Source organism: Rutidosis leptorrhynchoides, chromosome 3, assembly GCF_046630445.1.
Source record: "Rutidosis leptorrhynchoides isolate AG116_Rl617_1_P2 chromosome 3, CSIRO_AGI_Rlap_v1, whole genome shotgun sequence".
NCBI classification, from domain to species: Eukaryota; Viridiplantae; Streptophyta; class Magnoliopsida; order Asterales; family Asteraceae; genus Rutidosis; species Rutidosis leptorrhynchoides.
In genome coordinates, this window is record NC_092335.1 from 74,862,552 (window position 1) to 75,006,730 (window position 144,179).

A 144,179-nucleotide genomic window follows, 5' to 3' on the forward strand; every position below is an offset into this window, starting at 1 on the left:
GTCTTATTTCAATTATAATGTTGACTTAAAGATCAGATTATGATGTTAGATTTTAATTTATGGGCTTGAGTTTTTTTAAACTTAACTATAACTAGGTTCAATCTCTATTTGAGGGTTTTTGTTTTAGACATAAAGATTATTGTTTATGTTGATTGAAAATGAGTTTGAAAAAAAGATGCATCTGACCTTGCGACTAGGATAAATGGGTTTGCTATGGTAAGTGAATATGTTTATGTTGAAATTACTAAACTTTTCAAAGCATCTGCTTCTTTCATGTTTGCTGATGTAAATAGTTGTATTATGTTATTGCTGCTTTAATATTTTTTTTATTTGAGTAGGACAAATTTGGACATATAATGAGAGCTAAAAGGTTTAATAAGGTTTTGTTCAAGTTTTAGCAGCATGTCTTTACTTACTTCAGTTAGATGTACAGTTTTAAACTATTTGCTTTTCAGAAAGAAAAAAAAGATGTACAAAACTATCTCAATCTGTGTGATTTTGTGCAACTAAAACTGTGTTTGACCCATTAACTGTTTACTTGGTATGTATTAAGTAGGCTGGTGGGGTGAATAACCCAAATCCATCGTCTCTTTCACATTCGAATCTCTAGAGTACGGTACAGGTGGTAAACTTCATAGGCATTATCATATGATATCATCCATTGATTTTCATGTTTATCTCACACACTTATCTTTGCAAAATGTAAGATGATCTATTTTGGCAAAATGTAAGATTTCACCATCTTTTAAAAGTAGTTTAAAACTATAAATCATAAATCTATTTTCTTAGTTGAGTTAACGCTATGTGTATGGTTATATACAACTTCATTAAAACATATTAACCAATTTCTACGTAAACCTACTTGGCCACTAAATTTAGCTTGTACTCATCTTATTTATGAACTGAATGTATAAGGTTATATACAACTTCATTAAAACATAATAATTGGGTGGCTCAGGTTCCTATGGGCTGCTAATTTTGGATTATTGTGAGGGATTTGTTAACAATGGTTGTGTCAGGTTATGTTCTTTCTCAAATAGTTGTCTTTTTTGCAGCCAGTTCCATTTGGCCAAGTAGGTTTCAGTGGGCTGATTGTGTTCATTTTTATTAGTCTTTGATTTCATAAACTATGTCCAAAAGAAAGATGTGATGATTTTGAGAAGTAATGAATTCTTAAGATGGTTTTCCTTTCGTTTGTTAAGGTTTTGTAGTTTAAGACTATGCTTTTCGATTGAATTTTTTTATTGTGGTTGTTTTTAGTATTCGGTAAAACATTGTTGTTTTCTATTTTGTCGAACTTGATCAATTATCCTATTTTATTACATGTTGGTTATATAAGATATACATCATGGTTAAATAACATTCGTCAAATATAACATATCATTCAATAATTTTTTGTTTAAAATCCCGTGATTTCACGGGTCTTTTCACTAGTTGATGTAATATTTGACAAACATGATGGACCAATGATGTAATTTTAAAATTGTGGTACTTATAAGTTACCTGTTAGATGCATACAATAGAAAAGATTTAAAAATTGAATGTGTTATAAAAGTAATAATTGGATGATAATTTTATTATTATTATAGATATTGTATAGTAGATTTTTTGAGTATAAATATGTGTGTTATGAGTTTATAAAACACACACTAAATATATTCTCTCATATTCTCTCTATATACTTATTAGTAGTCTACAGTCAAGAACTAGGCCACTAAAGGTAGTTATAAGCCTACTGAATTATAACACGTTATCAGCACGAAGTGCTCCGTATAATCAAGGTTTATCTAAGCAAGCACACGTCACTAATCAAGAAATACAACATCAATTAAATGATAAAGACCTATGTATTGCAGATAGTAGTAACATACACACTATGATCAAATCAAAGAAATATTTCATTGATTTAAATCAAATGAAGGAATTATAAATACTATATCAGCTCTTGCAAACTTGATATAAGAAACGAAAAAGGCAAAATTTCATATTACCAAATGGTACGAATTTTTTGGTAAACAATGTCTTGTTTTCTCCCAAATCAAAGAGAAATTTGTTAAGTTTCTCTGATATATATCATAATGGATATGATTATCAGTCAATAATAATCGAAAATGAGAAATATCTATGTAGCACCGAAAAGCGCATAGGATTAAAAGCGCATATGATAAAAAGCGCATATGATGAAAAGCGCAGCGCATATGATTAAAAGCGCATATGATAAAAAGCGCATATGATGAAAAGCGCATCGCATATAATTAAAAGCGCATATAATGAAAAGTGCATATGACGAAAAGCGCGGCACATATGATTAAAAGCGCATATGGTGAAAATGATATATGATGAAAAGCACATATGGTGATTAATGAAAATCACATATGGTGATTAATGAAAAGCACATATAGTGATTAATGAAAAGCACATATAGTGATTAACGAAAAACACATATGGTGATTAATGAAAATCACATATGGCGATTAATGAAAAGCACATTGAGAAATAATCACCAATGTTTCTTGAAAGAATTCAAGGGTATATATATGGACCAATTCATCCATCATGTGGACCATTTTTCTAATAGACGCATCTAACGCATGGTCTCATGTTTGTGTGTTATCAAGCCATAATATGGCATTTGCAAAGTTTCTTGCACAAATTATTAAATTAAGAACACATTATTCTGATTACACCATTAAAAGGATGAGACTTGATAATGCTGGTGAGTTAACATCTCAAGCTTTTAATGATTATTATATGTCTACAAGGATTGTTGTTGAACATCCAGTTGCTCATGTGCATACACAAAATTGGTTTAACTGAATCAATAGATAAACGCTTACAGCTAATAACTAGACAATTAGAAATGAGTACAAAACTCTCAATATTTATATGGGGACATGTAAATTTACATGATGTGACATTAATTCGCATTAAATCAAGTGCAAGTTATAAATATTCTCCATTACCAACTTAATTTTGGTGGAGACCAAATATTTTCCATCTTAGAACATTTGGTTGTGCAGTGTATTTTTAATTGAACAACCACAACAAATGGTTCCTCAAAGAAGGATTGAAATATATGTTAGATATGAAACATCTTCAATCATAAGATATATTGAACCCATGATGGGTGATGTTTTTACAGCAAGTTTTGTCGATTGTCACTTTAATGAAACATTGTTCCCTATATTAGGGGGAGAAATGAAATATAAATAAAATGATGTTTCATGGTGTGAACATCAATTAAGGAATATTGATCATCGCACAAAAGAATGCGAAAAGAAAGTTCAAATATAATGCATATGCAAGAACTTGCAAATTAATTACTTTATGCATTTAAAGATACAAAAAATAAGTGACTAAATCATATATACCAGCAGTAAATGCTTCAGCTAGAATTGAAATTACAAAAGCTGGCAATAATGTCACTCATGAGTCTTTGCTACGGCAGAAACGTGGGAGACCAATTGGTTCCAAAGATAAAAATCCTCGAAAAAGAAAATCAGCTGATAATGAGGTAAAAGAAAGTGTTCAACAAGAACCACAAATCAATACTCCTTCTGCAGAGGATATTGATAAATGTAAATACATAAATTGCAATAAATTATGCAATATTATGAAACTGAAATGAAATAAAAAATCTTGATGAGATATTTTCATATAATGTTACAATGACATCATGAATAAAGATGATGATCTGGAACCAAAATCTGTCATTGAATATCAAAATAGACATGATTGAGCTCAACAGAAAGGAGCAATACGAGCTGAATTAGAATCACTCAATAAAAGAAAAGTTTTCGGATCAATCGTTATCACTTTTAAAGATGTGAAACGTATGGGATATAAATGAATTTTTATCCGAAAAAGAAATGTGCAAATGAAGATACAAGGCAAAACTAGACTTGTAACTCAAGGTTTCCCACAAAGACCAGAAATGAATTATGAGGAAAACTTATCCTTATGTAATGGATACAATTACTTATTAGATACTTAATCAACCTGGTAGTTACTTAAATGCATCTCATGGATGTTGTTACTACTTATCTATATGGATCACTTGATAGTGATATATATGAATATACCTGAAGGGTTTAAGGTATCAGAAACATCTAACGCAAAACCTAAAGAAATGTATTCCATTGAATCACAAAGATTTTTATATAGGTTGATACAATAGTATAACAGATTAAGTGATTACTTGATAAGAAAAGTGTATACATATAAACTTATTTGCACATGTGTTTTAATTATGAAAACAATGACCAGATATATATCGTAGTTATTTATGTCAATGGTCTTAATATCATAGGTACAAAAAAAAGAGATCCATGAAGCCATTCAACTTCTAAAGAAAGAATTTGAAATGAAAGATCTCGGAAAAACCAAGTATTGCCTTGGTTTACAAATTGAACATATGCCTAATGGTTTACTTGTACATCAAACAACATATACTGAAAAGATTTTAAAACGTTTTAATATGGACAAGGCAAAACCATTAAGTACTCCTATGGTTGTTAGATCACTTAATGTTGACACTGATCCATTTCTTCCCTGTGAAGATCATGAAGATATCCTAGGACCAGAAGTACCATATCTTAGTGCAATTGGAGCTCTTATGTATCTTACAAATTGTACAAGATCTGACATTTCTTTTGCAGTTAATTTGTTGGCAAGGTTCAGCTCAGCTCCTACCAAAAGACACTGGAATGAGATCAAACACATATTTCGATACCTTCGAGGAACTACTGATTTAGGATTATTTTATTCCAACGAATCGAAACAAGATTTGGTTGGTTATGCAGATGCAGGTTATTTATCTGATCCACATAAAGCTAAATCTCAAAATGGATATGTATTCCTAAATGGAGGTACCGCAATATCATGGCGTTCTCAAAAACAAACACTTGTTGCAACATCATCAAATCATGCCGAAGTGATTGCATTACATGAAGCTACTCGGGAATGTTTTTGGTTGAGATCAATGACACAACTCATTACTGATTCTTGTGGACTAGAACGCTATAAAAGCGTAACAACTATCTATGAAGATAATACAGCTTACATAATACAAATGAAAGAAGAGTATCAAAAATGACAGAACAAAACATAAATGCTGACGAGGCGCTAAAGCTATAAACGGTCTTAACGGTCATAAGTTTGATGGAAAAGAATGGTATATTGGTAAGGCTCAGAAAAAGACTGAAAGGGAATAGGAACTGAAACAACGGTTTGAACAAACCATGAAGGAGACTGTAGACAAATCACGAGGGCCAAACTTGTACATAAAAGATTTAGATGATACAGTTTCAGATGAAAATCTCAGATTTTTCTCATATACTCAAGATATCGTAAAAGACAATCAGATTAAAATGAGATACGTTCAATCAACAACTCTGCTGATCTTTATACCAAAGCACTTCCAACTGCTATTTTCAGAACACACATTCATAATATTGGCATGAGGCATGTTCAGAAGATGTAACAATTCAGGCGTTGCCTACTTGAGGGGGAGTCAACTCTATGCTGCACTCTTTTTCCCTTAGCTAAAGTTTTATCCCAATGAGTTTTCTTTAGCAAGGTTTTTAACGAGGCAGTACTAGTTATTCTCTAATAAAATTGTCATCCAAGGGGGAGTGTTATAAAAGTAATAATTGGATGATAATTTTATTATTATTATAGATATTGTATAGTAGATTTTTTGAGTATAAATATGTGTGTTATGAGTTTATAAAACACACACTAAATATATTCTCTCATATTCTCTCTATATACTTATTAGTAGTCTACAGTCAAGAACTAGGCCACTAAAGGTAGTTATAAGCCTACTGAATTATAACAGAATGCATATAATAGGAGATATGAAAATTTTGGATATGAAAATTTTGGATGCATACACTAAAATTTTAATATACTTTTACCTTTTTCTTTGTTAACACCCTTAAACATAAAAATTAATTAAAATTAAATTGAATTAGATTAAATTAAATTAAATCAAATTAAATTAAATTAAATACGTTGACCTTGACCGGACAGAGGAGCCCCATATTTACAAAAGCAACTTGAAACAGAAAGGGGTAGAGAAGGTACAGAAAACAAGAACCCTAACCATTGATATACATAGATATAAGTCCTCACTTATTTGACACATCCCTATTCCAATCCCTAATACTCAAACATCAGTCACTCCCTACAATTTATATCTTTTCCGGCGAATCACTCCAGTTTCTACGGTGGAGTCACCGGAGGTTGGTAGTTAAAATTACATTGTTCGTTGACCAATCTTGCAGTCGTTGCCACGACGATTTAAACAGCATTTTCAGGTAATTAATTTGATTAATTACTAATGAATTATATGCTTCTGACGTATAGTTTTATCCTCTTGATTCACTATTGTAATTGATTAATTGATTTGCAGATGAAGCACTTATTGGATCATAATTCAACTGATTATCGTAAGTTTTATCATCTTCTTAATCATTCAGTAGCTAGTTGTTTGGACTTTGTTTAGTTTAGATGTTGAAATTTGAATCTGCAAGTTCATGTTGTTTCTTGAAAGCTGAAACTAGTACCCTGCCACTCTGCCCGTGAGTAATCTTGTACTATAAGATAACAAGATGATGAATTTAAGCATATGTTAGGTTGAATTACATGGCCAAAATCAATCTTTCCCTTTAAACCGATTGTTGAAGGAAAATGTAGCTTTGTTGGAATATGTAGAGAGAGTATCATTTTTTGTTTAGCAGGGGGTGAATGCAGCTTACACGCATTCGTTTGAAGACTTGTTTTTGTATATATAATGAAGTTGGATCTTTCGTGTTGGCTAAAACAGAGAATGAAAGCAAAGGTGTGGAGGTTTTTGTTGGGGGTTTGGCACGTTCTCTCACTGAAGAAAAGGTTCACAAGGTTAGCTATCTTTTCATATTCATCGCAAGGATAAGTTTGTATATTAAACTACGTTCATGCTGTGTTGTACGTATATATATAGCTTCCAAAGGACTTTGTGTTATATCATCACTTTGTTTCTGTCACTTTTAGGTGTTCTCAACTTGTGGAGAAATCATGGAGATGCGATTGATAAAGGATCTACAAGGAGGTTTAAAGGTGTTCTATTTGATATTTATATGCCAGAGTTTTGGGTGACTATTATACAGTAGTAGTTTGTAAATCTGTAATAGTATGCACTATATATATCATTGTATCTGTTCGTATGCATAGGGATTTGGCTTTGTACGCTTCACAACAAAAGTGGCTGCCGATAAAGCTCTGAGGGAGTTAAACGAATCTATGGTAAAGATTAATCATAAGCTAGTTTATTGTTGATTATAGAATCAATTTGTGTGTATTTGAGTGTTACATGTTTCTTGTGATGTTACAGCTTCTAAGCCCTATGAGAATTACATAAAAGCTTAGAATATAAATTTACATGTCTATCATGCTGACATTACTGCAAAGACAAGGGTCCGTACCCGGTGGCCACATTGTTTCAACTTTCGACATAGGAAGTTATTGCAATATTATTATACATTTTATTTTATGTTATTATTTCTTTCGCAGTCTTGTAGTTGCTGCATCTATCGTACTAAAAACTTAACCAGGGGATATTTCTGGCCCTTGGAGACATTAGGCTATTGCTTAGAATATTGTAATAACCATTTTGACCCTTGATGTTCCATAAGGTCAGTTTCATTAGATAAATCTTTTATTCACTGATAGCCCATGAAATTTGACAAGATGATTTTTAGTACTTTAAAAACCACTAATTTTAAGCATTAAATATCGAAAAGGATTTATAGAATTGTAGTTGAATATCAAGTTTATCAGGAAAGGAAAATTATGTATTGAAGATAACAGTGTGGCTAAATCTTGAAAATGTTAATTTAGTTTATTGCCTAGTAGGAATGGAAATTTAAAAGCTCAAGTATTTATGGATGAAGGGTGTTAAAAGAAATCATAAAAATGTTTAACAAACTGGTCTTGGATTTAGCTTATAAAAACAGTGTACATTCAGATTTATTCAATTTAGGACTCCATTTTGAGAAATTCAAACTTTTTGAATGAGTGTAATTAATTCCGTAGGTATTTATAAGCTATATATGGTTTTTTTTTTTTTTTTTTTTTTTTTTTTTTTTTTTCTTCCTATTAGCTAATCTACATTGTGCTCATATTTCCTAACAATAAATTTGAGATATCAGAACGGTAGTCAACTTTTTGTGTCTATTTGTTTCAGCTAGAAGGGAAAAAGATTGGCGTTCTCCCGTCAGCTGCACAGGATACACTATTTTTGGGGAACCTTAATAAAGGTTTGTCGAAATGTCATCATAATACTATTAATTTGCACGCTTAAAGTCTTTCAGTTCCTTTTGTCTTAGTTTAGTTTCTTAATTTAGGGTGGAGTGCTGATGATTTCAGTAAGGTTGTCCGCCAGGTAAACATATATTTGCCAACTGCTAGCGTTGTTTATACTTTTTTTTTTCCCCATCTTTTTTTGTTTATAATTATGTTTTCCATCTTCAATTTGGCGGTATAGGTTTTTCCAGATATTGTATCAATTGATCTTGCCCAGCCCGTAAGTGGCAGTGATATTAACAAAAAGTTCAAGAATCGAGGCTTTGGTTTTGTTAAGTTTTCATCTCATGCCGTAAGTCCTCTCTTTACCCATTCTATTCTGATTCATTAAGTGCGATGCCAATTTTAATGCTTTTATCAAGCATGTAAAGAGTTACATTATATCAAGCATGTAAAGAGTTAGAATATGCTACCATTGGCTGTAAAATGAATTGCTTACTTAAATTTCTTAATCTCAGGCTGCAGCACGTGCATTTAGGGCTGGTTCTAGACCAGATTTTGTTCTTGGTGGTACTTTGCATCCTAATGTTAAGTGGGCTGAGGAGGATACCGGAGCTGATAAGGATGAACTTGCTAAGGTTTTCATATCAGTAATATAACATTTATGATTCTTTTATATCATTTGTTGTTGTACGTTTGTGAATAAACCATTCTAATTTTCAGGTAAAAATAGCATTTGTCAGAAACCTGCCCTCCAATACTGATGAAAACTACTTGAAGTCACTCTTCTTCCCATTTGGAAAGGTCAGAGATGCTACGGGTTATATCATATGTGATATTTATTTGTTTATTATTTATTCATTATTTATTTATTTACATATATCGTATATCTTGATGGCTAGAACACTCGTTTTTCAGGTAGAGAAAGTAGTGGTGCACCAGAGTAAGGGAAAATCTTCAGTTGGATTCGTTCATTTTACTCAACGATCAGTAAGTGTCAAACTTGATTAATATGTATAATTATGTCTGTTGTTATTGCAATTTCTAACTTTGCTTCTATATGTAGCATCTTGATTACGCCATGGCGCAACTAAATGACAAAATCGTCCAAGGGCCAAATGGTGGTCCATCAATTAAACTACATGTAATATCTTCTCCCGGTTTTTAAGTTATCCACCACCGAAACACATAGATCTGAGATTTAATCTTTGAAACTTGTATTTGTATACATGATAATTTTTAGATTGAAGTTGCAAGGCCCATGGACAAGAAACGGAAAAGGATTCTTGAAGATCCCCAAATCACTCAGCCTCGTGAGATTTTAAATAAATTTCAACCTCAGGTTCAGGAGCCAATCTCGAATTCCTTCAATGGCCATGAAGCGACTTATCGAAAGGTTTATTAGCCTTATTTTTCGTTTACTTTATTTTTATGGTTTCCAGTCTCACTTATTTTTATACGTAATGGGAAGATCTATCTGCTGCTAATTTAATTTATCTTTTTCTTATCATTAGGAACCTGTAGTTGCTGATTCTCATGAAGCTGCAGTTCTAATGTTACCGGTGGCTGTTAGGGAGCGGCTACTTCGAATCTTGAGGCTCGGTATTGCTACTCGATATGATGTATGTTTTCACTTTTAAAGTCGTACTTGATACTTGATGTTCAATGGTCATTCACCGTTTAAAATTTTGTGTTTACCCTTATAATTTATGATATCTTATTTCTTATAGGGATTAGAGGCTATTTATGCAATACTCATGAAATTATTAATCTGTTTGTTACTAGATTGAAGTTGAATCCCTAGCTAATCTAGCAGAACTACCTGAATCTAATGCGATATTAGTTCTTGATCAGGTTAACAATATGCATACAATTAAGACTCTTCTTTAACACAAAAATTAACACCCTTTTCATCTCTTTATAAACTGATCATACCATGCCTTTCTCTGCAGTTCATGTTATCAGGAGCAGAGCAACATGACAAGGGAGCATATCTTGCCGGATTAATTTCTAAGGTATATACTTTTTTCAATTATTACAGATTTAGTTCCGGTCTACGGCTCTGACAATTTCACTTTATCAATAGTACCAGGTCGAGAAACTTAGATCGAATCAATTACTCTCGAGCTTGTCACGATCACGAGATCCTAATGTCCGGGAACCTGTGGGGCTCACCAGTAGGGTGCAAATTCCAACCGTTGATTCTCTTGCCTCGCATGTTGACCCAAATGTGCCCAGGTTCGTTTCTTTTATATGGTTTATGTAAAAATTAAATCTTGGTTAAAGAAACTGTTTATTTAATTGTATATTAATGCAGGTTGGACAGTTACGCATCTCGTTATCCTTCGTTGTATCCAGATTATCGCCTATCAAGTCATGCCGGTGTTGCAAGAACAGAGGAAATAAGTCCGCTACGTATGCATGATTTGCCTGGATCTTCTTCTACTACTGCTACTTACAGTCGATATTTAGTTAATTCGCATGGTCCTGCAAGTTATGTAAATGTTGAAGAGATGGGTCCCACCCAATCACACCAAATTCCTGTTTCATCTTCAGCAGCTTACCCTAAAACTGCTGCACAAGATACTTATCGAATACCACCCTCTTCATTAGCTTACGCAAGAAGTGGTTCCGATCCTCAGGTAACAACACAATCTGGTGATCGTCAAGCTAGTCGACCCCAAATGAGATTTGACCCTTTTACGGGTCAACCTTACAAGTTTGACCCGTTTACCGGCGAACCCATTGTTCAAGAAAGCTTGCCTTCTCATACCAACTATGAAAATTATTAATAGTGGTTTCTGCCTGAACTGGGTTAAGATTTTAGCTGCTGCTGTTTATGTCAATCTTAAGAGATGGCTGTTAGTTCAAGAGTTAAGCAATGTGTACATTAATGGAGTTCTTTTCAATTACTCATGAACATGAATTAACCTAGTGTCTTGCAAGAATGAACAATCTTAGAGTGGTCGGTGTTTGTTAGTTTAGCAAATTAGTGTTCGTGGGTCGTTTATTTCACTGATGGAGTTTAACATAGAAATTTGCACTTGATTTTCTAAGTGGAATAGAGGATTAAATACCTAGCACTCGTTTTCACAAATTAAGGGTTTTTACTTTTTAGAGTTTTTTCAGACTTTCGGTTAGTTATTTAGTTATGTTTGTTAGTTTTGCCTTGAAGATTTCCCTTAGTGCGGGTGCGGGGGCAGCAGGGAGGGGTTTTACCGGCCATGCCCTCGGATTGGTCCGGGTTTCCTCTGAGTTGGGGGCGGGTTATGCAACTACGGGAGATGAACGCGTGGGTGGTTAAGTCCCCCTAGATGATCCCAAATACTAATAATTTGTGACATCATGAAGTGCGATAACATCGGTGTGATCTATCTCTCACCTATTTAAGTTTTTGTAATATGACTTCTTGACCAAGTCCATAACTCTATATACTAACCTCAAATTTCAAGTTTTTTAAGAAAGACTGTAAACTCACTCCTCAATATAACAAGCGCTAAAGTTAAAAATTGATGTGTAGTATTCGATAGCATGTTCGAGTTAAACCGGACCTTATGTTAGTGGGCTCGACCGACCAGAAAACAAAGGGAATAAAGTGAAATCCTTTAATGGCACATGGACTCCCGCTTAAACCGGACATAACCTGACCCAAAAAGTGACCCGTTTTATATGTGTCGCTTTGGTCCTCTCCTCTTTATAACTTCTCATTTTCGATCCCTCAAATATTTACAAAAATTTACTCTACTCTTTTATCAAACGTCAAAATGAAATGAGATGTTTTGGTTTTCAAAGCTATAATAAATCATGTTTTTATTAAGTTATAAGTAAAATATATATTGGAAATAAGTTTGTTGGTTTCTTGGTGCTTATTGGCTAATGATATGATTGCCATGGATTAAGATAGGCTGGAATATATTGTACAGCAAAATATACAAAATGTTAACTATTTTGAGACCAAAAATATATATTCAGTATAGTCAGAGGATGAAAAGTATAAAATCCAAAATTAATTTTACGTTATTACAGGTAATTCAAAATGTCATATATATTTATTTAGAAATGATTCTAACGATTATCGTTAAAGTGCAAATAAGTCACACAATTTATAATCGTCGTTTAAAACTAATTAAATAAATAATTGTTATGTATTAATTTTTTACACATCTTAACAACAATTCTTAGGGTGTTAAGGGTCGGGGTATGACGATATTTAATCTCATTCACACCCCTAGCTTTAGTCTATCAGTTTCAGTGTCGACCAACTTAATTAAAAGAAATTCATTTATTTAAATCTAAGAAATTAAGAGGTGTGCTAACCATTTTATATTAAGCAAAGCAATATAGAATGTACAGTAGGAGATCAGTGAAATGAGAGTCAGTGCGGTTGTTTTGTAATGGATATATAGATATAGATAGATAGATAGATAGATATGGAAGAAGATATAAACATACGTTTTATCATATTTAAATTAAACTAGATTTAACTGTTCGGAATAAAATCACGTGACTTAGCTGCCACGTGACTTTACAACCTTAATTCATGAGACTTGCAAAAGTGTATTTTATAGATTAAAAGTTAAAGTATATTTTATAGTAAAGAGGTCATATTTTCAATTGTATGATAAAATAGTACGTATACGTAAAGGATTTGTGGGGTCGTATGCGTCGATGGTGGGATATAAGAGCACTGGGAGTGGTGACTGAGGTCACTTGGCATGTCAGGCGTGATTTGCTGAGTCAGAAAAAGTGGGGAGTGTTGACCTATGTCAGTTAGTGTGTTAGTTAGTGTGTTAAAATAATATTTTATTATATTTAATAATGTATTCATTTGAAAAAAAAAAGCAAAAAAAAAAAAATTGTGGTAACCTCCGTCGCCTATGCGACTGACATGGGGGAGACTTACAAAAGTGACTTGACTGGGGAGTGGGGGACTAAGTCACTTGGGGTGTAACGGGTCATGTGACATACTCCACTCCCATTCCTCTAAGCAATTCCAATACCCCAAATATGGTAGACCTCTTTCTTGGCAAATACGACATCACACACACTATAAATTAAGTTATGGCAAGTTATCGAATGGTCGTGCGGGTACCTTCATTCTTTGACAAAATAAAAACGAGAAAGTTTTTCGAAATAAGTAAGGAAATGGCCCCATGTTGCTCAATGAACTTCAAATTAAGACTTTCGAATAGATCTCAAAGCGCTCGAAGAAACTCTCACTAGATTCGAACAAGTGACTTGTGAACTCGAGATCATTTGATGATCATGGATAGTCTCGGCTCACCCCAGTATGGGGGTTAGCGTTCATCTTTATGTAATCTTTATGTAATGTATTTAGTCTAATTCGGCATAATCTTGTATGCCTTCAATGTATTAACCATTATATTTAATGAAATTTTCGCCTTCAATAAAAAAATTCGTAAATAGTAGAAAAGTTAACTGGTCGTAACTTTGTCACAACTGCCCTCCCAACTCCTAAACTCACAGCATTGTTACCTAACTTTTTGGGGGTGGTTTTTGCAACGTAATGAACCCACGGCGTGGGAATGAAGCCGTTACGAATGGTATAAAAAATAAAAAATGTTACATTGCACACTTGGGCTTAATTGAACCTAGATGGAGCATGTTACATATTGAGTGATGAGTAAATGGGAACTACTATTTATTTAAAGGAAAAAAGGAAAGATATGTTGTGATCTTATAACGTGATGAACCAAGATAGTTGCATGACGACATTTGCTGGCCTAAGCAAGGTGGCCATTAAAAAGGGTGTAGTTGTACATGGTGCTTCATAAGTTGTATAACACCGGAGCACAGAAGCTGCAGGGAATGTGCAGAACATGCGGTACAATTCATGTTGCTTCACTGTCTCTCACATGCACCCTCATCCTATCCTTTAACCTCTCTACATATACTAATACATAATATATGTATTATATTATTACATATAGTCTCTTTCTTTATTACGGAGTACCTACTACTAGTAATTAATAATGATATAATACTACTATCTTCATTCTAATTTTATTGTCTAACATTATATTTTAATATGTTTCAAACTAATTATTCAATTACATGAGTAGATAAGAGTAAAAAGCTATCCATATATATAACACAAAAAATAGTGATAAGAAGTATGTAAAACTTGAAAAATAAACACAAAGTGTAATATGATGAATAATAAATAGTTTTAAAACTTCATATTTTTATTTAGAACAGTAAAATTGAAATAAAACAAGTAAGTAATCCTAATTTGCATTGCATGTGAGTTATCCATGTGCATGCGCCGATTTGCGCACTACTCACCCCTTCTCCCAGCTGCCTGGCCCATCCCCATTTCACATGCTCCCTTTAGGGACGCCACGCCCGGACCCCCTTTTCAATTCCCTATTTTGCCCTTCTTCTTTCAAAATGTACATTATAATTTAATTTACATTTCTTTTGGGATCTTGTATCAAGTTTTACTTGACAGTACATTGTATTTATTCAACTCTATTTTCTTTATTTACGTATCCAATTTTATACTACTTATTTCCCTAATTATATGTATTTAACTTTGTTAATATGTAATTAGTTTTGTCAATTAGTCGAAATTACCGAACAAATTCTTGGATATCATAAACCAAAAATAAAGGTAATCTTGATTGAAAATGTTGGTCATCATAACATAACAACGTTAACACGCAATTCTGATGAAGATAAGATATACAGAAAATAAGATGTTTTTTTTAAAAGACGAACTCACACACATCATTTCACGAATTAATCACGAAATATATATACAAATTGTTCCAAACAAGACTTAAACCGTTAACTTCTTGATTGGAAGGGTTATCTCGATACTGCTGGATCAATGGCCTTTGGTTACAGAAAATAATATGTAAAATTAGAAACCCAAAAATAAAATGACAGTTTACAAAAAGACGTGTACTATTTTATTTATTTATCATAAATCTAAATCTAAATAAATAGGCATTAGTGTTTTATATATAGGTGATGATTGATCCATCTTCACCATGTGGATCTCTTAGGCCATATTGATTAATGTAAGGCGAACACCTAAGAATCATTTTGAATAACATGAAACCGTATTTTCATGATTATATTATTAGGAATTGAAGCACACACATGCATAAATTAAAAGCGATATATGCAGTATATCCCAACCTCCTTGTTTTCATGATTATATTATTCATCACTCGTTTTGATGAATGATAAATTTATCATTCATCACGATTATTGTCATTAATCGGCGTTTTTTGAACAATTTTTAATGTTTTTAACTTATAAAAATATAAATTAGCAGATTGAGTATATATATATATATATATATATATATATATATATATATATATATATATATATATATATATATATATATATATATATATATGGTGAAGATCCAGCGCTAAGTGGGTATAAGTGGGATAAGGGGATAAGTGATTTTGTGATTTTTATATCTAGAGTTCTACAGCTCCGATTTAAAAAAAAAAATTGCTGGTATCTATTTTAAGTATGCAGATTCAGAATTTTTTATTTTATTTTTTTTCTTCAACTGGAGCGTTAAGATGCATCTGATGCATGTTATCCACTGTTTTGATGTTGTTTGATGCATGTTAACTGCCTTTCATGCAGCAGATGCATCTTAATAAAAAACAAAGAAAAATTGACTCTTGATTAAAAAAAATAGTGTTTAGGGTTTAGAAATTAGGGTTTAGAAATTAGGGTTTTAGAACGAGTTTTTAAACGAATGGTTTAGAGTTTAGGGTTTAGGGGTTAGGGTTTAGGGTTGAGGGTAAAACTCAAAAAATGTTAACATGCATCAGGTGCATTTGTGCATTTTAAGCTCCTGTTGAAAAAAAAAAAAAAATTATGAATCTACACAATGTCAGTAGATTACGGAATTTTTTTTTTAAATTGTAGCTCTAATGTAAAAGATATAAAAATCTCATTTTACTTGTCCCCTTATTCCAAAATTACCACTTATCCCTTGATCTCCCATATATATATATATATATATATATATATATATATATATATATATATATATATATATATATATATATATATATATATATATATAGGGCAGGAGGGGCCCTGGTGAAATGACCCGTTCATATTAATTATAAACGTTTCATATTAATTGGTTTCTTTGCGAGGTTTTGACCTCTATATGAGACGTTTTTCAAATCTTGCATTCGTTTTTAAAAACAACCATAACCTTTATTATTGAATACAGGTCTTAATGACATAATTTAGATTGTCTATCAAAGACAATCTCCTCAAATAAATAAGTTTTTACACAACTCATTACAATATGATCAAATATATTACAACAAATACTCCGAATGCAAGTTTAAACAATATAAACAATTATGCCGACTCCAAATCTTGACCTTGGGTTGGCATACGACAGCGGAAGCGTTTTTAATATTCACCTGAGAATAAACATGCTTAAAACGTCAACAAAAATGTTGGTGAGTCATAAGTTTAATTTCTATATAATAATCATAACATTTAATAAGCCACAAGATTTCATTTAATTAAATGCGCAGGATCATTACAACTGCAAAAATCATTCATACGATGAGTCGCCTGGTAACCGACCTTAACATAGAGCGCTTAAGATATCTGGCATCATACATTCCACTATTCAAATGTATGACAAGAACCCTTCGAAGTGCTAAAGCATTTCCATTATTCGAAAATGGGGGTGGTTGGTGCCCGTAGATCTACCTTTAGGATTTGCGTCAATTAGTGTTTTTCACTAATTCTTAGGTTACCAAGCATAATAATAATAATAAGTACAGATATCCGGTATAACAAAACAATCGTAGAATGTAGTTTCATGAACTTGTGCTTATTTTGTAAAACATTTATAAATTTGCATGTATTCTCATTCCAAATAGTAAATATGGGACTATAACTCACTTGTGATGATTTTCGAATAGATGGTGATAAGACTTGGCCTTTTGACAAATTCACGAACCTAATAATAATATTCTTGTGTCAAGATATATATATATATATATATATATATATATATATATATATATATATATATATATATATATATATATATATATATATATATATATATAAAATTAACATTCCATACTTATGATACTTGTGATAATTTTAATTGTCCATTGTTAGTAGTCCAACGTTCGTAGTCCAATAGTCCAATAGTCCAACAGTATAAATATAAATGCGTATATTGTGTTAGAATTCACTAACACTATAATATATTGTCTTAATATAATAAGACACATAATATGTATATTGTCTGAAGCAATCCGTGACCCATTGTATACATGTCTCAGGCTCGATTACAACTCAAAGTATATAATATTTTGGAATCCACTTTGACCCACAGCTAACTCGAGATTACTGCCAATGGTGTCTAATAGTTCGTTCCAATAATATATATAGAAGAAGTCAAAATGGTATGTCAAAACTTTGTATACGAGTCCACGGTGATCAAGTCATATATATATATATATATATATATATATATATATATATATATATATATATATATATATATATATATATATATATATATATATATATATATATATATATATATATATATATATATATATATATGGTGCCTTACGATCTTTATTAAGACTATAATATATTGTCGTAGAACTTAATCACGACTATTATAAATTGTATTTCCATAAGTTCGGGAACAAGACATGTATAAATACATGTAGGATACAAGGTAAGTTAGCTAGGATAAGGTTAGCATCCATTTTTATAAATCATGTCCGTAGCTAAAAATTAAGAAAAATATCCAATTTTGTTTTACCCATAATTTCTTCGTTACAAATCCGTTTTGAGTGATTCGAGTTGCCATGGTTTCGTATCGAACTCAAAATTATTAATCTTAACAGAAAAAGTATAGGTTTATAGTTGAAAATACAGCTTAGGTGTCAAATAAGAGAAGATAGTCATATCCGTGGTAAGAACGACATCTTGATGACCCTTTTTGAAAAACATACTTCCACTTTGAGTTTAATCATGGATTTTGGATATATTTCATATCCATATAAAATAAGATTTTTCACCAAAGGAAATCTTTTAATTCAAAGTTTAAGATATGTTTTTAAAATTAAACCCAAAACAGCACCCGTTCGACTAAGACGGCGTATATTCGATTTTAAGGTGTTCTTCGTATTTACAAGTTTTATATCCTTATGTTAGCTTGACATATTGTCATAATACATGTGTTGAAGTGTTTTAAAAGTCAAATTAGAAGGATTAAGTTTATTTGCAAACAAGTTTAGAAATAATCTAAACTATGTTCTTGTTGTTATTAGTTATAACTCAAAATAAGATAGCTATATGAATACGATTCGAATAAGATTATGAATAAAATTACTACCTCAAATCAAATGAGTAAAGTTGATGGAGAAATAAGGAGAATATATTGAGTTCAAAGATACCCTTGATGGCTAGGAATTCTTGAAGTGTTCTTGATTAAGCTTTGTTATGATGATTATAACTTGGATTATGAGACCAATACTTGCTTAATTGAATGAAGGTTTGAGAGAGTGTTTGAGTATGTGTTTAGAGGGTAAAATGATGTAGTTAATTGGAATGAAATGGATGGTTATTTATCCTACATGTTGGCATCAAAATGGGGACAACAACATGGCTCCATGGTTTGTAATTTTATGCATTTAGTCATACCAGTTTCCAAGCCATGGTTCCCACAAGTCTACATCATGTTTATACATGTCTCAAAACTGATTGAGGGCTGCTAAGATCAATGATTTGGTATGTATATACCCATAGTAAATACGTATAGAAGCTGAGTATTATACGGGTATAAATACCGTATGAATACGAATAGGATTCTTGATAAAATTGAATGAGAAAATGAGTATAGCTATCTTTATTGAGTATAAATATATTGATATATATTATTAAGTCTTTCAAAAGTGTATTAATACATATTAATACAATACATATACATACATTTTAATTTAGAAGTTATTACAACATTAATCGTTATATATATGTATATAGTCTTGAAGTCTTTAAGTTAGTAATCTCATTTTATGTATATAACCAATTGTTATTATATATAATGAGATACTTAAATATTATTTTAACAAATCATAAGTATATATATATATATATATATATATATATATATATATATATATATATATATATATATATATATATATATATCCATATATACATCATTATATAATTATTTCAAATTATGATGTTCGTGAATCGTCAGATAGACTGGGTGGTCAAACATTTGCATGAAATCCATTCCAAATATATATATCTTGACAAGTTTGATTGCTTAACATGTTGGAAACATTTAATTATATAAATATTAATCTTCAATATATTAGCGTAAAAATCTGGGTCGTTACATTACACACCCGTTAAATTAAATTTCGTCCCGAAATTTAGAATAGTACCTAGTTAACGTGCGATATCGGAAAACAAATGTGGGTACTTCAGCTTCATTTGGTCTTCTCGTTCCCAAGTGAATTCAGGTCCTCTACGAGCATTCCACCGAACCTTAACGATTGGTATCTTACTTTGTTTGAGTCGTTTGACCTCACGATCCATAATTTCGACGGGTTCTTCGATGAAATTTAGTTTCTCGTCAATCTTAATTTCGTCTAAAGGGATAATGAGATCTTCGGTAGCTAGGCATTTCTTCAGGTTCGAAACATGAAAGGTGTTGTGAATCTTTTCTAATTATGGAGGTAGTTCAAGTCGATAGGCCACCGGCCCAATGCGTTTTTCGATCTTGAATGGCCCAATGTTTCTTGGGCTCAATTTCCATCGCTTTGCAAAACGAATAACACCTTTCCAAGGTGATACCTTAAGCATAACCATATCACCCTCCTCAAACTCTAAAGGTTTCCTTCTAACATCCGCGTAGCTCTTTTGCCGACTGCGGGCTGTTTTCAATCGTTGCTGAATCTGAATGACCTTGTCGGTAGTTTCCTGGATAATTTCTGGACCTGTAATCTGTTTTTCCCTCACATCACTCCAACAAATCGGATACCTGCACTTCCTCCCATAAAGTGCCTCGAATGGTGCCGCCTCAATACTAGAATGATAGCTGTTGTTGTAGGAAAACTCAGCTAATGGTAGATGTCGATCCCAACTGCTTCCAAAATCAATAACACATGCTCGTAGCATGTCTTCGAGTGTCTAAATCCTCCTTTCACTCTGCCCATCAGTTTGTGGATGATAGGCAGTACTTAAATCTAGACGAGTTCTGTGATGACCCGGAAATTTCTGACCAAATTTAAACTTAATCTTTAACGTTTCTGACACGATAAGCAAAGTCTATGAAGTTGAATCCTAAAATTCTTGAACTATTCAAATACCCTTCGATTGTTCTCAACGATTCGCGAACAAATATATGTAAATAGATACATATATATACTATAACTTGAAAACGTAACAAAGTGTTATGAAAACGTTACTGTGCATTAACCTTATTGGTTTGATTATCTGATTGATATATTTAACTACGGAGTTAAAAGATTATGCCAAACGATTGAATTAAAAGATATTTATTGAGTCCCTTAAAGATTATGATATTATTACGAGTCTCTGTTGTGAGGTCCACGTTGATTTGGGAAATCGTTCATTTTTAACGATATTCGAAATAAATGGTAAAGTGTTTGTTTAAATAACGTAATTTGGAGACATACAATAATAAGGAATATTAACTGTTGTAACTAGATATATGAATAACTTGTTATATGTATTTTAAAACGTATATATTAATATTGAAAATATATAAAATATAATATTAAACTGGTCATAAAACGAATTGTTATTATATATATATTAACAAACAGCGAGACAATGATTTATAGAAGTAAATGACCAAAACACTCGAAAGTTTAATATATACTTTGAGTAGTATAGTTTAGGGATAATTTAAGACTATATTTTGACAAAGGTACGTGACACGAAACGTAAAATGTAAGTTTTCTAAGCGTACGAAAATGCGTTCGAGAAACCGGAACCGGGACATGAGTCGAGTGATGACGTACGGCTTATCGAAACAAAAATTACAAGTCAACTATGCACGTGAATTTAATATAATATATAATTAATTATTTAAATTAAATATATTATATAAAAATATGTCGACAAGCTAAAAGTTAAAAAATTGTGAGCTGGATTTTGGGGCCATGCGATCGCATGAGAAATAGGCATAAAACCCATGCGATCGCATGGGGTTCAGTTTCAACAAATGTACTATAAATTCTCCAGTTTTCTGCGAATGTTTTTCACACACATCTGTATCTCTACTCTCTATATTTATATTATTATTATTAATATTATTATTATTATTATTATTATTATTATTATTAATATTATTATTATTATTATTATTAATTCTAATATTATTATTAGAAATATTAGTAGTAATATTAATTAGTACTATACAAAAAATACTACGACGAGGTCATAAGCGTGTCACTTTCAAATGGGTTTTCAAACGGGATAGAGCTAAGAAAACTTTGGGTTATAGCTATGAAGGTTATGGGTAATATTCATGGGTACTATTCGCAAGTCAAACCTAGTGTTTATCATCTCCGTTGTGTCTACGTACTTTTCTGCAATATTGAATCACAATATTGATACGTGAGCATTCATATCTTATCTTTTATATATTAATTGTGTATCCATGTCTAGTGCTCGAGTATATATGTTTATGCATGCTTGTATACTAAATTTCGTCGTTAAAAAGTTTATAATAAATCACGAATTAAATACATATATTACTAGTAAAAGGTATATGATATACATGTTTTTGGAAAGCTGACGAAAAATCAATAACTTTTCATTTAGATATCGAATAGTTTCGATGAATGGATTAAAAGATATGATCAACTGAATTATGATTGACGTTAATTGAAATTGCTTTTGAATCTGCAATTAAGATTTAAACAACTTGTTTACGAGATTGATAAAATGGATTTTTAAATATTACCAGTCGAGTAAATGAATTCTTATATAAAGCACGTCTCGTTTTGTTGAACTATTGTCAAAATTGACTTTTTGAAACAACTTTGAATAACTTTTGTATGTCGATCTCGAGCATTAGGATTATGATACACTATGAACAGACCTAGCTTGGTAGACATTTATTGACTAACATATGCTCTCTAGGTTGAGATCTACGGTTATTTGGTATCCGAGTTTCGATCACATTTCGGTGAACAACTTTATGTACTGCTAAGGTGAGTTTCATATGATCCCTTTTACTCAATATATTTTTAGGCTGAGAATACATGCGACTGTTTATAAATACTGAAAATACTAGATTTATATGCATGAGTTTCATTTGCTCCCTTTTTAATTGCTTTTGCAATCTATATTTTTGGGCTGAGAATACATGCAATTTATTTTAAACGCAATGGATACAAGTACATACTAAATTCTACACTGAGTTTAAACCGAAAATCCCTTAGCTTTGGTAACTAGTAACTGCCAGTTATAAGAACTGGTGGGCGCGAGTAGTAGTATATGGATCCATAGGGCTTGACATCCCCGTCTGTTCCAGGTATAGAAACCCTAACCTGAACTATTAAACAGACGTATGCTATTTGAGTTTAGTACACGTTGGTTTGAGTGTATTGTACATGTTGGTTGCATGTATGTTAAAATAGGGCTACTTATTATATAGACGTTAAAGTTTAGTTACCAGGGTGCTCAATCTTGTAAAATATTTTGATAAACGTTTCTGGATGAAACAACTGAAATCTTGTGATCTACCTTTATGTACAGATTATGCAAAACATTAAAACTATGAACTCACCAACCTTTGTGTTGACACTTGTTAGCATGTTTATTCTCAGGTTCCCTAGAAGTCTTCCGCTGTTTGCTTATATGTTAGACAAGCTATGTGCATGGAGTCTTACATGGCATATTTTTCAAGGAAACGTTGCATTCACCAAATCATCACCATGTATCTTATTTTGACTGCATTGCCAATGGAAGTACTATTGTAAACTATTATTTACGGTGATTGTCTATATGTAGATATCATCAGATGTCGAAAACCTTTGATTTAAATATTCATTTATGGTGTGCCTTTTCAAAAGAATGCAATATTTACAAAACGTATCATATAGAGGTCAAATACCTCGCAATGAAATCGACGAATGATGTGTTCGTCTATATGGATTTGGAGCGATCATCACAAGTTCCCAACGCTTCGTGTAATGCCTGCCAGAATCTAGAAGTAAATCTGCTATCACGATCAGAGATAATAGAGATTGGTATACCATGTCTAGAAACAACTTCTTTCAGATATAATCGTGCTAATTTCTCTATACCATCCTCTTCTTTTATTGGCAGAAAGTGTGCTGACTTAGTAAGACGATCGACTATTACCCAAATCATATCATAACCACCTGCAGTTCTCGGTAACTTAGCAATGAAATCCATGGTAATGTTTTCCCATTTCCATTCTGGGATTTCAGGTTGTTGGAGTAGACCCGATGGTTTCTGATGCTCAGCTTTGACTTTAGAACAAGTCAAACATGCTCCTACATATATGGCTATATCGGCCTTCATTCCTGGCCACCAAAAGTTTCTCTTGAGGTCTTGGTACATTTTCTCCACTCCGGGATGTATTGAATATCTAGTTTTATGTGCTTCATCTAGTACCACTTTCCTCAAATCCCCATTCCTTGGTACCCAAATTCTTTCAGCTAAATACCTGGTTCCGTCTTCCCGAATATTAAGCCGTTTTTCTAATCCTTTGGGTATTTCCCTTCCAAAAATTCCTTCCTTCAAAACCTCCTGTTGTGCCTCTTTTATTCGAGTAGTAAGATTAGTATGAATAATCATGTTCGTAGCTTTTACTCGAATAGGTTCTCTTTCCTTTCGACTCAAGGCATCGGCTACCACATTTGCTTTCCCCGGGTGGTAACGAATTTCACAATCATAATTATTTAGCAGCTCAACCCACCTACGCTGCCTCATATTTAGTTGCTTTTGATTTAAAATATGTTGGAGACTTTTGTGGTCAGTGCATATGATGAACTTGACCCCATATAGATAATGTCTCCACATCTTTAATGCAAAAACAACGGCGCCTAATTCCAGATCATGTGTGGTGTAGTTTTGTTCATGAATTTTGAGTTGTCGAGAAGCATATGCAATCACCTTCTTCCGTTGCATAAGAACACACCCAAAACCCATTCTTGATGCATCGCAGTAGATAACAAAATCTTCCATTCCGTCAGGTAAAGATAAAATAGGTGCCGTAGTCAACTTCTTTTTCAACAATTGGAAGGCACCCTCTTGTTCGGAAGTCCATTCATACTTCTTCCCCTTATGTGTCAATGCGGTTAAAGGTTTGGCTACTCGGGAGAAATCTTGAATAATTCTCCTATAATAACTGGCTAAACCCAAAAATTGACGTATTTGCGTTGGAGTTTTCGGGGTCTCCCAATTTTTGATGGCTTCAATCTTGGCGGGATCAACTTTGATTCCATTACTACTGACTACGTGGCCAAGAAATTGTACTTCATTTAACCAAAAAGCACATTTAGAGAACTTAGCATAAAGTTGTTCTTTTCTTAACAGTTCTAACACAAGTCTCAAGTGTTGTTCGTGTTCTTGGTTATTCTTCGAATAGATAAGGATGTCATCAATAAAGACAATAACAAACTTATCTAAATATGGACTACATACTCGGTGCATGAGGTCCATGAAAACTGCAGGTGCATTGGTTAAACCGAATGGCATAACCATGAATTCGTAGTGGCCATAACTAGTTCTGAAGGCTATTTTCGGTATATTGGCTTCTTTAACCCTCAGTTGATGATAACCCGACCTTAAGTCGATTTTGGAGTATACGCTCGAACCTTGGAGTTGATCAAATAGATCGTCGATTCGGGGTAAAGGGTATCAGTTTTTGATGGTTACTTTGTTCAGCTCACGGTAATCGATACACATGCGAAAAGACCTATCTTTCTTTTTAACGAACAAAATTGGAGCTCCCCATGGTGACGTACTCGGTCGGATAAAACCACGTTCTAATAATTCTTGTAGCTGACTTTGTAATTCTTTCATTTCGGTGGGCGCAAGTCTATATGGAGCACGAGCTATTGGTGCGACTCCTGGTACAAGATCTATTTGGAATTCAACGGATCGGTGTGGAGGTAGTCCCGGTAATTCGTCCGGAAACACCTCAGGAAATTATCTTGTAACGGGAATGTCATCGATTTTCTTTTCTTCTTTTTCAACCTTCTCGACGTGTGCTAGTACGGCATAGCAACCTTTTCTTATTAGTTTGTGCGCCTTCAAACTACTAATAAGATTTAATTTGGCATTACCCTTTTCTCCGTACACCATTAAGGGTAACCCGTTTTCTCTCGGAATGCGAATCGCCTTCTCATGACAAACAACTTCGGCTTTCACCTTGGACATCCAGTCCATTCCAATAATTACGTCGAAGCTTCCCAATTCCACCGGTATTAAATCAATTGCAAACGTTTTGCTAACTAAACTAATTTTTCGATTTCGGCAAATTTTATCAACCTTAATTAGTTTACCGTTTGCTACTTCAACTATACACTTTTTATCCAAAGGCGTTAACAGGCAATTTAATTTGGCACAAAATTCTCTACTCATATAACTTCTATCGGCACCCGAATCAAATTAAATATAAGCAGGTGTATTGTTGATAAGAAACGTACCCGTAACAAGCTCCGGGTCTTCCTGTGCTTTCTCCCCATTAATGTTGAAGGCTCTCCCACGGCCTTGCTTATTTCCATTCCTGCACTGGTTTATGGTATGACCCGATTTTCCACATCCATAGCAAACAATGCCGTTATTATTTGTTCCGGCATTATTTACTCCTTTATTTCTATTTGGTACGTAGACTTCACACTTTGCCGCAATATGGCCATTCCTATTGCACTTGGTACATAATTCTCTATTAAACCATTTCGGATGAAACGTATCATGAAATGTCCCGTTCTTATTGATTAAAAACGTTCCATATTAATTGATTTCGTTGCGAGGTTTTGACCTCTATATGAGACGTTTTTCAAAGACTGCATTCATTTTTAAAACAAACCATAACCTTTATTTCATAAATAAAGGTTTAAAAAGCTTTACGTAGATTATCAAATAATGATAATCTAAAATATCCTGTTTACACACGACCATTACATAATGGTTTACAATACAAATATGTTACATCGAAATCAGTTTCTTGAATGCAGTTTTTACACAATATCATACAAACATGGACTCCAAATCTTGTCCTTATTTTAGTATGCAACAGCGGAAGCTCTTAATATTCACCTGAGAATAAACATGCTTTAAACGTCAACAAAAATGTTGGTGAGTTATAGGTTTAACCTATATATATCAAATCGTAACAATAGACCACAAGATTTCATATTTCAATACACATCCCATACATAGAGATAAAAATCATTCATATGGTGAACACCTGGTAACCGACATTAACAAGATGCATATATAAGAATATCCCCATCATTCCGGGACACCCTTCGGATATGATATAAATTTCGAAGTACTAAAGCATCCGGTACTTTGGATGGGGTTTGTTAGGCCCAATAGATCTATCTTTAGGATTCGCATCAATTAGGGTGTCTGTTCCCTAATTCTTAGATTACCAGACTTAATAAAAAGGGGCATATTCGATTTCGATAATTCAACCATAGAATGTAGTTTCACGTACTTGTGTCTATTTTGTAAATCATTTATAAAACCTGCATGTATTCTCATCCCAAAAATATTAGATTTTAAAAGTGGGACTATAACTCACTTTCACAGATTTTTACTTCGTCGAGAAGTAAGACTTGGCCACTGTTGATTCACAAACCTATAATAATATATACATATATATTAAAGTATATTCAAAATATATTTACAACACTTTTAATATATTTTGATATTTTAAGTTTATTAAGTCAGCTGTCCTCGTTAGTAACCTACAACTAGTTGTCCACAGTTAGATGTACAGAAATAAATCGATAAATATTATCTTGAATCAATCCACGACCCAGTGTATACGTATCTCAGTATTGATCACAACTCAAACTATATATATTTTGGAATCAACCTCAACCCTGTATAGCTAACTCCAACATTCACATATAGAGTGTCAAAGGTTGTTCCGAAATATATATAGATGTGCCGACATGATAGGTCAAAACATTGTATAAGTGTCTATGGTATCTCAAGATTACATAATATACAATACAAGTTGATTAAGTTATGGTTGGAATAGATTTGTTACCAATTTTCACGTAGCTAAAATTAGAAAAATTATCCAATCTTGTTTTACCCATAACTTCTTCATTTTAAATCCATTTTGAGTGAATCAAATTGCTATGGTTTCATATTGAACTCTATTTTATGAATATAAAAAGAAAAAGTATAGGTTTATAGTCGGAAAAATAAGTTACAAGTCATTTTTGTAAAGGTAGTCATTTCAGTCGAAAGAACGACGTCTAGATGACCATTTTAGAAAACATACTTCCACTTTGAGTTTAACCATAATTTTTGGATATAGTTTCATGTTCATAATAAAAATCATTTTCTCAGAATAACAACTTTTAAATCAAAGTTTATCATAGTTTTTAATTAACTAACCCAAAACAGCCCTTGGTGTTACTACGACGGCGTAAATCCGGTTTTACGGTGTTTTTCGTGTTTCCAGGTTTTAAATCATTAAGTTAGCATATCATATAGATATAGAACATGTGTTTAGTTAATTTTAAAAGTCAAGTTAGAAGGATTAACTTTTATTTACGAACAAGTTTAGAATTAACTAAACTATGTTCTAGTGATTACGAGTTTAAACCTTCGAATAAGATAGTTTTATATATATGAATCGAATGATGTTATGAACATCATTACTACCTCAATTTTAGTAGGTAAACCTACTGGAAGTGACAAGAAATGATCTAGCTTCAAAGGATCTTGGATGGCTTGAAAGTTCTTGAAGTAGGATCATGACACAAAAACAAGTTCAAGTAAGATTTTTACTCGAATTAAGATAGTTTATAGTTATAGAAATTGAATCAAAGTTTGAATATGAATATTACCTTGAATAAGAAAGATAACCTACTGTATATAACAAAGGTTTCTTGATCTTAGATGATTACTTGGAATGGATTAGAAAGCTTGGAAGTAAATTAGTAAACTTGAAGGGATTTTTGAAGTGTTCTTGAAGTGTTCTTCCTATGATGATTATAGCTTGATGCTTGAAGTGATTTTTGATGAAGATGATGATTAACTACTGGAAAAATACGTTCATAATAGTGCGTGTGTGTTGAGAGAGAATTAGAAAGAGAATTGGAAGTGAAATGGAGTGAATGATGAGTGGTAATTGGTGAGTGGTGAGTGGGGTTAAAAGGAGTTCTAGTTAGTTGACTAGCTCATGGTAGAAGTTAAAATTGATTAGTCATACATGACATAATCAAGAGTGGAATCCCATGCTAGTTCCTATTGGTATATACCCATAGTAAGTACGTTTTGAAGCTGTGTATAATACGGGTAAGAATACGACTAGAATTCTTGATGAAAGAAAAGAATGGGAAAGTAACTGTAACCATTTTCGTTAAGTATGAGTGTTTTGATATATGTCTTAAAGTCTTCCAAAAGTATTTTAATACATCTAAATACACTACATGTATATACATTTTAACTGAGTCGTTAAGTCATCGTTAGTCGTTACATGTAAGTGTTGTTTTGAAACCTTTAAGTTAACGATCTCAATTAATGTTGTTAACCCATTGTTTATTATATCTAATGAGATGTTAAATTATTATATTATCATGATATTATGATATATTAATATATCTTAATATGATATATATACATTTAAATGTCGTTACAACGATAATCGTTACATATATGTCTCGTTTCGAAATCCTTAAGTTAGTAGTCTTGTTTATATGTATATAACTCATTGTTAATATACTTATGGAGATACTTACTTATCATAATCTCATGTTAACCATATGTATATCCATATATATATCGTCATGTCGTTTTTACAAGTTTTAACGTTCGTGAATCGCCGGTCAACTTGGGTGGTCAATTGTCTATATGAAACATATTTCAATTAATCAAGTCTTAACAAGTTTGATTGCTTAACATGTTGGAAACATTTAATCATGTAAATATCAATCTCAATTAATATATATAAATATGGAAAAGTTCGGGTCACTACAGTACCTACCCGTTAAATAAATTTCGTCCCGAAATTTTAAGCTGTTGAAGGTGTTGACGAATCTTCTGGAAATAGATGCGGGTATTTCTTCTTCATCTGATCTTCACACTCCCAGGTGAACTCGGGTCTTCTACGAGCATTCCATCGAACCTTAACAATTGGTATCTTGTTTTGCTTAAGTCTTTTAACCTCACGATCCATTATTTCGACGGGTTCTTCGATGAATTGGAGTTTTTCGTTGATTTGGATTTCATCTAACGGAATAGTGAGATATTCTTTAGCAAAACATTTCTTTAAATTCGAGACGTGGAAAGTGTTATGTACAGCCGTGAGTTGTTGAGGTAACTCAAGTCGGTAAGCTACTGGTCCGACACGATCAATAATCTTGAATGGTCCAATATACCTTGGATTTAATTTTCCTCGTTTACCAAATCGAACAACGCCTTTCCGAGGTGCAACTTTAAGCATGACCATCTCTCCAATTTCAAATTCTATATCTTTTCTTTTAATGTCAGCGTAGCTCTTTTGTCGACTTTGGGCGGTTTTCAACCGTTGTTGAATTTGGATGATCTTCTCGGTAGTTTCTTGTATAATCTCCGGACCCGTAATCTGTCTATCCCCCACTTCACTCCAACAAATCGAAGACCTGCACTTTCTACCATAAAGTGCTTCAAACGGCGCCATCTCAATGCTTGAATGGTAGCTGTTTTTGTAGGAAAATTCTGCTAACGGTAGATGTCGATCCCAACTGTTTCCGAAATCAATAACACATGCTCGTAGCATGTCTTCAAGTGTTTGTATCGTCCTTTCGCTCTGCCCATCAGTTTGTGGATGATAGGCAGTACTCATGTCTAGACGAGTTCCTAATGCTTGCTGTAATGTCTGCCAGAATCTTGAAATAAATCTGCCATCCCTATCAGAGATAATAGAGATTGGTATTCCATGTCTGGAGACGACTTCCTTCAAATACAGTCGTGCTAACTTCTCCATCTTGTCATCTTCTCTTATTGGCAGGAAGTGTGCTGATTTGGTGAGACGATCAACTATTACCCAAATAGTATCAAAACCACTTGCAGTCCTTGGCAATTTAGCGATGAAATCCATGGTAATGTTTTCCCATTTCCATTCTAGGATTTCGGGTTGTTGAAGTAGACCTGATGGTTTCTGATGCTCAGCTTTGACCTTAGAACACGTCAAACATTCTCCTATGTATTTAGCAACATCGGATTTCATACCCGGCCACCAAAAATGTTTCTTGAGATCCTTGTACATCTTCCCCGTTCCAGGATGTATTGAGTATCTGGTTTTATGAGCTTCTCTAAGTACCATTTCTCTCATATCTCCAAATTTTGGTACCCAAATCCTTTCAGCCCTATACCGGGTTCCGTCTTCCCGAATATTAAGATGCTGCTCCGATCCTTTGGGTATTTCATCCTTTAAATTTTCTTCTTTTAAAATTCCTTGTTGCGCCTCCTTTATTTGAGAAGTAAGGTTATTATGAATCATTATATTCATAGATTTTACTCGAATGGGTTCTCTGTCCTTCCTGCTCAAGGCATCGACAACCACATTTGCCTTCCCCGGGTGGTAACGAATCTCAAAGTCGTAATCATTCAACAATTCAATCCACCTACGCTGCCTCATATTCAGTTGTTTCTGATTAAATATGTGTTGGAGACTTTTGTGGTCGGTATATATAATACTTTTGACCCCATATAAGTAGTGCCTCCAAGTCTTTAATGCAAAAACAACCGCGCCTAATTCCAAATCATGCGTCGTATAATTTTGCTCGTGAATCTTCAATTGTCTAGACGCATAAGCAATCACCTTCGTTCGTTGCATTAATACACAACCGAGACCTTGCTTTAATGCGTCACAATAAATCACAAAATCATCATTCCCTTCAGGCAATGACAATATAGGTGCCGTAGTTAGCTTTTTCTTCAATAACTGAAAAGCTTTCTCTTGTTCATCCTTTCATTCAAATTTCTTTCCTTTATGTGTTAATGCAGTCAAGGGTTTTGCTAGTCTGGAAAAGTCTTGGATGAACCTTCTGTAGTAACCAGCTAGTCCTAAAAACTGGCGTATGTGTTTCGGAGTTTTCGGGGTTTCCCACTTTTCAACAGTTTCTATCTTTGCCGGATCCACCTTAATACCTTCTTTGTTCACTATGTGACCGAGGAATTGAACTTCTTCCAACCAAAATGCACACTTTGAAAACTTAGCGTACAATTCTTCCTTCCTCAATACTTCTAACACTTTTCTCAAATGTTCACCGTGTTCTTGGTCATTCTTTGAGTAAATAAGTATGTCATCAATGAAAACAATGACAAACTTGTCAAGGTATGGTCCACACACTCGGTTCATAAGGTCCATGAACACAGCTGGTGCATTAGTTAAACCAAACGGCATGACCATAAACTCGTAATGACCGTAACGTGTTCTGAAAGCAGTCTTTGGAATATCATCTTCCTTCACCAGCATTTGATGATACCCGGAACGTAAGTCAATCTTTGAATAAACAGACGAGCCTTGTAGTTGATCAAATAAGTCGTCGAATCTCAGTAGTGGGTAGCGGTTCTTGATGGTAAGTTTGTTCAACTATCGGTAGTCGATACACAACCTGAATGTACCATCTTTCTTCTTGACAAACAAAACAGGAGCTCCCCACGGTGATGTGCTTGGTTGAATGAAACCATGTTCTAAAAGTTCTTGTAATTGGCTTTGCAGTTCTTTCATCTCGCTGGTTGCGAGTCTGTAAGGAGCACGAGCTATTGGTGCAGCTCCTGGTACAAGATCTATTTGAAATTCAACGGATCGATGTGGGGGTAATCCCGGTAATTCTTTCGGAAATACATCGGGAAATTCTTTTGCGACGGGAACATCATTGATACTCTTTTCTTCAGTTTGTACTTTCTTGACGTGTGCTAGAACAGCATAGCAACCTTTTCTTATTAGTTTTTGTGCCTTCAAATTACTAATAAGATGTAGCTTCGTGTTGCCCTTTTCTCCGTACACCATTAAGGGTTTTTCTTTTTCTCGTATAATGCGAATTGCATTTTTGTAACAAACGATCTCTGCTTTCACTTCTTTCAACCAGTCCATACCGATTATCACATCAAAACTCCCTAACTCTACTGGTATCAAATCAATCTTAAATGTTTCGCTAACCAGTTTAATTTCTCGACTCCGACATATATTATCTGCTGAAATTAATTTACCATTTGCTAATTCGAGTAAAAATTTACTATCCAAAGGCGTCAATGGACAACTTAATTTAGCACAAAAATCTCTACTCATATAGCTTCTATCCGCACCCGAATCAAATAAAACGTAAGCAGATTTATTGTTAATAAGAAACGTACCCGTAACAAGCTCCGGGTCTTCCTGTGCCTCTGCCGCATTAATATTGAAAACTCTTCCGCGGCCTTGTCCATTCGTGTTCTCCTGGTTCGGGCAATTTCTAATAATGTGGCCCGGTTTTCCATATTTATAACAAACTACATTGGCATAACTTGCTCCGACACTACTTGCTCTGCCATTACTCGTTCCGACACCATTTGTTCCTTTCATTCTATTAACCCCTGGTCCGTAGACCTCACACTTCGCCGCGCTATGACCATTTATTTTACACTTGTTGCAAAATTTGGTGCAGAACCCCGAGTGATACTTTTCACACCTTTGGCATAGCTGCTTCTGATTGTTGTTGTTGTTGTTGCGGTTATTATTATTGTTAGGATGATTGTTGTAGTTGTTGTTGTTGTTGTTGTTGTTGTTGTTGTTGTTGTTGTTGTTGTTGTTGTTGTTGTTGTTGTTGTTGTTGTTGTTGTTGTTGTTGTTGTTGTTGTTGTTGGGCCGTTTGTTGTAGTTGCGATTGATATTGCGATTGTTGGGATAATTGTTGCGATTATTGTTGTAATTGCTGTTGTTGTTGTATTGGTGATTCTTATCACCGTTTTCCTCCCACTTTCTTTTGACTTGCTTCACATTGGCCTCTTCAGCAGTCTGTTCTTTAATTCTTTCTTCAATCTGGTTCACTAGTTTGTGAGCCATTCTACATGCCTGTTGTATGGAGGCGGGCTCGTGTGAACTTATATCTTCTTAGATTCTTTCCGGTAATCCTTTCACAAACGCGTCGATCTTCTCTTCCTCATCTTCGAATGCTCCCGGACACAATAGGCACAATTCTGTGAATCGTCTTTTGTACGTGGTAATATCAAATCCTTGGGTTCGTAACCCTCTAAGTTCTGTCTTGAGCTTATTGACCTCGGTTCTGGGACGGTACTTCTCGTTCATCAAGTGCTTGAATGCTGACCACGGTAGTGCGTACGCATCGTCTTGTCCCACTTGCTCTAGATAGGTATTCCACCATGTTAACGCAGAACCTGTGAAGGTATGCGTAGCGTACTTTACTTTGTCCTCTTCAGTACACTTACTTATGGCAAACACCGATTCGACCTTCTTGGTCCACCGTTTCAATCCGATCGGTCCTTCGGTTCCATCAAATTCCAAAGGTTTGCAGGCAGTGAATTCTTTGTAGGTGCATCCTACACGATTTCCTGTACTGCTAGATCCAAGGTTATTGTTGGTATGTAGCGCAGCCTGTACTGCAGCTATGTTTGAAGCTAGAAAAGTACGGAATTCTTCTTCATTCATATTCACGGTGTGTCGAGTAGTCGGTGCCATTTCCTTCAAAATAGTCAAATGGAACAAGTTAATCATACAGAATATTAAGAGTAGTTAATAGTATTTCGTAGCATAATATGAACTCATTTATAAAAGCTTTTTCTTCATATTAGCGTTTTATAAGTTTAAATTCGGGTAGTACCTACCCGTTAAGTTCATACTTAGTAGCTAATATACAATTCAACTACTACAATTCTATATGAAAAACTGATTATAATAATATTTCGCGTTCAAACTTTTATACAATATTTTACAAACTTACAATGCCGCTTATTTTACATAAAGCATGAAATATAGCACACAATAACTTTGATACAAGATAGTTGTGAAGATAATTCTAGCTAGTACACAAGTCGTTCAGCAAAGGCAATAAAGACACATAATTCATACATCCAGAAACAAGTCATGCATTCTGGTTTTACTAGGACTACTTCCCATCCTTGGTCTTGTGGAACATAACCGTTATGGCCGTTGATAAGATAGCGTGTTGTAATGTCGTCAAAGGGACGAGGGTTACGTAATGTCCAACAGTCCCGTAATAATCTAAAAACCTCATTTCTTACCCCAATTACCGACTCCGTCACTTGTGGGAACGTTTTGTTTAATAGTTGTAGGCCGATGTTCTTGTTCTCACTTTGGTGAGAAGCGAACATTACTAATCCATAAGCATAACATGCTTCTTTATGTTGCATGTTAGCCGCTTTTTCTAAATCACGAAGTCCAATATTCGGATATATTGAGTCAAAATAATTTCTTAACCCATTGCGTAAAATAGCATTTGGGTTCCCCGCAATATATGCGTCAAAGTAAACACATCATAACTTATGGATTTCCCAATGTGATATCCCCCATCTTTCGAACGAAAGCCTTTTATAAACCAAGTAATTCTTGGAACGTTCTTCGAATGTCTTACAAACTGATCTCGCCTTAAATAGTTGTGCCGAAGAATTCTGACCGACTCTAGACAAGATTTCATCAATCATGTCTCCGGGTAGGTCTCTTAAAATATTGGGTTGTCTATCCATTTTGTGTTTTTATACTGTAAAATAGACAAGAGTTAGATTCATAAAAAAAATACTTATTAATACAAGCAATTTTTACATATATCATAAAGCATAAGCACACTATATTACATATATTACACCACACGAATACAACTATCTTATTCCGACTCGCTTGTTTCTTCTTCTTCGGTTTTGGTTCGTTTTTCCAAGTTTCTAGGGATATATGATGTTCCCCTAATACGAGCCGTCGTTATCCACATTGGTTTAGAAAAACCTGGTGGTTTAGAGGTTCCCGGGTCATTATTACAACTTAAGGACTTCGGGGGTTGACGATACATATAAAGTTCATCGGGATTGGAATTAGATTTCTCTATTTTTATGCCCTTTCCCTTATTATTTTCTTTTGCCTTTTTAAATTCAGTTGGGGTAATTTCTATAACATCATCGGAATTCTCGTCGGAATCCGATTCATCGGAGAATTGGTAATCCTCCCAATATTTTGCTTCCTTGGCGGAAACACCATTGACCATAATTAACCTTGGTCGGTTGGTTGAGGATTTTCTTTTACTTAACCGTTTTATTATTTCCCCCACCGGTTCTATTTCTTCATCCGGTTCCGATTCTTCTTCCGGTTCCGATTCTTCTTCCGGTTCCGACTCTTCTTCCGGTTCCTCTTCGGGAACTTGTGAATCAGTCCACGAATCATTCCAATTTACATTTGACTCTTCATTATTATTAGGTGAGTCAATGGGACTTGTTCTAGAGGTAGACATCTATCACATAATATCAAACGCGTTAAGAGATTAATATATCACATAATATTCACATGTTAAAAATATATAGTTTCCAACAAAATTTGTTAAGCAATCATTTTTCAAGTAAACTCGGTCGAAGTCCAGACTCACTAATGCATCCTAACAAACTCGATAAGACACACTAATGCAAAATTCTGGTTCTCTAAGACCAACGCTCGGATACCAACTGAAATGTCCCGTTCTTATTGATTAAAAACGTTCCATATTAATTGATTTCGTTGCGAGGTTTTGACCTCTATATGAGACGTTTTTCAAAGACTGCATTCATTTTTAAAACAAACCATAACCTTTATTTCATAAATAAAGGTTTAAAAAGCTTTACGTAGATTATCAAATAATGATAATCTAAAATATCCTGTTTACACACGACCATTACATAATGGTTTACAATACAAATATGTTACATCGAAATCAGTTTCTTGAATGCAGTTTTTACACAATATCATACAAACATGGACTCCAAATCTTGTCCTTATTTTAGTATGCAACAGTGGAAGCTCTTAATATTCACCTGAGAATAAACATGCTTTAAACGTCAACAAAAATGTTGGTGAGTTATAGGTTTAACCTATATATATCAAATCGTAACAATAGACCACAAGATTTCATATTTCAATACACATCCCATACATAGAGATAAAAATCATTCATATGGTGAACACCTGGTAACCGACATTAACAAGATGCATATATAAGAATATCCCCATCATTCCGGGACACCCTTCGGATATGATATAAATTTCGAAGTACTAAAGCATCCAGTACTTTGGATGGGGTTTGTTAGGCCCAATAGATCTATCTTTAGGATTTGCGTCAATTAGGGTGTCTGTTCCCTAATTCTTAGATTACCAGACTTAATAAAAAGGGGCATATTCGATTTCGATAATTCAACCATAGAATGTAGTTTCACGTACTTGTGTCTATTTTGTAAATCATTTATAAAACCTGCATGTATTCTCATCCCAAAAATATTAGATTTTAAAAGTGGGACTATAACTCACTTTCACAGATTTTTACTTCGTCGAGAAGTAAGACTTGGCCACTGTTGATTCACGAACCTATAATAATATATACATATATATTAAAGTATGTTCAAAATATATTTACAACACTTTTAATATATTTTGATGTTTTAAGTTTATTAAGTCAGCTGTCCTCGTTAGTAACCTACAACTAGTTGTCCACAGTTAGATGTACAGAAATAAATCGATAAATATTATCTTGAATCAATCCACGACCCAGTGTATACGTATCTCAGTATTGATCACAACTCAAACTATATATTTTTTGGAATCAACCTCAACCCTGTATAGCTAACTCCAACATTCACATATAGAGTGTCTATGGTTGTTCCGAAATATATATAGATGTGTCAACATGATAGGTCGAAACATTGTATACGTGTCTATGGTATCTCAAGATTACATAATATACAATACAAGTTGATTAAGTTATGGTTGGAATAGATTTGTTACCAATTTTCACGTAGCTAAAATGAGAAAAATTATCCAATCTTGTTTTACCCATAACTTCTTCATTTTAAATCTGTTTTGAGTGAATCAAATTGCTATGGTTTCATATTGAACTCTATTTTATGAATCTAAACAGAAAAAGTATAGGTTTATAGTCGGAAAAATAAGTTACAAGTCGTTTTTGTAAAGGTAGTCATTTCAGTCGAAAGAACGACGTCTAGATGACCATTTTAGAAAACATACTTCCACTTTGAGTTTAACCATAATTTTTGGATATAGTTTCATGTTCATAATAAAAATCATTTTCTCAGAATAACAACTTTTAAATCAAAGTTTATCATAGTTTTTAATTAACTAACCCAAAACAGCCCGCGGTGTTACTACGACGGCGTAAATCCGGTTTTACGGTGTTTTTCGTGTTTCCAGGTTTTAAATCATTAAGTTAGCATATCATATAGATATAGAACAAGTGTTTAGTTAATTTTAAAAGTCAAGTTAGAAGGATTAACTTTTGTTTGCGAACAAGTTTAGAATTAACTAAACTATGTTCTAGTGATTACGAGTTTAAACCTTCGAATAAGATAGTTTTATATATATGAATCGAATGATGTTATGAACATCATTACCACCTCAAGTTTAGTAAGTAAACCTACTGGAAGTGACAAGAAATGATCTAGCTTCAAAGGATCTTGGATGGCTTGAAAGTTCTTGAAGTAGGATCATGACACAAAAACAAGTTCAAGTAAGATTTTTACTCGAATTAAGATAGTTTATAGTTATAGAAATTGAATCAAAGTTTGAATATGAATATTACCTTGAATAAGAAAGATAACCTACTGTATATAACAAAGGTTTCTTGATCTTATATGATTACTTGGAATGGATTAGAAAGCTTGGAAGTAAATTAGTAAACTTGAAGGGATTTTTGAAGTGTTCTTGAAGTGTTCTTCCTATGATGATTATAGCTTGATGCTTGAAGTGATTTTTGATGAAGATGATGATTAACTACTGGAAAAATACGTTCATAATAGTGTGTGTGTTGAGAGAGAATTAGAAAGAGAATTGGAAGTAAAATGGAGTGAATGATGAGTGGTAATTGGTGAGTGGTGAGTGGGGTTAAAAGGAGTTCTAGTTAGTTGACTAGCTCATGGTAGAAGTTAAAATTGATTAGTCATACATTACATAATCAAGAGTGGAATCCCATGCTAGTTCCTATTGGTATATACCCATAGTAAGTACGTTTTGAAGCTGTGTATAATACGGGTAAGAATCCGACTAGAATTCTTGATGAAAGAAAAGAATGGGAAAGTTACTGTAACCATTTTCGTTAAGTATGAGTGTTTTGATATATGTCTTGAAGTCTTCCAAAAGTATTTTAATACATCTAAATACACTACATGTATATACATTTTAACTGAGTCGTTAAGTCATCGTTAGTCGTTACATGTAAGTGTTGTTTTGAAACCTTTAAGTTAACGATCTCAATTAATGTTGTTAACCCATTGTTTATTATATCTAATGAGATGTTAAATTATTATATTATCATGATATTATGATATATTAATATATCTTAATATGATATATATACATTTAAATGTCGTTACAACGATAATCGTTACATATATGTCTCGTTTCGAAATCCTTAAGTTAGTAGTCTTGTTTATATGTATATAACTCATTGTTAATATACTTATGGAGATACTTACTTATCATAATCTCATGTTAACCATATGTATATCCATATATATATCGTCATGTCGTTTTTACAAGTTTTAACGTTCGTGAATCGCCGGTCAACTTGGGTGGTCAATTGTCTATATGAAACATATTTCAATTAATCAAGTCTTAACAAGTTTGATTGCTTAACATGTTGGAAACATTTAATCATGTAAATATCAATCTCAATTAATATATATAAACATGGAAAAGTTCGGGTCACTACAGTACCTACCCGTTAAATAAATTTCGTCCCGAAATTTTAAGCTGTTGAAGGTGTTGACGAATCTTCTGGAAATAGATGCGGGTATTTCTTCTTCATCTGATCTTCACGCTCCCAGGTGAACTCAGGTCTTCTACGAGCATTCCATCGAACCTTAACAATTGGTATCTTGTTTTGCTTAAGTCTTTTAACCTCACGATCCATTATTTCGACGGGTTCTTCGATGAATTGGAGTTTTTCGTTGATTTGGATTTCATCTAACGGAATAGTGAGATCTTCTTTAGCAAAACATTTCTTTAAATTCGAGACGTGGAAAGTTTTATGTACAGCCACGAGTTGTTGAGGTAACTCAAGTCGGTAAGCTACTGGTCCGACACGATCAATAATCTTGAATGGTCCAATATACCTTGGATTTAATTTTCCTCGTTTACCAAATCGAACAACGCCTTTCCAAGGTGCAACTTTAAGCATGACCATCTCTCCAATTTCAAATTCTATATCTTTTCTTTTAATGTCAGCGTAGCTCTTTTGTCGACTTTGGGCGGTTTTCAACCGTTGTTGAATTTGGATGATCTTCTCGGTAGTTTCTTGTATAATCTCCGGACCCGTAATCTGTCTATCCCCCACTTCACTCCAACAAATCGAAGACCTGCACTTTCTACCATAAAGTGCTTCAAACGGCGCCATCTCAATGCTTGAATGGTAGCTGTTGTTGTAGGAAAATTCTGCTAACGGTAGATGTCGATCCCAACTGTTTCCGAAATCAATAACACATGCTCGTAGCATGTCTTCAAGCGTTTGTATCGTCCTTTCACTTTGTCCATCAGTTTGTGGATGATAGGCAGTACTCATGTCTAGACGAGTTCCTAATACTTGCTGTAATGTCTGCCAGAATCTTGAAATAAATCTGCCATCCCTATCAGAGATAATAGAGATTGGTATTCCATGTCTGGAGACGACTTCCTTCAAATACAGTCGTGCTAACTTCTCCATCTTGTCATCTTCTCTTATTGGCAGGAAGTGTGCTGATTTGGTGAGACGATCAACTATTACCCAAATAGTATCAAAACCACTTGCAGTCCTTGGCAATTTAGTGATGAAATCCATGGTAATGTTTTCCCATTTCCATTCTGGGATTTCGGGTTGTTGAAGTAGACCTGATGGTTTCTGATGCTCAGCTTTGACCTTAGAGCACGTCAAACATTCTCCTACGTATTTAGCAACATCGGCTTTCATACCCGGCCACCAAAAATGTTTCTTGAGATCCTTGTACATCTTCCCCGTTCCAGGATGTATTGAGTATCTGGTTTTATGAGCTTCTCTGAGTACCATTTCTCTCATATCTCCAAATTTTGGTACCCAAATCCTTTCAGCCCTATACCGGGTTCCGTCTTCCCGAATATTAAGATGCTGCTCCGATCCTTTGGGTATTTCATCCTTTAAATTTCCTTCTTTTAAAACTCCTTGTTGCGCCTCCTTTATTTGAGTAGTAAGGTTATTATGAATCATTATATTCATAGATTTTACTCGAATGGGTTCTCTGTCCTTCCTGCTCAAGGCATCGGCTACCACATTTGCCTTCCCCGGGTGGTAACGAATCTCAAAGTCGTAATCATTCAACAATTCAATCCACCTACGCTGCCTCATATTCAGTTGTTTCTGATTAAATATGTGTTGGAGACTTTTGTGGTCGGTATATATAATACTTTTGACCCCATATAAGTAGTGCCTCCAAGTCTTTAATGCAAAAACAACCGCGCCTAATTCCAAATCATGCGTCGTATAATTTTGCTCGTGAATCTTCAATTGTCTAGACGCATAAGCAATCACCTTCGTTCGTTGCATTAATACACAACCGAGACCTTGCTTTGATGCGTCACAATAAATCACAAAATCATCATTCCCTTTAGGCAATGACAATATAGGTGCCGTAGTTAGCTTTTTCTTCAATAACTGAAACGCTTTCTCTTGTTCATCCTTCCATTCAAATGTGACAACCCGGAAATTTCCAACCAAATTTAAACTTTAATCTTTATATGTTTCCGACACAATAAGCAATATTTGTTAAGTTAAATTTCAAGAATTTTAAACTATGTTCATACATTCATTCAACCTCGACCAAGTTCCAACGATTCACGAACCATTAAACGAATATGATTATATATGTATATGTGTATATATATTATAACTTGAAACGTAAACGAAATATTAGATTAAATACTTTATATGATTGTATCTGTTTCAAAATGTTTATCAATGGAATTAGAAGATAAGATCAACTGATTGAATTATCAGATATATTAAATTATGATTACAAGTCTCTGTTGAAAGGCCCACGTTGATTTGAGAAATCTTTCCATTTTAACAATATTCGAAAAATGGTAAAGTAATTTATAAATAAGAACAAATTGTCAATCATTGAGAACTAGACAAAGGATAGTGGAAGATTGAATCTCATAAAGACTCGATTGATCTATTTAGTTTTAAACGTACAAAAACGTTTTCAGTTTAAAAAGAACTTTATTATTAAAACATATATAACTTTTATAAATATCTAGAACCACTTTTGACAACTCATTACTTAACTAGTATGATAAAGATAACGATATTTATATTTTATTTTATTAAATATATATAACGATTTAAATTAATATTATATATATTTATACGCGTATAATACGTACATAGTTTTATACTTTTACTATACTTAAACTTTACCTTTACTTTATTTTTACTTTACTTTAACTTTAATAATTCACTTTAATAATTCATACTTTAATAATTTATACTTTAATAATTCACTTTAATAATTCATACTTTAATAATTCACTTTAATAATTCATACTTTAATAATTCATTTTAATAATTCAAAAATCTATTATAAATAGAATTCAATAGGTTTCATTATTTCATAGAAACTTGAAAATATTTTTCTCTAAACTCTCTCAATCGATTTACATATATATATTTACTCCGTAATATTTCAAGATATTATTAGTATACATAAAATATTACGACGGAGTGTTGTCCGAGTGATTTCGAAATTGTTTTTCGAGTAGGATAGGATTAAGGAAATTATGGGTTATAGCTATGGAGGTGATTGAGTATGGTTCATGGGTATGCTCGTGAGGTCAATATAGTGTTTATCATTTCCGTTGCGTCTACGTACCTTTCCTGCAATATTGAATCTCAATATTGATACGTGAGTACTCATAATTTAACTTTTACATACTAATAGTGTATCCCTGACTAGTGCTCGAGTATTTAGGATTATGCATGCTTGTACTTTTGATATTGACCTTAGACAGGTTAGGTTGAATCTTGAATTAGTTACACTTGCGGTTGAGATAAGGTATAAGATATGCATGTCCTTGGAAAGCTAGCGAAAAATTAAGAACTTTTCCTTTAGATATCGAATGGTTTCGATGAACGGATTAGAAGTTATAATCAATTGAATTTTCGATATTTTTATTAAAAATGATTATTATTATCGTCATTTTTATCGTCGTTCTAGTTTTATCTTATTATTATCATTATTATTATCTTTATCAATAAAAGGGATTTATCATTAAAAATTGTTTTTTTATTACTATCGTTATTATCGTTAAAGTTATAATTAGTATTATTATTATTATTATCCAATTATCATTATTATTATTATTATTATTATTAGTATTATTATTATTATTATCATTATTAATATATATATATATATATATATATATATATATATATATATATATATATATATATATATATATATATATATATATATATATATATATATATATATATATATATATATATATATATATATATATATATATATATATATCAGTATTTAAAAATGGTTATTGTTATTGTTATTATTATTATTATTATTACTATATTATCATTAAGATAATTATTAGTATTATCGTTAATAATATTATAGTAACTATCATTATTAATATTAGTGTAATTAAAACAAATAATTGTAACACCTAAATATTTTGATTATTATTATTATCATTATTATGAACACGATATAAAAGACGATTAAAAGCTATTAAACGAAACGATTAGGAAATAATGAGTAAGAGTATCATGATGAAATTAAAATATTATAAGATATTAATTTAGATAAAATTATCGTTCTTATTATTTTTATCATTACTATTATTATTAAAAGTATCGTTAGTATTAAAACTATCATTTTAACAAAAATTATCATTTTAATAGAAATGTCATTGTTACTATAAAATATCATTATTATTATTATTTTAAATAGAATTATTATTTTAAAGATAATATTAAAAATTATCGTAAATATTAAAGTTATCATAATTAGAATTATCGTTTTATCATAATGTCATCTTAGTAATTATAAATATTGATATTTTTATAATAATAATTATTATTACAAAATAATACAACTTTTACTTACTATCATTATAGATATTATTTTATAAAATAAATATGTGATACAAACATATTTTACTACGTGTAATAACTTACTTTAATAATACCTATCATATTATCTTTATAATATTAAATGAACCCTATAAATTTTATTACTTAATATATATAAAAGTATATTTGATTATATAAATTTAATATAAAATTTTATTTATTAATAAATAAATTATATTATTTACTCTAATAAATCTTTTTAAAATATTTAAAAATATAAAATGACGATATTTAAACTATATATTAATCATGTATAGATTTTTAGAAATTATTTTGAGTCAAATTTACTTTTGTTGACTTTTGCATATTAGTCTCGAGCATTAGGATTGTGGTACACTATGACTTGACCTAATTTGTTAGACAAATATTGACCAACATATAAATATATATAATTAATATAGGTTCGTGAATCCGAGGCCAACCTTGCACTTGTTCAATAACGTTATATGTATTTTTACTACGAAATACAGTATGGTGAGTTTCATTTGCCTTTTTGCCCTTTATATTTTTGGGACTGAGAATACATGCGCTTTTATAAATGTTTGACGAAATAGACACAAGTAATTGAAACTACATTCTATGGTTGAATTATCGAAATCGAATATGCCCCTTTTTATTAAAGTCTGGTAATCTAAGAATTAGGGAACAGGCACCCTAATTGACGCGAATCCTAAAGATAGATCTATTGGGCCTAACAAACCCCATCCAAAGTACCGGATGCTTTAGTACTTTGAAATTTATATCATGTCCGAAGGAGGATCCCGGAATGATAGGGGATATTCTTATATGCATATTGTTAATGTCGGTTACCAGGTGTTCACCATATGAATGATTATTTTTGTCTCTATGCATGGGATGTATATTTATGAGAACTGGAAATGAAATTCTTGTGGTCTATTAAAATGATGGAAATAAATGATTATGATAAACTAATGAACTCACCAACCTTTTGGTTGACACTTTAAAGCATGTTTATTCTCAGGTGTTAAAGAAATCTTCCGCTGTGCATTTGCTCATTTTAAAGATATTACTTGGAGTCTTTCATAGCATATTTTGAAGAACGTTGCATTCGAGTCATTGAGTTCATCAAAGATTATTATTAAATCAATTTATAGTTGAATAGTGGATATTATGAAATGGTATGCATGCCTGTCAATTTTCGATGTAAAGAAAGATTGTCTTTTAAAAACGAATGCAATGTTTGTAAAATGTATCATATAGAGGTCAAATACCTCGCAATGTAATCAACTATTGTGAATCGTTTATAATGTATATGAACGGGTCCTTTCAGTAAATTTCTTCCCTTTATGCGTTAATGCAGTCAAGGGTTTTGCTATTCTGGAAAAGTCTTGGATGAACCTTCTGTAGTAACCAGCTAGTCCTAAAAACTGGCGTATGTGTTTCAGAGTTTTCGGGGTTTCCCACTTTTCAACAGTTTCTATCTTTGCCGGATCCACCTTAATACCTTCTTTGTTCACTATGTGACCGAGGAATTGAACTTCTTCCAACCAAAATGCACACTTTGAAAACTTAGCGTACAATTCTTCCTTCCTCAATACTTCTAACACTTTTCTCAAATGTTCACCGTGTTCTTGGTCATTCTTTGAGTAAATAAGTATGTCATCAATGAAAACAATGACAAACTTGTCAAGGTATGGTCCACACACTCGGTTCATAAGGTCCATGAACACAGCTGGTGCATTAGTTAAACCAAACGGCATGACCATAAACTCGTAATGACCGTAACGTGTTCTGAAAGCAGTCTTTGGAATATCATCTTCCTTCACCCGCATTTAATGATACCCGGAACGTAAGTCAATCTTTGAATAAACAGACGAGCCTTGTAGTTGATCAAATAAGTCGTCGAATCTCGGTAGTGGGTAGCGGTTCTTGATGGTAAGTTTGTTCAACTCTCGGTAGTCGATACACAACCTGAATGTACCATCTTTCTTCTTGACAAACAAAACAGGAGCTCCCCACGGTGATGTGCTTGGTCGAATGAAACCATGCTCTAAAAGTTCTTGTAATTGGCTTTGCAGTTCTTTCATCTCGCTGGGTGCGAGTCTGTAAGGAGCACGAGCTATTGGTGCAGCTCCTGGTACAAGATCTATTTGAAATTCAACGGATCGATGTGGGGGTAATCCCGGTAATTCTTTCGGAAATACATCGGGAAATTCTTTTGCGACGGGAACATCATTGATACTCTTTTCTTCAGTTTGTACTTTCTAGACGTGTGCTAGAACAGCATAGCAACCTTTTCTTATTAGTTTTTGTGCCTTCAAATTACTAATAAGATGTAGCTTCGTGTTGCCCTTTTCTCCGTACACCATTAAGGGTTTTCCTTTTTCTCGTATAATGCGAATTGCATTTTGGTAACAAACGATCTCTGCTTTCACTTCTTTCAACCAGTCCATACCGATTATCACATCAAAACTCCCTAACTCTACTGGTATCAAATCAATCTTAAATGTTTCGCTAACCAGTTTAATTTCTCGACTCCGACATATATTATCTGCTGAAATTAATTTACCATTTGCTAATTCGAGTAAAAATTTACTATCCAAAGGCGTCAACGGACAACTTAATTTAGCACAAAAATCTCTACTCATATAGCTTCTATCCGCACCCGAATCAAATAAAACGTAAGCAGATTTATTGTCAATAAGAAACGTACCCGTAACAAGCTCCGGGTCTTCCTGTGCCTCTGCCGCATTAATATTGAAAACTCTTCCGCGGCCTTGTCCATTCGTGTTCTCCTGGTTCGGGAAATTTCTAATAATGTGGCCCAGTTTTCCACATTTATAACAAACTACATTGGCATAACTTGCTCCGACACTACTTGCTCCGCCATTACTCGTTCCGACACCATTTGGTTCTTTCGTTCTATTAACCCCTGGTCCGTAGACCTCACACTTCACCGCGCTATGACCATTTCTTTTACACTTGTTGCAAAATTTGGTGCAGAACCCCGAGTGATACTTTTCACACCTTTGGCATAGCTGCTTCTGATTGTTGTTGTTGTTGCGGTTATTATTGTTGTTGGGATGATTGTTGTAGTTGTAGTTGCTGTTGTTGTTGTTGTTGTTGTTGTTGTTGTTGTTGTTGTTGTTGTTGTTGTTGGGCCGTTTGTTGTAGTTGCGATTGATATTGCGATTGTTGCGATAATTGTTGCGATTATTGTTGTAATTGCTGTTGTTGTTGTATTGGTGATTCTTATCACCGTTTTCCTCCCACTTTCTTTTGACTTGCTTCACATTGGCCTCTTCAGCAGTCTGTTCTTTAATTCTTTCTTCAATCTGGTTCACTAGTTTGTGAGCCATTCTACATGCCTGTTGTATGGAGGCGGGCTCGTGTGAACTTATATCTTCTTGGATTCTTTCCGGTAATCCTTTCACAAACGCGTCGATCTTCTCTTCCTCATCTTCGAATGCTCCCGGACACAATAGGCACAATTCTGTGAATCGTCTTTCGTACGTGGTAATATCAAATCCTTGGGTTCGTAACCCTCTAAGTTCTGTCTTGAGCTTATTGACCTCGGTTCTGGGACGGTACTTCTCGTTCATCAAGTGCTTGAATGCTGACCACGGTAGTGCGTACGCATCGTCTTGTCCCACTTGCTCTAGATAGGTATTCCACCATGTTAACGCAGAACCTGTGAAGGTATGCGTAGCGTACTTTACTTTGTCCTCTTCAGTACACTTACTTATGGCAAACACCGATTCGACCTTCTCGGTCCACCGTTTCAATCCGATCGGTCCTTCGGTTCCATCAAATTCCAAAGGTTTGCAGGCAGTGAATTCTTTGTAGGTGCATCCTACACGATTTCCTGTACTGCTAGATCCAAGGTTATTGTTGGTATGTAGCACAGCCTGTACTGTGGCTATGTTTGAAGCTAGAAAAGTACGGAATTCTTCTTCATTCATATTCACGGTGTGTCGAGTAGTCGGTGCCATTTCCTTCAAAATAGTCAAATGGAACAAGTTAATCATACAGAATATTAAGAGTAGTTAATAGTATTTCGTAGCATAATATGAACTCATTTATAAAAGCTTTTTCTTCATATTAGCGTTTTATAAGTTTAAATTCGGGTAGTACCTACCCGTTAAGTTCATACTTAGTAGCTAATATACAATTCAACTACTACAATTCTATATGAAAAACTGATTATAATAATATTTCGCGTTCAAACTTTTATACAATATTTTACAAACTTACAATACCGCTTATTTTACATAAAGCATGAAATATAGCACACAATAACTTTGATACAAGATAGTTGTGAAGATAATTCTAGCTAGTACACAAGTCGTTCAACAAAGGCAATAAAGACACGTAATTCATACATCCAGAAACAAGTCATGCATTCTGGTTTTACTAGGACTACTTCCCATCCTTGGTCTTGGGGAACATAACCGTTATGGCCGTTGATAAGACAGCGTGTTGTAACATCGTCAAAGGGACGAAGGTTACGTAATGTCCAACAGTCCCGTAACAATCTAAAAACCTCATTTCTTACCCCAATTACCGACTCCGTCACTTGTGGGAACGTTTTGTTTAATAGTTGTAGGCCGATGTTCTTGTTCTCACTTTGGTGAGAAGCGAACATTACTAATCCATAAGCATAACATGCTTCTTTATGTTGCATGTTAGCCGCTTTTTCTAAATCACGAAGTCCAATATTCGGATATATTGAGTCAAAATAATTTCTTAACCCATTGCGTAAAATAGCATTTGGGTTCCCCGCAATATATGCGTCAAAGTAAACACATCGTAACTTATGGATTTCCCAATGTGATATCCTCCATCTTTCGAACGAAAGCCTTTTATAAACCAAGTCATTCTTGGAACGTTCTTCGAATGTCTTACAAACTGATCTCGCCTTAAATAGTTGTGCCGAAGAATTCTGACCGACTCTAGACAAGATTTCATTAATCATGTCTCCGGGTAATTTCCACAACTTCTTCAGGATCCTCTTCTTCGGGTTCCTCTTCGGGATCTTCTTCTGAATCCTCTTCTGGAACCTCTACTGGCAATTGTGAATCTTCCCAATTTTCCCAACAATTTTCCACTTTAATGGTAGCACCAAAAGTTAACTTTTCCGTTGGTTCATAAGTCGTATGCTTTGACTCAGCCTCCGAATCACTTGATAAGTAAATGAAATATGAATCACTAGGGATGCTTATATGATCGGCTGAAGTCATCTATCACATAATAGCAGGCACGTTAAGAGAATGATATATCTTGTAATATTTATATGTTAATAATCTTATGTTTCCAACAATTATATTAAGCAATCATTTTTAAAATAATTACGGTCGAAGTCCAGACTCACTAATGCATCAAAAATCAGTTAGACACACTAATGAAAAATTTTCTGATTCTCTAAGACCAACGCTCGGATACCAACTGAAATGCCCCGTTCATATTAATTATAAACGTTTTATATTAATTGGTTTTTTTGCGAGGTTTTGACATCTATATGAGACGTTTTTCAAATCTTGCATTCATTTTTAAAAACAACCATAAGCTTTATTATTGAATAAAGGTCTTAATGACATAATTTAGATTGTCTATCAAAGACAATCTCCTCAAATAAATAAGTTTTTACACAACCCATTACAATATGATCAAATATATTACAACAAATACTCCGAATGCAAGTTTAAACAATATAAACAATTATGCTGACTCCAAATCTTGACCTTGGGTTGGCATACGACAGCAGATGCGTTTTTAATATTCACCTGAGAATAAACATGCTTAAAACGTCAACAAAAATGTTGGTGAGTCATAAGTTTAATTTCTATATAATAATCATAACATTTAATAAGCCACAAGATTTCATTTAATTAAATGCGCAGGATCATTACAACTGCAAAAATCATTCATACGATGAGTCGCCTGGTAACTGACCTTAACATAGAGCGCTTAAGATATCTGGCATCATACATTCCACTATTCAAATGTATGACAAGAACCCTTCGAAGTACTAAAGCATTACCACTATTCAAAAATGGGGGTGGTTGGTGCCCGTAGATCTACCTTTAGGATTCGCGTCAATTAGTGTTTTTCACTAATTCTTAGGTTACCAAGCATAATAATAATAATAATAATAATAATAATAATAATAATAATAATAATAATAATAATAATAATAAGTACAGATATCCGGTATAACAAAACAGTCGTAGAATGTAGTTTCATGAACTTGTGCTTATTTTGTAAAACATTTATAAATTTGCATGTATTCTCATCCCAAAATAATTTAAATAGTAAAAATGGGACTATAACTCACTTGTGATGATTTCCGAATAGATGGTGATAAGACTTGGCCTTTTGACAAATTCACGAACCTAATAATAATATTCTTGTGTCAATATATATATATATATATATATATATATATATATATATATATATATATATATATATATATATATATATATATATATATATATATATATATATATATATAATTAATATTCCATACTTATGATACTTGTGATAATTTTAATTGTCCATTGTTAGTAGTCCAACGTTCGTAGTCCAATAGTCCAATAGTCCAACAATATAAATATAAATATAAATGCGTATATTATGTTAGAATTCACTAACACTATAATATATTGTCTTAATATAATAAGACACATAATATGTATATTGTCTGAAGCAATCCGCGACCCATTGTATACATGTCTCAGGCTCGATCACAACTCAAAGTATATAATATTTTGGAATCCACTTTGATCCACAGCTAACTCGCGATTACTGCCAATGGTGTCTAATAGTTCGTTCCAATAATATATATAGAAGAAGTCAAAATGGTATGTCAAAACTTTGTATACGAGTCCACGGTGATCAAGTCATATATATATATGGTGCCTTACGATCTTTATTAAGACTATAATATATTGTCATAGAACTTAATCACGACTATTATAAATTGTATTTCCATAAGTTCGGGAACAAGACATGTATAAATACATGTAGGATACAAGGTAAGTTAGCTAGGATAAGGTTAGCATCCATTTTTATAAATCATGTCTGTAGCTAAAAATTAAGAAAAATATCCAATTTTGTTTTACCCATAATTTCTTCGTTACAAATCCGTTTTGAGTGATTCGAGTTGCCATGGTTTAGTATCGAACTCAAAATTATTAATCTTAACAGAAAAAGTATAGGTTTATAGTCAAAAATACAGCTTAGGTGTCAAATAAGAGAAGATAGTCATATCCGTTGTAAGAACGACATCTTGATGTTAAGTTACAAGTTTTATATCCTTATGTTAGCTTGACATACTGTCATAATACATGTGTTGAAGTGTTTTAAAAGTCAAGTTAGAAGGATTAAGTTTATTTGCAAACAAGTTTAGAAATAATCTAAACTATGTTCTTGTTGTTATTAGTTATAACTCAAAATAAGATAGCTATATGAATACGATTCGAATAAGATTATGAATAAGATTACTACCTCAAATCAAATGAGTAAAGTTGCTGGAGAAATAAGGAGAATATCTTGAGTTCAAAGATACCCTTGATGGCTTGGAATTCTTGAAGTGTTCTTGATCAAGCTTTGTTATGATGATTATAACTTGGATTATGAGACCAATACTTGCTGAATTGAATGAAGGTTTGAGAGAGTGTTTGAGTATGTGTTTATAGGGTAAAATCTTGTAGTTAATTGAAATAAATGGATGGTTATTTATCCTACATGTTGGCATCAAAATGGGGACAACAACATGGCTCCATGGTTTGTAATTTTATGCATTTAGTAATACTAGTTTCAAAGCCATGGTTCCCACAAGTCTACATCATGTTTATACATGTATCACAACTGATTAAGAGCTACTAAGATCAATGATTTTTATGTATATACACATAGTAAATACGTATAGAAGCTGGGTATTATACGGGTATAAATACCGTATGAATACGAATAGGATTCTTGATAAAATTGAATGAGAAAATGAGTATAGCTATCTTTATTGAGTATAAATATATTGATATATATTATTAAGTCTTTAAAAAGTGTATTAATACATATAAATACAATACATATACATACATTTTAATTTAGAAGTTATTACAACGTTAATCGTTATATATATATGTATATAGTCTTGAAGTCTTTAAGTTAGTAATCTCATTTTATGTATATAACCAATTGTTATTATATATAATGAGATACTTAAATATCATTTTAACAAATCATAAGTATATATATATATATATATATATATATATATATATATATATATATATATATCCATATATACATCATTATATAATTATTTCAAATTATGATGTTCGTGAATCGTTAGACAGACTGGGTGGTCAAACATTTGCATGAAATCCATTCCAAATATATATATCTTGACAAGTTTGATTTCTTAACATGTTGGAAACATTTAATTATGTAAATATTAATCTTCGATATATTAGCGGAAAAATTCGGGTCGTTACACCTGGTCACCCACCAAAAGTTCTATTTTATAGCAATTTTCCAAATTTTAGGGGTTTAGTAAGTAAAAATAAATAATGGGCCATCCCAAAAGTCACAGAGTATAATACGGAGTGTCAAATATGTAAGGATCGCATAGCCCAAACACAATGTGTTGCAATACAAGCCCAAGAGTCCATCCTTTTCTAAAACCAATTGGTGATAGAGAGACTTTCCCTTAGACTTATATACATACATTTGTTTTGTCCCATGACCGATGTGGGACTTTGGTTTGCACCCTTACAAACCTCCCCTCAACCCTAAGTCCATCTAGGCCTCCCCTCCAATGATAGTCCGGATCCAGGCGGCGGCTTCCAGGATCAACTCATCGTGCCAGGGTCCCCTCGAACGATAGCTGGGTCCACTCATCGCTGCATACAACCGAGGGTGCCACGTCACTGCGTGCGCTCAGGGGTGCGCCCATTGCGCCGTCCACCACATCGGGGCTATAGCCTAGCTCTGATACCATTTGTAAGGATCGCATAGCCCAAACACAATGTCCTGCAATACAAGCCCAAGAGTTCATCCTTTTTCTAAAACCAATTGGTGATAGAGGGACTTCCCCTTAGACTTATATACATACATTTGTTTTGTCCCATGACTGATGTGGGACTTTGGTTTGCACCCTTACAAAATACGTAGTAAACCTTGTGAATTTTAATGAATTAGTAGCAGAAATTATGCCTTGTGAATTCTCCAATTCTTACGGAGTAATATAAATTATGAGTTGTAGAGCTTTTTTGTTATTTGATGAATTTTAGTCTTTATGTATGCTTTATTTTTTATATTATGTATACATCTTTTTCAAAAAAATAACGAAAACTTTTATATATATGAAAAACGTTTTCGAATAGAAAATATCTTCAATAAAGGGAAAAATGAGAGGAAACTCTGATGAGGCCGACTAATACCTAAAAAGCGGCTTTATTTTTTATACATGACACTTTATGTTCTTCTTGATTTAACTCGGCCCCCTTAGTGTTAATCTTCAAGCTCCGTGCCTATATATATATGTATGTATATATATATATATATATATACTAGATTTTTTGAGCCCGTGCGATGCACGGTGGATATAATATAACTGATTGTAAAAGAATCATTTTATATAATTAGTATCAATCAATGATATAATTTATATTTTTTAATCACCAAATAATTTTATTTTAATTTGTCTAACAAATATTTTTTGTAAATTTTTCGATTACTCTATGATTAATGATTATAGGTTCTTCATTAATTGGAGCAATAATTGGTAGTTGTTTATAAAAATGTTGATGCAAAAATTTAGAAGTTATGATATGTAATTAATAAATGATGGATCTCATAACATTTTATCATAGTTCTAATTTAAAAAAAAAAATAATAACATCAAACATACATTATACTTAATAGATGTCATAAAAATGAAACATAATTCTAATTATTTAACAAAAAAAAAATATATTAAACATAGTTCTAAACTTAAATCTATAAGTGTTGTAACACTTCTTTGAATACAACATTTTTGGTTTTGTTTGATATTTTATTATCCTTGTCTAGAATTAATATCTTTATTCCTTGACGATTGGTTACTCGAGAAAGTGCAACATATAGTTGTCCATGACTAAAGACCGATTTTGAAAGAAATAAACCGACATGCTCAAGTGATTGTCCTTGACTTTTATTTATGGTCATTGTAAAGCACACCGACAACAGATATTGTCTTCTTTGGAATCTGAAAGGTATTCTCTTGTCCGTAGGAACGATTAGCATACGTGATATAGCTGTTATCTTGCCCACATTGGAACCGGTTAAAATTTTGGCTTTGATCATTCTTTCCCCTAATTCAATCACTTGTAACCGTGTACCGTTACACAAACCTCCTGCTTGATCAACATTTCGAAGTAACATAACTGGTACACCAACTTTTAGCCTTAGATTGTGCGTTGGTAATCCACCAACTTCAATACTATTTAGGAAATCAGTATTGTATAGTTCAGAATTAAAGTCGGTGTCTCTTTATGATGCACATATACTATCTGAGCTCAAATATGACCTTTCTTCACCTTCCAAACAATGCATCATTCTATCATAATGATGTCCACAACTTCATGAGTTGGAGCTAGAATAGCACGTTGTTGATAATATTGTGGATTGGCAAGATTTAGAAGATATTCTGGATAAATAGTTGAGATCATAGAACCGATTGGATCAACAGAATCTATTATCAAAAGATCTTGTGGAAGCTCAATATCAAAAACTCCGTCTTCTGATTCACCAATATTACCATTGCCTATTTCTAGTATCCATTCAGCAAACATTCTAGTTTCGGAATCGGTTGCAGATGCACCAATACCACCTAATCTCATGTTAACTGTAAGTTTCAAAACAGTAACATAATCCCACAAATAGGAGGAATTGAGTGATGCAGCCACTATATCTTGTCTTGTACCCTTTTGAATAACCGGTAATATTTGTCGAAAATCAAAAACCAAACACAACAATTTTTCCGCCAAATATTGTATCCATGCTATTATGATTGATTTGACGGCATATATCACGAAAAGACCGATCCAATGCTTCAACACACATTTTGTTCACCATCGGGGCCTCATCCCAAATAATAAGTTTTGCCCTCCTAATGAGCTCAGCCAAATTGCTGTCCGACTTAATAGTACAAAACGACTCATCTGTCAGTTGAAGTGGTATTCTAAAATGTGAATGAGCTGTCCGACCTCCAGATAACAATAAAGCTGCAATCCCACTTGTTGCTACATTTAAAACAATTTCTCCTTTACTTCATAATGCGGCTGTTAGTGTTTTCCAGAGAAATGTTTTTCCAGTACCACCAAAACCGTACAAAAAGAACACAGCTCCCGTGGCTTCATAAACAGCCTTTATTATCTGATCATATGCATCCTTTTGTTCTGTTGTTAACTTGGTAATGAAATCTGCATGTTCAACTTCAAGTGTACTTTTGTCGTAGGAGAGTTCATCTATAATAAGATGGTTTTCAAAAACACCCCTTGTATTAAAAGATGGGAAAGGCATTGAACTAAAATTTCTCAATGAACTACTATTACGTTGAAGTAATCTTTCAATCTCTTGTAAAGTTAAATCTTTCAAAAGTTCGTTCCCAATTTTTGTTCTTGTAATCAATTACCACTGACTTTATTAGTATATTTAAGATGAAAACTATCGAATAATATACTGTAAATATCATTACCTGGTCTGTTTGGATGAACGACATCTACCGACAAAAATTCAAATGTTTTGTCAAATACATCTTCCGGTCGACTCATAGTGTTAGTTAACAGTAGCTGTGCAAAAAAATTTCTAACAAAATGTCCACCCTCCCCAAAAAAGCCTTTTTAATAGCTTCTATATACTCGTTATCATAATCCAATAAACCTAAATGGTAGCAAGCATCTTTGAAGTTATCAAATAGGACACCATTTACCGTCCGATTTCTTCATACGAAGTTGGACCTTTAACCTTGTTTAGTAGAATTCTAAGATAAAAAAGATCACCAGCAGCTGGTGACACATGATGAATACGTCCAATTGCACCGGTTTTTCTTTTACGCAACTTCCACACCCTGTCGTCTTTGTTCCAAATGAACTTTGTCGGGAAATCAACATAAGTCAACTCACGTGCTTGTTGGCTGCAGCCGTTACACTTCATCCATTCAAGAAACATTGATGTATTCACAGATGGTTTTTCTAATACTTGTTCTATTACTTCATCTTTATCAAAAATGATTTGGTGTTCTCCCTCCAAATGGAACGGTAGTCTTATAACTGATGGGTGATGATGATGTATATCAAATGAGAAAATTCTCCACATTGCTTCACAAGATGAAACATATCTACAATCATAGTATTGTTTAATTTCATCAGTTTCTTGATCACAGAGATGTGTTGTAATTTTATCGTTGCCTTTGTTGATATATTTGAACAAATATCGAATTAAACCTATTTGGTTATACCACTCTACATTGAGATGTGCTTGGTACATTTTAAGTAGTTTAGGTTTATAAGCTACGACACAACTATTATCCAAATCGTGACCTTGTTTTCTGACCGTTCTTCCGTTATTCCTTCTTCGGTAGATTGGATAACCGTCTTCATCAGTTTTTGTGACATCTGAGAAAGGTTTTGGAAACCTTTTTGTACATTTTTTGGTTTCTGTATCAGTGCATTGGCACGATGGATTCTTGTCCCCACAAGGGTCGTGTATCATTAAATCTGATACGAGTTGATACAGTTTTGGTTCGTTGATTTCATCCGGTATTTCAGCGCATATATACTTATCTACATCTTCTGGTTGAGGCATTTTGCTTCTTTCATCAAGGAATAAGCATATATGGGCATGAGGCAAACCACGTTTTTGAAATTCCACTGTATACACTTCTAAAAAAATAAAGAAAAAAATTATTAATAATGGAGTGTTCTATTAATTGGATGATGTAAACTGTGTTGTATATTAGTAGTTATTGACATAGTATGTAAGCATTAAATAATAAAAAAATAAATTTAACACATAATAAAATTGGAAAAGTAGTTAAAAGTTAATAGGCAAACCTGCTTTCAAAGTACCAAAAATCTTTTTTTCCTTATATCTTTCATCAGTTGGTCAAGCTTCATTTTAAACATCCTTGCACACAAAGCAGGTTTGTCTTCTAGTTTAAAACCTATCCCGTCCAATTCTCTTGTGATTTCTGGCAACTTTGTATTACATGTAAAAGTTAAGAATAAGTCGGGATAGCCAAATACACGACAAAGTACCATAGCATCACGATAATTCTCAATCGTATATCTATAACTACCCGTGAATGAGGATGGAAGTTTTATCATATTTCCCATCATACTATTCACCACATTACCCGATAACGATGCATTCATTATGTTGGTGAAAGTATCAGCTCTTAAAATATTTTGATTCTTCCTTATGTATTATATTCTTTCTGACTCAATCATAGTGTAAGTATCTACTACGAATTGTTGATACAACTTACGACCCAAGTGCACAAGTGTGGGTACATCACGTTCTTGATGTTTATAAGCAAAAAATTCACGCATAGTAACCCTTTTTTTCTTCCGTGTGGTACCAAGATAGACATCAACATAACGATGAAGTACGTCTGTACGGTACCCATCTTCTGCATAAATAAATAGAAGTGGGTATTGTAGAGCTAAATATTCAGGGTGAAGCTCAGAGATTCTTTTTAACCCTTCAACATGACTATCAATTACTCCTTCTGTCCCAAATCTATTATCCCCAGACAAAAAACACACAGTTTTAGGAAATCCCACTAACTTTATTCTCCACCAATAAAATACTTTCTCTCTCCACTATAACCTCTTTTGATTGGCTAAAAAGGAATCTGGACAATTAATTTGGGACGTCCCAAAATAGAATAATAGACAATCAATTTGGGACGGAGGTAGTAATATATCCCTTTCGTCAAAGGAAGATACATTGATATCACCAACAATAAGTGCCGCAACTTTATCAACCGTTGGCAGATTGTAATTACGTCCATCTTTGGTTCGTCTACCAATTAATTTAATCTTCAACTTCATATTAGGATCATCTTTAAACCTTTCACGGGCCATCCAAAAAGTCTTGACAAGAGGATTATGTTCATCGAGAACTTGCATTATTTGAACAATGAGATCCCCGTCTAGTAAATAACCTGATGACGTCGCTATTGTCTTGTTTTTTCCTCTGTCATGGGTGCCAAGCATAAACAAATTAACCTGTTAATATTTTGAGTTTGTTTTTGGTATTCCTATTATTTGATGTTACAATATATGAATTAGATGAATGATACCTGATTGCTTCTTTCCTGTTATTGGCTTCATTTGAAGTATCGTATATGTATAACTATCCGAATTTGGGCTTGTGACCAACATTTGGTAATAAACCTCCATACTGGTGAAAATTTTGTCCACTCATACGAAATGTATAAGGGCCACGATTTTATTGAATCGAATGTCCACCTTGCCACCCATGGAAGTAAACGCAAAAATCATGTTGTACTGTCTAATATTCTCAAGGAAATGTTTACTTTTTGGATGATTGTTGGTATATAGATCCCAAATTAATTTAGGAGGAGAATTGTCCACTCTGGAAGTGCAATTTTACCTTTCTGACAACAAAGTAACTCTGCCCCAGTTTGCTGTTGAGTTAGTTTCCCACGTTTAGTCTCTTTAAGCCATAATTTTGCACCGCAGGCAGAACATACATAAGTAAGATCTCCGTAATCAACATAATCTGTCAATACTAACAATTAATTACTTTATCTATTCAAATATATAATAAGTGAACAAATGTAAAAAAAATAAAATGAGAACCGTTAGAAATTCCCTTGAATGATGATTTTTGAACATCGTTGGAGATCGGTTGTTCAATGTCAAAAGCAATGGGTGTAATCTTTCGCCTCCAACGGTTGTTGATAACTGATTTATGCTTTGACCGTGCATCTAAAAATAGATTTTAAAAACTAATTATGAAAATTTTAATAATTTAAGGGAAATGTAAATATAACATTGGTCCAATATAATTACCTTTTGATACACTGTCACACCCCTAAATAGGGCCTGGAGTATTTGTGACTGGTTATATCAAATCATAGTTGTATAAACAAGAACGACTCTATATGAGACGTTTTATTGAGTTTTGCAGCGAAAGATAAATAGATTACATTGTATTTAGAACATTAAATGTCTTTAATTGATATGATATATAATGAAGACTCCAAGCATAGCAAGCAATCATCATCAAAGCAGCAGATATACAGCGGAAGCAATATTTAAGTACCTGAGAATAAACATGCTTTAAAAAGTCAATACGAGGTTGAGTGAGTTCATAGGTTTATCATAAATCAATAGTTCAGTATAGCATTAGACCACAAGATTTAAGTTTAAAGTTGATTGATACCAAATATATCAATCGAAAGAGTTGCTGTTTGTAATATCGCGACTAAATAAAAGTTACCCCGTGACACCTTGTACTGTCAGTGTCGTTGAATCATTATTATATATCTAAAGACCAACGGTCAAATGGACATAGACGTCACTCTCAGTAGCGCTACTCACAATAACTAAGCTTGCATCTTATACCTCAGCAATTAACGATATTACGGTAGGGATTTAGCATGATAAAGCACGTATATAGCATAAAAGTATGAGTACTTGTGTCTAACGTGTAAAACAGTTATAAAAGTTACGCATGTATTCTCAGCCCAAAAATATAGATAAAAATGGAGCAGATGAACTCATGATATGATACGATAGTTTGTATTAATATGTGTATGATGGTACTGAACAAGTGCGGAGTTGTCCTTGGATTCACGAACCTATATCAAGTATATATATTAACACATATAATGGTAATTGAACAAGTTTATATATTATTAATGACCTTATTTGTTATTTTTAAATTATGTTTTATATTAGATAAATTTAATATATTTAATTTATATATTTTATATATACTAGTATTTATCATTCGTTATGACATTAAAATTTATTTATGATAAAGAATATATAAAAATATATTAATTGATATCTTTTATATATAGTTTAATTAATATCCTTTTAATAATAAGAATATAGTGGTATGTAATATTAATATTAAATATATTTATTTGTAAAAATACTTAGTTAAGAATGATAATAATAATAATAATAGTGTTGTTAATAATGTTAATTTTAATAATGACAGTTTTTAATAAAGATAATTATAAAAAATGATAATTTTATTAAAAATATTAATTTCAATAATAATACTAATTTTACTAAAAAAATTTGATAGACTTAAAGTACGCTTACTTTTAGTAATAATGGTGATAATGATAGTAATTTTAATACTAATAATTATAATCTTATTAATAACAATGATATTATTACTAGTAATAATTATGTTAATAATACTAATTAATAATAATAACTATAATTATGATAATAATACTAATACTAATTTTAATAACACTAATTCACTTATATCATAAATTAATTTTGGTTTAAATCATTTTCATAAACTTATAGTAATTATTTTAATAATGTTTATAATAATCTTATTTAATAATAATAATATAATTAATTTAATAATGATAACTATAATAATTTTAATAATAATAATGACAATACTTATAATGGTCTTAACTATATTAGTGTTAATAATAATAATAATAATAATAATAATAATAATAATAATAATAATAATAATAATAATAATAATAATAATAATAATAATAATAATAACAAGGATAATAATAATGATAATAATGAAAATAAAAGACTACCTTAATGGTTTTTCCAATAAATATTTGCCCAAGACGGGACTCGAACCCGCGACCTCACGAATACCTGAACACTCTCTTAACCATCCCTCTGCTCGCTACTTTTCTGAAATGTACTCGATATTTATTTTATTTAATGTGTTTTCTGTTTTTGTTTCTTCTTCCTTCTTCTTTAACAGATCAAGAAATTTTTTTTACCATAATCATAACAGCTATTTAAAGGTTTGATTTAGGATATGAAATTGAAACATTATTAACCAGTTGTGATGTTTTGATCGATATAAAGTAAAAAAAAAAATTAAAACATCAGCATTAATTCGATGAACTTCAATGAACAAACTCAAACATTGATTTTAAAATTGAGAATTTTATAGACCATGATTCCTATACGAAATAGATTGCAAATCACTTTTAGAAACTGTAGGAATGATCAATTGAAAGAGAAATACTAAAACGAATTCGAATTTTATCAAAAACTATTCGTTTGACTTTTGAAAATTAAGGTTTGACCTCAAAATTAAAACTCGATACACAAAATTTGGATTTGAAACTTTTTAGAAAGCTTTATTAGGGAATTCATAACAAAACTGCATTAGTGTTTTTCGAAATATAATTCGGTTTTGAAGTTTTTGAAAAATGAAGCTAGAACAGAGGTTTCGGTATTTTTTCTTATTTTCTTTCTGTTTTAATTTTTGATTTTGAATTAAAGGGATTGATGATGGAGTTATATACAGTCGACTGATATCTTATAATACAGAATTGATCGAGTTTTACAAAAGATTTGTGGGTGTCGATTCATCAAGCACAGAAAGAAAATAAAAATAAAAAGAAAACTAAAAAGTAGATACCTAATAAAAATATATGAATAAATATAGAAAAGCAGATTTTTGATTCAATAATGCTGATCACGATGGATTAAATAAATAAAAAGCAGATATCATGATCCAATAAAAATTTAAACAAATTAAAAAGGCAGTTTATGATATAAAAAAAATACACAGATTAGGTCAAATTTGGTATCTGTTGTATTTATTTTATTTTTATAAATATATTAATAAATATAATACTAATTGTAATAATACTTATATTAATAATAATGATAATACTTTTAATATTACAAAAATAATAATAATAATAATAATAATAATAACAAAGACAATTTACATGTATATATACAAATATAGGATAGTTGATATATATATTTAGATTGTTAATGTATCTATTTACAAATAGTTGTTCGTGAATCGTAGGAATTTGTTGAGGTTAAATGAATTCGTGAAAAGATTTTGTTTAAATTAACTCGAAAATTTTCGAGTTGTCATAGTATCCCCCTGTTAATAGAAATTTCGTCCCAAAATTTAGTTGTTGCCATCAGTCGGCGTTGTTTGTAAACAAGTGAGGATATTTTTGTTTTATTTGGTCTTCACGTTCCCAAGTATACTCGGGGCCTTGCGTGAATTTCAACGGATAGAATATTGTTTTGTTTCGAGCGTTTAAATCTTACGATCCATAAATTCTACGAAGTGCATTTTATTATTAATGCGGAGGTTATCTAAAGGATTTAACAAGAGTGTCATTGATTAGGTTTTCTCATAAAGAGATGATGACGCTATACAAGCATTTCAATACACATGAAATGTGTTATGAATAATAGTGAGCTTATTTAAACCTTGAGTGTTTATGCCACAATATTAGGGTAGATAAGATAGAGAGGAGTTCATGAAAATCACAGTCATGAGATTTGATAGAGATCGTCATTGTTTACAACAAGAATGATGAATATGAGTTGAAAAATAGAGTTTTATCAACATTGGGTAATATGGATGAAACGATTCGATTACATGAAGAGTATAAACGAAGCTATCGTAAAAGATTGAAATGAGGAAATTAAATGTTCGTCTTAACTTTTGACATATCTAAAGTAGATTTTCGTAATTCAAGGAATTAAAAGATATCTTCGTAATCTATAAGATTTGATTCTCCGGTAATTAAGGAAATTAGTATTTTCTTTAATTAAATGCGGTGAATTGCCTCGATTGCTGTGTTTGGAATTTCGATATAAATTAGCTTCTTCCGTTTTATTATCTTCACCACTTCTCAATTCATACTTTCTTCCTCAATTCATACTTTCAAAGATTGTGAAAATGCTCCATCCAGTTCTTATCCTGGATATTTTTCTGACTATCGTTTCTGTCATTCTTCCTTTTCATTTACCACCAGAGGAATTTGTTTTCTTCTACTTTTACCTTGGGGTTATAGTATTTTTAATTCTCTCGTGTCTTTATGTCGCTATACGCATTGATGTACACGGTTTGTAATTTCGGTGTCGTTATCGAGCTTTATATTTTCCTTATATGTAAAGCAAGTAATGGTCCAGAATTCGTAGGTATAAAGTTTCGAATGATCATAATATACAAAGCAGAAGGAAAGGTAATAGCACGATTTGATTTGTCAAATTACCAGAATATCCGGAAAAGATAGAACTATCAAGAAAATATGTTCTTGATATGTTTAGAGATTAAGTAGAATGTAAGAGTCGTGTAACATGGCAAATGATGATTATGAATCATCATCTTCCATTAAAAATTTAGCATGACTTACTGTAATATAATCACGTTGGCCTGACGTCATTATATTATACTAACTCATGCTTCAATTCCCAACACTACTTCAAATCATTCATAATTTATACTTAGGTTTTACAGAAGTTTCCTATATAATGTAATACAGATAGCACAAAGAGGTATATAATTTCGGACTAGAATATTTATGAAAATATCTTCAGAAATATCGAAGATATTTATGCTGATATTTTGGAATTTCTAAATTCGAAAGTTGATGAAGAAAAATTTTCCGCAAGCTTTTAACGTGACTTCGGAGCAAGATATTCTCTAAAGATTTCATCGGATCCAGAATTACCTGAATTCTTTGAATATAGGGTTTGGTCCTTGTATTTGTCCTTGGTCTCCTTCATGGTTAGCTCAATCCGTTTTTCAGTTCCAAATCTGAGTTTTTTCAATACGTCATTCTTTATCATCAAACTTTTGACCATTAAGACCATCTATAGCTTTTGCTGCTTCATCAGCATTATTAGGGTTAATGAATCTGAATCGTTGGTTATCAATCCGAGATGGTTTCAAGAAATTTTATTTTTAGATGATTAAACGCTTAATTGTAATCGTCAACGGATCTAACGGTTGACGAAGAAATGTTGTAAATTTCAAAAGTAATGAATGATAATTTCGGTGGTTTGATGTGATAATTCATCACAGAGTACGAATGAATACAATTCATGAGAATCAGAATTAAAGAATGTACATTGTAACATATTAATGTGAGATATAAATATTTCTAGGGTATTACCTACCCGTTAAAATATTTTCACAATAAACAGTTTGTACAAAAGAGTTTTAATTACAGTCTTTATGAAAATATACGTACATATATATTTTTCTTCAGATGTAATCATGGATTTAATGAGTTAATATAATATTAAACTCATTTGATTTATGGTTGAAACGAGAATAAATAATCTCCAAAACCTTAGAGATTTCATAATTGTCGCGAAATATTTTGCTAATGAAGTTATGAATCAATACATTCGTCGTTACACTTGATTTATTATGAAATGGAGTTTATTGTGTTGAAGCAGTGATTAACAATTGTTAAGTCATTAACGAAGGGTGTACATCATAGCATATTAGTGATATGAATTAACCAAGTAGTACATACTAGTTGAGATTCACACGTAATTGCTTAGTACGACAAGATTTATTATTGTTCCAAATCATATATATATATATATATATATATATATATATATATATATATATATATATATATATATATAAAGGATACATATATAATTCTTCACGAAGAATGAGTCAATACATTTTAACTCATTATTACTAATATTCCTTGGTATCTATGGGGCGTATGATGTTGATATCCGAGGTACCGAGTGTGATGTTGAGGCGTGGGATGCGGATGTTGTTGTTGGTGGTGATGATGGTACTGGTGGTGATGGTTATGCTGCTGGTGCTGCTGATGCTTGTAGAATTCGCACCATATTCTCCAGAGCCACCAATCGAGCGCGAAGCTCGTTGACTTCTTCTACTATTCCGGGATGATTAGCAGTTGGAATAAGGGGATGAATAAGATCTAGAATCTTCGATATTATATTGTAACACCCCGTTTTTCAGTTATACGTTATTTCGAATGTCATTTGAAATACGAGGCATGTAAGCGTATATTTGGATCCCAAATAAATTTGGAGTTGAGGTTCTAAAACCTTACCATTGGATAGTAAATCTCATTACGTTTCCAACGATATTTGATTCGTCGAAAAAGGAGTTACGGTTTGAAAGTTATGACCAAAACAAGTTTCAGTTTCAGACGCAGTTCATTGAGACGCCGTCCAACCTTTTTGGACGCCGTCCAAGAGGCCTGACGGGCCAGCAACTGTATTTTTCTCAAATTATAAGGGGTACTTTGGTCTTTTCACTTAGGGTCAGTTTGGGATCATCAAAACTGATCTAGAACTCATTTGGAGCTCATTCTCACCCACACAAAACACTCCCATTCATTTTAGAGAGAGATAGAGTGTTAGTGAGAGAAAGCTCACTTTGGGGAAGAAGAAGAAGAAGGAATCTTGACCGAGCCCGAGTTTTAAAGTTGTTCATCTCGTTAACGGCTACGTTTTGGTAGTGTTGGTAAGTTCTAACTCCGATTTTCATTATTTGATTTTGATATTCAAATTAGGGTTTGAGCTTGATTTTGTTACAAACCCTTTAATGATTGTGAAATGGGTTTGTTGTGGTAAGTAAATGGGTTTTGACCCGTTATTGGTGGGTTAGGGTTTGATGACGATTTTGGTCATGGTTTTGGGTGTAAATCACTAGTTTATAAATGTGTTAGTGTATATTCATAAGAATATGTTAGTTGGTCAAAAATGAGTATTGACTTTGAATTGTGTCAAATTATGTTTTGGGTCAAGATTGGAGGAATCAAGTATATAAGTGGTTGATTCAAGTATCAAATGATGATTTGTTGAGTTAATCATTAGCCGTTAGTGATTTTGGCCGTTTGTGGGGATTTATGTCATAATGGGTGAATTGAATTAAGTCTAATCTAGTAATGACACTAATTTGGATTAAATGGATGTTAAACGCTTTTGTTAGTGTTAAATGACGTTTTTGAATGGGTCGGAATTACCACCCGTAGTGGTAATTGGTGAAGTCCCCTTTAGGTGTCTAAATGGGCGGTTTGTGGAGGTCGGTATAAACCCTTGGTTAAGGGTGTTGGAGCCGAATTCTCTTGTAGAGAATGTATGTTGATTGTGTGTATATCTATATGCGTATTATAGGTAAAAGCTTGCTCGGTTGCGTTTGGAGGCGATTTACATACATGATTTGTGCGGGCGTTTTGAGGTGAGTGGAATAATTATGCGTACAAGTATATGGCATGTTTATTTGTGAATGCTATGGTATGAACCACGTGCCGGTAGTACCATAACATGTATGTGACGAGTATTATGATGTGAACCACGTGTCGATAGCATCAAGTGTGAACCACGTGCTGGTAGCACTATAAAATTTGGATGTGAACCACGTGCCGGTAGCATCAAGTGTGAACCACGTGCCGGTAGCACTATAAAATTTGGATGTGAACCATGTGCCGGTAGCATCAAGTGTGAACCACGTGCCAGTAGCACTATAAAATTTGGATGTGAACCATGTGCCGGTAGCGTCAAGTGTGAACCACGTGCTAGTAGCACTATAAAATGAGGCGTGAACCACATGCCGGTAGCGCTAAAGTGTGAACCACGAGCCGATAGCACTATAAAAGAGTGTGACTCAAATGCGTATGGTGTGAACCACTTGCCGGTAGCACCATAGCGTTATGGTTAACCATATTATGTTGATGGATATTATTTAGCATGCTATATATATATATATTGTGTTGAGTATATGCTAATGTGGTGTTGTGATAGCGTGCGAGTTGTTAGCATTATGTGTATGACGGCATGCTATTTTGAGTTATATTTTCGTATGAGGTATTTGGTGGGTGCGGTTGCAAATAGATAGGTTATATATGTGTATGTATAATTGTTGCACTCACTAAGCATTGCTTACCCCTCTCGTTGTTTACCTTTTTACAGGTATTGTGTTATGAAGCTAACTATTTGATAGGCTAGATGCGTAGGAGCACTTGGGCTCGATGGGGTAGCTTTTGGAGATATGGACGCGGATTGAGGATTTGGTAGTCCCCAGGATTATGCTCTTGGTATTGGGTTGGGTTATCGAGTCATAATCCATAGTTCGTGGTGTAAACACTTTTATTTAACGTTTTATTGATGTAAAACTTGAGTTGGTTGTTACAAAATGTTTGGTTGTGGATTTGAAGTGTTAAAGCTTGTTTTGGGAAGAAAAGTGCAGATCAGGTCTGTTGGACGCCGTCCCAGTCTTCTGGACGCCTTCCAGTATAACGTGGGTAGTGGTTTTTCTGTCTCAGAACATTTTAGTTCAATTGGATGCTGTCCCATTTTCTGGACGCCGTCCAGGTCTTCTTTGCTGGACGCCGTCCAGATAACTGGACGCCGTCCAGATATACTAAATCAAAAAAAAAGAAGAATTTAAGTCGTGGTTTTGGTAAAACGAAGTTGGGTTGTTACAAGTGGTATCAGAGCAAAGTCTAAGGGAATTAGGTGACCTTGGAATAGGTGCCTAGTCTTAGACTTATTGACGGTTATGCATTATTTGCGGGACTTGTAGGAATACGGGTCGGATTGAGATTTGTTAGTGCCTTAGAGTAGGTGACTAACTAAGACTTGTGTTTGTCCAAAGTGTGATTATGTGGGGCCTTATTTCGTGTGTAAATTAGTGCCTTAGCTAGCTAGTGCCTAATGTAAGTAGACGAACTTGGATATTGTTTTAGTGATAGTCACCTAGGATGTAGGTTGACTTGTTGTTGCGGTGTACTTGTGTACATTTATTATTATATTGTATATAGGTGTATATATACAGGTATCCTTTGTGCGGTAACCTAGGGATGAATCTATTGGAGAGATTCGCATGTTTGTCGGTTTGAGTGATCAAGTTCGCGGTAAGGACTTTGGTCATTCGGGTACTAGGAGTTATCGCGTGTTATTTTGTGTGTATGTTGCGTCAGTCCGGGTAAAGTACTTTGCGTGACCATGCGAAAATGGTAAGGTACGCAATTGTAATAGTGACCGATCACCATTATTACAACCGTGCATCTTGGCACCAAGCATGACATGACAAGTACCGAACGGAGGAAACGTGGCATGGTTGGGGTAGAACGGGACGAATTAGGAATCTTTTATTGGTTCCTAGTTTATAGTAGTCTCGAGTGATGTGCTTGTTATCACATCAGGTTCTTTGTGAGTCAGGAAGTGTACGATGGATTCGGTGTTAAGTGAGCAAGCCAACTCACGAGTTTGGTGCGTGCTTAGTCACCCTATGTGGTGGGTGCATTATTGAGATTGTCATTGGTTGTAGTTACCCATTGTAACTATGTTAACCGATTAGTGTGTATGTGTGTGCGACGAGGACTTGAATCCCGTAATGGGACGTAGCAAGTCGAATGATTGTAGAATTGGGTTACACTCCGTAGAGTGTGTGGTTAGAGGATCGTGTAAGGATTCTAGTTGTGAGTCACCTTGGAATCGGCAAACCGAGGAATCTTTGGGTCATTAAACTCATGGGAGTGGGACCCGTATGACGATGATTGCGTTAGTGTGTTAGCATGTTGTGGATTATAGGGTGCCATTCCTAACGGAATACCCCTGTTGATGTGGTTGTGTCGTTGTGCGAAAGAGTGTAAGACTTGGTGTTTCCAAGCATCTCTTTAGTGTTAGATGAAAGGTTTCGTGAGGCTATATCATTCGGCCTTGTGGAAATTGTGGGTAGCGTGTGATCGCTTGGAACTTTCGATAAGACAATAAACCGTAAGGTTGTCGGGCAGGTATGACTTCGAGTCATTATTATAGAGAGATGGGTGACATCGGGTGTATGGAACCTAAAGATCGATTTTCTAAAATTCGATTGATTGTGGTGGGAGTCTGCATGACACTGCGTCAGGTGCCCTTTTATACCTGCTAGTGTAATGTTCAACTCCGGTAGTGGTGTGATCACTTTGTGCTTAGGGTGCCCGTGAAATACCCTTGGAAGCATCGGAGATTATGATAGTGATCGACGGGTGATAGTAATTCGACGGTTGCGAAAGTCGAAGTTTAAGAGCATTGTGATGAATACTTCTTATGAAGTGACGGATGAGTGAATCTTGTTGCTCTTAAGTGATGGGTGGGTAAAGATGACCGATGAGCCGGTGATGTACTTAATCTTCGGTTAGGCCGAAGATTTCGATGAATTGTTGATATTGCGGTCGACGCAATTATCGTGTCAGATTGGTCACTATTCATCATGAGAGCGAGCCATTGTTGATAAAGGTTCGTTGAGTGGAAGGTCGGGTGATCTCGACTGAGATGCACGACTGATTAAGCGGAGTGGCATATGCCTAGGCTTAGAGGCGTATCTGGGACTTTGGTGGAGTTCATTTTGCGAACGATTAAGGAAGTTGACTGTGAATGTGGATGTCGGCTCTGAGAGCCTGAAGTGAATTTGGAGTAATGTGGAGTATGTGACCAACGATGAGAATGGTCATGTGTTCCGTGGAACGACAATTTCACGGGATGTTATCATCTTGGTAGTGAGAAATGGAGCTGAATCCTTAGTGGGGGAGTTTTTACTGCCGCCCGAGGAAGCTTCGGTGGTGTTTGTATAGTGAAATGTCGGGGTGTACTGTGCTAGGCCTCAGCAGGAATTCGGATTTCCTAACGAGGAAGAGTGACGGGTTGGTGATGTCGACTCGAGATCGTGCATTTACGATTGTCAGTTACGATTCCGGAATGATATGTGTGGAGATTGGGATGTTAGAATCGAGCGTGGTGTAAGATTTCTTACGTAAGGTGGTCGTGTGGTACCAAAGTGTGGTATGAGACCAAGTATGCAGTTGGAGAACACGGAAGTGAGAAAAGGAAGCTGTCGTTACGGGTGCTCTCGTAGTGAAAAATCTGGGTTGTCATGAAACCCGGATAGGATTAGTGGATGGGAACGTGTTCGATATCGTGGCGAATGCTGTATTTTTCCTGTCGGGAAAAGTGATCTTAGAAATTGTCAGTGGATCATTCCACTTTATGGACGATTGTGAGGCGGAGAGTATCGGTTCTGACTGTCTCCCGTAGAGACACGCGGATGTTGTTTGTTTGTGAGAGTGTGTACCCTAGTGATGTGACCCGTAGGTTGCATTGAAATGTCGAGGCCATCCTTAATGGGTGGTCTAGTATGAAGGTTCACCCGGCGTTGGTAAATCAACTATGAGTCGTGTGGCGAATTGCGGAAATTTCGTGATGATAATTTGCCATTGACGGGATTCTAGTATACGATTAGTCTCCTTGCTAGTACTAGGAAGCTGTCTTGTGTGGTTGTGTGTTAGGGTTTAGAGGAGGAACCCTGAGTCGAGTGTTGATGTTTTACTCAGCACGTGGTGTATTATTGTCATCCCGGATTAATCCAGTGACGGATGGTCATGTGCGGATCGATTGATTGAGTGATATGGTTACGAATGTAGCTTGTTGCGAGTTGTAGCGAGAACCTGAAGGGATATGTGGTGTTTTTCGTATTTTCCTAAATGGAAATTCTGGACGTCGATTGTGTGAGATATCGCTTGTTGCGGTAGTGCACGCTAGCGATTATTAGCGTGTGGTGAGATCTTAGAATTCACGGAAGATGTTATGGATGTCGGGCTTGGTTGTGTTTCATAGGATTGAAAGGCACGACGACGATGGTTGTCGGTGAAATGCTCTACTTTTAAGACGATTGTGAAGTGTATAGTACGAGTTTGAATACTCAGCGTAGGAGCAAACGGTTGCAGTTGTTTTGACTCGAGGGTTGATTACCCGATATTGTTGTTAAATGTTGAGTCAGTGCACGAAGCGAGAATTCGGGTGCATGATTACTACATGTGTGACTTCGCGTTGGAAGCAGAAATGTTCGAGGGAGAAGTGCTTAACTTCTAGTGTTGGTGCGGATCACTAGGACGTGATCCAATTTAAGTGGGGGAGACTTGTAACACCCCATTTTTCATTTACGCGTTATTTCGTACGTCATTCGAAATACGAGGCATGTAATCGTATATTTGGATCCCAAATAAAGTTGGAGTTGAGGTTCTAAAACCTTACCATTGGATAGTAAATCTTATTACGTTTCCAATAATATTTGATTCGTCGAAAACGGAGTTACGGTTTGAAAGTTATGACCAAAACAAGTTTCAGTTTCAGACGCAGTTCATTGGGACGATGTCCAACCTTTTTGGACGCCGTCCAAGAGGCCTGACGGGCCAGCAGCTGTATTTTTCTCAAATTAAAAGGGGTACTTTGGTCTTTTCACTTAGGGTCGGTTTGGGATCATCAAAACTGATCTAGAACTCATTTGGAGCTCATTCTCACCCACACAAAACACTCCCATTCATTTTAGAGAGAGAGATAGAGTGTTAGTGAGAGAAAGCTCACTTTGGGGAAGAAGAAGAAGGAATCTTGACCGAGCCCGAGTTTTAAAGTTGTTCATCTCGTTAACGGCTACGTTTTGGTAGTGTTAGTAAGTTCTAACTCCGATTTTCATTATTTGATTTTGATATTCAAATTATGGTTTGAGCTTGATTTTGTTACAAACCCTTTAATGGTTGTGAAATGGGTTTGTTGTGGTTAGTAGATGGGTTTTGACCCATTATTGGTGGGTTAGGGTTTGATGACGATTTTGGTCATGGTTTTGGGTGTAAATCACTAGTTTATAAATGTGTTAGTGTATAGATGTTCATAAGAACATGTTAGTTGGTCAAAAATGAGTATTGACTTTGAATTGTGTCAAATTATGTTTTGGGTCAATATTGGAGGAATCAAGTATATAAGTGGTTGATTCAAGTATCAAATGATGATTTGTTAAGTTAATCATTAGCCGTTAGTGATTTTGGGCGTTTGTGGGGACTTATGTCATAATGGGTGAATTGAATTGGATCGAATCTAGTAATGACACTAATTTGGATTAAATGGATGTTAAACGCTTTTGTTAGTGTTAAATGACATTTTTGAATGGGTCGGAATTACCACCCGTAGTGGTAATTGGTGAAGTCCCCTTTAGGTGTCTAAATGGGCGGTTTGTGGAGGTCGGTATAAACCCTTGGTTAAGGGTGTTGGAGCCGAATTCTCTTGTAGAGAATGTATGTTGATTGTGTGTATATCTATATGCGTATTATAGGTAAAAGCTTGCTCGGTTGCGTTTGGAGGCGATTTACATACATGATTTGTGCGGGCGTTTCGAGGTGAGTGGAATAATTATGCGTACATGTATATGGCGTGTTTATTTGTGAATGTTATGGTATGAACCACGTGCCGGTAGTACCATAACATGTATGTGACGAGTATTATGATGTGAACCACGTGCCGGTAGCATCAAGTGTGAACCACGTGCCGGTAACACTATAAAATTTGGATGTGAACCACATGCCGGTAGCATCAAGTGTGAACCACGTGTCGGTAGTACTATAAAATTTGGATGTGAACCATGTGCCGGTAGCATCAAGTGTAAACCACGTGCCGGTAGCACTATAAAATTTGGATGTGAACCATGTGCCGGTAGCATCAAGTGTGAACCACGTGCTGGTAGCACTATAAAATGAGGCGTGAACCACGTGCCGGTAGCGCCAAAGTGTGAACCACGAGCCGGTAGCACTATAAAAGAGTGAGACTCAAATGCGTATGGTGTGAACCACGTGCCGGTAGCACCATAGCGTTATGGTTAACCATATTATGTTGATGGATATTATTTAGCATGCTATATATATATATATATATATATATATATATATATATATATATATATATATATATATATATATATATATATATATATATATATATATATATATATATATATATATATATATATATATATTGTGTTGAGTATATGCTAATGTGGTGTTGTGATAGCGTACGAGTTGTTAGCATTATGTGTATGACGGCATGCTATTTTGAGTTATATTTTCGTATGAGGTATTTGGTGGGTGTGGTTTCAAATAGATGGGTTATATATGTGTATGTATAATTGTTGCACTCACTAAGCATTGCTTACCCCTCTCGTTGTTTACCTTTTTACAGGTATTGTGTTATGAAGCTAGCTAGTTGATAGGCTAGATGGGTAGGAGCACTTGGGCTCGATGGGGTAGCTTTTGGAGATATGGACGCGGATTGGGGATTTGGTAGTCCCCGGGATTATGCTCTTGGTTTTGGGTTGGGTTATCGAGTCATAATCCGTAGTTCGTGGTGTAAACACTTTTATTTAACGTTTTATTGATGTAAAACTTGAGTTGGTTGTTACAAAACGTTTGGTTGTGGATTTGAAGTGTTAAAGCTTGTTTTGGGAAGAAAAGTGCAGATCAGGTCTGTTGGACGCTGTCCCAGTCTTCTGGACGCCGTCCAGTATAACGTGGGTAGTGGTTTTTCTGTCTCAGAACATTTTAGTTCAATTGGACGCCGTCCCATTTTCTGGACGCCGTCTAGGTCTTCTTTGCTGAACGCCGTCCAGATAACTGGACGCCGTCCAGATGTACTAAATCAAAAAAAAAAAAAATTAAGACGTGTTTTTGGTAAAACGAAGTTGGGTTGTTACATATATAATCGTGACGGGATACCCTAGAAAGAAGAGAGAAAATGGTGTTTCGGACTTGTTCGCCGGTAAGTGCTTCAGGTTCTTCGCCAAGAGGTGAATTTGGTTGGTGGAAGGGATCACCTTCTTCTTGCCTCCATTGATTAAGTTGGCTACGAACCCATCCCCAATTCATCCAGAAAAGATGATGGCTGATTGGTTCGTTTGTTCCGGTTACGCTGCCATTGGAGCTCGAAGAGTTCGAGGAATCCATATTATGTGTTTGGAGTAAGGTTTGATATGAAATGAGTGTTGGATGCTGAATGATATATTCGTCTCCTTGAATACGTATATATAACAAAAAGATTTCCGTAATTTACGGAGAAAATTTAGAAATAGTGTTTAGACAAAGTCTATTGGAATAGATATGATAAGATATGATGTGTCTATACTCCATTTATGCAATAATGGCAGTATGACGTGTCGAGATTTAAAAATGATAAGTATGTAATCAGATAAACTTTCGATTAAAGACTTTTAATTCGCAATGGCCTATTCAGGTCTAGGGGCTTGAGCTATAGGATCCTTTAAATCGGTAATCCAAACCCTTCCATTCTAGAGTTTCGTAGACGTCACCCGTCAAGAAAGTTTTATGATCAAAATAACGAGAAAGCAAAGATAAACATACTCAACTTTATTAGTAAACGAGTAGAGGTAAACCTCTTTATTACACTGAAAAAGAAAGTACTTAGGTCAAAAGCCCTTACAAGAAAGGAAATCTTAAAGCCATAACTAATAATGAAAACAGAAAACATGGATTTCCTAGTAGGAAATAGGAAATAGTTTAAGGCATAGCCTTTACATAGATAGAAAATAAGAAAAATAAACTAGGAAATATTAAGATTGAAGTAATCTTCATATTTCTTCTTCTCGTCCTCAACCTCCTTCATAAACTTTTCAAACTTGTCATTTTTAGCCTTTTGCTTGTCGTGAAGGTACTCGAGGTTATCGTAAAAGTTGTCGACCCTGCCGCTGAGAACGTTGTGGTGCTAGTCTGTCATAGCAAAAAGACTGGTGACACGACCCTTCTCGTTCTCCATCATAGCTTTCATGTTATTTTCGAGATAAACCATGGACTGTTTACCCCACCTGGTACCACGTTCTTCATCAGCCTTCACTTTCATCACTTTCTCCATCACTTTTTCTGTGTTATACTTTACAAGTTCTTCTAGCCTTTCGGTTTGAGTTCTGAAGGATTCTATGATGATCTCTTTCAAGATTTTGTTTTCTTTCTCTAGGTTATTTAGACGCGCCTCTATCTGAGCGATGTTTTCATGAAATGGTGAGCTAGCCCTTTTTGATGGACCGACTTCATCAGCAGTAGCGGTTTCGGTTTTCTTTCTCTTCAGAGAAAAGTTTTTAGATGATTTCTCAATAGGCTCTTCTTTGGGCTCGTAGCCTGAGAAGTCACCAGTAGTTAGCAAGGCTTTGAATAGCTTCCCATTCAGAAGTACTCGCTGGTTTATATATTGGTGAGTAATTAGAGCTAGAGTCGGCAAAATCAACAGGTGTTGCTTTTGAATGCGGTGGCATAATTGGAGAGTAGACAGAGTTCTCTGATTGGATCGGCATTCTAAGGAATATTAAAAATTTAATAAGCATAGTTTCTAAGGTATAGTGTAGCATTTAACAGTTAAAGGCAATAATTAAAGGCACTATGGTCAAGGAATGTTGTAGCCCTACATTGCTAAGGCACCTAATTGTATAAGGCACACATAAAATGCAATCCTGGTTCTCTACAACAGCACTGCTCTGATACCAATCTGTCACACCCTCAAATAGGGCCTGGGGTATTTGTGACTAATTATATCAAATCATAGTTGTATAAACGAGAACGACTCTATATGAGACGTTTTATTGAGTTTTGCAGCGAAAGATAAATAGATTACATTGTATTTAGAACATTAAATGTCTTTAATTGATATGATATGTAATGAAGACTCCAAGCATAGCAAGCATTCATCATAAAAGTAGCAGATAAATAGCGGAAGCAATATTTAAGTACCTGAGAATAAACATGCTTTAAAAAGTCAACACGAGGTTGAGTGAGTTCATAGGTTTATCATAAATCAATAGTTCAGTATAGCATTAGACCACAAGATTTAAGTTTAAAGTTGATTGATACCAAATATATCAATCGAAAGAGTTGCTGTTTGTAATATCGCGACTAAACAAAAGTTACCCCGTGACACCTTGTACTGTCAGTGTCGTTGAATCATTATTATGTATCCAAAGACCAACGGTCAAATGGACAGAGGCGTCAATCTCAGTACCGCTACTCACAATAACTAAGCTTGCATCTTATACCTCAGCAATTAACGATATTACGGTAAGGATTTAGCATGACAAAGCACGTATATAGCATAAAAGTTTGAGTACTTGTGTCTAACGTGTAAAACAGTTATAAAAGTTGCGCATGTATTCTCAGCCCAAAAATATAGATAAAAAGGGAGCAGATGAACTCACGATATGATACGATAGTTTGTATTAATATGTGTATGATGGTACTGAACAAGTGCGGAGTTGTCCTTGGATTCACGAACCTATATCAAGTATATATATTAACACATATAATGGTAATTGAACAAGTTTATATATTATTAATGACCTTATTTGTTATTTTTAAATTATGTTTTATATTAGATAAATTTAATATATTTAATATATATATTTTATATATACTAATATTTATCATTCGTTATGACATTAAACTTTATTTATGATAAAGAATATATAAAAATATATTAATTGATATCTTTTATATATAGTTTAATTAATATTCTTTTAATAATAAGAATATAGTAGTATGTAATATTAATATTAAAAATATTTATTTGTAATAATACTTAGTTAAGAATGATAATAATAATAATAATAATAATAATAATAATAATAATAATAATAATAATAATAATAATAATAATAATAATAATAATATTATTATTAATTTTAATAATGACAGTTTTTAATAAAGATAATTATAAAAAATGATAATTTTATTAAAAATATTAATTTCAATAATAATACTAATTTTACTAAAAAAAATTTATAGACTTAAAGTACGGTTACTTTTAGTAATAATGGTGATAATGATAGTAATTTTAATACTAATAATTATAATCTTATTAATAACAATGATATTATTACTAGTAATAATTATGTTAATAATACTAATTAATAATAATTACTATAATTATGATAATAATACTAATTTTAATAACACTAATTCACTTATATCATAAATTAATTTTAGTTTAAATCATTTTCATAAACTTATACTAGTAATTATTTTAATAATGTTTATAATAATCTTCTTTAATAATAATAATATAATTAATTTAATAATGATAACTATAATAATTTTAATAATCATAATGACAATACTTATAATGGTCTTAACTATATTAGTGTTAATAATAATAATAATAATAATAATAATAATAATAATAATAACAAGGATAATAATAATGATAATAATGAAAATAAAAGACTACCTTAATGGTTTTTCCAAAAAATATTTTCCCAAGACGGGACTCGAACCCGCGACCTCACGAATACCCGAACACTCTCTTAACCATCCCTCTGCTCGCTACTTTTCTGAAATGTACTCGATATTTATTTTATTTAATGTGTTTTCTATTTTTGTTTCTTCTTCCTTCTTCTTTAACAGATCGAGAAAAAAATTACCATAATCATAACAGCTATTTAAAGGTTTGATTTAGGATATGAAATTGAAACATTATTAACCAGTTGTGATGTTTTGATCGATATAAAGTATAAAAAAAAAATTAAAACAGCAACATTAATTCGATGAACTTCGATGAACAAACTCAAACATTGATTTTAAAATTTAGACTGTTATAGACCATGATTCCTATACGAAATAGATTGTAAATCACTTTTAGAAACTGTAGGAATCATCAATTGAAACAGAAATACTAAAACGAATTCGAATTTTATCAAAAACTATTCGTTTGACTTTTGAAAATTAAGGTTTGTCCTCAAAATTAAAACTCGATACAGGAAATTTGGATTTGAAACTTTTCAGAAAGCTTTATTAGGGAATTCATAACAAAACTGCATTAGTATTTTTCGAAATAAAATTCGGTTTTGAAGTTTTTGAAAAATGAAGCTAGAACAGAGGTTTCAGTATTTTTTCTTATTTTCTTTCTGTTTTAATTTTTGATTTTGAATTAAAGGGATTGATGATGTAGTTATATACAGTCGACTGATATCTCATAATACAGAATTGATCGAGTTTTACAAAAGATTTGTGGGTGTCGATTCATCAAGCACAGAAAGAAAATAAAAATAAAAAGAAAACTAAAAAGCAGATACCTAATAAAAATATATGAATAAATATAGAAAAGCAGATTTTTGATTCAATAATGCTGATCACGATGGATTAAATAAATAAAAAGCAGATATCATGATCCAATAAAAATTTAAACAAATTAAAAAGGCAATTTATGATATAAAAAAAATACACAGATTAGGTCAAATTTGGTATCTGTTGTATTTATTTTATTTTTATAAATATATTAATAAATATAATACTAATTGTAATAATATTTATATTAATAATAATGATAATACTTTTAATATTACAATAATAATAATAATAATAACAAAGACAATTTACATGCATATATACAAATATAGGATAGTTGATATATATATTTAGATTGTTAATGTATCTATTTACAAATAGTTGTTCGTGAATCGTCGGAATTTGTTGAGGTTAAATGAATTCGTGAAAAGATTTTGTTTAAATTAACTCAGAAATTTCCGGGTTGTCACATACACTTTCTGCTGTAGAATCACGTTGGTCACTATTTGCAAGTGATGGATTTCCTAATATAAGACTTGGTGTTTTCGGTGGTATGTGAACATTCACCCTGTTTATATGTCGATTGTTGAAACATGTTTTCTTTAAAGAAACTTGATGTACATTGTGTTGTAGATGAATTCACAAACGTTGTTCCAATTGTGTTGGTTAAATATGAATCAACAAATAATTATTGTTTACTTAAAATTTACACAGGAAAATAATATACATATGTAAACTAATGCTATCACATAACTATAGTATACAAAGGCTTGGTCACCTGTTAGTATTGATCTTGATGGGGTGCATTGTTGCCCAATTGTTGTTGTTTTTGTCTGATTTATGTGTTTCATTATAATGTTACTAACAATTCTCTTTGCAGCGGAGGAGTTTTCTAAGAACGATAGAAGTGAAATAACAGTTACAATTGATTCATAAGGAACAAATGCAAAACATATAACCTGTTACTGTAAGTTAATAAGTCAGGAAAGCATTACCTGGATTTGATCCATTAACATCAAACTCAAAATCCCTTAATGGCTGTTTTCTCTTGTTAAAAAGTTCTTCGTTACTACTATTTGTTTCTTTTTGTTTTGATTTATTGTTACGTGAAGATCTTTTCAAAACCCTATCCATTTCAAGTTTGTTTTTATGAAAAATATGCTGAAATTATGATTCTTGAAGATGATGTTTTCTCATCTGTTTTTTTAGTTGTTTGATAATTTAAAATTTCAAATTTCAAAATTTTTAAGAGTGGTTAGTGACTAAATCTAACAGGTAAAGGCATGTTTACTTTGTTAATTGTTTTATTGGTAACATGTACTAAAAACCTATTAGTAGGGTAAAGTCTAAGGTAATCATGGTTTTTTAGTCAAACTTTGGCAAGTATACTATTTCCAACACACCATTTAGTTTTCAAGAAATAAAATTCATATTTTTATCATCTAACCTTATTATTTCAGTTATTGTGTACGTTTTTAAAAGATCTATATTTTAGTAAAAGTCAGATTTCTAAAATGTAAATCTATTCTACAGTTTAAGGGATGTGGGCTTGAAAGGCCAATAACAAACAAACTAAAAATGAAAGGTCATGTATAAGCCTATAAACTAAGCCCTATAATTAAAATAGATTACAATAACAACAAATGACTAAAACATTTAAATTTTATATTGATGTTTTGAAAAATATTGTTCAACACACATTATCTGTTAGAAAATGTAGTATATATAACTATTAGTAACAATAATACTTCATATTATTTACCACTTAATTGTCTTATGGGTAAAGTCTAATAATTGTTGGTCATATGGTATTAAGTATGAAAAGTTTTGTTAAGTATTCATACTATTAGATATACATCCACATTCAACATTATAACAGGAATGAACAATAGAAGAAATATACACAAAGTGATATGAAGATATTAAACATATTTTTCATTAGTGCCCATAATTTATAATACAAAATATGAACAAAGTAGGATCACAAGTACAAAATATGTACATAATCTATAATACATATATTGATAATGAAATCGTTGAACAAAAACACCCAACTCAAAAGCCCAAAAACACGACATGCAATCTGGTGATTGTAATTGTTGGTCCCAGCCATGTGCATCTGGCAAATAACCTTGGTGGGCTAAGTTAGGGCACCTGGTTGCCACTTCCTCAAAAGGTTGACGGTTAAACAACCATAACCTGGACATCGTAGCAAAAACTCGGTTTCAAACCGCAACAACCAAATCAGGTAAGGGTGGGAATGCTTCAATTAGGATTTCTAAACCAACATCCCTAAACTGTATTTCATGCTTAGCAAACATTATCAAACCATAAACATAAACAGCTTCTAATACTTTCATTTCAGAAGCTTGTTTTAATAAACGAAGCCCTAACTTGGTATAGTCACTATTAAAATAACAGGTTAAACCCCTTCGATAAATCATATTAGGGTTTCCATAGAAAAAACAAAGATTAAACAATGCAGTTAATTTAGGGTTGCCAAAATGTACGATAGGAAATCTATCTAAGCAAAGTCGTTTAAAAACTAAAGGATCAAAGGAGACCTCCCAAAAATCTTTGCAAACAGTCTTAGTTAAGAACAACTGTTGATAAGAATCTCGCCCAACTCGAGACAATACTTCTGCTAGCATGTCCTGGAGAAGAGCTTCAACAATGCTATATTGAGTTGCCTCCATTTTTTGTATGTTTTTTAAAGAAATATAGATGGAGGTTTTTTCGATGTTTAATTTTGGGTAATAAAGTGATTTATGTTGAGAAGAAGGTGGAAGATCAAAAAAATCTGTGCATAAAAATGGTGACTGACAACTTTCTTTGGAAAGTTGATTTTGGGTGCTATGAATCGACATGAGAGGAACCAAGGTCTAATCATAATTAATTGTATAGGTTAGCATGTGGCTTGGTGCATGGATCAATTTTTTTTAATTATTTTAGAGGTTAAATCTTCAATTAACATAAAAATGGTCAGCAATCTTTGTCTTTAAAAATATGTATTCAAAATGAAGTGTTAATTTTTGTATTGGAAGTCTTTATCCTGTATATATTAACAAATAATTATGATAAAATGTTACACCACTTACTATGCTTATAAAACATTATATTAAAAACTACTTATGATTAAATTTTTGGATACCATGTAAGATAAAATAAACTAATGATATGTTTAAACACTAATAACTAACCATCATTTTATGATATAATGATAAAGTATAAAAGATAACAACTATTCTAATATAAAAAAACATATGACTATGTGAAGTATGAATTTTTAATTATGTTTACAATTCACATTTCATATGAATTCTATTGTTGGTTTAGTTAAAACGGAATAACAAAAAATTCAGTTATGTAACAGATAATTGGAATCCACATAAAAGGTTTATGTTACAACGAAGGTAGAAAACATTGTTTTGAATATGATGGTCTAGCTTAAAGGGTTTAAACTTATGGGCACTGATAATGCTAAAAACGAACATATATTTCATAGCATTATCCTTCAAGAAAGACAAGCTTTTAGTTGCAGTTGTTCTATTTACAAGTTATATTCGTTTAAATAATAAAAGGTGAAGACAAAAGACAGATTCGACGATTTGAAGATGCAAACGACCAAAAAGCTAAAAAGTACAAAGTACAATCCAAGTGATTCAAATTATTGATGAGAAACGTCTAAAAATTACAAGAGTACAAGCCATGACTCACTAATGCATCTAATCAACTATCAGTTAGACACACTAATGCAAGACCTGGTTCGCTAAGACAAACGCTCTGATACCAACTGAAATGACCCGTCCTAATCCATCTGGACAAATACATTACATTTGGTTACATCGCGAGGTACTTGACCTCTATATGATACATTTTACAAACATTGCATTCGTTTTTAAAAGACAATCTTTCTTTACATCAAAAGTTGATGACATGCACACTATTTCATAATATATCCAACTATAATTGATTTAATAATAATCTTGATGAACTCGACGACTCGAATGCAACGTCTTTTGAAATATGTCATGAATGACTCTAAGTAATATCTCTAATATGAGCAAATGCACAGCGGAAGATTTCTTTAATACCTGAGAATAAACATGCTTTCAAGTGTCAACCAAAAGGTTGGTGAGTTCATTAGTTTAACATAAATAATCATTTCCATCATTTTAATAGACCACAAAATTTTCATTTTCAGTTCTCATAAATATACGTCCCATGCATAGAGACAAAAATCATTCATATGGATTGAACACCTGGTAACCGACATTAACATGATGCATATAAGAATATCCCCTATCATTCCGGGAAATCCTTCGGACATGATAAAAACGAATTCGAAGTACTAAAGCATCCGGTACTTTGGATAGGGTTCGTTAGGTCCAATAGATCTATCTTTAGGATTCGCGTCAATTAGGCGTGCACTAATTCTCAAAATTAGTGATGTTCCCTAATTCTTAGGCTACCAAGCAAAAAGAGGCATATTCGGCTTCGATCATTCAACCATATAATGTAGTTTCGATTACTTGTGTCTATTTCATAAAACAGTTATAAAAGCAGCGCATGTATTCTCAGTCCCAAAAATATATATTGCAAAAGCATTTAAAAAGGGAGCAAATGAAACTCACAATACTGTATTTTGTAGTAAAAATACATATGACGATATTGAACAATGCATGGTTGGCCTTGGATTCACGAACCTATATCATTTGTATATTTATTAATATTCATAGTTGTAATAGAACCTATTTTATATATATATATATATATATATATATATATATATATATATATATATATATATATATATATATATATATATATATATATATAAATTTATTAGTTATATCATTTCTATATTAAAATATATATATATGTTTCATATATTTATTTTGTATATGAAAATATTAATTTTATTATGTTATATGTATTATATATATATATATATATATATATATATATATATATATATATTTATATATATATACATATATATATATATATATATATATATATCGTTTGTTTTTAAAATAGTAATTATAATAATATTATTATAATATTAGAAATGGTAAAAATACTAATATTAATAATAATAATACTTAATATTACTAATCAAAAATAATATTGTTAATAATTTTTAGTGATAATGGTATAATAATAATAACTATAGAAATATTAATCTTTACTGTTAATGATAGTTTTAATTACAAATCTTATAATAACGATAATTATAATAGTTTTTAATAAATGAGAAATTTAGTAATGATGATAATAATCATTTCTAATAATAACATCTAATACTTAATAATAATAATTTTAACCATTTTATTACTAATACTAATATTAATAATAATACTTATGTTTATAATAATAATCCTAATATTTATAAATGATACTAGTATTGATATTTTTGAAAATAATAATGAATTTTATTATGTTCCTAATAATAATCGTAATCTTAATAATAACATTAATACTAAGATTATAAAAATAATGATAATAATAACATTAGTAATTAGTAATACTTAGAATAATAATAATAATAATTTTAATACTTATACCTATGATAATATTAATAATTATAACTATACTACTTAAATATATCAATCATAATATTAACAATCCTAATAACAATACTCATAATATTAACAACAATAATAATAACATTAATAATAATAATAATAATAATAATAATAATAATAATAATAATAATAATAATAATAATAATAATCAAAAATACCTTTAAAATCATGTTTTTAAAAAGAATGTGCCATTGCCTGAACTCGAACTCAAGACCTCTCGAAACCCGACACTACTGCCTAACCATTCCTATGCTTAAACATTTCTGTTTTAAACGTATTTCATAACCTTTTAACCCAGCTAACTGTCTATCATCTTCTTCATCAAGATAAATCAACTAGAACCAAAATCTTCCACTCAGTGAATTGATTACTTGAACTTAGGCTTTTCGATTGAAACAAAACGATTTGCATTCGTCAATTTAACAGACTCAAAAAAAAATAAAAAAAAATAATAATAAGAAGAACAGGCTACTGTTCGATCGTAACAAAGATATGAAACCCAAACCTCAATTTCGATTTTCAGAAAGTTTTAGACAAGGCTTAAAACATGAAATATAATTCAAATCAATCCTAGAAACTTTTCAGATCACCAATTTATCCAAAAACCTCAGAACGAATTCGAATTGCTTCATGAATCAATCGTTTAATTTTTTCAATTAAACTTTGACTCGAAAAATTCACACTTGTTTTAAAGAATTGAAACCTGAATCTTTGCAGAAAGATTAAGTAAAAAGTTCCTAACAAAATGGTTTTATTACATTTTGAAATTAGTTTCAAATTCGAAATCTGACCAAAAAGTTGAGGATACAGAGTGACGAGCTGTTTAAATACCTTTTTATGAATTTAATTAATTTGAATCGCTGTTGATTGTGGTAATTGAATTTGATAGTGGAAGGAAAAATTAAATGACTGAATTTAATTACTCCTCTTGCTCGTTTATATGGAGAATGGGTTCTTGGTTTGCAGTTTCATACGACAAAAGAAAAGATAAAAAGAAAGAAAAAAATGGATGTATATCTCTAACAGAAATTTGCCTAGTAATATATCTAATTCAATTTATGATCCTAATCTGGCAGACAAATCAAATAGAACTGATAGCTACATCAAACAGATTTTGTTTGATACTTGTTAATGTGATATGGAATTCGAATGTGGAATAGTTAAAGTAGGAATCATGAACAGCAAGTAAACTAATATGATTGTGATAGATAAATATAAATATTATGCATTATATCAGTACCATATATATCTGCTATTTATATAATTGTATTCATTTATATTATCTGTTATTATATTTATCCGTATATTTATATAGTTTATATATATGTTTTATATATTTTTATATATGAAATCCATATATATCAGTATGGTATATCTATATATCTGTTTAATTAGTTATATTAGTATTTTATATGAGTTATAATATTATTTATCATACAACTTTAATATTTAACCTTAATATATAATAATAATAAAAACTAATAACAATAATAATTAATAGAGAAAATAATAATATTAATGATATTAAGATCATAATAATACTAAAAATAATAAAATGATGATTTTAGTAATCAAGTTAATAATACTTTTAATAACCCTAATAACAATTAAATTTATAATGATACTAATAATGGTCATAATAATAAAGTTTATAGTTTTATTATAATAATAATGATATTAACATTGATGAATTTAATATTAATAATAACAATAACATAACAAATCAAATGTATAAATTTTAGTTTATAATTTGTAGTAATATTAATAGTTCTAATAATAACATTTATAATAATATTATAACAACTAGAATTAACTTGCATTTATATTTTTCATATTAATATTACATTTTATTACTTATGTAAGATTTATTAATTGTATAATATAAAAATTAACATTTATACACTATATATATATATATATATATATATATATATATATATATATATATATATATATATATATATGTACTCATTGTAATAACAACTTAATTACTTTGTATATTTCTTTTCATTTCTAATTCAAATGATTAAATTGTATTTTATTAATTCTCATTATCACATACACTTTTATTTATATTTATATATATACCTATTTATTTACAACCATTGTTCGTAAATCCTCGAAAACAGTCAAAGGGTAATTGAATATATGAAACAGTTCAAAAAATTTTGAGACTCAACATTACAGACTTTGCTTATCGTGTTGAATTCATATAAAGATTAAGTTTAAATTTGGTCGGAAATTTTCGGGTCATCACATATTTGACTTCGGGTATAAGGATAATTTAACGAAGACTCTCGCACTTTATAATTATGACCGATGGACTATTATGGACAAAACCGTATGGACATATCGAATAATCCAGGATAAAGGACAATTAACCCATGGTAATAAATTAAAATCAACACGTCGAACATCATGATTATGAAAGTTTAAATAAGCATAATTCCTTTATTTTATATCTCATCGCACTTTTATTTACTGTCATTTTATTTATTGCACTTTTAATTATTGTACTTTTAATTATCACATTTTTATTTATCGTCATTTACTTTACGCTTTAAATTAAGTCATTTGTATATTTAATATTTTACATTAGATTTTAATTGCGACTTAAGACATAAAATCGACAAACCGGTCATTAAACGGTAAAACCCCCCTTTTATAAGAATAATAATATTACTTATATATATATTGATACAAAAATAGTTTAAAATAAATATAGCGTTAAACTTGGCTAGCTCCCTGCGGAACGAACCGGACTTACTAAAAACTACACTACTTTACGATTAGGTACACTACCTATAGTGTTGTAGCAAGGTTTAGGTATATCCACTCTATAAATAAATAAATAACTTGTGTAAAATTGTATCGTATTTAATAGTATTTGGTAACAAAAATATAACTAATTCGTACTACACCTCGCACACATCAAGTATTTTTGGCGCCGCTGCCGGGGAACACTAAAACGCCGAAGCGAAATGCCATATATAAAAAAAAAGATTTTTATTAAGTTTTAATCTATTTTTGTAAAAATATAAGCTTTAAATATTAAAAACAAAAATATAAAAACATAAAAAAAAAGAAAATCTATATCTATATTTTTAAGTTTATTAAAAAGTTTATATTTTTATTTATTGTGAAAAGTTATAAAAAAAATAGTACGCAATTTTTAATATAAGTGTTATTTAAATTACATTTTCTATAAAATAAAAACTGAAAAAAAATTAAAAGTAAAAAAGTAAAAAAAAAATATATTAAAAACTAAACCTGTCGAACGAATTTGAGCCTGCTACTCATCTGAATCTGCAATCTCCGCACTCGCGAAGATTTTTGGCATAAAAAATCCGCATTCGCGGAGCCGTCTGACACGCCTGACCTGGTACCTCATTTATTACGAAATTAGGGTTAAAAATTAATTATTATTAATTATAATTAGGGTTTATATTTAATATTAAATATTTTTAGTTTTTAATTAAATTTTGTATTTTTAAGTTATTTCTTAGTTTTATTAATTATAAAATTAATACTTTTATAAAATAATAATATAAAAATAATATTTTTATAAAAATTGTACTTTCATAACTTTAAGTTTTATTTTTTTATATTTCGTATCTTTTTAAACATATAATTTGTAATTTGTATATTTATCATTCGTAATTAGTTTTAAGATTAGTATTTTGCCGTAGTTATTTTTATTTTTAGATTTCTAAGATTTGCCGTAAAATCTCTTAAGTGCTTTTTCTTTAGACTAAGACTTAGACGCTTTAGAATTTACGACGTCGCTTATTGCTTTAGTTCAATAAATTTTAGTACCTATTAAGTTATTGCCGTTTTGGATATAGAATTCCTTTAATCTTTAATACCTTTAGACGTAAGTTTTAATTTTTAGTTTTTAGACTTTTAAGTTTCGACGCTTTACTTTCTTATTATTATTTTTCGACCTTTTATTTTTCGACGTTTTTCGACGAGCTCGTTTTCTTTCTCATTTCTACGCTCTAGTTTTTAGGACATAGATTTTTTTCTTCAAAATTTCGACGAAAAATTATTTTAAGCGGTTAAATTGATAGACATCCAAAATTTTCTGGTTCGTAGTAATAGTTGGATTTGTTAGTGGCGAGTTGGGGGCTTCCGATTTAAAGGGTCCTGGCTACCTGCTGCATCTATTGGCTATTCGAAACGTGGGCAAAATCAGAAAAGTCTATTAATTTGATAACTTATATAATTTTTATCTTTTATAACTAATAAGATATTCAGTGAATGCACCGAGCAAAACGTTCATCACCTTTCATACGTTCACCACCTGTAACCAGATCAAGACATTTAGCCAACATTGTCGCCGTTGTTTTTTCTTTAGAATCGTCATCTAGTCGACCAAGTACTCCAATTCAAATTTCCGATAATCTATTTTTTGAACCCGACTTCACAATTGAGAATCCGGAGGATATTCAGGGACAATTCAGAGATCCTGAACCACTAATCATTCCTCTTGAACCACAAATCACTCATCCAGAGATTGTCGAGGAAGAAACCATTAAATCAGAATCCTCTAGTGATTCAGATTCAACAAATTCAATCATGGAAAATCTGGAACCTCTAAGTATGGAAGACCGAATGAGGGCTAAATGCACTGGCCAAGGTCATGCAATTACTCAACCAGACATTAATGCGCCAGATTATGAAATCAAAGGACAAATCCTACACATGATAACTAATCAATGCCAATTTAGTGGTGCGCCGAAGGAAGATCCAAATGAACATCTTTGAACCTTTAATAGGATCTGTACTCTATTTAAGATCAGAGAAGTTGAGGATGAACATATCTATCTCATGTTATTTCCCTGGACTTTAAAGGGAGAAGCCAAAGATTGGTTAGAATCGTTACCTGAAGGGGCGATTGATACATGGGATTTTTTAGTCGAAAAATTTCTTAAACAATTCTTTCCGGCATCTAAAGCCATGAGACTTCAAGGAGAAATAGTTACGTTCACACAAAAGCCAAATGAAACACTATATGAGGCGTGGACAAGATTTGAAAAGTTGTTAAGAGGATGTCCGCAACATGGTTTAGACACTTATCAAATAGTACAATATTCTACCAAGGATGCGATATCACTACAAGAAAAGACATCGACATAGCAGCTGGTGGTTTCATAATGAAGAAAACCGCAACTGAAGCTTACAAAATTATTGATAACACTGCCTCCCACTCACATGAGTGGCATCAAGAAAAAGATATCGTTAGGTCATCTAAAGCGGCTAGAGCCGATTCTAGCCATGACCTTGATTCCATTTCTGCAAAGATAGATGCTTTCGAGAGATGAATGGAAAAGATGACGAAAGATATTCACGCAATACGAATTAGTTGTGAGTAGTGTGGAGGACCACATTTGATAAAAGATTGTCTCAGTATTGAACAAACAATGGAACAAAGAGATAATGTTTCATACATGAACCAAAGGCCTGGAAATAATTATCAGAATAATTATCAACCGCTAAGACCAATCTACAATCAAAATTAGAATTATAACCGAAATGTTCCATACAGCAACCAATAAGGTCCTAGCAATCAACAAGTATCTAATAATATTTACAATCAGCAAAGACCTATTTTTCAAAATAAACCACCACAAACCGGTGATAAAAAGACAAATTTAGAAGACACGATGTCGAAGCTAGTTGAATCTCAAACTCAGTTTTTCACATCTCAAAAACAAATCAATGAGCAAAATGCTCAAGCATTTAGAAATCAACAAGCTTTAATTCAAAATCTGGAACAAGAAGTAAGTAACCTAGCAAGGTTGATAGGTGAAATAAAACCGGAAAGTCTACCTAGCGATACAAATGCTAACCCCCAGAATCAAACAGCTAAAGCCATTACCACAAGAAGTGGTATTACTCTTAAACCACCTGAAATACCTGTAATTTCTAATGACTATATTCCCACTCTACAGGCACCACAGCCTGAGCAAGAGAAGAAAACAGAACCGGTAGTTGAAAAGGTTAATGAAGATAACACAGTTAAAGCTAAACCTTATGTTAAACCATACCAACCACCACTTCCTTACCCGAGTAAAATGAGAAAAGAAAGACTTGAAGCTGAGCAATCTAAATTCTTGGATATGTTTAAACAAATAAATGTAAATCTTCCTTTCATTGATGTGATTTCAGGAATGCCAAGATATGCTAAATTCTTGAAATATCTAATCACAAATAGAAAGAAAATGGAAGAACTTTCGGCTGTTACAATGAATGCTAATTGTTCTGCAGTGCTGTTGAATAAGCTACCAGAAAAACTTTCAGATCCAGGAAGTTTCACAATTCCATGTTTTCTGGGAAGTCTTAGTTCAATAGAAGCATTGGCAGACTTAGGTGCTAGTATAAATTTAATGCCGTATTCATTATACACTAAACTAGGCCTCGGAGAATTGAAACCAACACGAATAAGCATACAACTAGCAGATCGATCAGTAAAATATCCTAGATGGATAATGGAGAACATGCTAGTTAAAGTTGGTACTTTAGTATTTTCAGTAGATTTTGTTATTCTAGATATGGAAGAAGATTCTCGAGTTCCTCTCATATTAGGAAGACCATTCTTAAACACAGTTAAAGCAATAATAGACGTGTTCGGTAAGAAACTGACCCTAAGTATAGAGGACGAGAGTGTTACCTTTTCAGTTGATAGAGCCATGCAACAACCGCAATCTTCAGATGATACATGTTATTATATTCAAACTATAGATTCACATGCAGAATTGTTAGAAGAATTTCCAGAATTACAAGGAACAGGAGAATGTTCTTTAGGAGAAGGAACTGAACCAATTGATGAAGCTGAAATGTTAGCCGCACTCATAGCTAATGAATATGAACCAAAAATAGAAGAACTTCAAATGCTAAAAGAAGAAGACAAATATCGATATAAATCATCGATAGAAGAACCACCCATATTAGAGTTAAAGCCACTTTCAAACCATTTAGAATACATTTATTTACATGTTGAATCTGAATTACCTGTAATAATATCATCTTCTCTTATGGAAAATGGAAAATCTCAACTCATTTCTGTGCTAAAAGCTCATAAACCAGCTATTGCATGGAAGATTCATGATATTAAAGGAATAAGTCCTTCGTATTGCACACATAAAATCCTTATGGAAGAAGGCCATAAAACCTATGTGCAACGCCAACGAAGACTAAATCCTAATATGCAAGATGTTGTTAAGAAAGAAATTATTAAACTGCTTGATGCAGGATTAATTTATCCAATCTCTGATAGTCCATGGGTAAGCCCGGTTCAATGCATACCTAAGAAGAGTGGCATGACTGTCATCACAAATGAAAAAAATGAGCTTATTTCTACTAGGACTGTAACAAGATGGCGTGTTTTTATTGATTATAGAAAATTAAACGATGCCACCAGAAAAGATCACTTTCCCTTACCTTTCATTGATCAAATGTTGGAAAGATTAGCCGGAAATAGTTACTATTGTTTTCTTGACGGTTTCTCCGGATATTTTCAAATTCCAATAGCACCCGAGGATCAAGAGAAAACCACATTCACGTGCCCTTATGGTACTTTTGCTTACAAACGCATGCCATTTGGACTTTGCAATGCCCCTGCAACCTTTCAAAGGTGCATGATGGCGATTTTTCACGACATGATAGAAGAATGCATGGAAGTTTTCATGGATGACTTTTCAGTCTTCGGTGATACTTTTGAAACATGTCTAGTTAATCTTGAACGAATGCTTATTAGATGCGAACAATCAAATCTAGTTCTTAATTGGGAGAAATGCCATTTCATGGTTAAAGAAGGCATCGTTCTTGGTCATAAAATTTCAAAGGAAGGAATTGAAGTGGATAGAGCTAAAGTAGATGTAATTGCTAAACTTCCACATCCCACCAATGTTAGAGGAGTTAGGAGTTTTCTAGGGCATGCCAGTTTTTACCGACGTTTCATAAAAGACTTTTCTAAAATTGCCACTCCAATGAATAAACTCCTAGAAAAAGATGCTCCATTCATCTTTTCAGATGAATGCATCAAATCTTTTAATATTCTTAAAGAAAAACTCACTAATGCGCTGTTCATGATAACTCCAAATTGGAATCTTCCATTTGAACTTATGTACGATGCAAGTGATTTTGCAATGGGAGCTGTTTTAGGACAAAGGATTGAAAAAGGATTTCAACCTATTTATTATGCTAGTAAGACATTACAAGAAGCACAAACGAATTACACAACTACTGAAAAAGAACTCCTTGCCATTGTCTTTGCTTTTGACAAATTTTGTTCATATCTTGTTCTAGCAAAAACGGTGGTCTATACCGACCATTCTGCTCTTAGATATCTATTTTCGAAATAAGATGCCAAACCACGATTAATCCGTTGGATCTTACTCTTACAAGAATTCGATATTGAGATCCGAGAGAAAAAGGGAGCAGAAAATCTCGCCACTGATCATTTTTTTCGTCTTGAAAATCCTGAATTAGAAGTTCTAAACGAATCAGCCATACAAGATAACTTTCCTGATGAATATCTTTTGAAGATCGATTATAATAAAATTCCATGGTTTGCAGACTATGCAAACTACTTAGTATGTGGATTTCTTGAAAAAGGGTTGTCGTACCAAAAATGAAAGAAATTCTTTAGTGATATAAAACACTATTTTTGGGAAGATCCACATTTATTTAAAAGTTGTCTCGATGGAATAATACGCCGATGTGTATTCGGGGATGAAGCTAGTCAAATCTTAAACCATTGTCACACAGGACCAACATGATGACATTATGGGCCTCAACTTACCGCAAGAAAAGTCTACGACGCTGGATTCTATTGGCCTACAATTTTCAAAGACGCACACCTTCTTTGTAAATCCTGTGATGCTTGTCAAAGGGCCGAAAAAATAAGTCAACGTGATAAAATGTCACAAAATGTCATTCAAGTATGTGAAGTTTTTGACGTTTGGGGTATTGACTTTATGGGTCCATTTCCAAAATCTTATAATAATCTCTACATTCTCGTTGCCATTGACTATGTATCTAAATGGGCGGAAGCACAAGCTCTCCCAACTAACGATGCACGAGTTGTAGTCAACTTTTTAAAACGTCTTTTTGCAAGGTTTGGAACACCGAAAGCTTTAATAAGTGATCGGGGTACTCATTTTTGTAATAATCAACTTGAGAAAGTTCTCAAAAGATACGGAGTACCTCATAAAATCTCAACCGCTTATCATCCACAAACAAGTGGACAAGTTGAAAATACTAACTGAGCTTTAAAACGTATTTTAGAGAAAACTGTAGGATCAAATCCGAAGGAATGGTCCATGAAATTGGAGGATGCACTCTGGGCTTTTAGAACAGCCTACAAAACTCCAATTGGAACCACACCTTTTAGACTCGTTTACGGAAAAGCATGTCACCTTCCAGTAGAAATTGAGCACAAAGCATTTTGGGCTTTGAAGCATGTGAAAATTCGTTAATCTATAAAGAAAGAACGAAGAAATGGCATGATAAAAGAGTCAGAAGTTCAAAAGAATTTAAAGAAGGAGACAGAGTTCTTCTTTTCAATTCACGATTTAAGCTATTTCCTAGAAAATTGAAATCAAGATGGTCTAGACCATTCATAGTCAAAAGAGTTTTCCCATATGGAACAATAGAGTTGATAAATTCAAATGGGTTAAACATTACATACATGGTCCAATGGAAGTTGACAATGAAGTCAATCATAATTTCACCACCCAAGAAAACCCTCAGAATGAAAATATAAATATGTTATCAACAACATAAGAAAAACCAAAATTGGAAGACGGGGAAGCTTCAAATTGGAGTGATGAAGAAGAATTTCTTTATAAACCTCCCATTCTAAGAAACGGAGAAAATTGTGAACAAGAAGTTCAAGTAGAAATGGAAGAACCAAGAAAAGATCACTCGGAAAAGGTTAACAAACCAACTCTACTTACTAAAGTAGGAGACCCAGGTAAATTTATCATTTCTTGCTTGCTTAATGATGGTGCTATGTATAATGGACTCGTAGATTTAGGAGCGAGTGCAAATGTTATGCCTCTTTCCTTATACAAAAGATTAGGTGTGGGTAAATTAAGACCAACCAGCATAGGTGTTCAATTATTTGACCAAACCATTAAACACCCAGTTGGAATAGCCAATAATTTACTTGTTAAAGTGAGAAGTTTGACCTTTGTTGCAAACTTCATAGTTATTAATATGGAGGAAGACCTTGATATTCCTCTAATTTTAGGTCACCCATTTTTAGCAACCACCGAAGCGTTCATTGATGTAAGAGAAGGTAGAATGACACTTAGGGATGGTGACAAATCGGTCACCTTTGTGAACCGAAAGTTTAGATCTCCACCAAACAAAACTGTTGAACCAATAAAAATGCTTAAGTGTGGGGAAAATGAAGAAACACCTAATAATAACCCGATAACAAAGAACCCCATTGTTGATACGAAATTAGATGAACTCGTTTTTAACAGTTCAATGAAGAAACTTTATAAACGGATTCAAGATGCTAGGATTAAGGGGAACTTTAAGTTATGCAATTGATTAGTATCCAATTTGTCACCTAAAGAAAAGGCAATGTTAGTTGAATTTGTGAATGTTACAGAGGAAATCAACAAATGGCTTGAAGCAAAAGTCATAGATATACAAGTTGTTGATAGTCCAATTGAAAATGAAGTTAATCACAATTTTGACACCACAACTAACTAAGTGTGGGGAGAATCAAGTCTTTTTAAGGATAATATATATTTCTATTAGAGTTAGATTTTCTATTTTCGTGTAGTTCTCGAGAATGGAATCCGAATGGTCTTTCCCTAGCAGACCCTAAAGAACTAGTCTTCTCCCTCCATTCTGAATTTTTATTTCTTTTAGGTTTTACGAGATGAAGAATTCCTTTGATTTGAACCATGGTCTACTACTACACGCTATGATTACTAAAAGTAATAATAACATCTTCCCGAGTGAACTGGTATCATTCATAAGAGGAAAAATGGACGAAGTGAGGAAAGAACTCAGGAAAGATCATCATAAAACACATTTTGGTAAAGGAAAATCAAAATCCGCAACAAAAAGAAGAGCACGACACCTTGAAAGATGTCATAAATGCGGAAAATGGTCACACGAAGGTAAATGTTCGAACAATCAAACATATTCAAATACCGAATTTGTTACTCTATGCAGAGAAGGACCGTTTATATGTTTAGAAGAAAAGTTATTGAAGAATCGAGGTTACGCTTATGTAGCTATGGAAAACCAAATCACACGACTCTCCTATGAGTCAACTAAAGTAGGTCTCTGAGAATTCTATCTCACATGTAAGTATGTACAGTTTTTATTTTTATTTTATTGCTTTTAACCTTTTGATAATAAACGCTGAATCGTTCGCTATAAAGTATTAAACTGATATTCAATAAAATTAGGTATGTGAAACCGAAATTATTGATATCATACAAAAATTTATTACATCACTGCGGAATTTACCGTTTATTCATAAGGTATAAATATCTTTAATCAATCAATTCAAAATATTTCAGAAATTCGTCATGAGTAAAACTAGGTAACATAGCCCAAATTACTTTACCCAAAAGAGGGACGTATATTTTTGTTAATATTTGATTGATTAAAGTGGGATAAAAGACCAAAAAGATTTTTATTTTTACCTTATTTTTAAAATTAATATATAAATATTAAATTATTATTGTAAATTTTTAATACTATTATATAATTATAATATTTTAAATGAAAGTTTGTAAAATTAATGTATAAAAATATTAAAGATAATTATATGAATTTTTAATTTTATGCATTTTAAATTTGGTGTGAATTTAAAAACAAAAATGTACTTTATTTCATTAAGTTAAAAATATGATTTTTAAAATTCTTCGTGAGTTGAAGACTAGGTCGTTGAACCGAAATTGCTTTACCCGAAGGCGGGACGAGAAATTTTATTATCATTATTTTTAATTTTAACGATCTAAAGTATGCCAAAAACATTAAAAAAATCCAAAAACCTTAGCTTTTAAAACAACGCTTTAAAATGACAAATTTTAAAATTTTGTCGAGAGACGAACTAGGTCGACGTACCGAAACGCCCTCATTCTTAAAAGAAACAAAATTTTAATTTAATTTTTTGTTTTATTAGTCAAACCTTTTTTTTTTAAATGTGTGGGGGGGGGGAATCCGCACTCGCAGAGTTTTTGTGGTACCCACATCCGCACTCGCGGAGCAATGAAATCTCATACCAGGTTAACTGGTCGAACAAACCAGTCTACATACACACACCTACATATTTTCTGCGAAAAAACCCACCAAAACCCGACAAAAAACGCAATTTTTTACCGATAATCATCAAATTTTTTGCTAAAATCACGATGAGGAGATACTTGCCAAGAAGTTTTTCAAGGATATCGATAATTTCTACATCCAAACACTCTTTAATTCGAATTTTTAGTGTTCTTGAGCAAAAATATACCTAATTTGATTTTGATGATTTCTAGTATAATTGTGCTTAAATTGTTTGTATATTATGCTTGTATAACCTAGATTGATGCTATTTAACACGATTAGAAGGCTTAAACTTCAAATTTTGAGTTATCTAGGGTTTGTGTTCTTGAGCAAAATTGGGGCTTTTTGATATAAATGGGTTATGGCCGAATTTTGTTGATGGTTCATGCTTAATTAAGTAGTGTAACATGTTTAGATTGCTAAATGATAAAAACTTTGATCCTAAACATGATTTTTGAGTATTAAAGTGGACTTTTTGAGTAAAAAAATGCATGAACTCGATTTAATTGATATGAATGCCATTTGGAACTCGTTTAATTGCTATAATGATTATTTTTGACATGATTTAGAAGATGAATGCTAAGGAACATTGTATACATTTTCATATATGTTTATTTGTAAAAGTGTAGAATTGTTAATATTGTGAAAATGCGTATAAAATTTAACATGGATTAAACATGTCATTATGATTGTTTTGATTTATGATTCTGATAACACTAATGCATATTTAGATGCACAAAAATTGTGTTTAATGTGTTTTGCAGACTGAAAGGGGTAAATCTTCATCCGCATCTCAGGCTCGCAATGCTCCTCCTGAGAATGCAGACGAACAGGATATTAACGACCAACACAAACAAAATATACCTCATCAAGTCATTTCATTTTCAAATATCCATGAGACAGATTTATACCCAAACTTGAGGTTTGACAGATTTTGGATAGAATATCCAAAATATCAAAGGAACTTACACACCCTTCAGTCTAATATTGTTGAAGTACCCAGGGTAATAGATTGGGAACCATTAAAAACAGTGGGATTGGCCGATCCTATCACACCCCCAGTTAGGGCCTGGGCAAAATGTGACTTAATACCAAAATATACCAACATATTATAATAACGAGAACAATACTAAATGAGAAAATTAACTTTAATGAGTATGCAGCGGAAAATGAAATGTTGTTACAAAGGAATAAAGTAAATGTTTAAATGCAATAGTAAAATATGCGATAATCTCTTAATCCTATGTCCAAGTAGCATCACATAAGCAGTAGATAAGTAAGCTTGAATCAAACAGCACCTGAGACAAAACATGCTAAAGTGTCAACCAAAAAGGTTGAGTGAAGTCCATAGGTTTAACAAAAGTTTGACCGTTGTTTTAGACCACAAGATTTAGTTTGTAAAGTTGATCTCCTGCAGGATCTAAAGTTATGCTAAAGCATGATATTTAGACTAAACGTTTAAGTTTGCCCCATGACAAGTTGTGTCTGTCCTTGTCGGTTTTAATTTCATTATCAAGTAATACAAAGACTGAGTCAAATGTATCGGAGACGTTACTCCCGATAGGCCTACCCCCAATAATTAAGCATGCCGCAGCAATTAAAAATATCACTGTAGGGACTTAGTCGAACATAGCCGGGTATAGCATAGTTTAACAGTTTGGTACTTGTGTCAAAAGTGTAAAAAGTAAAAATAGCATGTGTCTCACCCCAAAAGTAAGTAAGTTTGCTAGCAATAAAGAGGGGCTATGAATTCACCTTAATAAGTAGAGAGAGAGTTATTTCTCGGAATAGAGAGTTGAACGAGTGAGCAGAGAAGTCAACCTATTGACATTTTAAGAGTAGTTAAGTGTTTTGCCCATGTTTGAGTTTAAGTACGTGTTTATGTATAGTTTGTTTCACTAAGTTTCTATTCCTAGTAAGTTTCTATTTTTAGAAAGTTTCCATTTTTTAGTAGGTTCCTTATTTTAGTAAGTTTCTTTACTTAGAAAGTTTCTACTTAAAGAGTGTTTTCCATTTTAGGATACTTGTCGTATTATATAAGCTTCCAATCATCCCTTTCCCTTCGAATGGCCATTTCAGATCTAGGGGATTGAGCCATAGGACCCTTTAAATCGGAAATCCAAACCCTCTTCCTAGAGTCTCGTAGAAACCATTCGTCAAGAAAGTTCGAAGATCTATACATCTCTAATACATATCCCAAAAAGGTTTTTATGTGTTACAATATAAGTAGTAGGTTCTAGGTGCTAACAATAGTAATAGTGTATACATGTTAATTAATAGTATAAGTAGTATTAGGGTTTCATTAATTAGAGTTAGTTATTTAAAGTAGTATTTAATAACTAGGATTTAGTAATTAATGTCCTAGGGTTTCATGGTTTAGTAAATTAGGGTTTTATTTAATGTAGTAATGATTAGGTAATGATTAGGGTTTAATAATTAAAGTGGTATTAATTATTTAGGGTTAGATTTAATGAATTAGGGTTTAATAATTAATTAGGTTTTTATTAAAACTAGGGTTTTGATTAAAGTAGTATAATTCAAATTAGGGTTTAGGGTTTTAGTGTATATATGTATATGATGTCGTGTATATATATATATATATATATATATATATATATATATATATATATATATATATATATATATATATATGTATGTATGTATACAAAAATTTATTTTCTACATGTATATATATATGTATGTCGATTTATTTGTATGTATATATAAGTTTATTTTGTTTCCTTAATTAACCACTAACAAATCTCCTAATTGTATCTAGGGTTTTAAAGATCAAAACTTCCTTCCTTCTTTTTTTTTTTTAGTCGATATGTATATGTATATGTATATATTTATATTTTTTTTTACATGTAAAGATTTAGGTGTTTATGTAATTACTTGTGTATAACATGTTTATAATATGCATACGAATTAACAAAGATCAAAGTTTATGAAAATAGTTTAGGGTTTATGTTATACCTTTGAAGATCCAAGAAGATTAACAAAGAAAAGAAGAACTTGCTGAGGATGGAAGATCAAAGCCTTGAATATCTTGAAGAACACCTTGAAGATTCTTGAAGATCACGAAGAACGCGAAGAACACTTGAAGATTACTTGTAAACCCTCAAGGATTTCGATGGGTGGTGGGGGATTTCGGTTTTTGGCCAAAATCTAGAGAGAGAGAGAGATTTGAGAGTGAGATTTGTTTGTGATTTGGTACATGGAATGGTTTAGCCTAGGTCCTTATTTATAGGAGTGTTAGGATTATTCTAGAATTAGGGTTTTATAAGGAATTACTTAGGGAACAAGTTAGACTTGGAGAAGGGGTTAGGATGGCTCATTAGGGCCGAAATTTAGAGGGGTAAAAGGGGTATTTTACCCTTCAAAATTGGCTAGGGTTTTTGTGGGTTAGGGTTTACATTTTTCACTTAAGTCCTTGTACTTTAATTTAGCTTAATAAACCCTTAAATATTCAAGTTTATTTATTTTAATTACACATGTCTTTATAGTTATTTATTTACTCACAAAAGTTTATTAACTTATTATTTTTATTAACTTATCAATTAATGTACAAAGTTAATTATCGTATTTTATAATTCTTAACACTTAATAATTTATTGATTAAAGTTTAATTATTAAGTTTAATTGTATTGTTGGGCATTTAATAAGGAAAAGTATAGAATGAAAAAATGAGAAATATAGAATGGAAAAATGAGAGTCGTTATAGTACCTCCCCGTTATTGAAAACTTCGTCTCGAAGTTTTTAGGTAGTTTCCTCGCTTGCATCAGCAATTGAGAAGAGATGGGGATATTTCCGTTTCATGTGGTCTTTGCGTTCCCAGGTATATTCGGGGCCTCTACGCGAATTCCACCGGACTTTAACGATAGGTATGTTGCTTTTACGCATTTGTTTGACCTCTCATTCCATGATTTCTATAGGTTCTTCAACGAAATGCATTTGCTCATTAATGCGAACATCATCTAGAGGAATAACGAGTGTGTCATCAGCAAGACACCATTTAAGATTTGAGACATGAAATACATCATGTACTTGACTGAGTTCGGTTGGTAGTTCTAATCAATATGCCACAGGACCGACCCTTTCAGTGATTGTGAAAGGTCCTACATATCGTGGACTGAATTTACTTCTCTTACCGAAGCGAACAACACCTTTCCAAGGGGATACTGTGACGACCCGAAAATTTCTGACCAAATTTAAACTTTATCTTTAAAATGATTTAATATTTTCAACACGATAAGCAAAGTCTGTAATGTTGAATCTCAAAGTTTTGGAACTATATTCATGTAATCAATTATTCTTTGACTATTCTCAAAGATTCACGAATAATATATATATAACTTAATGTGCATATATATATATATATATATATGTATGATTTCAAGTTATTTAGTAAACGATAGTAACATTCGATTAATGATTCGATTGATATTTAGATAAGTTAACTAAAACATTTAAGATGAACCAGTAAAACACTAATTTGCTACAGTATTTTCGAATTGCTACAATACCCGAAAAGCTACAGTGTTTTCGAAAATCACTATTTGCTACAGTAAAAAAACCTTTGCTACGGTAACTTTGCTACAGTAAACACTATTTCAAAATGAAAATGTATATATGTATATGTATATACTACGAGACGATGATTTATAGAAGTAAATGACCAAAACACTCGAAAGTTTAAGATATACTTTGAGTGGTATAGTTTAGGGATAATTTAAGGCTATATTTTGAAAAAGGTACGTGACACGAAACGTAAAATGCAAGTTTTCTAAGTGTACGAAAGGACATTCGAAAAATCGGAACCGGGACATAAGTCGAGTGACGACGTACGACTTATCAGAACAAAAATTTCAAGTCAACTATGCATGTGAATTTAATATAATATATAATCAATTATATAAATTAAATATATTATATTTATAATTAAATAATATGTCGACAAACTAGAAGTTAAACGTTCCTGAGATGGATTAATAGGCCATACGATCGCATGGCCAATGCTCATCAAACCCATGCGATCGCATGGGGGAGCTGGTGATAAAATGTGCTATAAAAGCACTCGATCTGGTTCCAGTTTTATCAATCTATATCTCTCGATATCTCTCTCTATATATATATTTATATATTATTATTATTATTATTATTATTATTATTAAGATTAATATTATTATTAATCTTATCATTATTAGTAGTATTAGTATTCTTATTATTTATACATAAAATACTACGACGAGGTCATGAGCGTGTCACTTTCAAAACTGGTTTTCAAACGGGATAGAGCTAAGGAAACTATGGGTTATAGCTATGGAGGTTATGGGTAATATTCATGGGTATTGTTCGCAAATCAAACCTAGTGTTTATCATCTATGTTGCGTCTACGTACTTTCCTGCAATATTGAATCACAATATTGATACGTGAGCATTCATATCTTATCTTTTATATATTAATAGTGCATCCTTGACTAGTGCTCGAGTATATATGTTTATGCATGCTTGTATGCTAAATTTTGTCGTTACACAGTTTTATGATGAATCACGAATTAAATACATATATTACTGATAAAAGGTATATGATATGCATGTTTTTGGAAAGCTGGCGAAAAAGAAATAACTTTTCATTTAGAAATCGCGTAATTTCGATGAACGAATCAAAAGATATGGTCAACTGAATTATGATTGACGTTAATTGTAATTGCTTTTGAATCTGCAATTAATATTTAAACAACTTGTTTGTAAGATTGTTAAATTGGATTTTTGAATATTACCAACCGAGTAAATGAATCCTTATATAAGGTACGTCTCGTTTTGTTGCACTATTGTCAAAATTGACCTTTTGAAATGACTGTTGATAACTTTTGTATGTCGATCTCGAGCATTAGAATTGTGATACACTATGACCTAAACTAGCTTGATAAACATTTATTGACCAACATATGTTCTCTAGGTTGAGATCTACGGTTATTTGATAATCCGAGTTTCGGTCACATTTTGGTGAACGACTTTATATGCTGCTAAGGTGAGTTTATAGATCCCTTTTTAATTACTTTTGCAATCTATATTTTTTGGGCTGAGAATATATGCACTTTATTTTAAATGCAATGGATACAAGTACATACTTAATTCTACACTGAGTTTGAATCGAAAATTCCTTAGCTTTGGTAACTAGTAACTGCCAGTTATAAGAACTGGTGGGCGCGAGTAGTAGTATATGGATCCATAGGGCTTGACATCCCCGTCTGTTTCAGGTTTAGAAACCCTAGCCTGAACTATTAAACAGACGTATGCTATTTGAGTTTAGTACACGTTGGTTTGCGTGTATTGTACATGTTGGTAGCATGTATGTTAAAACAGGGGTACTTATTATAACGTTAAAGTTTAGTTACCAGGGTGCTCAATCTTGTAGAATATTTTGATAAACGTTTCTGGATGAAACAACTGAAATCTTGTGATCCACCTTTATGTACAGATTATGCAAAACATTAAAACTATGAACTCACCAACCTTTGTGTTGACACTTGTTAGCATGTTTATTCTCAGGTTCCCTATAAGTCTTCCGCTGTTTGCTTATATGTTAGACAAGCTATGTGCATGGAGTCTTACATGGCATATTTTACAAGGAAACGTTGCATTCACCAAATCATCACCATGTATCTTATTTTGACTGCATTGTCAATGGAAGTACTATTGTAAACTATTATTTACGGTGATTGTCTATATGTAGAAATCATCAGATGTCGAAAACCTTTGATTTAAATATTCATTTATGGTGTGCCTTTTCAAAAGAATGCAATGTTTACAAAACGTATCATATAGAGGTCAAATACCTCGCAATAAAATCGATGAATGACGTGTTCGTCTATATGGATTTGGAGCGATCATCACAGTTGGTATCAGAGCTAGTTTAAGCTGTGTCATCGGCTTAATCGTAGAGGGGGTTCTCACAGTGTTACCTGTGACGAAGCATTGGCTCTTACTCCTCGCGGTCCGAATATGGTTGGTTTTGCTGAGAGGCAGGGCTGTAAAATCAGTGTCTGAGGTACGTTCAGTGGTCACCAGGCGGTTAGCTGGGAAGGCACTGAGTGGGATGTGTCCCTACTATTCACAGTTGGTATCAGAGCGTTGGTCCTAGCGAACCAGGTCTTGCATGAGTGTGTCTAACTGATAGTTGTTAGGATGCATTAGTAAGTCTGGACTTCGACCGTGTCTACATGTCAAAAGTTTTGCTTATCATTTCTTGTTGAAAATTACATGCTTATCATTCTTAAGTCTAGACACGTTCTCCTGCATTTATTACATAAATAGTGTATAGACAAAAAATCATATCTTAGCGTATCTGTTACTGTAAACTTTTCCTGACACCTTCCGAAAATTTCTCCGTGATTTATAGAATTTGGTATTATATATACATATGTAAATTATGTATTGAAGAATACCAAACTAAATTCTATAATCTAATTCATATCAAAAATCATCTCCCTAATTATACAAAATGGATCTTGTATCTAGTTCAAATTCCTTAAACTCTGACAGCTATTCCGATATGGATATTCACCTGAATTCCGAAGACAGTGTAACCAGAATGGATCAACCAATTAGCCATCATCTATTCTGGATGAATTGGGGATGGGTTCGTAGCCTACTTAATTATTGGAGACAAGAAGAAGGCGATCCCTTCCATCCACCACATTGCCCTCTTGGCGAAGAACCTGAAGCACTTACCGGCGAACCTGTTCGAGACACCATTTTCTCTCTCATTTCTAGAGTATCTCGTCACGATAATATACTATCTCAAATTCTGGATCTTATTCATCCGCTCGTCCAAACCGCTAATCATCCCGGTGTAGTAGAAGAAGTCAACGAGCTTCGCGCTCGGGTAGTGGCTTTGGAGAATATGGTGCAAAGGTTACAAGCACCAGCAGCATCACCGACATCAACAGTACCACTGAGAACAACACCAACAGTACCATTACCACCACCAACAACATTCGCATCGCAAACCTCAACTTCACAATCTGTTCCATGAGCATCAACATCATACGCACCATAGTTACCAAGAAATACCAGCAACAATAACCGATGAAGTATTAACTCATTTCCCCTGAAGAAATTTTATGTATATTTAATATATATGAATTTTGAAATCAAAATAAATCTTTTCGTACTAAGCTATTACGTGTGAATCTTAACTGGTAGGTACTACTCGGTTAGTTCATATTACTAATATGCAATGATGTACATTTTTCCTTAACAACTTAACCATTGTTAACTACAATCTCTGTTTCAACTTAATGAATTCCATTTCATAATAAACCAAGTGTATTATTCAATTACATAATTGATTTTACATTTTCATTTTCGATATACTCGAAACTTTCCAGAAAACATCATTTTTACCTTGCGAAGTTAGCAAGAGTTCCATAACCACCAACATAATTCACTGAGGAAATATCAATAAAACTGAATAATGAAGTATTGATTACATTAGTAAAATACTCCACGAAGATTATGAAATCTTTAATGTTTTAGAGATTATCCATTTCTAATCCAGCCAAAAATTAAATGAGCTTAATATGATATTAACTCATTAAATCTGTGTTACATCTGAAGAAAATATACATACATATATTTTCATAAAGACGGTAATAAAAATTCTTTTGTACAAAGTATTAATTGTGAAATCTTTAACGGGTAGGTAATACCCTGGAAATATATAAGTTCGCAATTAATATGTTACACTGTACATTCTTCAACTTTGATTCAAAAAATTATTAACAATGCTCACAACGATATACAATCGTTTTCATACAAATTCAATTACATTTTCTGATATTGACGGATCAGAATCCAAGTCATAACTCTGAACCGGTGACATCATTCTTAGATCTCTACCTCTTTCAAAGCTATACTTTGACTTTAAATCTGTGCAAGATCCATTAGCATTGTTTTTACCGAAAATAACCTTGCAATTCCTTTTCAAAGTATCCAGTATTATCAACCGTTCAACCAGTCAACGACGACCTTTCACACTTGTAACTTTGGCATATACATTTTTGTTACTGGGGAACCTTTCGTGTTCCACCACATTAACAGTAAATGTACCAGCAAATTCATTAATCTGTGACTTAAAGTCTCTCCGAAAAACTATTATAATTGTTCATTGAAACCCTATCATGCACTCATCCACATCTTATAACGGTAATTGTCATACCAACTACCGAGAATTAGCAATCAGTATTTCGAATTTCGCAGCAATTCTACGCCAACAGTTATATATATATACATATAATGTCTATCTCCTAGACTTATTTACTTCGAAGGTGAAGTTTCTGAAAAACACCCAAACTGCGAAACTAGCTCTCCGAATTTTGGAAAAATGCTGATGAAGCAGCAAAAACTGTAAATGACCTTAACAGTCAAAAGTTTGATGATAAAGAATAGTATGGTGGTAAAGTTGAGAAAAAGAGAAGATTTGGTACTGGAAAACAAATTAAGCAAACCATGAAGGAGGCTGTGGACAAATCACAAAAACTAAACCTGCCTTCAAAGAATCCAAATGATTCAGTGTCTGCTGAAGTCATTAACGAATACCTTGCTACTGACTCTAAACTTTTACGGACAAAATCTTCTTCATCATCTTTCGATATTAGAAATTCTAAGATATCATCATATCTTTCATTATAAATATCTTCGATGTTTCTGAAGATATCTTCATAACTATTGTTATCCAAAATCATTTACTTCTTCGTGCTATCTGTGTAAAATCATAAAAGAAACTATTTTAGTTTCTAAATTCTGAAACCTTCGAGTTTAAAATATGAATGTTTCTGAAATAGTGTTGGGAACTGAAGCATGAGTTAGTATAATATAATGACACTTGATCAATGTGATTATATTACAGTAAGTTATGCTGAGCTTCTAATGGAACGTGATAAAGGTTTACAGATCATACCCTCATCATGAACCATGTTACATAACTCTTTCATTCTATTTAATCTCTAAATATATCAAGAAAATACTTTTCTTGATGATTCGGGCTTTCCAGATATTCTGGTAATTTGACAAATCAAGATCGTGCCATTACAATTTCTTTCTTAGAACATTAACTATGTTCATTCCGAAATGTATAGCTACGAATTCTGGACCATTATTCGCTTGACTTGAAGTCAGGAAGGAAAAACGAAAGTATGGAGCTCCTAAATATAAGGGAAAATATAAAGCGTGACAACAACACATATATTACAAACCGTGTATATCAATGCGTATAGCAATATAAAGACACGGGAGAATGAAAAATACTATAACCCCAAGGTAATAGTAGAAGAAAATAACTTCCTCTGGTGACAGATGAAAAAGAAGAATGAAGGATACGATAGCCAAGAAAATATCAAGAATCGGAACTGGATTAAGCATTTCACAATCTTTTGGAAGTATGAAATAAGGAAGAAGATGTAGGAGTGGTGAAAAAAATGAAACGGAAGTGGTTAATTTATAGCAAAATATCAGACATCGCAATCGAGGCAGATTACGCATTTAAAGGAAATCTTAATTTCCTTAAATTTCAAAGAATCAAATCTTATTTAGATTATGAAGATTTTCTATTCCTTAAATTCCGGAAATCAATCGTAACTACGTCAAAAGATAAGACGAATCTCTATTCTTTCATTTCACTCTTTTACGATAACTTCTCTCATACGCTTCGAGAAATCGGATTGTTTTATCCATATTATTCAACGGTGATAAAATTCTATTTACCAACTCATATTCGTCATGAAAACATTTTTATTGTTAGCCATGACGACCTCACTCAAATTTTGGGACGAAATTTCTTTAACGGGTAGGTACTGTGACGACCCGAAAATTTCTGACTAAATTTAAACTATATCTTTAAAATGATTTAATATTTTCAACACGATAAGCAAAGTCTGTAATGTTGAATCTCAAAGTTTTGGAACTATATTCATGTAATCAATTATTCTTTGACTATTCTCGAAGATTCACGAACAATATATATATAACTTAATGTGCATATATATATATATATATATATATATATATATATATATATATATATATATATATATATATATATATATATATATATATATATATATATATATATATATATGATTTCAAGTTATTTAGTAAACGATAGTAACATTCGATTAATGATTCGATTGATATTTAGATAAGTTAACTAAAACATTTAAGATGAACCAGTAAAACACTAATTTGCTACAGTATTTTTTGAATTGCTACAGTACCCGAAAAGCTACAGTGTTTTCGAAAATCACTATTTGCTACAGTAAAAAAAACTTTGCTAGTAACTTTGCTACAGTAAAACACTATTTCAAAATGAAAATATATATATATGTATATGTATATACTACGAGACGATGATTTATAGAAGTAAATGACCAAAACACTCGAAAGTTTAAGATATACTTTGAGTGGTATAGTTTAGGGATAATTTAAGGCTATATTTTGACAAAGGTACGTGACACGAAACGTAAAATGCAAGTTTTCTAAGTGTACGAAAGGATATTCGAAAAATCGGAACCGGGACATAAGTCGAGTGACGACGTACGACTTATCAGAACAAATATTTCAAGTCAACTATACATGTGAATTTAATATAATATAATATATAATTAATTATATAAATTAAATATATTATATTTATAATTAAATAATATGTCGACAAACTAGAAGTTAAATGTTCCTGAGCTGGATTAATAGGCCATGCGATCGCATGGCCAATGCTCATCAAACCCATGCGATCGCATGGGGGAGCTGGTGATAAAATGTGCTATAAAAGCACTCGATCTGGTTCCAGTTTTATCAATCTATATCTCTCGATATCTCTCTCTATGTATATATTTATATATTAATATTATTATTATTATTATTATTATTATTATTATTATTATTATTATTATTATTATTATTATTATTATTATTATTAAGATTAATATTATTATTAATCTTATCATTATTATTAGTATTAGTATTATTATTATTTATACATAAAATACTACGACGAGGTCATGAGCGTGTCACTTTCAAAACTGGTTTTCAAACGGGATAGAGCTATGGAAACTATGGGTTATAGCTATGGAGGTTATGGGTAATATTCATGGGTACTGTTTGTAAACCAAACCTAGTGTTTATCATCTCTGTTGCGTCTACGTACTTTCCTGCAATATTGAATCGCAATATTGATACGTGAGCATTCATATCTTATCTTTTATATATTAATAGTGCATCCCTGACTAGTGCTCGAGTATATATGTTTATGCATGCTTATATGCTAAATTTCGTCGTTAAACAGTTTATGATGAATCACGAATTAAATACATATATTACTGATAAAAGGTATATGATATGCATGTTTTTGGAAAGCTGGCGAAAAATCAATAACTTTTCATTTAGAAATCGCGTAATTTCGATGAACGAATCAAAAGATATGGTCAACTGAATTATGATTGACGTTAATTGTAATTGCTTTTGAATCTGCAATTAATATTTAAACAACTTGTTTGTAAGATTGTTAAATTGGATTTTTGAATATTACCAACCGAGTAAATGAATCCTTATATAAGGTATGTCTCGTTTTGTTGAACTATTGTCAAAATTGACCTTTTGAAATGACTGTTGATAACTTTTGTATGTCGATCTCGAGCATTAGGATTGTGATACACTATGACCTAACCTAGCTTGATAAACATTTATTGACCAACATATGTTCTCTAGGTTGAGATCTACGGTTATTTGGTAATCCGAGTTTCGGTCACATTTTGGTGAACGACTTTATATTTTGCTAAGGTGAATTTATAGATCCCTTTTTAATTACTTTTGCAATCTATATTTTTTGAGCTGAGAATACATGCACTTTATTTTAAACGCAATGGATACAAGTACATACTTAATTCTACACTGAGTTTGAACCGAAAATCCCTTAGCTTTGGTAACTAGTAACTGCCAGTTATAAGAACTGGTGGGCGCGAGTAGTAGTATATGGATCCATAGGGCTTGACATCCCCGTCTGTTCCAGGTTTAGAAACCCTAGCCTGAACTATTAAACAGATGTATGCTATTTGAGTTTAGCACACGTTGGTTTGCGTGTATTTTACATGTTGATTGCATGTATGTTAAAACAGGGGTACTTATTATAACGTTAAAGTTTAGTTACCAGGGTGCTCAATCTTGTAGAATATTTTCATAAACGTTTCTGGATGAAACAACTGAAATCTTGTGATCCACCTTTATGTACAGATTATGCAAAACATTAAAACTATGAACTCACCAACCTTTGTGTTGACACTTGTTAGCATGTTTATTCTCAGGTTCCCTATAAGTCTTCCACTGTTTGCTTATATGTTAGACAAGCTATGTGCATGGAGTCTTACATGGCATATTTTACAAGGAAACGTTGCATTCACCAAATCATCACCATGTATCTTATTTTGACTGCATTGTCAACGGAAGTACTATTGTAAACTATTATTTACGGTGATTGTCTATATGTAGAAATCATCAGATGTCGAAAATCTTTGATTTAAATATTCATTTATGGTGTGCCTTTTCAAAAGAATGCAATGTTTACAAAACGTAACATATAGAGGTCAAATACCTCGCAATGAAATCGATGAATGACGTGTTCGTCCATATGGATTTGGAGCGATCGTCACAGATACTTTCAACATGTCTTTATCTCCAACTTGGTATTCGATGTCTTTTCATTTCTTATCGGTATAGCTCTTCTGTCGGCTACGGGCAGTTTCTAAACGTTGCTTAATCTGAACGATCTTTTCGGTAGTTTCGTGAATAATTTTAGGACCAGTTAAATGTCTGTCCTCAATTTCATCCCAACACAGAGGGGATCTACACTTCCATCCATATAAAGCTTCAAAAGGTGCAGCTTTAATGCTAGAGTGATAACTGTTATTGTAGGAAAATTCAATCAAAGGTAGGTGTCTATCCCAACCTTTGCCGAAATCGATTGCACAAGCACGTAGCATATCTTCCATGGTTTGAATAGTTCGTTCACTTTGACCATCAGTTTGAGGATGATAAGATGTACTCATGTCGAGTTGAGTTTCCAGAGCAGATTGTAAAGTTTTCCAGAATCTAGAAACGAATCGGCTGTCACGATCGGAAATAATCGAAATAGGAACACCATGACGTGAGACGATTTCTTTAATATAAAGCTGTGCTAATCTCTCCATCTTGTCGGTTTCCTTGATCGGTATGAAATGTGCAGATTTAGTAAGATGATCAACTATGACCCAAATAGTATCGTTACCGTTTACAGTCTTAGGTAACTTAGTAACAAAGTCCATAGTGATACATTCCCACTTCCACTGCGGAGTATCGGGTTGTGTCAACAGACCAGAAGGCTTTTGATGTTCGGCCTTGACCTTCAAACAAGTAAGACACTTACTAACATAAGAAGCAATGTCGGCTTTCATGTTAGGCCACCAGTAGAATTGCTTCACATCGTGATACATTTTACTGGAACCAGGATGAATAGAATATCTAGTCTTATGAGCTTCATCCAAGACTAGTTCACGGAGATTACCGAAACGAGGAACCCAAACTCTGTTGCCAAAATACCGTGTACCATTAGCTTTCACTTGAAGTTGGTTCTCAAAACCAATGGGTCCTTCACCTTCGATAAGTGTTGGTTTAATAGCTTCCAATTGAGCTTCACAGATTCGTGAGATAAGATTTGATTTGATTTTCAGGTTTAGAGCACGAACACATTTAACATTGTCTTTTCGACTAAGGGCATCGGCAACTACATTCGCCTTGCCAGGATGATATTTCAGCTCACAGTGATAATCGTTCAATAACTTAAGCCATCGGCTTTGCCTCATGTTCAGCTGTTTTTGATCAAAGATGTGTCGAAGACTTTTATGATCAGTGTACACCGTAAAATGGGTACCATACAAATAATGTCTCCATATCTTTAATGCAAATACCACAGCACCTAACTCAAGGTCATGTGTGGAATAGTTCTCTTCATGTTTCTTCAACTGCCTAGATGCGTAGGCAATAACTTTTTCACGTTGCATTAAAACACAACCAAAGCCTTACTTCGAAGCATCGCAGTAAACAACAAAATCGTCAGTACCTTCAGGTAAAGATAGAATCGGGGCTATGGTCAATTTCTCCTTCAGAATCTTGAAAGCAGATTCCTGTTCTTCGGACCACTCAAATTTCTTCCCTTTTTGAGTTAGCTTCGTAAGAGGTTTAGCAATGAGAGAAAAATCTTTTATGAACCTTCGATAGTAACTAGCAAGTCCCAAAAATTGGCGAATATGCTTCGCAGTCTTTGGTATCTCCCAGTTCCGAATAGCAGCAATCTTAGCTGGATCGACATGTATTCCTTCTCTATCAACAACATGTCCAAGGAATTGTACGGTTTTGAGCAAAAACTCGCACTTAGAAAATTTAGCATAGAGTTGTTCCTTTCTTAAGAGTTCAAGAATCATACGCAAATGTTGCTCATGTTCTTCCTCACTCTTGGAATAGATCAAGATATCGTCAATGAACACAATAATGAATTTATCGAGGTAAGGCTTGCAGACACGATTCATAAGATCCATGAATACAGCACGAGCATTGGTCAAACCAAAATACATGACACAGAATTCATAATGTCCATATCGAGTACGAAAAGCAGTCTTAGGAATATCGGATTCCTTGACTTGGAGTTGGTGATAACCAGATCTCAAATCAATCTTTGAATAGACGCTTGACCCTTGAAGTTGGTCGAATAGATCATCAATACGCGGCAACGGATAACGGTTCTTGATAGTAAGCTTGTTAAGTTCGCGATAATCAATGCACATCCTTAACGTACCATCTTTCTTCTTAACAAACAGAATAGGAGCTCCCCATAGGGACGAGCTAGGACGAATGAAACCTTTATCCAATAGTTCTTGGAGCTGGTTGGATAATTCCTTCATCTCGGAGGGTGCTAAACGATACAGCGCTTTAGCAACAGGAGCAGCACCAGGAGTTAAATCAATTTGAAATTCAACTTGTCGAGGAGGTGGAAGACCAGGATGATCTTCGGGAAACACATCGGGAAAGTCTTTAACCACTGGTACATCTTCAATACGCTTCTCTTTCAATTCAATCATCTTAACGTGAGCTAGAATAGCTGGATAACCTTTCATAAGGTATTTGCAAGTTTTAATACAGGAGATGATGTTGACATTGGAACCACTATTTTCACCTTGGATGATGAGAGTCTCTCCATTTCCCAATGGAACATGAACAGTTTTATCGTAACACATGATAGCAGCATGTGATGGACGTAACCAATCCATACCAACTACGACATCAAAACTTTCGAGCTCGACCGGCAAAAGGTCTATCTTAAATTCCTTATCTGCTAAGATTAAGTTGCAGTTTTTATAGATTTTATCGACTTGCATGATCCTTCCATTGGCTACTTCTACTAATCGTTTAGTTTCTAAGGGTTGAGACTTTTCAGTAAATAGGTTACAAAAATCACTAGACACATAACTTCGGTCGGCACCAGTATCGAATAAAATAGTTGCATAACAATTATTGACAAGATACATACCCGTGATGACCTCATCCTCATCTCGAGCTTTAGCAGCAGTGATAACAAACGCACGACCCTTCGCAGCAGTAGCATTAGCTCCAGTAGCGGGATTATCCTTCTTCTTAGGACAATTATTACTAATGTGTCCCTTTTCTCCACAACTATAGCAGGTTGGAGGAGCTTTGGCTGGAACAGTAGCCTTATCCTTTGGAGGAGTCTTACACGTCTTAGCAACGTGTCCCACTTTCTTACACAACGCACAAACCGCAGTACACTTCCCCGGGTGATGCCTCTCACAACGAATACAGAAAGGATAAGTACCCTTATAATTCGACCTTGTACCATCCGCAGGCTTCTTATTATCATTCTGAGCCGAACCTTGAGATGGCTCAAACTTCCTCTTACCATCATTACCCTTGGTTTCAACCTGCTTATTAGCCAACGCTCTTCTTCTCTTGGCCAACATCAGATTTTGTGCCATAAGAATCACAGTATCCAGAGTAACCTTCTCGGCAACTATAACATTCCCTTGAACATCCTTGGGAAGACCTTCTATATACCGCTCAATTCTCCTAGCTTCGGTAGGAAACATTTCAGGACATAGAGTAGAAAGTTCCAAATAACGATTGGTGTAGTTCTCAATATCAGTACCCTTGACCTTGAGTTCCCAGAACTCAGCTTCAATTTTCTGGACTTGACTCCTCGGGCAAAATTTGTTGACCATCATGCTTTTGAGTTCGTCCCATGGAATTGCATTAGCATTATCAATTCCTACGGACTTGGCATGAGCAGTCCACCAAGTTAAAGCATTACCACCCAATGAGCTAGTGGCATACTTTACTCGATCGTCATCACTACATTTACAAATACGGAAAATAGATTCCATCTTCTTGAACCAACGGACTAGTTCGAAAGCTTCCTCAGTTCCCTTAAATGCAGGAGAATCACAGTTTGAAAAATCCTTGTAGGAACAAGGTTTCGATTGAGGATTAACATTGTTAGCTTGATTGTTGCCTTGTGCGGCAGTGAGTAGTTGTTGGAATTGCTCAGTAGTCAAGACGATATTGTTAACAGTAGGTGCAGCTGGACGAACCATGATGTCGCTACATAAGTGAACATAAGTCGGATAAGTTAACAAATTATAGGGTTGAGCAATTACAAGTAGGAATAAGATAAAGTATTAATATCACATGATATAAATAAAACACTTTATTTTATTAAGGAACGAGGCATTAAATAAGCCTTAATACACGATTCGGAATTAGAAATAGTTTTAAGGCATAGCCTTTACATAGATGGAAAATAGGAAAGATAACTAAAGAATATTAAGATTGAAATAATCTTCATATTTCTTCTTTTCGTCCTCAAACTGCTTCATCACTCTTTCCATGTTATCCTTTACAAGTTTCTCTAGCCTTTCGGTTTGAGATTCCAGAGATTCTTGGATAAACTTATCATATCGCTCGTTCTTCCCTTTTTTCTTTTCGTAGAGATATTCGAGATTGTCATAGAGGTTGGTAACATGACTGTTAATGGCATTGGTGTCGTATTCCCTTAAGGCAAGTTGTTTGTCGACTCGGCTTCTCTCCATTTTCATTCGGAAGTCCACATCCTCCTGGAGATGAGCAAGTGATTGCTTTCCCCAACGAGTGTTGTGTTCTTCCTCATACTTTAGGAGCCTTAATTCCTTTCTTAGTTCAACATTTTCCTCCACCAACTTCTTAATTTCGCGGTCCTTCTCATCCATACGGACCTCCACTCTCACCATGTGGCGAAGCAAACCCTCATACTTAGCAGCATCATTATAAGAAGGAGTCCGGGCTCTCTTCCTTGATGGACTGGCTTCTTCATGATGTTTTCCTTTATCTTCGATTCTCAGGGTTGGATAATATTGAGGAGACCTTTGTGAATTTCGCAGAGTATTTAGACTATAGTTTGGTGAAGCAGGACTGTAAGAAGGACTTCGAACAGGTCTTGATGTTTCAGAGTGTCCAACACCTACTTCAGTAGTAGGGTTGTGAGTTGCCTTGTCAGGCTTGTTAACGCTTGAGCTTGACATCCTATCATTAGGAAAGAGACTTTGATTAGAATCTTTTAGTCAAGTTTTGGAAAGCATAATTGTTAAGATTATAGGGCAATCCTAAGTGCTTTAAAGTCTAAGGCAGGAAAGGTTATAGTTTCCTAGATTGCTAAGGCACCCTAGCTAGCAAATAAGGTACACATAAAGATACAATCCTGGTTCTCTATAACAGCTTGGTTATGCTCTGATACCAATCTAACACACCCCCAGTTAGGGCCTGGGCGAAATGTGACTTAATACCAAAATATACCAACATATTATAATAACGAGAACAATACTAAATGAGAAAATTAATTTTAATGAGTACGCAACGAAAAATGAAATGTCGTTACAAAGGAATAAAGTAAATGTTTAAATGCAATAGTAAAATATGCAATAATCTCTTGATCCTATGTCCAAGTAGCATCACATAAGCAGTACATAAGTAAGCTTGAATCAAACAGCACCTGAGACAAAACATGCTAAAGTGTCAACCAAAAAGGTTGAGTGAAGTTCATAGGTTTAACAAAAGTTTGACCGTTGTTTTAGACCACAAGATTTAGTTTGTAAAGTTGATCTCCCGCAGGATCTAAAGTTATTCCAAAGCGTGATATTTAGACTAAACGTTTAAGGTTGCCCCATGACAAGTTGTGTCTGTCCTTGTCGGTTTTAATTTCATTATCAAGTAATATAAAGACTGAGTCAAATGTATAGGGGACGTTACTCCCGATAGGCCTACCCCCAATAATTAAGCATGCCGCAGCAATTAAAAATATCACTGTAGGGACTTAGTCGGACATAGCCGGGTATAGCATAGTTTAACAGCTTGGTACTTGTGTCTAAAGTGTAAAAGGTAAAAACAGCATGTGTCTCACCCCAAAAGTAAGTAAGTTTGCTAGCAATAAAGAGGGGCTATGAATTCACCTTAGTAAGTAGAGAGAGAGTTATTCCTCGGAATAGAGAGTTGAACGAGTGAGCAGAAAAGTCAACCTATTGACATTTTAAGAGTAGTTAAGTGTTTTGCCCATGTTTGAGTTTAAGTACGTGTTTATGTATAGTTTGTTTCACTAAGTTTCTATTCCTAGTAAGTTTCTATTTTTAGAAAGTTTCCATTTTTTAGTGGGTTCCTTATTTTAGTAAGTTTCTATACTTAGAAAGTTTCTACTTAAAGAGTGTTTTCCATTTTAGGATACTTGTCGTATTAGATAAGCTTCCAATCACCCCTTTCCATTCGAATGGCCATTTCAGATCTAGGGGCTTGAGCCATAGGACCCTTTAAATCGGAAATCCAAACCCTCTGCCTAGAGTCTCGTAGAAACCATTCGTCAAGAAAGTTCGAAGATCTATACATCTCTAATACATATCCCAAAAAGGTTTTTATGTGCTGCAATATAAGTAGTAGGTTATAGGTGCTAATAATAGTAATAGTGTATACATGTTAATTAATAGTATAAGTAGTATTAGGGTTTCATTAATTAGCGTTAGTTATTTAAAGTAGTATTTAATAACTAGGATTTAGTAATTAATGTCCTAGGGTTTCATGGTTTAGTAAATTAGGGTTTTATTTAATGTAGTAATGATTAAGTAATGATTAGGGTTTAATAATTAAAGTGGTATTAATTAATTAGGGTTAGATTTAATGAATTAGGGTTTAATAATTAATTAGGTTTTTATTAAAACTAGGGTTATTAAAGTAGTATTATTCAAATTAGGGTTTAGGGTTTTAATGTATATATGTATATGGTGTCGTGTATATATATATATATATATATATATATACAAAAATTTATTTTCTACATGTATATATATATATATATATATATATATATATGTATGTCGATTTATATGTATGTATATATAAGTTTATTTTGATTCCTTAATTAACCACTAACAAATCTCCTAATTGTATCTAGGGTTTTAAAGATCAAAACTTCCTTCCTTCTTTTTTTTTAGTCGACATGTATATGTATATGTATATATTTATATTTTTTTTTACATGTAAAGATCTAGGTGTTTATGTAATTACTTGTGTATAACATGTTTATAATATGCATACGAATTAACAAAGATCAAAGTTTATGAAAATAGTTTAGCGTTTATGTTATACCTTTGAAGATCCAAGAAGATTAACAAAGAAAAGAAGAACTTGATGAAGATGGAAGATCAAAGCATTGAATATCTTGAAGAACACCTTGAAGATTCTTGAAGATCACGAAGAACGCGAAGAACACTTGAAGATTACTTGGAAACCCTCAAGGATTTCGATGGGTGGTGGGGGATTTCGGTTTTTGGCCGAAATCTAGAAAGAGAGGGAGAGAGATTTGAGAGTGAGATTTGTTTGTGATTTGATACATGGAATGGTTTAGCTTAGGTCCCTATTTATAGGAGTGTTAGGATTATTCTAGAATTAGGATTTTATAAGGAATTACTTAGGGAACAAGTTAGACTTGGAGAAGGGGTTAGGAGGGCTCATTAGGACAGAAATTTAGAGGGGTAAAAGGGGTATTTTACCCTTCAAAATCGGCTAGGGTTTTTGTGGGTTAGGGTTTACATTTTTCACTTAAGTCTTTGTACTTTAATTTACCTTAATAAACCCTTAATTATCCAAGTTTATTTATTTTAATTACACATATCTTTATAGTTATTTATTTACTCACAAAAGTTTATTAACTTATTATTTTTATTAACTTGTCAATTAATGTACAAAGTTAATTATCGTATTTTATAATTCTTAACACTTAAAAATTTATTGATTAAAGTTTAATTATTAAGTTTAATTGTATTGTTGGGTATTTAATAAGGAAAAGTATAGAATGGAAAAATAAGAAATATAGAATGGAAAAATGAGAGTCGTTATAGATCCAATCAGAGAATTACTTACACAAAGGTATGGTAATTCTACTTTTAATGATTGGGAACGTTTGTTCAATATACGTAGGCGTATATATAGAGAATGGTGTGTGGAATTATTATATAGTATTGAAATAAATGATCGGGTAGCTACCTTAACCGATAGGAGTTTTATTAGATTTTTATTAGGAGGTGTGATGCGCCATATGTCTCTACTAGACATGGCTCAGGCTTTGTGTATATATACGCCTGAGGAACTAGCATCTACTGATTGTCAAAGGTTGATAGTTAATGATAGGAGGGTTGATGAAAATTTTGATATGAATGGAATATGGAGTAAAATGACTAGCCATAACCGATTTCATGGGGGGAATTACTCTTATACTGATATTGATAGAGCTGAGCTAAGAGTAATCCATAGGTTCTTAGTAAACTCGATTACACAACGAGGTAGGAACAAAGAGAAGGTAAATGAGAATGATTTATTTTATCTCATGTGTATTCGAGACCCATAGAGCGCCGTGAGTATACCTTATTGTGTGGGTTATTATTTATCGGCTATGGTTAGGGGTATACGGCCTAATAGTATAATAGGAGGTGGTATCTTTGTTACTTTAATTGCTGAGTATCTCGGTATCGATAGAAGTCAGGGGGATTAATAATTGCAGCACCAGAACCCCGTGATACAATTGGTTTGAAAGTATATCATGGTGCTAAGGTTTTAAAGAAACGACATAACGCTGCAGCACCATATGATGGCAATCATCCACAGGTCGAAAGAGATCAGCAGCAAGGTAATGCGGGATGGGGGAATCAGATGACAGAAATGCAAATTTTTATGGCTCAACATGAGTATGAAATGGCTAGACAACGAGCATTTCAAGATTGGCAGTATCATCAAAACCAAATCATAAGTCATTGTACATACATAAATACAAACAACATTCCTACCCCAATGCCCGTATTTCCTCCCTGGACTATACAGACCCGACCACCGTACCCCACATATGACCCAGCTCAAGCATTCTACAGCACTTACGGCTATGAATAGAATCCCTACTGGCACCATTCTCATCAACCCTAATTTTCTTTTATGCCTATTTTTATTTATTTGGTAACTTGTAATTTTATACTTTTAATACTTCTTTAGATACTATAATAGTTTTTTTTTATAATATTTTAACTTTTATTATTAGATTTTAATAATTTTGAATGTGGGGTGATATACCCAACTTCAAAAATATGTATATATATGTTTGTAGTTTATCTCATGTACAAAACAGGGTAAAACAGCACACTTTTAAAGACTGGCATTAAGTTCAGCAAAAGCTATTAATTTTGAAGACAAAACGAAAAACAAGTGTGATGTAACAACAGACAGAATGAACAAATGATGTGCACCATTTATCATTCAACACAAACAACAATATGTTTGGAAAATTTGGTAAAATTTAATCATTTTTCTACGCTAATCACCCTTAATAATTTAAATTGCTACTGATTTCTTGCAAATGAGGGCATTGCAAGATCTTAAGTGTGGAAAGGGGTTAAATTCTTTCGGGTTTTAAAATTTTAATTTAAACACTTGGTTACCATTAAAAATACTAGTAACGCAGTAGTTGTATTAGAATCTAGTGCTCTCTGATAATAAAGAACAGCCCTAGTCTTATATACTGACTACCCAATTCTAGTAAAATTTTTAAAAAAATTTCAAATAAATGAATTCAAAATCATGTTTATACATATTTATGAACGATAAAACTAGGTGTTAACACCGAAATTATTGTTACCTCAGAAAGGACATAAATTGAGAAACAACCCAAAATGCTTGAATTCATTTAAAATGGAATAGAGGAGAATAAAAAGGCAAAGAAAGTAAAATAAAAGCCAAGTGTGGGAAAAATTTACCAAGTTATTTAGAACATATATTGTAGAGACCCGTCCTAATCCATCCGGACGAAGTCCATATCGATTATAAACGATTCACAATAGTTGATTACCTTGCGAGGTATTTGACCTCTATATGATATATTTTACAAACATTGCATTCAATTTTAAAAGACAATCTTTCTTTACAACGAAAATTGATGGCATGCATACCATTTCAGAATATATCCAACTATAATTGACTTAATAATAATCTTGATGAACTCGACGACTCGAATGCAACGTCTTTTGAAATATGCCATGAATGACTCCAAGTAATGTTTCTAAAATGAGCAAATGCACAGCGGAAGATTTCTTTCGTACCTGAGAATAAACATGCTTTCAAGTGTCAACCAAAAGGTTGGTGAGTTCATTAGTTTAACATAAATAATTATTTCCATCATTTTAATAGACCACAAGATTTTCATTTTTCAGTTCTCATAAATATACGTCCCATGCATAGAGACAAAATATCATTCATATGGATTGAACACCTGGTAACCGACATTAACAAGATGCATATAAGAATATCCCCATCATTCCGGGATCCTCCTTCGGACATGATATAAATTTCGAAGTACTAAAGCATCCGGTACTTTGGATGGGGTTTGTTAGGCCCAATAGACCTATCTTTAGGATTCGCGTCATTTAGGGTGTCTGTTCCCTAATTCTTAGATTACCAGACTTAATAAAAAGGGGCATATTCAATTTCGATAATTCAACCATAGAATGTAGTTTCACGTACTTGTGTCTATTTTGTAAATCATTTATAAAACAGCGCATGTATTCTCAGTCCCAAAAATATATATTGCAAAATCATTTAAAAAGGGAGCAAATGAAACTCACCATACTGTATTTTGTAGTAAAAATACATATGACGACATTGAACAAGTATAGGATTGGCCTCGGATTCACGAACCTATATCATTTGTATATTTATTAATATATATAATCGCAATTGAACAAATTCATATATTATAACTTATGTTATATATTATATATATTTAATTTTTGTACACAAAATGATTAGTGTTTAGATAGTTTTATTAATATATATTTAGTTAGTTTTATATTAAAAATACCTGATTTGTTATATATGAATATTCACATATAATTCGTTAATATGATTAATACATACTTTTATGTAATATTACCTATAAATATATTTTTATATACATAATATTTATTTAGTAAAATATATTAATAATGGTAAGTAAAAGTTGTATTTGATTATAATGATAATATTAAAAATAACAATACTGATAACGATAATAATTATGGTAATTTTATTATTAATAATAGTTAGGATAATAGTTTTAATAGTAATAATAACGATACACATAATATTAATAATAATACTTATAATAATCTACTATCCTTAATAATAATGATACTAATAATAGGAATACATAATGTTAATACTAATAATTATATAAATCATATTAATACTAATATTTATGAAATTGATAGTAAATCGTATTACTTTCTTATTAATAATAATCATCTTAATCATAATAATAATAATAACAATAATAATAATAATAATAATAATAATAATAATAATAATAATAATACTAAATGATAAAATTACTAATAATAAATACATTAGTAATACTTATAATATTAATAATAACAATAATAATAACCATCTTGATAATAACCATTATAATCATAATAACATCAATAATAATAATAATAATAATAATAATAATAATAATAATAATAATAATAATAATAATAATAATAATAATAATAATGATAATAATAATAATAATAATTATAATGACAATACTAATAATCATAATAATACTTACTTTAACATTAATAATAATAATGATATTCATAATACTTAATATTAATAATAATAATAACATTCCTACTTAATAATAATAATAACAATAATAACAACAACAATAATAATAATTATATTAATAATTAATAACTAATAATAATAATAATAGAATTTGTAAACTACCTCAAGTGAAATGGATAAAAAAAACATTGTGACAGCCCCTGGACTCGAACACATGACCACACGCTAACCCGAACCATTCCTTAACCATTGAGCTGTATACGTTTTCTGAATTAAAACCTCAATTTTATTTATTTACCCAGACTCTACTTTCTGTTCTATTTTCTTCTTCTGCTTCAATTACCAATCGATCACAAACGGAATTAACATGACTCAGTGTAATGAATTATTTTGAGGATTGATAATTATAACAGAAACGTTTAGGAGTTGATGTAATTAATTAAAACGAAAGGATTTAAATAAAACAGGAGCTAAAACAGTAAACATGAACGTTTGTGAACTTGAAATCGAATTCAGCATTTGAGGCTGTTTTAGACTATGGTTTCAACATGAAAAGGGTTACAAATCATCATTGGAAACTATCTGAGTCATTAATTTAACAGAAGACCTTCAATTGAACTCTAATTTCTCGATGAACATATTTGTTTGACTTTTAGAAGTTTTGTTTGACTTCGAAAATTTGAATTCAATATGATAAATTGGGGTTTGTAACTTTCCAGAAATCTTTAATGAAAGGTCTATGACCAAACTGCATTAAAGGATTTGAACTTTAAACTTAAATTAGATGTTTTTGAAAAATGAATGAAGAACAGAGTTGACTACTGGGTTTCTGAATTTTCTTGATAAAATCGATCGAATTAATCGATTTAAATGATACTTTTAATTGATCAATAATAATGTAGCTTCAATGGTTCCCTTTAATAGCTGCTGTAAATCGGTTTAAGTAAGATTTGATCATCGACAAGAAAATCCATCAGGTACCAAAATAAACATAAAAAATAAATAAAAGTGAAAGGGATTGTAAACCGAATTTGGCTATTAATATGACTTTAAATTCGTGATTTTTACTAGAGGATCAATCATATATAGATTGAAAGTGATTGGAAGCTGAATTTGATACTGTGAGGGTTTAATTCAGTATTTTTATTTAATTAAAATTAGTAACAATAAAACAGATTTATTTTAGAATCTATATGTATAATTCATTATATATGTATATATATATATACTCGATATATATAATTATATATATATAAATCTGTATCCTATATATGTATATATAATTTATTTTCAATATTAATAGTAAATAGATATAATTATATTAATTATAATACAGTAAATAATAAAAAAATAATTAAAATGCTATTAAATATAATAATAGGAATAATTATATTAATATTCAACATTATAGTTATTAATAATTATAAATAACAATAATGAATATATTTATTATAAAAAAAATGATACTAATAACATTAATGGTAACAACTAATAATTTACATAATAATATAACAATTTAAATGTATCAAATTCCTATCTATATATATTAAATTAGTAATATTAATAATATTGATATTAATATTGATCATAAATAATAACATCTCTCTTTTAACTGGTAATCAATTATATTGATATTACAATCATGTATTTAATGTTTAATACTTATACGTTTTGATATCTTACAATCAATTTTGTAGAAATCATGTAAAATAATATCATATATTTATTCATACATATTCATATAATAGTAACTTAATTATTCCATTTGTTATTTTGCATTTATAATTCCAATTAATTAAGTGTACTTTATTTATTCAAAATATCATATATACTTATACCTATATATATATATATATATATATATATATATATATATATATATATATATATATATATTCATTTACAACAATTGTTCGTGAATCGTCGGGAATAGTCAAAGGTCAAATGATATCATGAGAACAGTTCAAAAACTTTGAGACTCAACATTACAGACTTTGCTTATCGTGTTGGAACATATAAAGATTAAGTTTAAATTTAGTCGGAAATTTCCGGGTCGTCACAGTACCTACCCGTTAAAGAAATTTTGTCCCGAAATTTGAGTGAGGTGGTCATGACTAACAACAGAAATGTTTTCGTGACGATTATGAGTTGATAAATAGAGTTTTATCATTATAAATTAATACAGGTAAAATGATTCGATGATGTGAAGCGTACGAGTGAAGCTGTCACAAAAGATTGAGATAGAGATTTAACTCTTGACGTAGTCACAGTGGATTTCTAGAATTTAAGGAATTTAGAGAAAATCTTCGAAATCTAAGAGATCTGATTCTTTGTCGAATAAGGAGATTAAGATCTCTATAATTAAATATGGTGATCTGCCTCGATTACTCTGTCTGATATTTCTATTATAAATTAAACTTTTTCCGTTCCATTATTCTCACCATTCCTATACTTTTCTTCTTGTTTCATACATCCAAAAGATTCTGAAAATGCTTAATACAGTTCTGATCCTTGTCCTCATTCTTACTATCGCAACAATCATTCTCCTTTTCCAACTTCCACCAGAGGAATCTGCCTTCTGTTAATTCGCCCTTGGGATTATAATGTTTTTAATTCTCCTGTGTCTTTATGTTGCGATAAACATTGATATCCACGGTTTGTAATTTTTGTGTTGTTATCGGGCTTTATATTCTCCCTTATATTTCAAAGCTCTATGCTTTTGTTTTCTCTTCTCGACTTCAAGTCAAGCGAATAATAGTCCAGAATTTGAAGATATATAGTTTCGAATGATTTTAATGTTCTAAGCAGGAAGGAATGTGATAGCACGGTTTGATTTGCCAAATTACCAAAATCAATGAGAATAGAACTATCAAGAATATATTTTCTTGATATGTTCGGAGGTGAAGTAGAATGAACGAGTCGTGTAACATGGCACATGATGACGTTATGATCTGTGAATCATCACGTTCCATTAGAAACTCAGAATGACTTACTGTAGTATAATCACGTTGATCAATTGTGTCATTATATTATACTAACTCATGCATCAATTCCCAACACTACTTCAAAAACATTCATAATTTAAACTCGAATTTTAAAGAATTTTAGAAACTAAAGTAGTTTCCTTTATGATGTAATATAGATAGCACGAAGAGATAAATAATTTCGGACGAGAATATTTATGAAAATATCTTCAGAAATATCGAAGATATTTATGATGATATTTTGGAATTTCTAAGTTCGATGGTTGATGAAGAAGATTTTCCGCAAGATTTTAACATGAGTACAGAGCAAGATATTCGTTGAAGGTTTCATCGGATCCAGAATTACCTGGATTCTTTGAATATATGGTATGGTCCTTGTATTTGTCCTTGGTCTCCTTCGTGGTTAGCTCAATCCGTTTTCCAGTTCCAACTTTTCTGAGCTTTCCCAACAAACTATACTTTATCATCAAACTTTCGATATTTAAGGTTGTTTATGGTTGTCTATGGTTTCTGCTGCTTCATTCAGCTTTTTCAACATTCAGAGTATTGATTTGTGACTGAGTGCTTTTCAGAATTTCAGAATGAAAGATCATAATTCTAAAAGATAAATGTTATACATATAACTGTTGATGTAGATATGCTGTGAGTTTTCAAAGTACTGATTGCTGATTCCCGGTAATTGTTATGGCAGTTCTCGTTACAAGATGCGGATGCGTATATGATAGGGTTTCAATGAATAAATATAATGATTTTTCAGAGAGATTTAAGCCAAAAAGCAACGAGGTTGCTGGTACGTCTGCTGGTAATATGGTGGAATATAAAAGAATTCTCCGGTATCAAAAGGGTAATTGTATATATCAGGTTTATAGTAAGACTACTTCGAATGAAAAGTTGAAGTTGACTTGCTGGAGCTGTGACAAAATTGGCTACTTTGAAAAGGGATCGCAAAGTTATTTTCAGTAATAACAACGCCAAAGGAGCTAGCACGGATATGTGTTAAACGTTTACTCAGGTTTCGAGTGTTTTCAGGTGCATAACTATATGCATCAATCTCTTTTTCCGTAGATGAAATGCGGTTGGTTCATCCTCTCAATTGAGGTATTTTCAAGAATCATGAAAGGTTTGAACGCAGATGGTAATCATCAAGATACAATTGAGGTTTAAGATGAAACCAAGTGGCAACTTGAAGAATTGTTTTGTTTCATATGTTATAATCAATATTTTAATTCATTTTAATTGTCCAATGTTGGTAGTCCACAGTCGATAGTCCACAGTTGACAGTCCAATAATTCATATATAATTTAATATATAATATTCGAATTAATTAATACGTATCGTGACCCGTGTGCATGTCTCAGACTCGATCACAACTCAAACTATATATATTATTGTAGAATCAACCTCAACCCTGTATAGAGAACTCGATCATTACTGCATATAGAGTGTCTATGGTTATTCTAAATAATATATATAGATGCGTTGATATGATATGTCAAAACCTTGTATACGTGTCCCGATATTTAAAGTGCGTAAAATAAATAACAGAAATTAAATGACGATAAATAAAATTGCGAGAACTAAAATTGCGATAAATAAAATGCGATAAATAAATTGCGATAAATAAATTGCGATAAATAAAAGGTAATAAGGAATTAACAGTTAGCTAGGAACAGTTAGCTAGGAACAGTTAGCGTGGATTCTTAACAAAATTTCTCATAGTTAAATTGTTTGTTTCTAACAAATTTTATTTTGTCAAATGTTTTCTTCATTATGCCACTTGTTGGATTTTGATAAATCAAAATTCAAATATGAAATTGAATGAAAAGGGTTATTCTGCGGTGAACGGATATGTATATCGGTGGTTGTAAATTGGATAGTAAATGACGGTTGAATCAGATTCGAAGAACGTACAATGTAACTTATTAATGTGAAATCTAAATATTCCTCGGGTATTACCTACCCGTTAAAATATTTTCATCATTAACAGATTGTACGAAATAATTTTTCAATTACAATCATTATGAAAATATATATACATATATATTTTCTTCAGATGTAATTATGGATTTAATGAGTTAATATGATATTAAACTCATATGATTTTCGGTTAGAACAAGAATATATAATCTCCAAAACATTAGAGATTACATAATCGCCATGAAGAACGAAGATAATTGATGTAGAATGATATGTAGAACGATGATTATACTCGAGGTGCAAAATGAGATGTTGAGGCATGAATTGTTGATACTTGGGTTGTTGGTGGTACTGGTGCCATTGGTGCTGAGGCTGGTGATGTTACTGGTGTTGGTGATACTGCTGGTGCTTGTAAATTGTATACCGTGCTCTCTAAAGTTAATACTCGAGCTCGGAGTTCTCTAACTTCTTCTACTAACCCTGGTTGATTATCAGTGTGAGGTAGAGGTCGGATATCTTCTCTAGTTCCGTTAATGGTAGCTTCAAGACGAAAAATTCTTGCAAATAGGGTATAAACAGTGTTGCGAACGGGTTCGCCGGTGAGCAGGTCAACTACTCCAAGGTTAGGTGGTAGATTCGATTCATGATATGGAGTACTTTCTTCCCTTCTCCATAGGGTGAGTATGTCACGAACCCACCCCCATTTTCTCCAGTAATCACGGTAGTTGATTGGTTGGTGTGCTCTTATCACGCTGTCTTCAGAGTCAGAGGAACTTGGTCGATTCGTAGAGGCCATCTTACGCGATCTCAGGAAAGATTTTTGGTATGAGGAGTTTAGTGATAGTAATTGATGGTTGGATGGTATTCTCAATGCTTAATTTGCATAGATATATATAGTACCAGGATCCCTTAAATTAAGGAAAAATTTACGAGAGATATCAGGCAAGGTCTACAGTAACAGATACGCTAAGATATGAATTGTTAGATACGCTAAGATATGAATTTTGTCTATACACTATTCATGCAGTCAATGCAGTAAAACGTGTCTAGACTAAGAATAATGAGTAGGTAATTTCCTAAGGATGATAAGCAGATGATTTCCGACAAAAATGATAAGCAAAACTTTTGACATGCAGACACGGTCGAAGTCCAGACTCACTAATGCATTCTAATGACTATCAGTTAGACACACTAATGCAAGACCTGGTTCGCTAAGACCACCGCTCTGTTACCAACTGTAGAGACCCGTCCTAATCCATCCGAACGAAGTTCATATCGATTATAAACGATTCATAATAGTTGATTATCTTGCGAGGTATTTGACCTCTATATGATACATTTTACAAACATTGCATTCAATTTTAAAAGACAATCTTTCTTTACAACGAAAATTGACGGCATGCATACCATTTCAGAATATATCCAACTATAATTGACTTAATAATAATCTTGATGAACTCGACGACTCGAATGCAACGTCTTTTGAAATATGCCATGAATGACTCCAAGTAATGTTTCTAAAATGAGCAAATGCACAGCGGAAGATTTCTTTCATACCTGAGAATAAACATGCTTTCAAGTGTCAACCAAAAGGTTGGTGAGTTCATTAGTTTAACATAAATAATCATTTTCATCATTTTAATAGACCACAAGATTTTCATTTTTCAGTTCTCATAAATATACGTCCCATGCATAGAGACAAAATATCATTCATATGGATTGAACACCTGGTAACCGACATTAACAAGATGCATATAAGAATATCCCCATCATTTCGGGATCCTCCTTGGGACATGATATAAATTTCGAAGTACTATAGCATCCGGTACTTTGGATGGGGTTTGTTAGGCCCAATAGATCTATCTTTAGGATTCGCGTCATTTAGGGTGTCTGTTCCCTAATTCTTAGATTACCAGACTTAATAAAAAGGGGCATATTCGATTTCAATAATTCAACCATAGAATGTAGTTTCACGTACTTGTGTCTATTTTGTAAATCATTTATAAAACAGCGCATGTATTCTCAGTCCCAAAAATATATATTGCAAAAGCATTTAAAATTGGAGCAAATAAAACTCACCATACTGTATTTTGTATTAAAAATACATATGACGGCATTGAACAAGTATAGGGTTGGCCTCGGATTCACGAACCTATATCATTTGTATATTTATTAATATATATAATCGCAATTGAACAAATTCATATATTATAACTTATGTTATATATTATATATATTTAATTTTTGTACACAAAATGATTAGTGTTTAGATAGTTTTATTAATATATATTCAGTTAGTTTTATATTAAAAATACCTGATTTGTTATATATGAATATTCGCATATAATTCGTTAATATGATTAATACATACTTTTATGTAATATTACCTATAAATATAGTTTTATATACATAATATTTATTTAGTAAAATATATTAATAATGGTAAGTAAAAGTTGTATTTGATTATAATGATAATATTAAAAATAACAATACTGATAACGATAATAATTATGGTAATTTTATTGTTAATAATAGTTAGGATAATAGTTTTAATAGTAATAATAACGATACACATAATATTAATAATAATACTTATAATAATCTACTATCGTTAATAATAATGATACTAATAATAGGAATACATAATGTTAATACTAATAATTATATAAATGATATTAATACAAATATTTATGAAATTGATAGTAAATCGTATTACTTTCTTATTAATAATAATCATATTAATCATAATAATAATAATAATAATAATAATAATAATAATAATAATAATAATAATAATAATAATAATAATAATAATAATAATAATAATAATAATAATAATAATAATAATAATACTAAATGATAAAATTACTAATAATAAATACATTAGTAATACTTATAATATTAATAATAACAATAATAATAACCATCTTGATAATAACCATTATAATCATAATAACATCAATAATAATAATAATAATAATAATAATAATAATAATAATAATAATAATAATAATAATAATAATAATAATAATGATAATAATAATAATAATTATAATGACAATACTAATAATCATAATAATACTTACTTTAACCTTAATAATAATAATGATATTCATAATACTTAATATTAATAATAATAATAACATTCCTACTTAATAATAATAATAACAATAATAACAACAACAATAATAATAATTATATTAATAATTAATAACTAATAATAATAATAATAATAGAATTTGTAAACTACCTCAAGTGAAATGGATAAAAAAAAAAACATTGTGACAGCCCCTGGACTCGAACCCATGACCACACGCTAACCCGAACCATTCCTTAACCATTGAGCTGTATACGTTTTCTGAATTAAAACCTTAATTTTATTTATTTACCCAGACTTTACTTTCTGTTCTATTTTCTTCTTCTGCTTCAATTACCAATCGATCACAAACAGAATTAACATGACTCAGTATAATGAATTATTTTGAGGATTGATAATTATAACAGAAATGTTTAGGAGTTGATGTAATTAATTAAAACGAAAGGAATTAAATAAAACAGGAGCTGAAACAGTAAACATGAACGTTTGTGAACTTGAAATCGAATTCAGCATTTGAGGCTGTTTTAGACTAAGGTTTCAACATGAAAAGGGTTACAAATCATCATTGGAAACTATCTGAGTCGTTAATTTAACAGAAAACCTTCAATTGAACTCTAATTTCTCGATGAACATATTTATTTGACTTTTAGAAGTTTTGTTTGACTTCGAAAATTTGAATTCAATATGATAAATTGGGGTTTGTAACTTTCTAGAAATCTTTAATGAAAGGTCTATGACGAAACTGCATTAAAGGATTTGAACTTTAAACTTAAATTAGATGTTTTTGAAAAATGAATGAAGAACAGAGTTGACTACTGGGTTTCTGAATTTCTTGATAAAATCGATCGAATTAATCGATTTAAATGATAAAAAGTATTTGATCAATAATAATGTAGCTTCAATGGTTCCCTTTAATAGCTGTTGTAAATCGGTTTAAGTAAGATTTGATCATCGACAAGAAAATCCATCAGGTACCAAAATAAATAAATAAAAAAGTGAAAGGGATTATAAACCGAATTTGGCTATTAATATGACTTTAAATTCGTGATTTGTACTAGAGGATCAATCATATATAGATTGAAAGTGATTGGAAGCTGAATTTGATACTGTGAGGGTTTAATTCAGTATTTTTATTTAATTAAAATTAGTAACAATAAAACAGATTTATTTTACAATCTATATGTATAATTCATTATATATGTATATATATATACTCAATATATATAATTATGTATATATAAATCTGTATCCTATATATGTATATATAATTTATTTTCAATATTAAAAGTAAATAGATATAATTATATTAATTATAATACAGTAAATAATAAAAAAATAATTAAAATGCTATTAAATATAATAATAGGAATAATTATATTAATATTCAACATTATAGTTATTAATAATTATAAATAACAATAATGAATATATTTATTATTAAAAAAATGATACTAATAATATTAATGGTAACAACTAATAATTTACATAATAATATAACAATTTAAATGTATCAGATTCCTATCTATATATATTAAATTAGTAATATTAATAATATTGATATTAATATTGATCATAAATAATAACATCTCTCTTTTAACTTGTAATCAATTATATTGATATTACAATCATGTATTTAATATTTAATACTTATACGTTTTGATATCTTACAATCAATTTTGTAGAAATCTTGTAAAATAATATCATATATTTATTCATACATATTCATATAATAGTAACTTAGTTATTCCATTTGTTATTTTGCATTTATAATTCCAATTAATTAAGTGTACTTTATTTATTCAAAATATCATATATACTTATACCTATATATATATATATATATATATATATATATATATATATATATATATATATATATATATATATATATATATATATATATATATATATATATATTAAAATGTATAATCGTATTCGAACAAGTTTATATATATAATTTGAATTATATATTATACTTATTTAGTTTGTGTATATATATTTAAAATGTTTAATATTTATATATTTGGTTATATTAATATATCTCTATATATATATGGTTAGTATTATATGAAAATATTCTTAATTTGTTATATATATATATATATAAGTATTTATATAAATAATGTTATTATATTTGATATGTGATATATAAACTATTAATATGATTATAATATATGTATTAATTATATTTTAGGTACAAAATATTTATTTGTAATGAAAATGATATTTATACTAATATTAGTGAGAGTAATAATAACTTGTATTATTTTATGGTAACAATAATAATAATTCTAAACATACTCATAATAATAATAATAATAATAATAGTACTAAAAATGATACAATTACTAATATTTACAAAAATAATAATAAGTTGTATTATTTTGTCACTAATTATAATGTTTATAATAATAATTTTATTATGTTTCTAATAATGATGATAATAATAATAATAATAATAATAATAATAATAATAATAATAATAATAATAATAATAATAATAATCCTAATACTTAATAATAATAATAATAATTTTAGCCATTTTATTACTACTGCTTATATTAATAATGATACTTATGTTTATAATAATAATTCTAATATTTATAATGATTCTAGTATTAGTTTTAATAGTTGTGATAATAATCTTAGTGAAAAAAATATAAATATTCTAATAATAATGTTGATACTGTTTACATGATACCAAAATAACAATATTTAACAAGAATTATAATAAGAATAATAATACTAATCCTATTATTTCTATTAACATGTTAACAACAATTATTAATAATAATAACAACAACAACAACAACAACAACAACAACAATAATAATAATAATAATAATAATAATAATAATAATAATAATAATAATAATAATAATAATAATAATAATAATAATAATAATAATAATAATAATAATAATAATAATAATAATAATAATATGATAACTACCTCAAATTAACAAGTTCCAAAAAGAATGTCACTGCTCGGGCTCGACCCGTGGACCTCTCGTTAAACCGCAATACAATCAAACCAGCTGGGCTGGCTCGTCTTTCCAAACTAATACCAGTTTTTATTTTATAAAACCCATTTAAATCTGTTTCTATCTTCTTCTCCTATCATTCGCTAGACCAGAGATCAAAACCAACAACAACTTAACTTGTTTGTTTTAAAACTCGTAATTGAAACTAAAACGACTCTTTTTAAGTGTTAGGGTTTATTAGAACAGAAAAAAATAAAAAAAATGCAGTACCAGTTCATACGAAGACACGATGAACTCAATACCCAATTTCAAAATTGAGACAGTTATAACCAAAAATTTCTTCACAACATAGGTATCAAAATATCCCTAGAATCTTTCTGAGCAAATAATTGAAACATAAACATTAAAATGAGTTTTAATTTCACGAAGAACAATATCTTTGACTTTTTAAAAATCAACTTTGACTCGTAAATTCGAACATGTTTTTAGGAATTGAAAGCTGTAACTTTGCAGAAAATTTGATTACAACATTCCTATCAAAACTGTATTATTACATTTTGAAATTAAATTCGAATTAGAACACTTAAATAATTGAAGTAGAAGCAGAGCAGTTACCTGTTTGTTTTTCCTTAATCCTTGTTTAATTCATCAGATTAGAGGATTTAAAATTTATCTGTATAAATAATATATCGAATAAGACCCCTAACTGAATTTGGATTATACTCTTGGCTGGATTGTGAGTTCGTACAAAAATTAGAGACAGAAAGGACCAATTAATCACAGTATGAAAGCTACAAGAAATTGATTCAATTTTAATTTCGTTGTTTTACATATATAATATCCCATTAATATGAATAATTAAATAATATATAAATATTAATTCTAATAATGTTTATAATAATTTATAATAACAATTAAATAATAATAATACTGATTATAATAGTACTAATATTTTTATTAACAACAATAATACTACTAATAATAATACCATGTCAATTTATATATATATTAATTTATTCACACCATATGTCATATATATATATATATATATGTATATATATATATGTATATATATATATATGTATATATATATATATGTATATATATATATATGTATATATATATATATATATATATATATATATATATATATATATATATATATATATATATCTTGTATTGAAAATAATAACATTAATGATACAAATATCAATATTAACATTAGTAATAATGAAAGTAATAATAGTAATATTAACATAATAATCATATTTTTAGTGTGTATTGATATTTAATATATTAATGGTATGTATTATAATTGTACTACATATAACATATGTTGAATATTATTTATTCATTTTAATATAAATAGATTGTATAATATGTGTTTGTATTTTAAGTATAATTGTCTTATACATATATATGTATATATAAGTTTTATATATATATTTACTTGACATGTTATATTCTCTTATTAGAATAAATTTGACATATAATATCTATAACTTTTACGTATATTCTAATATACATATGATAATAATTATTATAGAAATCATTTATATCTATTCATAGATTTATATTAGTAACAACTTATTTTACAAATTTAATTTTAATGAATAAATTGTGTCTTATTATCTCAAATTATTATATATATACCTTTATTTATATTTACCTATATATATATATATACATATTTTTTTTACAACAATTGTTCGTGAATCGTCGGGAGTAGTCAAAGATTAAATGATTTTATGTGAACAGTTCAAAAATTTTGAGACTCAACATTACAGACTTTGCTTATCGTGTCGGAATTATATAAAGATTAAGTTTAAATTTGGTCGGAAATCTCCGGGTCATCACAGTACCTACCCGTTAAAGAAATTTCGTCCCGAAATTTGAGTGAGGTGGTCATGGTTAACAATAAAAATGTTTTCATGACCAATATGAGTTGATAATTAGAAGTTTATCATCATTGAATAATAATGATAAAATAATTTGATTATTCTAAGAATACGAGTGGAGCTATCGCAAAAGAACGAGATGAAAAAATAGAGAGTTTCCATAACTTTTGACGTAGTCGTGATTGAGTTTCGGAATTCAAGGGATCTAAAGAAAATCTTCAAAATTTAAGAGATTTGATTCTTCGGCGAATAAAGAGATTAAGATCTCTATAATTAAATACGATGATCTGCCTCGATTACTCTGTCTGATATTTCCACTATAAACTAAGCTCTTCTGTTCCATTATTCTCACAATTCCTATACTTTCTTTCTTAGTTCATATATCCAAAAGATTGTGAAAAATGCTTAATCTAATCCTTGATATTTTCCTAATTATCATTTCTGTCATCCTTCTTTTCAGTCTTCCACCAGAAAAATCTATTTACTTCTACTATTACCTTGGGTGATACTATTCTTAATTATACTGTGCCTTTACATTGCTATTCGTATTAATATCCACAGTTTGTAATTTCTGTGTTGTTGTTGAGTTTTATATCTTACCTTATATTTCGATATCCTTGCTTCTGTCTCCTATAATCGTTGCCATCCACAGTTAATGCTCTCTCCTATTTGCTGCGATTTATACCCCCTTTCTATTTCGGAGCTTCATGCTTTTGTTTCCTTTTCGCAAGTAACGGTCCAGAATTCATAGGTGTGGAGTTTCGAATGAGCTTAATGTTCTAAACAAGAAAGAACGTAATAGCACGATTTGATTTGTCAAATCACCAGAATCACTGAGAATAGAACTATCAAGAATATATTTTCTTGATGTGTTCAGAAGTTAATCAGAATGAAAGAGTTATGTAACATGGCACGTGATGACGTTATGGTCTGTGAATCATCACGTCCCATAAGAAACTCAGCATGACTTACTGTAATATAATCACGTTGATCAAGTGTCATTATACTATACTATCTCATGCATTAGTTCCCAACATTACTTCAATAACATTCATATTTTAAGCTCGAAAGTTTACAGAATATAGAAACTAACAGTTTCTATATGATGTAATACTGATAGCACGAAGAGATTAATGATTTCAGATAAGAATAGTTATGAAATATCTTCAGAAATATGGAGGATATTTATAATGAAAGATACAATGATATCTTGAAATTTCTAATATCGAAGGATGGTGAAGAAAAATTTTTCGCAAGATTTTAACATGACTTCGGAACAAGATATTCTCTAAAGATTTCGGCGGATTCAGAATTACCTGGATTCTTTGAATATAGGGTTTGGTCCTTGTATTTGTCCTTGGTCTCCTTCATAGTTAGCTCAATCCGTTTTTCAGTACCAAATTTTCTATCGAGCGTTCCCAACATTCCATTCTTTATCACCAAACTTTTGGCTGTTGAGGTCGTTTACAGTTTTTGTTGCTTCATTCAACTTTTCAAAATTCAGAGCATTTATTCGCAGACTGGTGTTTTTTTTTAAATTTCAGAATGGAATGTCATAGTTCTAAGAGATAATTGTTATATGGATACATATAACTATTGATGTGGAAACGTTGCGAGACTTACAATACAGATTTGCTGATTTTCGGTAATTGGTATGGCAATTCTTATTACAAGATGCGGATGAGTACATGATGAGACTTCAATAGATAATTATAGTGATTTGTCGGAGAGATTTAAGCCAAGGAGCAACGAGGTTGCTGGTACGTCTACTGATAATATGGTGGGATATAAAAGGTTCTCCGGTAACAATAAAAGAGCACGTATATATATCGAGTTTATAATAAGGTTAATCCAACTGAAAAGTCGAAGTTGACTTGTTGGATCTGTGACAAAATTTGCTAATTTGAAGAGAGATTGTAAAGTTACTTTCGGTAATAACAACGTCAAGGAGTTAGCACAGATACGTGTTAAACGTTTACTCAGGTTCTGAGTGTTTTTAGGTGCATAACTATATGCATCAATCTTTCTTCTTCCGTAGATGGAGTGCGGTTGGTTCATCCTATCGATTGAAGTGTTTTCAAGAATTATGAAAGGTTTGAATCGCAGATTGTAATTGTCAAGATACAAATGAGGTTTAAGATGATATCAAGTGGCAAACTTGAAGAATTGTTTAGTTTCATATATTATAATCAATATTTTAATTCATTTTAATTGTCCAATCTTATTAGTCCACAGTCGATAGTCCACAGTTGACAGTCCAATAATTCATATAAAGTTTAATATATAATATTCGAATTAATTAATACGTATCGTGACCCGTGTACATGTCTCAGACTCGATCACAACTCAAAGTATATATATTATTATAGAATCAACCTCAACCCTGTATAGAGAACTCGATCATTACTGCATATAGAGTGTCTATGATAATTCTAAATAATATATATAGATGTGTCGATATGATATGCCAAAACCTTGTATACGTGTCCCGATATTTAAAGTGCGTAAAATAAATAACAGAAATTAAATAACGATAAATAAAGTGCGTAACGTAAATAACAGAAATTGCATGACGATAAATAAAATTGCGAGAATTAAAATTGCGATAATTAAATTGTGATAAATAAATTGCGATAAATAAATTGTGATAAATAAAATGTAATCAGTTAGCTAGGATCAGTTAGCTGGAACAGTTAGCGTGGATTCTTAACAAAATTTTTGTAGTTAATTTGTTTGTTTCTATCAAATTTTTATTTCGTCAAATGTTTTCTTCATTATGCCACTTGTTGGATTCTGGTAGGTCAAAATCCAAATATGAAATTGAATGAAAATGGTTATTCTGCGGTGAACGGATACGTATATCGGTGGTTGTAAGTAGGATAGTAAATGACTGTTGAATCAGCTTCGTCGAATGTACAGTGTAACTTATTAAAGTGAAATCTAAATATTCCTCGGGTATTACCTACCCGTTAAAATATTTTCACCATTAACAGTTTGTATGAAAGAATTTTTAATTACAATCTTTATGAAAATATACTTGTATATATATTTTCTTCAGATGCAATCATGGATTTAATGAATTAATATGATATTAAACTCATTTGATTTACCGTTAGAAGAAGAATATATAATCTCTAAAACATTAGAGATTACATAATCTCCATGTCGAACGAAGATAAATGATGTAGAACGATATGTAGAACGATGATTATGCTCGTGGTACAGAATGTGATATTGAGGCATATGATGATGAAACTTGGGTTGTTGGTGGTAGTAATGGTACTGTTGGCATTGATCATGGTAGTACTGGTTATGCTGCTGGTGCTACTGCTGGTGTTTGTAATATTTGCACCATATTCTCCAAAGCCACTACGCGAGCACGAAGCTCGTTGACTTCTTCTATTACACCGGGGTGATTATCGGTTCGGACGAGCGGATAAATATGATCTAGAATTTGGTGTATTATATAATCGTGACGAGATAATCTGAAAATGAGAGAGAAAATGGTGTTTCGAACAGGTTCGCCGTTAAGTGCTTCAGGTTCTTCGCCAAGAGGGCAATGTGATGGATGGAAAGGATCGCCTTCTTCTTGTCTCCAATGATTAAGGAGGTTACGAACCCATCAGATGAATTGGGGATGGCTTATTGATTGATTCCTTCTGGTGACACCGCTTTCGGAGCTTAGGTGAATATCCATGTCAGAATAGCTGTCGGAATAACTATCGGAATAGCTATCAGAATCTGAGGGACTCAAATTGGTCTCGAATTGGTTGAGGGATTCATCTCGTACGATCAGATGAAGTATTTTCGATAAGAATAGATTATAGGATGCAGATTAGTACCCTGCAATACATAATTTACATATGCATATATAATACTAAAATTCCATAAGTTACGGAGGAATCTAAGAAAGCTGTCAGGCAAAGGTAACAATAACAGATACGCTAAGATATGAATTTATCTATACACTGTCTATGCAATAGAGGCAGTAAGACGTGTCTAGACTTTAAGAATGATAATCAAATAATTTTCGACACTAATGATAAGCAAAACTTTTGACATGCAGACACGGTCGAAGTCCAGACTCACTAATGCATCATAATGACTATCTGTTAGACACACTAATGCAAGACCTGGTTCGTTAAGACCACCGCTCAGATACCAACTGTGAAGACCCGTTCTAATCCATCCGGACGAAGTCCATATCGATTATAAACGATTCACAACAGTTGATTACATCACGAGGTACTTGACCTCTATATGATACATTTTACAAACATTGCATTCGTTTTTGAAAAGACACTCTTTCATTACATCGAAAGTTGACAACATGCATACCATTTCGTAATATATCTTACTATAATTGACTTAATAATAATCTTGATGAACTCGACGACTCGAATGCAACGTCTTTTGAAATATGTCATGAATGACTCCAAGTAATATCTCTAAGATGAGCAAATGCACATCGGAAGATTTCTTTCATACCTGAGAATAAACATGCTTTAAAGTGTCAACCAAAAGGTTGGTGAGTTCATTAGTTTAACATAAATAATCATTTCATAATTTTAATAGACCACAAGATTTCATATTTCCATTTCTCATAAACTTACGTCCCATGCATAGAGACAAAAATATCATTCATATGGATTGAACACCTGGTAACCGACATTCACAATATGCATATAAGAATATCCCCATCATTTCGGGATCCTCCTTCGGACATGATATAAATTTCGAAGTACTAATGCATCCGGTACTTTGGATGGGGCTTGTTGGGCCCGATAGATCTATCTTTAGAGTTCGCGTCAATTAGGGTGTATGTTCCCTAATTCTTAGATTACCAGACTTAATAAAAAGGGGCATATTCGATTTCGATCATTCAACCATATAATGTAGTTTTGATTACTTGTGTCTATTTCGTAAAAACATTTATAAAAATTGCGCATGTATTCTCAGCCCAAAAATATAAAGGGTAAAAAGGTAAATGAAACTCACCTAATATATTTTGTAGTAAAAATACATATAACGACAATGGACAAAGGTAGGGTTGGCCTCGGATTCATGAACCTATATCATTTGTATATATATATATATATATATATATATATATATATATTAAAATGTATAATCGTATTCGAACAAGTTTATATATATAATTTGAATTATATATTATACTTATTTAGTTTGTGTATATATATTTAAAATGTTTAATATTTATATATTTGGTTATATTAATATATCTCTATATATATATGGTTAGTATTATATGAAAATATTCTTAATTTGTTATATATATATAAGTATTTATATAAATAATGTTATTATATTTGATATGTGATATATAAACTATTAATATGATTATAATATATGTATTAAGTATATTTTAGGCACAAAATATTTATTTGTAATGAAAATGATATTTATACTAATATTAGTGAGAGTAATAATAACTTGTATTGTTTTATGGTAACAATAATAATAATCCTAAACATACTCATAATAATAATAATAATAGTACTAAAAATGATACAATTACTAATATTTACAAAAATAATAATAAGTTGTATTATTTTGTCACTAATTATAATGTTTATAATAATAATTTTATTATGTTTCTAATAATGATGATAATAATAATAATAATAATAATAATAATAATAATAATAATAATAATAATAATAATCCTAATACTTAATAATAATAATAATTTTAACCATTTTATTACTACTGCTTATATTAATAATGATACTTATGTTTATAATAATAATTCTAATATTTATAATGATTCTAGTATTAGTTTTAATAGTTGTGATAATAATCTTAGTGAAAAAAATATAAATATTCTAATAATAATGTTGATAGTGTTTACATGATACCAAAATAACAATATTTAACAAGAATTATAATAAGAATAATAATACTAATCCTATTATTTCTATTAACATGTTAACAACAATTATTAATAATAATAACAACAACAACAACAATAATAATAATAATAATAATAATAATAATAATAATAATAATAATAATAATAATAATAATAATAATAATAATAATAATAATAATAATAATAATAATAATAATAATATGATAACTACCTCAAATTAACAAGTTCCAAAAAGAATGTCACTGCTCGGGCTCGACCCCTGGACCTCTCGCTAAACCGCAATACAATCAAACCAGCTGGGCTGGCTCGTCTTTCCAAACTAATACCAGTTTTTATTTTATAAAACCCATTTAAATCTGTTTCTATCTTCTTCTCCTATCATTCGCTGGACCAGAGATCAAAACCAACAACAACTTAAATTGTTTGTTTTAAAACTCGTAATTGAAACTAAAACGACTCATTTTAAGTGTTAGGGTTTGTTAGAACAGAAAAAAAAAATAAAAAAAAATGCAGTAGCAGTTCATACGGAGACACGATGAACTCAATACCCAATTTCAAAATTAAGACAGTTATAACCAAAAATTTCTTCACAACATAGGTATCAAAATATCCCTAGAATCTTTCTGAGCAAATAATTGAAACATAAACATTAAATCGAGTTTTAATTTCGCGAAGAACAATATCTTTGACTTTTTAAAAATCAACTTTGACTCGTAAATTCGAACATGTTTTTAGGAATTGAAAGCTGTAACTTTGCAGAAAATTTGATTACAACATTCCTATCAAAACTGTATTATTATATTTTGAAATTAAATTCGAATTAGAACACTTAAATAATTGAAGTAGAAGCAGAGCAGTTACCTGTTTGTTTTTCATTAATCCTTGTTTAATTCGCCAGATTAGAGGATTTAAAATTTATCTGTATAATTGAATATGGGGTATTTGATAAAATAAATGGTAAGTGAATTCAATGAGTTTATAACCCATTTTAGTCGACCGAGTTTTATTAATCAGAGAAATAAAATAAATAATATATCGAATAAGACCCCTAACTGAATTTGGATTATACTCTTGGCTGGATTGTGAGTTCGTACAAAAATTAGAGACAGAAAGGACCAATTAATCACAGTATGAAAGCTACAAGAAATTGATTCAATTTTAATTTCGCTGTTTTACATATATAATATCCCATTAATATGAATAATTAAATAATATATAAATATTAATTCTAATAATGTTTATAATAATTTGTAATAACAATTAAATAATAATAATACTGATTATAATAGTACTAATATTTTTATTAACAACAATAATACTACTAATAATAATACCATGTCAATTTATATATATATTAATTTATTCACACCATATGTCATATATATATATATATATATATATATATATATATATATATATATATATATATATATATATATCTTGTATTGAAAATAATAACATTAATGATACAAATATCAATATTAACATTAGTAATAATGAAAGTAATAATAGTAATATTAACATAATAATCATATTTTTTGTGTGTATTGATATTTAATATATTAATGGTATGTATTATAATTGTACTACATATAATATATGTTGAATATTATTTATTCATTTTAATATAAATAGATTGTATAATATGTGTTTGTATTTTAAGTATAATTGTCTTATACATATATATGTATATATAAGTTTTATATATATATTTACTTGACATGTTATATTCTCTTATTAGAATAAATTCAACATATAATATCTATAACTTTTACGTATATTCTAATATACATATGATAATAATTATTATAGAAATCATTTATATCTATTCATAGATTTATATTAGTAACAACTTATTTTACAAATTTAATTTTAATGAATAAATTGTATCTTATTATCTCAAATTATTATATATATATACCTTTATTTATATTTACCTATATATATATATATATATATATATATATATATATATATATATATATATATATACATATTCTTTTTACAACAATTGTTCGTGAATCGTCGGGAGTAGTCAAAGATCAAATGATTTTATGTGAACAGTTCAAAAATTTTGAGACTCAACATTACAGACTTTGCTTATCGTGTCGGAATCATATAAAGATTAAGTTTAAATTTGGTCGGAAATCTCCGGGTCATCACACTAACCACAACAAACTCATTTCACAACCATTCAAGGGTTTCTAACAACATCAAGCTCAAACCCTAATTTGAATATCAAAATCAAATAATAAATTTCGGAGTTAGAACTTACCAACACTATCACAACGTAGCCATGAATGAGGTGAACAACCTTAACTCTTGCACCTTAACCCGAAACAAACTTCTTCTTCCCCAAAATCCATTTTCTTTCTCTAAAATCTCCCTCTCTCTCTATGATGAGATGAGAGAGATGTGTGGATGTCAAAATGATCCAAAATAGGATCTAAAACTGATATAATGGCTACAAATTCGTCCTCAAGTAAAAAGACCAAAGTACCCCTTTTAATTTAGTCAAATTACAACAGCTGGCCCGTCAGGCCATTTAGACGGCGTCCAAAATGGCTGGACGGCGTCCCATCTTTCATTGGTGGATGGCGTCCCAAAAACTGGACGGCGTCCCACTGAACTGAGACTGAAACTGAAACAGCAACCTCTTTCAGGGACTACAATTGTCTGAGTCTGATTCTAATGTAAATTCTGAAAATGCATAAGTGTTAGGTAGACTTTTTGTGGCGCTTTCTGATGCACACATTTACTGACAACTTTCAGGAACACTTTCAGATGCATAAAATTTCAGGATCTTACAATAACTACATATAAATATCTAACTACATAGAAGCTGAGAAAACAAATCAATTATCTGTAAAGATTTACTAAAAATCTATAATAACTACATATAAATCAATTTTCAGAACACAAATTATCATAACTGAATATAAATCTCTAACTACATATAAGTTGAGAAAACAAATTCTAATTAAATAACGAAAAATTAAGAAACTGATTACGATACATAAAAAATTAATACCTGGAAGAAGAAGGTGGAAGGATGTGTAGAGAGATTATGAATTGTTAGATTTAATCTATTAGTGTTTCAACTGATGGTGAGAGAACAAAGTGAATAAACATGGAAATATTGGAATGTGTGAATATACTTTAGTGTTTGCTTTGGAAATTGTAAAAATTTGAAATTATTTCGGTACCAAATGTAAACATTCGAATTTTGAATTTGGATTGAGTTTACCTTTTGCATTCAAAGTTGATGATGTGGTGTATCTATCTATATGTATAGATAAGTTGTGAGGTAAAAATAAATAGGAAAAAATGTGGTGTATCTATAGGTTTTTTGTGAGTTAAGTATCTCTCCTAAGTGTCCACTAAATTATGGGTTGGTTGACATGTGGATATAAGGTTATAGATATATATGTAGTTAATAGAAATATATATATATATATATATATATATATATATATATATATATATATATATATATATATATATATATATATATATATATAGATATAGAGAGAGAGAGAGAGAATGCAGGTAGAAGGAAGGGGTATATTGGTAAAATGTGGATGAGATGGACCCAACCCAATGTGGTGGTTTCGCATGTGCCATTTACAGGTGAGCCAGGCTTTGTACAACATGGGTGTCAATTTTTCTTCAATTCCCTCCCTTCCCGCTATATGTCTTTCAAACTCAACTCAAACTCAGATACCTTTCTTTTGTCGTCTTCCCACAAATTACCTAATCACCCCCTAAACCAATTCAAGTCTTCACCCACATTTTTATTTCAAGGCAAATAAAGTAAAACTAACAAAATATCTAAAAGAATATTTTTAGATTTGGCAGCTAAATAAATCTAAGAGTTATGTATGAAAGATATGTGTCATATTATGCTGATGAATAACAATCAAAATGGCGGCTTAAAAATAGTTTATGCTTGAAAATCGCAATTATGGCAACCTCAAATAATAGTTTTGTGGTTAAAGCTTGAGAATTTATAATGAAAACTTAAGTTATATACTCACTCGCTACAACTTAGAGGCCCGTTTATGAAAACAAACTCTCAGCTAAGGCTCTACCGTGTTGTCTCAGGAAGCTACACGGGATCATGACTCATTTGATCCTTGCAATTTGATTGAGCTTCTTCTTCTTCTTCTATTTTTTTTTACGGCTTATCACATTTTTTTAAACTTACTTATACCGGAGATCCATTCAAAAACAATTTTTTATCCATAAAACATTGAAAAGATGACTTTCTCTATTTTTGAAGTGTTTCACTCTGGATAAAGAAATGACATTTTCTTTATTTTAGAATATGAAAAGATTTGTGTAAATCTTACCTTCCTCATATCACAATTATGTGACATTGAATTTTGTTGATATAATAAGATATAAAGACTTGTGACATTGAGTTTTGTTGTTATAATAAGATATAAAGACAAAATACTCACAAAATTA

General features: G+C 31.8%; 3 protein-coding genes across 3 annotated transcripts; 1 reads left to right on the forward strand and 2 right to left on the reverse strand.

The window, feature by feature from the left end:
• Nucleotides 1-6,094: 6,094 nt before the first annotated feature.
• On the forward strand, nt 6,095-11,382 carry LOC139896365 (uncharacterized). The gene is made up of 18 exons (XM_071878999.1): nt 6,095-6,320; nt 6,416-6,452; nt 6,830-6,903; nt 7,036-7,101; nt 7,216-7,287; nt 8,228-8,300; nt 8,388-8,425; nt 8,528-8,638; nt 8,805-8,924; nt 9,010-9,090; nt 9,205-9,276; nt 9,353-9,430; nt 9,530-9,682; nt 9,801-9,908; nt 10,072-10,140; nt 10,239-10,301; nt 10,373-10,524; nt 10,604-11,382. Exons 2-18 carry the CDS (start codon nt 6,416-6,418, stop codon nt 11,076-11,078), a joined length of 1,842 nt encoding a protein of 613 aa, XP_071735100.1. The 5' UTR covers nt 6,095-6,320; the 3' UTR covers nt 11,079-11,382.
• A 43,078-nt stretch (nt 11,383-54,460) lies between these two features.
• LOC139900106 (uncharacterized) lies at nt 54,461-78,930 on the reverse strand. The gene is made up of 10 exons (XM_071882908.1): nt 78,792-78,930; nt 58,739-58,867; nt 58,530-58,658; nt 58,216-58,240; nt 57,741-58,109; nt 57,397-57,650; nt 55,840-56,791; nt 55,226-55,404; nt 54,872-55,150; nt 54,461-54,753 (listed from the first exon to the last, which is right to left on the reverse strand). The coding sequence occupies exons 1-10, from the start codon at nt 78,928-78,930 to the stop codon at nt 54,461-54,463; spliced, it is 2,748 nt and encodes a 915-aa protein (XP_071739009.1).
• Nucleotides 78,931-80,021: 1,091 nt separating this feature from the next.
• On the reverse strand, nt 80,022-80,492 carry LOC139900107 (putative F-box protein At1g67623). The gene has a single exon (XM_071882909.1). It carries the CDS (start codon nt 80,490-80,492, stop codon nt 80,022-80,024), a length of 471 nt encoding a protein of 156 aa, XP_071739010.1.
• Between the last annotated feature and the right edge of the window lie 63,687 nt (nt 80,493-144,179).

What these genes read in the sequence shown, in the direction of transcription:
- LOC139896365 (XM_071878999.1), top strand. Translation starts at nt 6,416, where the DNA reads ATGAAGCACTTATTGGATCATAATTCAACTGATTATC. An exon ending in CTGAAGAAAAGGTTCACAAG is followed by an intron (nt 6,904 to 7,035) that starts GTTAGCTATCTT and finishes TGTCACTTTTAG; the next exon opens with GTGTTCTCAACTTGTGGAGA. An exon ending in ATGAAGCGACTTATCGAAAG is followed by an intron (nt 9,683 to 9,800) that starts GTTTATTAGCCT and finishes TCTTATCATTAG; the next exon opens with GAACCTGTAGTTGCTGATTC.
- LOC139900106 (XM_071882908.1), bottom strand. Translation starts at nt 78,930, where the DNA reads ATGGATAGGGTTTTGAAAAGATCTTCACGTAACAATAAATCAAAACAA. An exon ending in TGTTAATGGATCAAATCCAG is followed by an intron (nt 58,868 to 78,791) that starts GTAATGCTTTCC and finishes ATCTATTTTTAG; the next exon opens with ATGCACGGTCAAAGCATAAA. An exon ending in CACACTTGTGCACTTGGGTC is followed by an intron (nt 56,792 to 57,396) that starts GTAAGTTGTATC and finishes TTATTTTTTTAG; the next exon opens with AAGTGTATACAGTGGAATTT.
- LOC139900107 (XM_071882909.1), bottom strand. Translation starts at nt 80,492, where the DNA reads ATGGAGGCAACTCAATATAGCATTGTTGAAGCTCTTCTCCAGGACATG.